Raw genomic sequence first — 144179 nt, 5'->3', positions numbered from 1 at the left:
ACCATTCCCCAAACATCAGAGTAAAACACTAATGTGTCAGAGTTTTAGTCACTGGAAGATTAACACAAACTACATCCAGTTTCAACAAAACAAACGTGTGTGTATGTGTGTTTTAAACAGACCTGGACCTGGAGTGTCAGTCTGCTGTGGGAGTCGTAGGAGAGAACACAACAATCCCCTGCTCTTTCAGTTTATTGTGGGAAGATGAGTATATTGTAAAAGAGCCCTCTAGGCACAAAAATATTGTTATTGTAACATTGTCGATTGTAAAGTTCGGCCGGGAAGATCAAGGCACGTTTATTGACGTGGAAGACAATAAAGTTGAAGGAGATCCTCGAGTTCAGCTTCCTTCTAAAACTGATCCGTCTCTGCTCTTCACCAACACCGCCATATCTGATGAGGGAGAGTATCTATACTTTCTCCAGACCAACCATGGGATAATGATATATGACAAATTCAGTCTCAGTGTCACAGGTGAGTGCTGCCCTTCTTCAGTGAAAGCCCTTGTTAATGAAGCTTTGTGGGGCTGGGGTTGAAGAGCAGGGCTCTGTAAGAAATCATTTCTTAATCAGTGACACCATCTTAAATCTAAATGTGTCCTGAACTGAGAGGCTATTTAAGAGATTTCTGGATTGAGAACAGGTGTGTGGCAGTAATCAGATCTGGGTGTGGCTAGAGAAACTGAACTCAGGTGATAAACCACAGTTTAAGTTTTAACCCTTATTTTCAAACACCTTTTCACACAGGCACTTTTTCACCATGTAGGTTCATTTAAAAACTGCATTTTGTGTTTACCTGTGTTGTCTTTGACTAATATTTCAGTTTGTTTGATCATCTGAAACATTTAAGAGTGACAAACACAAAAAAAAGAAATTATGAACGGGGCAAACACTTTTTCACACCACTGTATGTGAGTGAGAAGATGGTATAGAAAATGGTATTTACAGCCTGTTAATAAACACAATATACAGAATAAATATATGCAAAGGTGTTCAGTGTAATTACGGTGCATGTGCAGCATTTAAACGTGTACTGTATTTGTGAGTGCTAAGTAAATATTTCAGGGTAAAAAGAATGGATGGGTGAATGGACAGTAGAGTTTAGGGTCAGTAGTGATTATCTGTTTACTGTGGAGTTCAGCAGGGTGATGGTGAGGGGAAGAAACTGGACCTGAGCCGACTGGTTCTGTACGAATTCTCCTGTACCTCCTTCCTGATGGTAGGAGGGTGTATAGTGTGTGTGTGGCTGAGGTGGGAGGAGTTCCTGATGATGCTGCAGGCTGGTGATTGTCTCCAATGGTAGGGAGCTGTGCGCCAATAATGCAGTGGGAATCCTTCACCACCTTTAGCAGGGCCTTCCTGTCAGCTACAGAGGAGTTGCCTTACCACACTGTTACACAGTTGGTCAGGATGCTCTTGATAGTGCAGCTGTAAATATTTGTGAGGATCTGAGGAGTGGGATTGTCCTTCCTCTGTGTGTCCATGTAATATCCTCGGAGATGTGAAGACCTAAGAACTTGAAGCTGGAAACACACCCTACCTCAATTCCATTGATTTGAGCAGGAGAGTGTGATCACGTGTAAACAAGGAAAAGAGCAGAGGGCTCAACACACAGCCCTGTGGCACACCGGTGTTCAGAGTGAGGCTGGAGGACATGTGACTGCCCAACTTCAGAGACTGGGGTCTGCTTGTTAGGAAGTCAAAGACCCAGTTACACAGGGGGGTGCTGATTCCCAGGTCATTGAGCTTGGTGACTAGTCTGATGTGGACAACTGTGTTGAAAGTGGAGCTGAAGTCAAGGAACAGCATATGTACGGGTTCCTGTTGTCCAGATGGGTGAGGGCAGAGTGAAAGGCAGTAGAAATGGCATCCTCAGTTGATCTGTTTGTGCGGTATGCAAACTGGTGGGAGTCAAGTGATGGTGCAAGCATCGCCTTCAGACGACTGAGAACCAGTTTCTCAAAACACTTCATCACAATGGGTGTGAGCGCAACAGGGCGGTCATTAGGGCATGCAGCAGCGTGTCGCTTAGGCACTGGTACAATGGTGGATGTCTTCCAGCATGTGGGAACAGCAGCCTGGGCCAGTGACAGCTTGAAAATATCTGTGAAGACCTGGGCTAGTTGTCCAGCACACGCTCTGAGGACACGTCCTAGAATGTCATCTAGGCCAGCAGCTTTCCGTGCATTTATCCCACTCAGCACTGAACGCACATCCTCTGCAGAGAATGCCAGGAGATTGCTATTGTGAGGGGGGTGTATTGTTCAATGATGTGGTCAAAACGAGCATAAAACTGATTAAGCTCATCCAGGAGAGATTGCATTGCCAGATGGGAGACTTGGTGGGGGTGGTCTGTAGCCTGTGATTGTCTGGATGCCCTTCCACATGAGTGGTGTTCAGTTATTGGATTTCTGTGCCCGTCACAGTTTATCCATAATGAACCTCATATCCTAGACCGCATTTCGATGATTGACTTTATAGTCGTATCGTCGGACCTACAGCCATATGTTCTCGACATTCGGGTGAAGAGAGGGGCTGAGCTGTCAACTGATCACCACCTAGTGGTCAGTTGGATCGGATGGCGGAGGAGGATGCCGGACAGACCTGGCAGGCCCAAATGTTTGCTGATTGTTTGCTGGGAATGTTTGGCAGAGGAACCTGTCAGAAAGATCTTTTACTCACACTCCTTCGACTGTATCCCGGGGTAGGCCAGTGATATTGAGTCTGAATGGGCCATGTTCCGGAGCTCCATTCATTGTTGAGGCCCATTGTTGAGAGTACACCATCTGAATATATCAATCGCTTAACTTCAGATCATTCTGGTGAGCCATTTCACAATAGTGTCACTGTAAATTATCATATTTCAGTTATATTTGCTTTATATGTTGAGATTTTTATTAAAGGGAAGTTGAAGTTGCAAATAACGGAATAAGTGTATAGAAGGAACCGAAGTAGATGGTGCTCTTGTTAAAGATTTAATCTTTCATTTCATTCATTATCTGTAACCGCTCATCCAATTCAGGGTCGCGGGGGGTCCAGAGCCTACCTGGAATCATTGGGTGCAAGGCGGGAATACACCCTGGAGGGGGCGCCAGTCCTTCACAGGGCAACACAGACACACACACATTCACTCACACACTCACACCTACGGACACTTTGGAGTCACCAATCCACCTACCAACGTGTGTTTTTGGACTGTGGGAGGAAACCGGAGCACCCAGAGGAAACCCACACGGACACGGGGAGAACACACCAACTCCTCACAGACAGTCACCCGGAGCGGGAATCGAACCCACAACCTCCAGGACCCTGGAGCTGTGTGACTGCGACACTACCTGCTGCAGATTTAATCTTATTTAAGTGAATTATTAATTATAAAATAATTTTCTATTATTTATTTATTATGTTTTACTTTGGAAAATAACAAAACCAGTAGTGAGGACTTTGGTATTGATCTAACCTCAAATTTGACCCATAGTGGAGAAGAACTTGATGTCAATCCTTCCAGTGAACCCAGTTACCAAAAACATAGAGCCCTGGCATTTGCTGCCCAACAATAGTGTTTAAAAATGGACAAACCAAATCCGCCATGCAATGCAGTTTTCTGTATGTGATTTTTAGAGATGCAAGCCATTTTGTGGTCCCAAACAAATGGTAAAATAATAACATCATGCTGCTTGCAAAAAGATTGGGCAAATAAATGGGGAGGTTTTGAAAGAACTACATAAATCTTGAAAGTGTATTCATTTTGACTGCACTTATTCGCCCAACCATAGATAATGGAAGAAATTTCCATTTTTCACTGTCAGCTTTAAGTTTAACAAGTGCCGGCTGAAAGTTAAACCTGAACAACAATTTTGGGTTTCTACAAATCTGAAGACCAAGATAAGTGAAGTGTTCCCTAACTACTTTAAAAGGCAAAGAGGCAAGAAACTCTGTCTAAATTTTCAGTAAGTGGCCAAAATTCCCCTTTGTTCCAATTGACCGTGTACCCAGATAACCTATCGAAGGAATATATAGTTTAGAAGGCAGGGAACAGAAGTGACAGTATTTGAAACACACAGTAATAAATCATCTACATATAAAATGACAAGGCTTTCCAGCTCTCCCATTTTAACACCAAGAATGTCAAGATGTCTCTGAAATCCCAGCGCAAGAGGTTCTAAATCTATACTGAAAAGCAGAGAGAATGAAGGATCACCCTGCCAAACACCACCCTAAGCAAATACGAGCTGGAGTGATCACCATTAGTCAGTGTAGAAAATGACATGTGTAGGTAAAGCATCTTCATATCATCTATAAAAGGGTCCCCAAAACCAAATTGACTCAGTGTGTGAAACATATAAGGCCATTCGATTTGGTCAAAGGCCTTCTGGGCATCAAGTGAGACAATGGCCCTATTGGAATAATTTTTGCATGCTGCAGATACAACATTAAAAAGTAAACGCACTTTACAAAAGCAAAACCTCTCTGGAATAAATGCAGTTTGGTCAGGGTGAAGAATTTGTTATGTCCTTAGCTAACCTAAAAGCCAGTATCTTGGACAGGATTTTTGATCCATGTTAAGCAGGGCGATAGGTCTATATGAGGCAGGATCTGTTTCGTCCTTCCCCTTTTTTAATAAAAGACAAATATTTGCTTGGTATAAGGAATCAGGCAGCTTTTTGTTTTTGATGTAATCATTGAACATTTTTAATACAAGTGGACAAATTTAAGAAGGAAAAGACTTATAAATTCACAGCCAAAACCATCAGGTCCAATCGTTTTACCACTAGTAAAACTTTGAATGGTTTCAAGAACCTTTGTCTGAGAAACTGGAGAGTCTAATATTATACCAGCTGACTCAGAAAGTCTTGGCAGGGTCAAATCATTAAAGAAAGTCTCTAAAACAGAATCCGTATCTAAATATTTAGAAGAATACAAATCTGAATATAATTCTCTAAACCGATTGTTGATCCCTTTTTGATCTGTGATTATTCTCCCTGATTTTGACTGTATCTTCAAGATTGCTTGTTTAGAACGAAGTTTCTCAGGTTTGTCACCAAGCTCAAACTGTCGTTGTCTAAGTTTTAGTAAACGCTGATCAGTTCTCTGACTAAGTATAAAGTTATATTCATACCTGAGCTGTAAAACTGTATTATTATACATTGCAGAAACAGAAGACTGATAATTCTGTTCTAATAGTGTAAGGGTATACTCAATTTCAACAAGCCTTTGATTCATTTCTTTTTTCTTAAAAAATTCAAAGGACTTTGAATTCAAATATGACTTTGGATCACGACTTTGAACGTTTCCCAGAAAGTGGATTCAGAAACATCTCATTAAATTCTGTATATTCCACCAACTTAAGATTCATATAGTCAATAAAGGCAGGACCTGATAATAGATTTGGGTTAAATCTCCAAACATATGCCTGTTCGGAAAGGATTCTATTAAACTGGAGTGTGACAGGGCTAGGGTCAGATATTATAATATTATGACATTTAACACTTAAAACACTGCGGCACTTTGGTAGACAGTCTATCAAGATATGGATCTAAATAACAATTAAAATCACCCCCAGCAGAGGTGTGTGGAACCATATCAAGAACCCTACGACAAAAGCCTGAATTGTCAAAATTTGGACCATAGACATAAACCAATGTAAGAGGCAGGGAGTTAATTTGCCCAGAAACAATAATATATCAAACCTGTGGATCAGCAATTATCTTCTCAAGATGAAATGGGATTTTTTTTTATTATTGATGCACACCTAGCTTTAGCAGAGAAAGAAGCTTGAAACACCTGGGATATCCATTTGGCTCTAAGTCTAGACTGATGGGTGGGACCAATGTGTTTATCTTAAAGAAAAATTATGTCATCTCTTAATGATTTTAAGTATGAAAATACCCGTTCCCTTTTAATTGGATGCCCCAGACCTCTGACATTAAATGATGCTAACACCAGCAGTGCAAGTATCACTCATATATGACATTCAACATAGTATGCAAACATAACCATAGGTGTAAGGGCCAAAATAAACAGCAAACAAAAAGAAAATCCTCAATACTGCACCATCCCCTATTCAGACTTTCTTCCACCCCAGAAGTGTCCAAGAATACCCAGATTATTGGGGTCGAAACCTAGCTGACTGTGTGTCTACTAACCGCTAAACAGCAATTACTACAACAAATATGTATACACACAGGAGTTGGACAATGAAACCGAAACACCTGGTTTTAGACCACAATAATTTCATTTGTATGGTGTAGGGCCTCCTTTTGCGGCCGATACAGCGTCAGTTCGTCTTGGGAATGACATACTCAAGTCCTGCACAGTGGTCAGAGGGATTTGAAGCCGTTCTTCTTGCAGGATAGTGGCCAGGCCTCTACGTGATGCTGGTGGAGGAAAACGTTTCCTGACTCGCTCCTCCAAAACACCCCAAAGTGGCAAAGTGGCAATATTTAGATCTGGTGACTGTGCAGGCCATGGGAGATGTTCACCTTCACTTTCATGTTCATCAAACCAATCTTTCACCAGTCTCGCTGTGTGTATTGGTGCATTGTCGTCCTGATACACGGCACCGCCTTCAGGACACAATGTTTGAACCATTGGATGCACATGGTCCTCCAGAATGGTTTGGAAGTCCTTGGCAGTGACCCGCCCATCTAGCACAAGTATTGGGCCAAGGGAATGCCATGGTATGGCAGCCCAAACCATCACTGATCCACCCCCATGCTTCACTCTGGGCATGCAACAGTCTGGGTGGTAGGCTTCTTTGGGGTTTCTCCACACCAAGAAACTTAGGCAGCAGTTCAGCAACAAAATCCATCAGTCGTGTCCTCTGTGCTCACTTTGGAAATTACGATAATCCGAATATTATTTCACAGAGACCGGCCTTTTAAATCCTCAGTTTTCAGCTGCAGAGCTGTATTGACTACTTCCATCTTTCTCAAGCCTGATTCCAGTGAGTTGATGTGTGCATCATGACCTCACACAGCGTGAACCAAGTGTTTCTTTAAACTCCTTCACTTCTGACCTAACAGCTGATTAGGTTTGCTCCAAGCTGCTCAAACAGGATGAGATGTTGTCAAGCCCTTCTTGGATAGACGTTTCCTGGTTTTTCACCCAGGTTGGTGGAGAATCGCATTTCATTTTGCTAGACACAATAGGAAATTTTTCAGTGCAAAATGAAGCTTTCCTTTCAATAATTATCTGAATGTGGAATTAAAATTACAGAGAGAGTAAAACACAAAGGGCCTTTATTTTGAAATGACACACCAGGATGGTATTAAGTGAGTGACATAATCAGGTAGTGTACTGTCATTAGGAAGTAAAAGTGGTGTGTGCAAACTAGGATTCCTTTTAATAACAATCTAAATTTAGAATAAAATCGATAGAAAATTAATAATTTAAAGAACCTTTATTTTGAACTGACATGTCCTGATATTTTCATCACATCCACTACATAGCAAATATTTATTTGTTTATTTATTTATATAAATATATTTTTTTCAACATCCATTTCCTGTCAGAGACTTGTGGCTTTTATTTTTAAATCTGTTCCCCTACACGCGCTTACAATAATGTTCAGAATACATAGTTCTACCAAAACAATGAAGGGGCTAGTTTGACCAAACACTCAGCTACGTTGATTATGCTCTTATATTAATTGATTCATCAGTAGAGTAGGCAGGGTTTTCTGGTTTTGCCCCCTTGTTATCTGTCCCAGGTGTTTCTTGTTTGTGTTGTCTTTTCATAGTCCATGTCAGTGTTTCCTGTTTGTGGGTCACTGTGGTTGTAAGTATGTTTGAGATTCATGTCCTTGCTTAAGAATCTTGCTCTGTTTAGTTTTTCTGTGTTCTGCTCTGTTTAGCTGTCTTGTTTAACCTCCTTGTTTAGTGTTTAGCCTTGTTTTATGTTCAACTTATGGTTTAGTGTCTTGCCCCTTTTTATCTCTTCTTCATTCATTCATTTATTCATTCACTATCTGTAACCCTTATCCAGTTCAGTTGTCGCGGTGGGTCCAGAGCCTACCTGCAATCATTGGGTGCAAGGCAGGAATACACCCTGAAGGGGGCACCAGTCCTTCACAGGGCTTATCTCTTCTTGTTTAGTGTTTAAACTCAGTGTTTAGTGTTAGCCCCTTCTTTCTGTTTGTTTCTTGTTTAGCCTCCTAGACCTTGTGTTTAGCTTCCCTCTGTCTAGTTTCCTTTTGGTTGTTGGTAATAAAGTCTACTGCATTTACCTCCTTCCCTTGCTCCTTGACCACTCCTACACCCCCCCCCCACTTGTGACAGATACTAGGCTGGTTAAAGCATATTTTGAGGTTTTAAAAATGGGTATAATGACTGGATGTATGATTTCACCATTAGCATTTACAGTGGCAATAGAGGTAGCAATCAGGGCCTCTAAGTGGGTCATAGGCGGAGAGAGGTTGCATGACGGTACTCTTCGTCCCCCCCATTTAGGGCTTACATGGATGACATGACATGTTGCTGGTGAAGTTAAATGATAATCTAGTGTTGGCTAAGCTGAATGTTATACCGAACAAGTCTAGAAGTCTGTCAATTGTCAAAAGAAAGCTTGTACAGGAAAATTTTTGGATGGAAGGAGAAATTATTCCTACAGTACTGGAGAGACCACTGAAGAGATTAGGTAGATGGTATAGTGCAGCACTAAATGATACTGACAAACTTGTGGGAATAAAGGCTGAATTGGTGAAGGCTAGGATAGATCATGTCTTCCAGGGAAGTTGAAATTGTGGTGTCTGCTGTTTGGCTTACTGCCACATATTAGATGGCCATTAACAGTGTGAAAGTTCAAAAGCTTTCCACATAAGTTCATGTGGCACTGAGCCACATGCAGTCACTAAATCCAGGAAAGCAACATCTCTACCCTCTTTCTTTGCTGTCTGAATCTGAAGCCAGATCATGCTGCTATGTTTCAAATATCCTGGAAGCCCAGAAGCCCCTGCCTTTTGTACTGACATATCAATTAATTTGTTTTCTTTCAAATAAGCAGCAAGTCTTACCCTCCCTATTAAGAAGACTTATAGCCGAAACTGTTCTATACCCACAGCATCTTTCTCCTGAGGGATAAGGATACCGCCTGCTCTTCTCCACTCTTTTGGAATGATCCCTTCCTTTGAAACTATGACCATCAACCTCCACAAAAACTTCAAGACCACAGGTGCATACTTGTACACCTGATATGGCACACCATTAGGCCCTGGAGCAGAACCTGCCTTTGCATGATGCACCACATCTTGAACCTCATTCCATTTTGGTGGGCTAACCTCCACTTGCCGCTCTATTTCCCCTAGTGGTGGAATATCTTGTGGCAACTTTAGCCCCTTTGCTTTATCCTTATCAGTATACACGTCATGGAAATGCTCCTCTAATACCCTCTTTCCAACTTTTAAACTCCCAGATTTCTCTTTACAAAATAAGGTCTTCACAAAATTAAAAGTGCAATGCATTAATTACGCTGAGGCCAGACATGGAGCCCTACTCTGAAAGTAAATGCATGATTTATTTCAAAGAGTTAACAGTTATATTTTAGGATGCAGTAGATGAAGCATTCTAAAGGAAGAAGCTGAAGTACACAGACTTGGAGGCTGAGGGGAGGGAACGCGGGTGGCAGGCACATGTATGACAGATGGAGATAGGTGTTGGGGGATTTGTAGCCAAGTCCGCTACATCCCTGCTTGTGCATATCTGCATCAGGAGCCGGAAACAAAGGGCAGCTGTGAAGGAGTTATCAGAAACAGTAAAGATCACAAGGAACTGGTGGCACTGAAGGTGCATTAACGGTGCCAGTGGCGCTAGGTACAGCTTTAGTCACCAGGGAGGCCAGGGTGGATTTACTGTTGTTGATGGTAAAGGATAAGGTACAAATGGAGGTGTCATGGGCTTAATTCAGCTAAACACTGACAAGGGGAGGTGCCTTCCTGATGACCCTTTGAAGAGCTAATGATGCAGTGGGTGGTTTGGGTATTTATGTGCTGGGCTCAGTGAGTAACCGTACTTGTTAAGGATAGCTGGTTGCTGATCAGATCATAAACGGCCACAGCAGCCTTAGTGTTGAGGTGTAGGATTCAAACAACAGAAAATTTGCGGTTGTAGGTCAGAAGAGGGTAGGGTGGGGTAGAGTGGGGTAGGGTTATGCTGTGTATGATTATAATTTATTATAAAGTTGCTTTTTTTATTTTAGGTGTTCTTCAGTCAAAATGGGTATGAGTTAAACTACAGTGTACAGAGCTAATGCTAGTACGAGTGTTTACAAGCCTGAGAATATAGAACAAACTGCTAATACTGTTTTTACTAAACAAACATCTAGGTCTGAGCTGTTGGTGTTGACCCTTGGAGCCGGTTTTCGGTCAAAGTGTGCTGCCATGGTGTACTTTTGTATGTACAGCTGCCTCAATAAAACAGCAGGTGGACATTTCAAAAAGCTAAGAGTAGCTTATCAGAGAATGCACCAAGTCGAGGTACTAGTGCTTTAAAAAGTTAATTTCAGTAAATTGATTCAAGTCGTAAAACTAGTACATTTTATAGATTCATTACAAACAGAGTGATCTATTTAATTGTGGAGCCTACTGAATCTGACTAAGGGACCATTTTAAAGGCTTAGGAAAACATTTAAGGTGTTTTGTGTTGATTAATTTTCTGAGATAATGACATTTGGGCTTTCATGGGCTATACGCCATAATCAATGTCAGTAAAACAACAAAAAAAAACACTTGAAATAAATCTGTTTGAACAGCAACAGATGGACTACACCCTGTAATTGAACTACAAAGTGCTCCTGTGGACAGTGGCGCAGAGAGAGTGCACAGTCTGTGTAGAAAGAAGGGTGTGGTCATAATGTTATGGTTAATTAATATGTGTGTGTTTGTGATTTGAACAGGGTCTCCAGACCTGGAGTGTCAGTCTGCTGTGGGAGTGGTCGGAGAGGTCACAAAGATCCCCTGCTCTTTCAAACCATTTCTGGGACATGGAGATATTATCATCTCCACTGTGAGGATTAAAAAGAAAGGGCAGAAGGATCGAGTCGTTTATATCAAAAAGCCCAACAATAAAGTTAAAGGAGATCCTCGAATTCAGCTTCATTCTAGAACTGATCCTTCTCTGATCTTCACCAACACCACCGTCTCTGATGAGGGGGAGTATGAATACAGGCTCCGGACCAGCCGTGGTGAGATAAAGAACAGAAGATTCAGGCTGAGAGTCAGAGGTGAGTGCTGCCCTTCTTCAGTGAAAGCCCTTGTTAATGAAGCTCTGTGGGGCTGGGGCTGAAGAGCAGGGCTCTGTAAGAAATCATTTCTTAATCAGTGACACCATCTTAAATCTAAATGTGTCCTGAACTGAGGGGCGTTAATCAGGAGTGTGTTCCTCTCTTCACTGCAGTAACACTCCCTGCTCTAATGGGAGGACTTTACTCTAGGTGTTAGAACATAGCTGTGAGGATCTGATGGAGTTCAGCCTCATCATCATCAGTGAGGGTCAGGGGCTGGTGTTGGGGATTAGTTCTGGATCAAAATCACCACTCCAACTCACCCCAGACAACACAGTTCCACACACCAGAGGAACTCCATCACTCCATGGAAATTCATAGAAAGAAAGAAAATCTAAATCAGACTTGTCCAGAGAAAGAGCAGTCAGTGCGTCTCTAGTTGAACTCATCTGGAGTAAATGTGGAGTAAATGTACTCAGTGAATGTGAAATGCAGTGTGTCCTTGTCTCCAAGGTCGTTTGTAGATGTGCCGCTGAAGCTGATGTTAATGAGGTAAGTTCACATCATCATCATCATCATCATCATCCCACTGAGGTCATGTCTGCACTCAGCATCAGAAATTATAAAAGATTTAAACCTGCAGCTCAGAGATTTGAATTTCACTGTGAGTTTGATACAGAAACGATTAATTGTTCAGCCCTGGCTTCGACACAGAATTCCTAACACAGACCACTACAGAGCGGCACGAGTCTTGTTTACTCTGCCTTTGTTCACAGGCTCTGACAGGAGTTTAATCTGATGACTACTGGAGATTTGAGTTATTTCTGGAGGAGATCAATCTCTCTCTCTCTCTCATTTCCCGCGGTGGATGGAGGGCCCTGATATTTAATGCTGTTTCCCTGTTGTTTCTCACAGAGACTCACTTGAACAAGAAGGAGGAGAAAAGCTAAAGGACACAGAGAGATTCCTGCTCATGTTTCCAGCTTCTCTCTCTCTCTCTCTCTCTCTCTCTCACACTCCTCAGTCTCCTAAGAGATGCTGCTACAAAGAGTAAACTCTAATAACGCTGCTGTCTGTAGGAGCTCCACAAAAGAGAAAAAAAGTATTTCCCAGAATGGAGATGTTTTTGTTTGATTCACAGATGTAAGGCACAGTCTAAAGTCAGTGGGAGTCTACTGCACTCGGTTTGGCATTAGTTATCATCTTTACTGGAGAAGAGCTGTTCTAGTCATAGACTGTGTACAATATACATTCTGAAACTCTATAATTACAGTGTGATAATGTAAGCTATAGTTTAAATCATAAATAATCATTCTCCTCTTATTTCTGGCTTATTCCAGCGATGGTGCTTTCTTCATTCTCACTGCATTTAACCTGTGTGTGTGAGTGTGTGTGTGTGCGCAATACGACGTTCTTTTGACGATTTTCAGGAGTAAACTCAGTTGTATTGAGTCATGTAGATTTCATCTCATTAAAATGATGCAAGAATGTCATTTAAAAAAGTTATTTTACCATCAGCCTCAGCGCTGGTGAATTCTCAGGAAACCTGTCTGTAAAATCACACTCGAAGATGGAGTGTCTGTGTTGTTGTGGTTCACCTCTCTGGCCACCAGAGGTCGCTTTGGTTAATGCACTACAACTTTGGTTTAAATTCAGGAGACATGGCCTCTGGTGGCTAAGTGGGTGAACTACAACAACAGACATGTGCTGATAAAAGTGTCTATTGCACCTTTAAAGGAGTAAAGAAGGAATCGAGGGAGCAAATATAAAATGTTAAACAATGACCTTTTAAACACATTAGTTTTGTTTGTTTTTGTAGACACTGGTTTATTTTCCTAATTCCCAGTTGTTTTATGTATTTGTTTTTATTCCTGAGATCTCTGGTTCAGTCACTGGTGGTTCTTCAGCCGTCTGAGGCCGAGAGAGCACCGATATTTTATTATTCCTCAGGTTTCAGTCCTGTTTTATGAAGCTGTGTTGTTACCTAGTGACTGTAACATTTTATTTTAAAGAAATAAACTACTAGTTACTTACTGTGAAGCTTCTTGTGTGTTGTTTTTGAACCTCATCAGCAGATGGCGCTCTCACATCACGCCTGACCTTTCAGACCCTTGTTCAAGGCACTGGTCCCCAAACTTTTACTGGAGCGCGGAGTTACTTTTGTTCTCCAAAAACTGTGATGAAAAATATTTCTTGACGACCTTCACCACGGAAACTAGATGAGAATTAAATAAATTCATTTGAAGATGAGAACCATGACAAAATATATTTCATTAATTAATATGTAATAAGGCTGTGTCTGAAATGGCTCCCTATTTAGATTTTAGGGCACTACAGTCTCCCACAATGCACCAGTAATTTACAGTGAACACTGTAGTTCACATGAGCTGAATGTGGACCAGGATGCATTGCGAGTGCCTCACTCTGTAACACACTACTGCTCTCTGGTTTGTTCACGTTCAGAATCTCTGTTTTTAAGGCGGAGTGGTATGTTTTTGGGAGAAAAACAACAGTGTTGGTGTCTGAAGTGTGAATTGTCTGTAAGTGTTTATTCACTGTTTGAATTCCCACAGAAACTCATGTGTAACTCGAGCTGTTTAGTTTTGTAGCACTTTCGCTCTGTGTTTACTTTCATGCAGTTAGTGCTCTCCTGAATTTAGAGTCAGTTCCACCTTAAGTAATGTAACTGTAACAGCACAAATAAGTCAGTGTTAGAGGGAGAGAGTGGCTCCTGTACAGTTGTAAGGATGAAGAGTGATCCAACCCCCCTGTATCAACCCCCCAAGCGTACACTTCACATGGCATTGGTTTTAATCTTATGGCTGGTCAGTGTAATCACTGTGTAGCTGATATATATATTTCTGTGTTTCTTATAGATTTTTGATCATTTCCTTTCTCCTGTGTTTTACAAGGTACCTCCAAAGACATAATTATTTCAGCAAAAGTCGGAGAGAACGTAACGGTGCACTGCGACCCTTGACACACACCTCAGGATGGAGTGTATCTGAAAAAATGAACGTATGACACACAAAATGTGCCACGTCTCTCTGCTGCTGCGCTCTCTTCACTAGCTTCATGTATCTGCCCACGTTCAGGTGTAAAACTCTCGTGTTCAGGTGTAAAACTCTTATACTCAGGTGTAAAACTCTCACGTTCAGGTGTAAAACTCTCACGTTCAGGTGTTACACTCTCACGTTCAGGTGTAAAACTCTCATGTTCAGGTGTGTGTCTCTGTGACACACTTGACTGAGCACTAATCTAAGCACTAGTCCATAACAGAGTGTTATTGCACTTACACTGCACTTAACCACAGCGCTGAACCTTGTTCTGACGGCGTCTGAGCAGAAGGGGAGAGTAAACATGAACCTATTTGTATGAACGAGGATTCACACACTGTCTGAACTCTAAGCACTGTGAGTCACTCTGGACAAGAGCTAAAGCTAAATGCTGGGATTTTATTTGATTTCTTTCACAGAAAGCACCCACTTCAAGTGATTAGGGTTTATTTTAAACTGACTGACTTTGAAAATTGAGAAAAAAGGACATGAGAAACAAGAGAAATGTAACGGAGGTAAAGAAGAGAGTAGGGTTTGTGACTTTACTGAGATCTCCACTGATACTCCAGAGGAGACACGAGTGAGATGAAGGTCTTTATCCTAGGAGACGTTCTATGAATATGTACAATACCACATCTGTTTAGGGTTTTGCCTTAAGTCAGTTCCACCTTAAGTAATGTAACTGTAACAGCACAAATAAGTCAGTGTTAGAGGGAGAGAGTGGCTCCTGTACAGTTGTAAGGGTGATGAGTGATCCAACCCCCCTGTATCAACCCCCCAAGCGTACACTTCACATGGCATTGGTTTTAATCTTATGGCTGGTCAGTGTAATCACTGTGTAGCTGATATATATATTTCTATGTTTCTTATAGATTTTTGATCATTTCCTTTCTCCTGTGTTTTACAAGGTACCTCCAAAGACATAATTATTTCAGCAAAAGTCGGAGAGAACGTAACGGTGCACTGCGACCCTTGACACACACCTCAGGATGGAGTGTATCTGAAAAAATGAACGTATGACACACAAAATGTGCCACGTCTCTCTGCTGCTGCGCTCTCTTCACTAGCTTCATGTATCTGCCCACGTTCAGGTGTAAAACTCTCGTGTTCAGGTGTAAAACTCTCATGTTCAGGTGTAAAACTCTCACGTTCAGGTGTAAAACTCTCGTGTTCAGGTGTAAAACTCTCGTGTTCAGGTGTAAAACTCTTATACTCAGGTGTAAAACTCTCGTGTTCAGGTGTAAAACTCTCATGTTCACGTGTAAAACTCTCACGTTCAGGTGTAAAACTCTCACGCTCAGGTGTAAAACTCTCGTGTTCAGGTGTAAAACTCTCGTGTTCAGGTGTAAAACTCTTATACTCAGGTGTAAAACTCTCAAGCTCAGGTGTAAAACTCTCGTGTTCAGGTGTAAAACTCTCACGCTCAGGTGTAAAACTCTCGTGTTCAGGTGTAAAACTCTCACGCTCAGGTGTAAAACTCTTGTGTTCAGGTGTAAAACTCTTATACTCAGGCGTAAAACTCTTATACTCAGGTGTAAAACTCGTGTTCAGGTGTAAAACTCTTGTGTTCAGGTGTAAAACTCTTATACTCAGGTGTAAAACTCTCATGTTCAGGTGTAAAACTCTCACGTTCAGGTGTAAAACTCTTATACTCAGGTGTAAAACTCTCAGGTTCAGGTGTTACACTCTCACGTTCAGGTGTAAAACTCTCATGTTCAGGTGTGTGTCTCTGTGACACACTTGACTGAGCACTAATCTAAGCACTAGTCCATAACAGAGTGTTATTGCACTTAAGCACAGCGCTGAACCTTGTTCTGACGGCGTCTGAGCAGAAGGGGAGAGTAAACATGAACCTATTTGTATGAACGAGGATTCACACACTGTCTGAACTCTAAGCACTGTGAGTCACTCTGGACAAGAGCTAAAGCTAAATGCTGGGATTTTATTTGAATTCTTTCACAGAAAGCACCCACTTCAAGTGATTAGGGTTTATTTTAAACTGACTGACTTTGAAAATTGAGAAAAAAGGACATGAGAAACAAGAGAAATGTAACGGAGGTAAAGAAGAGAGTAGGGTTTGTGACTTTACTGAGATCTCCACTGATACTCCAGAGGAGACACGAGTGAGATGAAGGTCTTTATCCTAGGAGACGTTCTATGAATATGTACAATACCACATCTGTTTAGGGTTTTGCCTTAAGACACAAGACATTTTTCTTTCCAGGTCCTCATTCCTGTCCAGACTCTCTGGCTGGAGTTGGAGCTCTGGTTGTAATCATCCTGGCTGTGGTGGTGATAACTCTGTAGCTGACAAACACAAACAGTGAGTGTCTGCAGCTCTCAGTAACACCACACAGTCCTAGAGCCCTCATTTATAGAAAATACAATCATTTACATTAGTTCTAGACGTTTTTTAATTGTTTGAAGTAGATTTATCAAGTCTTACTGTTTTGGCAGATAATGAGTAAAACATCTACTGACAGAGTGATGAGGCCATGTACCTGATAAACTTACTGTAAACTGGGGGGCGCTCGAGAGCTCGCTATGGAGTAGGACGTGTTGAACTTGAGCTCCTGCCGAGCTTTTGTTTTATTTAACATTTTTTGGATGCTTAAGATTACAGTATTTTGTTAAAGTTTCCTAAAATTGCTCTTTAAGTAAGGCAGCAAAGTTTGCGTGGACTTGTAGCGTGGGCTACAAACTTGCGTAAATATAAGTATAGTGGCCCGCTCAGTACTAGACCTAACGCCGCCTTGATCTCAAGCTCCACAGACACCTCGGAGCGATTTACTTTACCTTCGACCGAATCCCCTGTAATGGACGTGGTAGCTCTCAAATCCGAGATTCTCCTCTCACTAAAAGCAGATATCTCGGCAGTGATTAAATCAGAACTGAAAAATTCACTTACTGAGGACTTTGATTCCCTTAAAGCTGAGCTGCATGGAGTAAAAGCTGAAATCGTTGGAAATATGGCGGCAACCCGCTCCGAGGTTGACCAGTTGAAGGTAATGCTGAAAGATGTGGAAGGCGGATTTTCAACATGGTCAGATGAGGTGACTGCCTTGCAAACAACGGTGGCGGGCCTGAGAGCGGAGTTGTCAGAGCTACGGGAGAAATGTGTAGATATGGAGGGGAGAATGAGACGATATAATATCAGAATCCACGGGGTGGATGCATCTCAAAGTTGTTGCGGGATGTTCTGCAGTTGGATAGAGATGTGCTCGTGAATCGGTCACACAGAAGTCTGGCTCCAAAAAGATCAGATGGGAAGCCGCGAGCCATTATAGCCAGACTGCACTACTATCAGGACTGTGTTGAGGTGTGTTGAGGATTGATGAGCTGGCGGCGCGCGCGTCAACACGTGTGCAGCGGCCGCTCCGGAACCAAGCGGGTTTTTTGTTTGTTTGTTTGTTTAAAAAAACGTTTTTTTTCATTTTATTTATAATATATGGACGCAGGAACACCTGCAGTACGTATATATCACCGCCAGACACTGCTTCAATATCGCAAACAGGAAATTTACAGTATCAGCGATGACCTCCAGGAGACGCTGCGGAACCTCCGCTTGCTTCGGAGGCCTAGCCCTGAAGCCTCGACGTTTCCTGATGCCGGCGGCCGGGGAAGGAGACGACGCAAGCGGTGTGAGAGGAGACAGAAGCGCGGCAAGCGAGGGGGGATCCGTGCTAGGCTAAGAGCTAACCCGAGCCGGCAAGCTATCCCTTCTCTCTTTCTCTCCAATGTCTGCTCGCTGGATAATAAACTGGACTATATCAAACTTCAGCGAACTACACGGCGAGAATACAGAGACTGCTGTGTTTTTGTTTTTACGGAGACATGGCTCAGCGACAGTATTCCCGACGCCGCCATTCAGCTAGATGGGCTAGCCGCATTTCGAGCCGACAGAGACCCAGCGCTATGCGGTAAGACTCGCGGTGGTGGTTTATGTGTCTATATTAACACTGAATGGTGTAAGAATTCTGTGCTAGTCTCTGCTTATTGTTCACCGTTAGTGGAGTTTGTGGCTGTGAGATGTAGACCTTTTTATTTACCTCGAGAATTCTCCGTTGTTTACTTAATCGCAACCTATATCCCTCCCGATTCAAATACAAAACAAGCGCTGTGGGAATTATACGAAGCCATAAGCGACTTCCAAAACACACACCCGGATGGTCTGTTTATTGTTGCTGGAGATTTTAATCATGCAAATCTCAAGAAAGTGTTCCCTAAATTCCACCAGTATGTGAACTTTGCTACGAGAGGAGCGAACACGCTGGATCTTGTTTACACAAACGTTCCAGACGCGTACAGGGCAGAGCCCCGCCCCCACCTTGGACACTCAGATCACATGTCTGTTATGCTAATTCCTGCATACAGACCCATCATCAGGCGATCGAAACCTATCCTGAAAGAGGTGAAAATCTGGCCATCAGAAGCAATCTCTACTCTGCAGGACTGTTTCGAGTGCACTGACTGGGACATGTTCAGAGAGGCTGCAACTTACAGCGACAAAATCAACCTGGAGGAGTACGCATCATCAGTGACCAGCTACATAGAGAAGTGCATCGATGATGTGACCATCTCCAAGACCATCACCATCCGCTCCAACCAGAAGCCGTGGATGAATGCAGAGGTGCGTGTGCTGCTGAAGGCTAGAGACGTTGCTTTCAAATCAGGCGATAAGGCGGCCCTGAGAACAGCGAGGGCCAAACTCTCCAGAGCTATCAGAGAGGCAAAGCGTGCACACGGCCAGATCATCCACAGCCACTTCCAGAGCAGTAGAGACACTCGGCGCATGTGGCAGGGCATCCAGAGCATCACCAGCTACAAGACTACACCACCTGTTTGTGACGGAGATGCTTCCCTACCAGACGTGCTGAACCATTTCTACGCACGGTTTGAGGCACAGAACAATGTAACGGCGAGAAAGTCCACCCCTTCTCCCAGCGACCAGGTGCTGTCTTTTACTGTAGCCGACGTGAGGAAAACTCTATGCAGAGTCGACCCGCGGAAAGCTGCTGGACCAGACAACATTCCTGGCAGAGTGCTCAGAGAATGTGCAGCCCAGCTTGCTGATGTCTTCACTGATATCTTCAATATCTCTCTTAGCAGCGCCGTTGTTCCAACATGCTTCAAGAACACCACCATCATCCCGGTGCCTAAGAATTCTTCTGTGTCCTGCCTCAATGACTATCGTCCCGTTGCACTCACACCGGTCATCACAAAGTGCTTCGAGAGGCTCGTCATGAGGCACATCAAAACCCTACTTCCCCCCACACTGGACCCTCTACAGTTCGCGTATCGTCCTAACCGTTCAACGGACGATGCCATATCCACCACGCTGCACCTGGCACTCACCCACTTGGACAAGAAAGACACATATGCCCGAATGCTGTTCATAGACTTCAGCTCAGCATTCAACACCATCATTCCTCAGCATCTGATCGGGAAGCTGAATATACTGGGCCTCAACACTTCTCTCTGCAACTGGATCCTGGACTTCCTGACTGGGAGACCTCAGTCAGTCCGGATCGGTAGGAACACCTCCAGCACCATCACACTGAACACTGGAGCCCCCCAGGGCTGCGTGCTCAGTCCACTGCTGTTCACACTGCTGACCCATGACTGTGCAGCGATGCACAGCTCAAATCATATCATCAAGTTCGCTGATGACACGACTGTGGTGGGTCTCATCAGTAAGAACGACGAGTCAGCATACAGAGAGGAGGTGCAGCGGCTAACTGACTGGTGTGAAGTGAACAACCTGTCTCTGAACGTGGACAAAACCAAAGAGATGGTTGTAGACTTCAGAAAAACAAGGGGTGAGCACTCGCCGCTGAACATCGACAACTCTGCTGTGGAGATTGTCAGGAATACCAAATTCCTTGGTGTTCACCTAGCAGATGATCTCACCTGGTCCACTAACACCAGTAACATCAAAAAGAAAGCCCAGCAACGCCTCTACTTCCTGCGAAGGCTGAAGAAGGTTCATCTCCCCCCTCCAATTCTCACCACTTTCTACAGAGGAGTCATCGAGAGCATCATGACCAGCTGCATCACTGTCTGGTTTGGAAACTGCACTGTGGCAGATCGCAAGTCCCTCCAGCGGATCGTGAGGACAGCTGAGAAGATTATCGGTGTGTCTCTTCCCTCCATTACAGACATCTACACCACTCGCTGCACTCGCAAAGCACTCAGCATTGTGGGAGATCACACACACCCTTCACACACACTCTTCAACCTACTGCCGTCTGGAAAAAGGTATCGAAGCATTCGAGCCCTCACATCCAGACTCCGTAACAGCTTCTTCCCACATGCTATCAGACTCCTGAACACCTAGAGACTAAGACTGGACTGAAAGAAGCACACACACACACACACACACACACACACACACACACACACAAACACTGGTCTGTTGGACTGTAAATGTTTTCACACATCCGGTTTACATCATGTTTACATCCAGTTACCGTTTACAGCACAAATACACTTTAAATTGCAGTGTCTCTCTCCCTCATCCCCTCCGTACTTATGGTTTTTGCCTTGTCTTGTATTACATTGTATTGTATTGTACTGTAGGGACATTGTTTTGTATTTTTCTTAGCCATATCTTCTGCACTTTAATGTGTATGCACTGGTTTATGTTGCACTAGATTTGTACTAGTTGCACTTTAATGTTGTGTATTGTTTTGTGTTCTATGTCCTTTGCACTTTAATGCGTGTGCACTGTTTCATGTTGCACTAGCTTTACACTAGTCGCACTTTAATGTTGTGTATTGTCTTATGTAGCACCTTGGTCCTGGAGGAACGCTATTTCGTTTCACTGTGTACTGTAAACACTATATACTGCTGAAATGACAATAAACTTCTTGAACTTGAACTTGAACTAACTCGTGCATGCACCCGCACTCCACTTCGGCTTAATGGTAACCCAATTGCGATCTTCCCGGACCAGCAATTAATGATGATCTAGGACATACCCATAGCGATAGTCTTAAAATTAATTCATGTGTTAAATGTTTTTATCAGTTATTATATACGTCAGACTCAAGTACAAATTTATCTGAGTTGGAGGAGTTCTACAAGACCTTGCATATCCCTTCTTTAGATTTAGAGACAGCCGATGAATTAGAGGAAGACTTCTCAGTAGAAGAAATAACATTAGCAATACAATCTATGCAGAGTGGTAAGTCTCCGGGGCCTGATGGTTACCCTACAGAGTTTTTAAAAAAATTCTCAGAACTACTTTCTCCGTTGTTATTATCAGTCTTTGAAGAATCATTTTCAGAACAGTCCCTACCTTTAACCATGCGTCAGGCAGTTATTTCTTTGATTCTAAAGAAGGATAAAAATCCTATGGATTGTAGTTCATATCGCCCCATTTCTTTATTAAATACAGATGCAAAAATTCTCGCCAAAGTACTAGCTCGCTGTTTAGAAGGGGTCCTTCCCAATATTATATCTCAGGATAAAACAGGCTTTATCAAAAATCGTTTCTCTTTTTTTAACATTAGATGCCTGCTGAATATTCTTTATACCCCCACCTGGAACGTCTGAAATAGTGCTATCACTTGATGCAGAGAAGGCCTTTGACCAGGTGGAATGGAACTGTCTCTTTGATGCGCTGCGGCGGTTTGGGTTGGGCCCCAAATTCATATCATGGGTAAAGATTTTATATAAGCTCCCAATGGCTGCAGTGCGAACTAATAATAATCTGTCCTCTTTTTTTGAACTTCATCGCGGTACAAGACAGGGGTGCCCCTTATCCCCACTCATTTTCGCAATCGCAATGGAACCACTTGCTATAGCTATAAGGCAAAATGTAGACATTAAGGGAATTGTGCGTGCTGGGTTGGAGCAGAAAGTCTCGCTTTATTCTGATGATATGTTATTATATATTTCTGATCCCCACTCAAGTATACCAAAATCAATGATCCTACTAACAGAGTTTGGTAAGATTTCTGGTTATAAAATAAACTTCCAGAAAAGCGAGCTAATGCCTATAGACGCTGGGAAAGATATGTCTTTGGCCTGCTTTCCATTTAAACTTTGCCTTAAAAAGTTTAGATACATCGGAATTTGGATCACACATGATCACAATGATCTATACATCGATAATTATCAACCTTTATTATCTCAGCTTAAAGAAGATAAGGTGTGATGGGCCCCCCTGCCTCTTTCCTTGATTGGCCGAATTAATTCAGTTAAGATGAATGTTCTACCAAAATTCTTGTATATTTTCCAGTCTCTTCCGATTTTCTTGACTAAACCATTTTACTTATAATGTAAAATAATTTATAACTTATGAATTAATTAATTCACATAATTCTACCTCACTAGAACTTCTTAAAAATAAATGGGAAACACACAGCTCCAGCGACCTGGATGTTGTGGGTTCGATTCCCGCTCCGGGTGACTGTCTGTGAGGAGTTGGTGTGTTCTCCGGGTGCTCGGGTTTCCTCCCACAGTCCAAAAACACACGTTGCAGGTGGATTGGCGACTCAAAAGTGTCCGTAGGTGTGAGTGAATGTGAGTGTGTCTGTGTTGCCCTGTGAAGGACTGGCGCCCCCTCCAGGGTGTATTCCCGCCTTGCGCCCAATGATTCCAGGTAGGCTCTGGACCCACCACGACCCTGAATTGGATAAGGGTTACAGATAATGAATGAATGATCTGGATGAAACAATATCGGAAGAAACATGGCATAAAATAATACAAGGAATCTTCTCAACCTTTATACCATACCGTTATTCAGTTTAAGATTGTACATCGTTTACATTGGTCCAAGGTTAGACTTTCAAAGATCAAGACCAACATAGATCCTACATGTGACCGATGTGGATTGGCACCAGCGTCACTTCTGCATATGTTTTGGACGTGTTCAAAACTATTTTCCTTTTGGAATTCTATCTTTGAGACTTTCTCAAAGATTTCTGGGAAAACAGTGGAACCATCACCATTCATAGCACTGTTCGGTGTAGTCCCGATAGATTCTGATCTCAACAAACGGGATATAAATATGTTTGCTTTCTGCTCTCTCCTCGCCAGGAGGTTAATTTTGTTCAAGTGGAAAGATACTAACCCACCAACTTACAGTCCCTGGATAAGAGAAGTCTTGTACCATCTTAGATTGAAAAAGATTAGATAAACTCTGAGAGGGTCCATTGGGAAGTTTTTTTGATACTTGCCAACTTTTTCTAACTGTGTTGAAGATCTGGATGCAGATAGGGTGTTAATATAATATTTTGTTTTACTTTGTAATTAATTTATATATTCACACATTATTGTGTGTGTATGTTTGTGTTTATATGTATATATGCATGATGTTGTTATTATTATTATTATTATTATTAATTATTGTTATTTGTTTATTTGATTACTTTATAATTTCTGTTTATATGCATAGCTGGCCCTTTTTTTTTCTTGAGAATATGCATGTATCATGCCTGGTATGGGGAGGATTGGGGATGGGGAATCTGATATTTCTTTTCTGTGATTGTAATGTGAAAAACGCAAAAAAAAAAAAAACTTTGTTAAAAAAAAAACTTATTGTAAACTAGTGGAAAATGTCCAGAAAAATGTGAACAATCTTTATCACTTTAAGACAATCTCAGAAATGGAAATGTTAGAAATATCAACTAGTTCTAAGCTGATTCTTCTCACAGAGGCATTGTATGTGAAGTGTTGTTACATTCCAGAACGGGAAAACTTCTACAGCTTTATCTGCATTTCTCTTGGAGAAACTCAAACACACAAACACACAGGTTTCGCTCAGTTTGTCCTGCTTTCCTCTGGAAACTGCAAAACGAGCTGCTTTTAGATTTAAAATTTAAAGACGGTTTATTTTAGAGTGGTTTTATTTTGACACTGAACCTGAACTTTGTCCTTTTTTCCATGGGCCTCTTGTTAACCTGCTGCTGAAGAGATGCTGAAGGAACAGGTTGGTTCTTCTCTCTCTCTCTGTGTGTTTTATTCCTGCGGTGGATGGAGGGCCTGATGTCTAACGATGGTTCACTGTTGTTTCTCCAGAGACTCACCTGAAGGAGCAGGAGAAGATGGAGAAGGAGGAGGAAGAGGTGGAGGAGGAGAAGGAAAAGAAAAGCAGAAGGAAACACAGGGAGATTCCTGCTCACTTTTCCAGCGTCTCTCTCTCTCTCTCGCTCTCTCTCTGTGATGTCTGGAGCGGAGTCTGCAGCTCTCTGTTGATGAGAGAACATTTCTGTAAACTGTGACTAACAGACGCTGCCGCTGATTAGAAATCTTAAGATTTAATACGTAGGTGTGTGAGTATGTGAACTTTAATTGATGCCTGTTACAGTCTGCAATAAACCAAACTGAAACCTACTGAGGCACTAGTTGAAATAGCGTTATGTAGCAGAGGAAACACCCAATCACCCCCTCCCCCACCACCGCTGGTTTTAAGCTGAGCTTAAAATCCCTAATCATTAATCCCTAGTGAAGGCCCTGGCTGGTAGCAGATCGTCCACTACTTTTCTGTTTCCTTCTTGGCCTTAGTTAACCATTCTTTCAGTGTCAGTGTATGGTTCATCCTTGAACAAAGATAACTGGGGAAGGGAAGGGCTGTGAAACTTCCTGTCAGTAAATAAATAGGTGCAAGGTTTCTGGGTTACTTTAGAAATGAAACAGGGTCCTGTTCTGAATCTATTACCAAAGTAACACTGTACCTCTGTATCATCTCTTTGGCTAGGATTTTATCCACAGTACGGGCATCTTCCTTAGAACAGAGAAACGCCTCCGTTCACTTGTCTATAATCACTAGCAAGTGTTTCAACTGACAACAATGCGTAAAGTCTGTGTGTAAAGTCTATGTGTAGACACTGAAAGGGATATTCAGGAGCAGATAAAACATCATGTTTGGCTTGTGTGGTGGAAGGATGGCATGATGGAGCAGCAGGTAGTGTCTCTGTCACATCTCCAGGGTCCTGGAGGTTGTGGTTCGAGTCCCACTCCGGGTGACTGTCTGTGAGGAGTGTGGTGTGTTCTCCCTGTGTCTGTGTGGGTTTCCTCCGAGTGACTGTCTGTGAGGTGTGTGGTGTGTTCTCCCTGTGTCTGTGTGGGTTTCCTCCCGGTGACCGTTTGTGAGGAGTGTGGTGTGTTCTCCCTGTGTCTGTGTGGGTTTCCTCCGGGTGACTGTCTGTGAGGAGTGTGGTGTGTTCTCCCTGTGTCTGCGTGGGTTTCCTCCAGGGACAGTCTGTGAGGAGTGTGGTGTGTTCTCCCTGTGTCTGCGTGGGATTCTTCCGGGTGACTGTCTGTGAGGAGTGTGGTGTGTTCTCCCTGTGTCTGCGTGGGATTCTTCCGGGTGCTCCAGTTTCCTCCCACGGTCCAAAAACACATGTTGGTAGGTGGATTGGAGACTCAGAAGTGTCCATATGTTTGAGTGAATGTGTGTGTGTGTTCTTGTTGCATATTTTGAAGCCAAGTTGATGCAAACAGATTCCTTTCGGTCTCAAAATTTTTTTGACTGGAGCTTATAAAGTTCACTTCTGCCACTTGTGTGTCATAGATATGAGAGCCTAAGCAGTTTATATAGTGTTTATTACACACTGTTTAATATCATCTAGTTTATTGCTTATTATTTATATTATTTTATTATTGCTCATTAGTTTATTAATGAAGGAGCACAGTAACAAAAGTAAATGTTAAAAGTAAATTATCTTATTTAGGTAAAAAAAATGTAACTGCTAACAATCCACCTACAGTTACCTGGAGACAGGAGGCCAGTTTGCCCCTGTGTCTGAAACTGTGCCCTATTCACTATATAGTGCACTACTTTGGTGTTCCTCCATTTTGTAATAGTTTTGTAATAATTTTCAGTGTGCGCAAACAATCCCACAACGCACCACAAAAGGTAGTGTAGAACCCAAGTACACTAGCTGATACCCATAATGACTACCTTATGTAATGCATAACATGAGATGTGTTGCTACTTGTCTTGGACAATGTCCTAGATCCACAAGGGCCCTTTACAGACAAACAGTCTCTGTTTCTGGGAATGTCTGCTCCAGCTTTCTTTAAATGTATCCTGTGGATACACCAACGTTTTGCATACACCTACTGTATGTACACATCTGGCTCTCATGACTCAGACAACTTAATTTTTACATTGAAAGTATTTTTTTTGGATTATAACTATTGCTGTTGTTTTGTGTGTATATACTTACATTCTGCAAAATATTGACAGTTGGTCAATAAAAATATTTTAAAACCTGTTAAAAAAGCTTCTCAAATTATTGCCTCCCCACCATTACTTCATTCAAACAGCTACATGTTCTTTCTGAACAATTTCATTAAACATTCAAAAGCTATTGAAATTTATTCTCAAAAATGCATCACCACGGGCCAGTAATGGTTAAATTGACCAAAATAAGAGGTGTAGTACGTCATGTGGGTGGCACTTGATCAAATACAACTTGTTTTGAAACAATATCATCAAAGGTTCAAAAGCTATTGACATTTATAATGAAAAATGTATCACCACGGGCCAGTAATCGTTACATTTATCAAGGTAAGAGATGTAGTATACATCATGTGTGAGGTTCGTCACCTTCGTTTTTACTGTGTAGTGTAGTTTGTAAACGGTCCCTTAGCTCTCGCGGAGATGGCGGAAGCCCATAGAAACAATATATTTCGTGTTTTTTAAATCGTGTCATTTGCATGCACCGTTTGAGAGCTATTGAAGAAAAAATCTGAACATGCGAATATGAAACCAACTTTACCGGAGTGTGTTTTCCAAAGTTTGGAGTCACTCCCGGAAAATGATCCCCTCCCTCCCTCCTTCAGACCCACAACTACAGCCCTACTCACAGACACAGAGAAGATTAAAAACACTACAATCCCGCGATATATTCAACACATATTCAATAACAACCTTCTGTTAGCGTCTCGGGCGCTGCGCCTGCGCAGAGGAACTCGGGGAAAAGGACGGAGTTTCCCTCAGGGTCCGCTCTTCAGTCCGAGGACCAGCTCTGTCTCTGTCTCTGTGAGTAACAGCGCTGTCACACTTTACTCTCGCTTTACGGACATTGTTGGGCTTAAAGTAACTCTATAAAACTATAAACTGTGTATAAGACCGGACTGGAGGACTGCAGTTGGAAAATAGGTTCAAAAACGTCTAAAACTGTTAGCCCCGCCCACTCCTCTGTGAGTGAACGGAGCAGAAGGGAATTTTAAATAATTACATTTACATTTACATTTATGCATTTGGCAGATGCTTTTATCCAAAGCGACTTACAAAAGAGGATCTAACATTCAAACTACAGCACGATTTATACAACATACCTTACATTGAGTGCAATATGCAGGAAGTAATAAGTGCATTAAAGAAAGACATTCAGTGCAAGAGATACTCTCAGAAGAGTTGGGTTTTCAATGATTTCTTGAATGTGGAGAGGGTTTCTGTTGCTCTGATGGAGCTGGGAAGCTCGTTCCACCAGCGTGGTACCAGAGAGGAGAATAGCCTCGACTGACCTGTATGGGGGGGGTGGGTCGTGTTAGTTGGTGCTCCTTTGAGGAACGGAGAGGGCGGGCGCTAACGTATGGTTTTAAGAGTCTATTGAGGTAGATGGGAGCAGAACCAGTGAATACTCTGAAGGCCATCATTCGTGATTTAAATTTGATGCGAGCAGCTAAGGGTAGCCAATGCAGCTCAACTAATAGGGGCGTGACATGTGCTCTTTTAGGATGGTTGAAGACCAGGCGTGCTGCAGCATTCTGGATAATCTGTAGTGGCCTCACAGCACAGGCCGGAAGACCTGTCAGGAGGGCGTTGCAATAGTCTAGACGGGAGATTACTAACGTCTGAACGAGGAGCTGTGTTGTATGTTGAGTTAGGTGTGGCCTAATCTTCCTTATGTTGAATAGGGAGAAGCGGCACGATGGAGCTACAGCGGTAACGTGATCTGCGAAGGTCAGCTGGTCATCAACCATGACACCCAGGTTTCTTACAGCCTTGGTGGGAGCCACTGATAGGGACTCTAGCTTGATGCTGATGTTGTGGAGAATAGCTTGCTTGGCTGGGAGGACCAGTAGTTCAGTTTTGGATAACACCGAGTGTTTTTAGACAGCTGTGTTCTGCCAAATCCAGAATCCTGAATATCCCCCAGTGTTTTACTTCACATTTATCTCCTTTAATGACAGCTGTGGGTATGTTTAAGGAGAGTTTGGCCTGACGTCATTTATTTAATGTAGTAACCGCCATATTGTGGACTCACTCCTACACTCACAGTTAAAAAATATTGAATATATCTACAATAGTATAAAAGGAAGCTACACGTCCAATAGCAGAACTACATCAATAAATAGTTTTCTGACGAAATGTGCTACTGTGCAGCTCTGCGCATGCTCACACCCAAACATTTTAATGTTGTGTTTTACATGATAAATCTGTTTTTCTCCAGTGCATTACACAATCTTACTTTACTGTTACTTTTTGCTTGAGGTTTCCAAAAGTGTACAAGGCAAAATAAATGTAAAAAAAAGATAAAACCGTTTCTAATCACCGTAATAATCTTATAATTTGGGCTCATCTCCTGCTTATACTTCTGTGGGCAGCACTATCTGATACGCTACATTTAGTTTATCAGAGTATCTCATCTACTGTTTTATTTAAGCAACTGTAAGTATGAAAGTACACTGTGGCACACATTTTGACAAGGTAGCACACCTCGTCAGAATCAGTGACACATCCAGGTCACTAGGCTCATAATGTTAAATAGAATCAGTGAAGAAAATGACTGACAGCACCTTTAAACCTCTTCTGAATATAACCCTGTTGTTGTGTGCGTGATTCTCTCAGGACATGGCTGTGAAGATCGTCCTGATCCTCCTCCCGTTCTCTGTTTCTCTGGGACACGCTCAGAGTGAGTTTCTTATTCTGAGATTGCTGAATGAAAATTATAAGATTATACATGTGTTTCTAGATAGTTTTTCTTGTTTTAAATGAATTTATTTGGAAGGAAATGATGGGGTCCGGTTTCCTCCCACGCTCCAAAAACACACTTTGGTAGGTGGATTGGTGAGACCCTGAACTGGATAAGTGCCACTATGAAGGAAGACTGAGGGTCAGAATGATTATTAGGCCCAAGGAGAAATCAGAGGAATTAAAAAACAGAGTCAAGCATTCTCTCCACTCTCTGGTTAGTTCAGTCATTCATAGCAGTATACAGTGGTGTGAAAAAGTGTTTGTCCTCTTCATGATTTTTTTTTTTTTATAATAAATAATATATTTATTTTTTCTTAATAATAAAAACCTTAATTTAAAACTGCATTTTGTGTTTATTTGTGTTGTCTTTAATATTTAAATTTATTTGATGATCTGAAACATTTAAGAGTGACAAACATGCAAAAAAAAAAAAAAGGACTCATGACACCACTGTATATGGAGCATTTGTCACATACAACTTAAATGTTACCTTTAGATCAAGTCCCAGACAATGACCTTATATCTTTCTGTTACCACCTGTCCTCTCACTTCTTTCTACTTCCTCATCACGTCTTTATAAGGGCCAGGTCAAGTTGCCCTCTTCCAAACAGGGTGCATATAGACAGTTTGATTAGACTTCCCTACGTCTAAAAAAAGACTAAAGTTCCCTAAATTTAAACAAATACATTTATGGCCAAGCATAAATTGTCTGTGCTAAAAACACATACTTTAAAATAACAAAACAAAGAAACTTTAACAGAAAGATAACACACAAGGAGCTAAGCAGACTAAACTTAAATACAAAGAACTAGACAGACTAAACCTAAAACGGAGAACTAAAGCAAACATGAAAGACAGACAGAAAAGACCTTGACAGAGATACAAAACAGAGACCTAGACAGGGATGCTTCACAAATACCTAGAACGCTAAGTAAACACAGAGAGCTAAAGCTGAACCTAAACACAGAGTTAAATATGACACTTAACACAGAGGGCTAGAGAAAACACAATAGACAGACTTACTAACATGACACAGGAAACGACTGAGACAGACCAGACTGGGAAACATGACACGGCAACAATGGAAAAGGACCAACTTGACTTGGGGAGAGAAACTAAACGACACGACAAGGAAACACAATGAAAACAAAACGACATGACTAGGAAACATAACGGCTTGACTAGAAGTGGGGAAAGAAACAAATCGAATGACCGATACACGGAAGTGACACAAGGGAGCTTAAATACATGATTAGACGAGACACACCTGAAACAAATAACGAGGACAAGGAGGCGGAACAAAGGCGGGACAAGGGCGGAGACATGGACAATAACAAAACAGAGCCATGTGCTGAGAGAGCACATGGAAGGGAAAACAGACATGACAGTACGAGGGCGTGACATAAATTTTCTTTCCTCACGTTCTAAGCACAGCATGTCAAAGGCACTCAAAGGTCATGTGTTCAAGCACACACAATGTTCAGTATCACAATCACTACATATTGATTACAGTGTTAATTTAAAATTTCCCATCACAACAGACAATGAAATGAAATTAAAGATGAAAGAGATGATGGTCAAAACATTTCAAAATGATCCACTAATGGATTAAGAACCTTTCACTAAAGATAAATCACTGTAAACAAGGAAAAGTCTAGAAAGAAGAGGATATCATTTTGCAGTGGAGAAAAGACAGGTCACTCCCAGAATACAAGTGAACAGCTCTTCACTAGAACATTTATTACAGGTTTTATTTATAAACAATGTTTTAATTTCTAATCATTTTTATAAACATATTTATTATGATATTATGTTAACAGGGATTCTGGACCTGGAGTGTCAGCCTGCTGTTGGAGTCGCTGGAGAGAACACAACGATCCCATGCTCTTTCAAGCTTCCACCTGGATATGAGGATGCTACTATCTATGAAGCGATGATTAAAAAGGAAAAGCAGAAAGGTCCATTCTCACATATTAATTTTCTGGACAATAAAGTTGAAAGAGATCCTCAAGTTCAACTTCCTTCTAGAACTGCTCCGTCTCTGCTCTTCACCAACATCACCATCTCTGATGAGGGGGAGTATGAGTACCTGCTCCTGACCAGCCGTGGTGTAATAAAGGATGGAAGATTCAAACTGAGAGTTACAGGTAAGTGTTGACATCCTTCTGTAAAACCTTTTGTTCCTCTTCTGACTTTTAGTCATCCTCTGTTTTTATTTTACTCAGCAGAGGAAGCTTCCTGTAACTCTGAGCAAACTCCAGTCTCCTACAAAAAAAAAAAACACACTTTTTACAGAAAACACATTTGAACACACTCAGTTAGAGCCACTGCTGAGACCTCCACAATCACACCATGCTCACAACCTGCTCTTAATAGTGTCACTATAGCTCAACACACTTGGAGGAGAACACTAACCATTCTGCTCAATCAGCTCAGTCCTTTACTATTGTTATATTTCTTATAAAACGTGCAGCTCACAGGAGATTAAAACTGTTTTGTCATCACAGTTTGCTCCAAAGAGCGGATTTCCCACATGGGGGAGGCCATGTTTAAATTAAGTTTAGTACAGAATCTCAGATACCTCCAGGCCACTAGGTGTCAGTATCACTGTTGTTCCTTTAACATTGTGTGTATTATTTAATCGAAGACAAGGGCCGAGCTGAACTCCGCTGCAGCATTAGCGGTGGATATCCAGCAGGGGGCATTCACTGGTTCAACAGCACTGGAGCCAACTGGACAGAGAGAGCCACACTGGAGATAACGGAGAGAGACGACAAACTGCTGACAATGTCCAGTAAACTGCCCCTTACTGTCACTGACCTGAGTCTGGAGCCCTTCAGGTGTGTCGTTCTCAACAGCAGCTTCAGTGAAGTAGGAGAGACCAGCTTCAGACTGAAGCGATTCGGTAACTACTTCATTATTTACATTCACATCAACACCTAAAGCAGTCCACCTTAGAGAGGTCCACATGGGCAGAAGTCCAGCTGGGTCCAGGAGGGGCATGGGGCTCTGTGGGGTTGGTACAGGGGTTGTTAGTGGGACCCAGGTGGGCTTCGTGCATCGTGTGGTGAACCCAGTAACTCTTTCTATGTTAGGTGCCTATACTGAGAAGGATTAAAGTGTTTTCACAACTGTAGGTTGTTTGTTCCAGTATGAATCAGTTACACAGTTCGTAATCTTGGAGCATTTTTCCCTTGATTTGGTTTGTTTTTTAGGGAAACGACAGGCGTCAGAACAAACCACCTGAGAACCGTCTGAGGTGGGAACAAGAAAGTAAACACAGGAAGAATGTCCTGAGTTCTTTACTTATGCAGGTTTCTGCTCTGTTTCTTCAGTTGGAAGCACAATTATAACCAGTTCTCTATTTACGTGCTCTGCTGCATCCAGTAAACACACCTGGCAACAGGAGGCGCTTAGGTCAGACCTGCTGAATACACCTAGGGCCATTTAGTTTAATAATCAGCTACAAACAAAAATTAGTGAAAACCCTGTAAATCTTGTTGGTATTTTTCTATGATAGTATTATTTTATATATTTATACTGAACAATCACTGGATTAGGAACGCTTACCTAGTAAATTTATCCGTTTTATCTCCGCTGACCAGGAAAATAATAATATATTTTATTTATAAGCACCTTTCAGGTTAGTTTATAGTTCTACAATTACAGACAGTAGCCCATAATTTGCTCTGCATACTTTCTAATGTCCATTTCCCCATGTTCTTCAATGGTCAGGACTCCCCCACAGAGCAGGTGTGCGAGAGCATCAGACATAGCAGTGCTGCTGGAGTTTTTAAACCCTGTGTCCACTCTCTGTCCACTCTGTGAGACACTCCTCCCTCGTTGGTCCACCTTGTAGATGTAGAGTCAGAGACAGTAGCTCATCTGTCGCTGCACAGTGTGTGTCGGTCGTCCTCTAGTCCTTCATCAGTGACACAGGACGCTGTCGGCTGGAAGCTATTGGATGGAAGTCGTTATTCTGAACCCAGCAGTGAAACCGAGGGGTTCAAAAACCTGTGGGTGGTTCGGACCATTGAAGAACAAGGGGAAAGGAGGCTAACAATGTATGCAGAGCAACAGATACAGAGCAACAGACATTTCTAATCTTTTTGGATCATAGTTGTCCCTTTAACACTGTGTGTACTGTGTCTCAAGGTTCAGGGGCGCACCACCAGTCTGTCACTAAATCTTGTAATGAAGATACCAAAGATGGTGTCCAAGCCAAACTATGCTGCGGCACTAGCAGTGGATATCCAGCAGGAACCATTCAGTGGTTTGACAACACTGACACCAACTGGACAGAGAAGGCCACACTGGAGATAACGAAGGTAGGAGACGGACAGGTGTTCATGTCCAGCACACTGACCTTCACCAGCGCCACTTTCGGACCGAAGTCCTTCCGGTGCGTCGTTCTCGACAGCAGATTCAGCGTAGTAGAAGAGGAAGACTTTGACCTGCCGAGAACTGGTAACCACTTCATTATTTACATTTGCATTAACCACTTCTTTGCACTCAGCCCACCTTAGTGAAGTTCAGAGTCCAGCTGGGTCCATGAGAGGCATGGCACGCTGAGGGTGTTGATATAGGGGCTGTTAGTGGGACCCAGGTGGGCTGCCTGTTTTGGGTAAATGTGCAGAGTAGCTTTCTTTATAAGGGGTCCACATGGGAGGATTTGTATTTTCAGGTTTAACTCTTATGTTAAACTTGTCCTGACACCAGCACTGACCCTGGAGGGCTCCATAGATGGGACCAGAATTTAACCCATGGACAGAACTCTCTGGTTATCCACTGGGCTGCCTCTACGGACCCTATATAGCTGTACTGTGTGGGTTAATCCAAATTACAAACTTGCTCCAGTCAGGAATCCTACACTACACTAGTCTTAAAGGTGTGCTTTAAACAGTGGAGTGGGCTTGGATCACTGAGTGGGTTAGAAATGAAATGCTGATGTGTGGTGTTTGTGTGTTGTTGGGTATTCTGCAGATTTCTGTGTCTGAATGCTCCTGTAACTGAGATTTTTAATCTGTTTGTTGTGTTTTACCAGTTATAGGAAGGCTGATAGTTTGGTCCAAAATACAAAGCTCTGAAATCTAGAAACACCACAAATATAATCTTACAAATTGAAAAACCCAGTAAAACTAGTTTCTGCATTTCTATTATATCACATATTATATATTTAATATTTTATATTTATATTATATAAACATCTTTCAGGATGTTTCTTGTTTTAACGCATTTTTAAATGTTTTATTCAGTTAAAATGTCTTACTGCATTGGCCGATAAATAATGTTTCAAAATAGGATTCATATAACCTGTGATTATCTCTACAGTACAGTAGAAGTATTTGGACAGGACTAAAATCACAGAGTTACTCTTGAAAAAATGAAATGAATCAACCTCCTCTGTATGACATTGTTTTTGTTATTTTTCATGTGACACAGATGCCTTTACAAAACCTACACTGGTTGGAGTTGGAGTTTTACTTGTAATCATCATGGGGCTGGTGATCATGTTTCTTTACCTCAGAAAAAGAAACTGTGAGTATCAGCAGCTCTCAGGACTTTGGGTGCTCTGTTCCTGTTTTCAAGAAACAAACACCAAGAACGGTTAAAGCACCCAGATTTTGTTTTTGATCCGTAGCCAATAAAGAAGACTCATTGGACTCCAATGAAAGCCATGATGTATTTTTACATTTGTCCTAGACATTATTAAGCAGTGATTCTCAGATCGATCCATCAGAGTCCAGAACTGGCCGATGTTCAGTGTGATCGGCCATAACCGGTGACCAGTCGATCAGTCTCACAAACCCGACTGTGTTCACATTTTACACAACAGTGGCATAAATGCAGCCTCAGCTACACACACACACACACCAGGCCTGATTCTCAATACAAGGAACACAAAGAATAAACTTGGGTTCCCCAGAAGAATGTTCTTGAGAAATCACTTGCAAGAGTTAATTTGTGATGCAGGAGAATGATGGGATTATCAGGTCGTTCTCGTGGACGAGTCTTTAATTGGTGAGTCTGGGTACATTAACTGTTCTTGGTGTTTGTGTTCTCGAGTATTGAAGTTAGCTTCAGCAGTGAAAGAGAACACGAGAACGCACAAAAACCCACATGAACACACACTGAGAAACAGCTCGTCTTCAGTGAGTGAAGGAGACACTAAGCTCACTGTCTGCAGCAAACACAAAGGAAAGTAAACAGGGAATGTGAAATGCAGTGTGTCCTTGTCTCCAGGGGATTGTCGTGGACGTGAAGCTGAAGCTGAAGCTGAAGCTGATGTTAATGAGGTAAGTTCACATCATCCTCATCATCATCCCCATCCCACTGAGGTCATGTCTGCACTCAGCAGTCTGCCTGTATCTGGAATTCTGGGACTGACCTAGATCTCTTCTGGATTCCCCTGTGTCTGTGTGGGTTTCCACCAGGTGCTTCAGTTTCTTCCACAGGTGTGAGTGTGTGAGTGACTGGGTGAGTGTGTGAGTGACTGGAAGAGTGTGTGGGTGAGTGTGTGGATGAATGTGTGAGTGACTGGATGAATGTGTGAGTGACTGGATGAATGTGTGAGTGACTGGATGAATGGGTGAGTGACTGGGTGAATGTGAGTGACTGGGTGAGTGTGTGAGGGAATGGATGATAGTGTGAGTGACTGGGTGAGTGTGTGAGTGAGTGACTGGGTGAGTGTGAGTGACTGGATGAGTGTGTGAGTGACTGGATGGATGTTTGAGTGACTGAATGAGTGTGTGAGTGAGTGACTGGGTGAGTGTGTGAGTGAGGGAATGGATGATAGTGTGAGTGAGTGACTGGATGAGTGTGTGAGTGAGTGACTGGGTGAGTGTGAGAGTGACTGGGTGAGTGTGTGAGTGACTGGATGAATGTTTGAGTGACTGAATGAGTGTGTGAGTGAGTGACTGGGTGAGTGTGTGAGTGAGGGAATGGATGATAGTGTGAGTGACTGGTTGAGTGTGTGAGTGAGTGACTGGGTGAGTGTGACGAGTGACTGGGTGAGTGTGTGTGTGAGTGACTGGGTGAGTGTGTGAGGGACTGGGTGAGTGTGTGAGTGAGTGACTGGGTGAGTGTGTGAGTGACTGGATGAATGTTTGAGTGACTGAATGAGTGTGTGAGTGAGTGACTGGGTGAGTGAGGGAATGGATGATAGTGTGAGTGACTGGTTGAGTGTGTGAGTGAGTGACTGGGTGAGTGTGACGAGTGACTGGGTGAGTGTGTGTGTGAGTGACTGGGTGAGTGTGTGAGGGACTGGGTGAGTGTGTGAGTGAGTGACTGGGTGAGTGTGTGAGTGACTGGGTGAGTGTGACGAGTGACTGGGTGAGTGTGAGAGTGACTGGGTGAGTGTGTGAGTGACTGGATGAATGTTTGAGTGACTGAATGAGTGTGTGAGTGAGTGACTGTGTGAGTGAGGGAATGGATGATAGTGTGAGTGACTGGTTGAGTGTGTGAGTGAGTGACTGGATGAGTGTGTGAGTGACTGGGTGAGTGTGACGAGTGACTGGGTGAGTGTGTGAGGGACTGGGTGAGTGTGTGAGTGAGTGACTGGGTGAGTGTGTGAGTGACTGGGTGAGTGTGACGAGTGACTGGGTGAGTGTGAGAGTGACTGGGTGAGTGTGTGAGTGACTGGATGAATGTTTGAGTGACTGAATGAGTGTGTGAGTGAGTGACTGGGTGAGTGTGTGAGTGAGGGAATGGATGATAGTGTGAGTGACTGGTTGAGTGTGTGAGTGAGTGACTGGATGAGTGTGTGAGTGACTGGATGAGTGAGTGAGTGACTGGGTGAGTGTGTGAGTGACTGGATGATTGTGTGAGTGACTGGGTGAGGCCCCCTGTAATTCTGAGTCCACAGGGCAGTGTCCCCCGTTTGAAACATATTAAAGCATTGTTCATAACTCAGACTGGATTTAAACCTGCAGCTCAGAGATTTGAATTCCACTGTGAGTTTGATACAGAAACGATTAATAGTTCAGTTTACTCTGCCTCTGTTCACAGGCTCTGACAGGAGTTTAATCTGATGATTCTATAACTGGAGTTTTAAGATTTTTCTGGAGATGGTCTCTCTCTGTGTGTGTGTGTGTGTGTGTGTTTCCTGCGGTGGAGGCAGGGACCTGGTGTCAAACTCTGATTCGCTGTTGTTTCTCCACAGAGACTCACCTGAAGAAGGAGAAAACTGAAGGACACAGATTCCTGTTCTCATTTCCAGCTTCTCTCAGTCTTAAAACCACTTCCTCCACTGTGCAGGATCTAAACTTTCTCTTTTAAGAGAAGTTTTTACAAAATGTAAACACTAGGAATCAATAACCAGGCCGTCTGGCTCTCTGTAAATCCACGTATACACACTCCTTTGTGTGGTTTTGTACTGGCTCTGGTTCTATTTTAATGTCAATCACTGTTTCCTCCTACAACTCAGGCCAAAATAACAGACTGTGATTGGTCCTTTTCTCAAGTTCAAGTTCAAGAAGTTTATTGTCGTTTCAGCAGTACGCAGTGTTTACAGTACACAGTGAAACGAAATAGCGTTCCTCCAGGACCAAGGTGCTACATAAAACAATACACAACATTAACGTGTGACTAGTGCAAAGCTAGTGCAACATAGAACAGTGCACACACATTAAAGTGCAAAAGATATGGGTCATCAAGATTTCTGTGTCAGTCACTGTTCATTTTCCTGGCCACGTTAAGTGTCGAAAGATACCAGACTCTCCTTAAAGACTCTGATGATACGAGACTAAAGACACTGAGTTTTTCAGAATAGAAACATGAACAGAACTTAAGTGAAATTAAACGAGGTTTGGGTTTTTTCCTCTGCTGCACGTTATTAACACAGGGGCCTTTTATCTTTCTCTGTTCACTGCTTTGACATTTATTTCCACTGCACACATGAATGATTGTGATGTAGGACTTGTCTCTCAGCTCAGATTTACACATTTGAGTGAAAATAAGTGAATTAATGTGTTAAAAATAGTTGTTTATTTACTGTATTCAAAAATGAACGTTAACCCTAAACACACACTGTGTTCACTGTAAATATTAAATATAATTTTCCTATTTGATAAATATAAACCCTGTGTGAAGGGTTCACTTATTTTCACTTAAAAAGAAAGTAACAAACCTTACAATCTGAGGAGTTTCCAAAGTTTCTGCTTTAAGCTTTAACCTGTGTGCATGTGTGTGTGTGCGTGTGTGTGTGTGTGTGTGCTGTAAACAGGTGCAGGACATGTGATCTACTGTTAAATGTGTGAAATATGACGTTCTTTTGATGAGTTTCAGGAATAAACTCAGACTTTATTGTGTCATGTTATTAATGTTGATGGAGTAAAAGTGTATTGTGTGGAATCTCTAATGAAGCAGAAACCAAACCTGTGTAAACTGTGTATGATCCAGCTACCGGCCTAATGTCTAAACTATGAAGGTTAAGAATGTTTTCTCTGGTTCTACCGTTTTGATTAATTTTATTAAGAAATCAGCTTTGATCGAGTCAAAGATCTGAAACTAAAGACTGCAGCACTTTCATTACAGCTCAGTGCTTTAAAGAAGAACCACACAGCGGCTATGACACTGACTCTGACACATTCAGGCCACTAGGTGTCAGTGCACTTACTGTTTCTTTATGTGAAGAATAGTCATCATCATTATCAAGGGTTGACTGCTACTTTAGAGGTGCAGTAAGCCACGATACTTCATCTCATTAAAATGATGCAGAAATGTCATTTAAAAAAGTTATTTTACCATCAGCCTCAGCACTGGTGAATTCTCAGGAAACCTGTCTGTAAAATCACACTCGAAGATGGAGCGTCTGTGTTGTTGTGGTTCACCTGTCTGGCCACCAGAGGTCGCTTTGGTTAATGCACTACAACTTTGGTTTAAATTCAGGAGACATGGCCTCTGGTGGCTAAGTGGGTGAACTACAACAACAGACATGTGCTGATAAAAGTGTCTATTGCACCTTTAAAGGAGTGAAGAAGGAATCATAGACTGGTGAATATTTAGGAGCAAATATAAAATGTTAAACTATGACCTTTTAAACACATTAGCACTGATATTTTATTATTCCTCAGGTTTCAGTCCTGTTTTATGAAGCTGTGTTGTTACCTAGTGACTGTAACATTTTATTTTAAAGAAATAAACTACTCGTTACTTACTGTGAAGCTTCTTGTGTGTTGTTTTTGAACCTCATCAGCAGATGGCGCTCTCATATCACACCTGACCTTTCAGACCCTTGTTTAAGGCAGTGGTCCCCAAACTTTTACTGGAGCGCGTAGTTACTTTTGTTCTCCAAAAAACTGTGATGAAAAATATTTGTTGATGACCTTCACCACGGAAACTAGATGAGAATTAAATAAATTCATTTGAAGATGAGAACTATGACAAAATATATTTCATTAATGAATAAAAATAAGGCTGTGTCTGAAATGGCTCCCTATTTACATTTTAGGGCACTACAATTCCCACAATGCACCAGTAATTTACAGTGAACACTAGTTCACATCACCGCGACCCTGAAATGGAGAAGCGGAGAAGAAAATGATGAAAAAAAAAAAAGACTAGTTCACATGAGCTAAATGTGGACCAGGATGCATTGCGAGTGCCTCACTCTGTAACACACTACTGCTCTCTGGTTTGTTCATGTTCAGAATCTCTGTTTTTTAAGGTGGAATGGTGTGTTTTTGGAGAAAAACAACAGTGTTGGTGTCTGAAGTGTAAATTGTCTGTAAGTGTTTATTCACTGTTTGAATTCCCACAGAAACTCATGTGTAACTCGAGCTGTTTAGTTTTGTAGCACTTTCGCTCTGTGTTTACTTTCATGCAGTTAGCGCTCTCCTGAATTTAGAGTCAGTTCCACCTTAAGTAATGTAACTGTAACAGCAGAAATAAGTCAGTGTTACCCCCCTATGTATGTGTGTGTGTGTGTGATTTGAGGCTTCCTGTAGAGTGTATCTGAGTGGCTCCAGTAAAGATGGCGCTCTCTCTGCAGCACACACTCCTCCTGTTGTTCCTCTGCAGCAGGTAAGTGTTTAAAACTGATTAAGAACTGATTAAACCTTTTTACATTTCTGATCCAGATAAAAAACATCCTGAGATTTTTCTCTTGGTCCAATCTTAATGAAACTATCGTGGTGTGAAGAGTTTGGGGGTTTGTTAGTTTCCTGGTCAGAGAACAGTTCTCCACATCTTTCACTGGACCTCAGTGTCTTTATAAACCACAGGAACACACAGGTCTCTAAACACTCTGTAAACACTCTTCAGCGCCACCTCTCATCCCTCCCCAGGAGGAGGAGCACTGCAGCGCGTTTAAGGACGGGTCCTTCATTGGCAAAAGCCACAGAGGAAGTTCTGGCTCCAGCTGCTGCTCAGGAAACGTCCAGTGAATGTGTACTCAGGGCAGTGACGCAAGAAACAACGGGTTTCTAAATAAAGCAAAAGAGGTCTGTTTACTTACTGTGAGAAACAAATGAGTAAGAGGGAGGAGGAGGAGGAGTGCGTGACAGTGAAAAAGCAGAGGGTGGAAGAGTGTGAGTGAAAGAGTGGAGGGTGGGAGAGGGAGATCGAGAGAGTAGAGGGAGAGTAAGAGTGAAAGAATGAGAGTAGATGGAGAGTGAGTGAGAGTGAAAGAGTAGAGGGTGGAAGAGTGAGAGGGTAGAGGGAGAGAGGGAGTAAAGGGAGAGGGAGTGAGAGTGAAAGAGTAGAGGGAGAGTGAGTGAGAGTGAAAGAGTAGAGGGTGGGAGAGTGAGAGGGTAGAGGGAGAGAGGGAGTAAAGGGAGAGGGAGTGAGAGTGAAAGAGTAGAGGGAGAGTGAGTGAGAGTGAAAGAGTAGAGGGTGGGAGAGAGAGAGATTAGAGGAAGAGAGGGAGAGTGTGGCTCCTGTACAGTTGTAAGAATGAAGGAATGAGGAGTGATCCAACCCCCCTGTATCAACCCCCCAAGCGTAAACTTCACATGGCATTGGTTTTAATTTTATGGCTGGTCAGTGTAATCACTGTGTAGCTGATATATACATTTCTATGTTTCTTATAGATTTCTGATCATTTCCTTCCTCCTGTGTATTACAAGGTCCCTCCAAAAACATCACTATTTCAACAAAAGTCGGAGAGAACGTGACGGTGCACTGCAACCCTCCACACTCACCTCAGGACGGAGTGTATCTGAAAAAATGACTCTGTGACACATAAAAGGTTTGCTACTTCTACAGTGGCACCTTGACCCCAAAGGGCTCCTATCCCGGACGCTTAGATTCCAACAAGAACATCCAGCACTTTTCTGTGACTGTCATAAACCTCATGCTCATGTGTAAATCTCTCATGTTCAGGTGTAAAACTCTCATGTTCATGTGTAAAACTCCCATGTTCAGGTGTAACACACTCACGTTCAGGTGTAACACTCACGTTCACGTGTAAAACTCTCATGTTCAGATGTAACACTTTCATGTTCAGGTGTAAAACTCTCATGTTCAGGTGAAAAACTCTCATGCTCAGGTGTAACACTCTCACGTTCCGGTGAAAAACTCTCATGCTCAGGTGTAACACTCACATTCAGGTGTAAAACTCTCATGTTCAGATGTAACACTCGTGTTCAGGTGTAAAACTCTATTGTTCAGGTGTAACACTCATGTTCAGGTGTAAAACTCTCATGTTCAGGTGTAACACTCACATTCAGGTGTAAAACTCTCATGTTCAGATGTAACACTCGTGTTCAGGTGTAAAACTCTCATGTTCAGATGTAACACTCACATTCAGGTGTAACACTCTCACGTTCAGGTGTAAAACTCTCATGCTCAGGTATAAAACTCTCATGTTCAGGTGTAAAACGTTCATGTTCAGATGTAACACTCTCATGTTCAGATGTAACACTCTCATGTTCAGGTGTAAAACTCTCGTGTTCAGGTGTAAAACTCTCATGTTCAGATGTAACACTCTCATGTTCAGATGTAACACTCTCATGTTCAGGTGTAAAACTCTCGTGTTCAGGTGTAAAACTCTCACGCTCAGGTGTAAAACTCTCACGCTCAGGTGTAAAACTCGTGTTCAGGTGTAAAACTCTCACGCTCAGGTGTAAAACTCTTGTGTTCAGGTGTAGAACTCTTATACTCAGGCGTAAAACTCTTATACTCAGGTGTAAAACTCTTGTGTTCAGGTGTAAAACTCTCACGCTCAGGTGTAAAACTCTTGTGTTCAGGTGTAAAACTCTCACGCTCAGGTGTAAAACTCTCACGCTCAGGTGTAAAACTCTCACGCTCAGGTGTAAAACTCTTGTGTTCAGGTGTAAAACTCTTATACTCAGGCGTAAAACTCTTATACTCAGGTGTAAAACTCTCGTGTTCAGGTGTAAAACTCTTGTGTTCAGGTGTAAAACTCTTATACTCAGGTGTAAAACTCTCACGCTCAGGTGTAAAACTCTCACGTTCAGGTGTTACACTCTCACGTTCAGGTGTAAAACTCTCACGTTCAGGTGTTACACTCTCACGTTCAGGTGTAAAACTCTCATGTTCAGGTGTGTGTCTCTGTGACACACTTGACTGAGCACTAATCTAAGCACTAGTCCATAACAGAGTGTTATTGCACTTACACTGCACTTAACCACAGCGCTGAACCTTGTTCTGACGGCGTCTGAGCAGAAAGGGAGAGTAAACATGAACCTATTTGTATGAGTGAGGATTCACACACTGTCTGAACTCTAAGCACTGTGAGTCACTCTGGACAAGAGCTAAAGCTAAATGCTGGGATTTTATTTGATTTCTTTCACAGAAAGCACCCACTTCAAGTGATTAGGATTAATTTTTGATTGACTTTGAAAATTGAGAAAAAAGGACATGAGAAACAAGAGAAATGTAACGGAGGTAAAGAAGAGAGTAGGGTTTGTGACTTTACTGAGATCTCCACTGATGCTCCAGAGGAGACACGAGTGAGATGAAGGTCTTTATCCCAGGAGACACATTAGAGCGATAGGAGGTGCTCTATGAATATGTTCATTACCACATCTGTTTACGGTTCTGCCTTAAGACACAAGACATTTTCCTTCTAGGTCTTCATTCCTGTCCAGACTCTCTGCTGGTGCCGGCTGGAGTTGGAGCTCTGGTTGTAATCATCCTGGCTGTGGTGGTGATAACTCTGTAGCTGACAAACACAAACAGTGAGTGTCTGCAGCTCTCAGTAACACCACACTCTCCTAGAGCCCTCATTTATAGAAAATACAATCATTTACATTAGTTCTAGACGTTTTTACCTTGTTTGAAGTAGATTTATCAAGTCAAGTCTTACTGTTTTTGTCAAATAATGAGTAAAACATCTACTGACAGGGTGATGAGGCCATGTACCTGATAAACTTACTGTAAACTAGTGTCTGCGTGGGTTTCCTCCGGGTGACTGTCTGTGAGGAGTGTGGTGTGTTCTCTCTGTGTCTGCGTGGGTTTCCTCCGGGTGACTGTCTGTGAGGAGTGTGGTGTGTTCTCCCTGTGTCTGCGTGGGTTTCCACTGGGTGCTCCAGTTTCCTCCCACGGTCCAAAAACACACGTTAGTAGGTAGATTGGAGACTCAAAAGTGTCCATATGTTTGAGTGAATGTGTGTGTGTTCTTGTTGCATATTTTAAAGCCAAGTTGATGCAAACAGATTCCTTTCAGTCTCAAATTTTTTTTTGACTGGAGCTTATAAAGTTCACTTTGGCCACTTGTGTGACGTAGATATAAGAGCCTCAGCAGTTTATATAATGTTTATTACACACTGTTTAATATCATCCAGTTTATTGCTAAATGATGGAGCACAGTAACAAAAGTAAATGTTAAATGTAAATTATTTTATTTAGGTAAAAAAATGTAACTAACAATCCACCTACAGTTACCTGGAGACAGGAGGCCAGTTTGCCCCTGGGTCTGAAACTGTGCCCTGTTCACTACATAGTGCACTACTTTGGTGTTCCACCATTTTGTAATAGTGTCCAAAAACATTGTGGACAGTTTTCAGTGTGCGCAAACAATCCCACAATGCACCGCAATAGGTAGTATTGAACCCATGTACACTAGTTGTACATATTAGTGGATAGTGGATACCCATAATGCACTGGGCTGTTTGGTAAAAACCTGCATGAGGTAGTGTCTGAAATTGTTCACTACCCTCCTGACCTCAGTTCCCTATAATAGGGCAGTGTATAGTGAGTAATAGAGGGACTAGTGAATAGGGAGCCATTTCAGACACAGGGTGGTTCTGTCTCCAGAGTTTCAGCTTCAAGAAATAATAAATGAATGAATGGATAAATAAGCCTTTATCTAAACTGTATTTTAAATACCAATTCTATTTTACACGAAGTAACACACTATCGATTATAACTATATAAACAAACTCCACTTTCCCTCTTTAATAATAAAAACTGCATGTGTGTGTTTTGTAGCATTTGAATAAGTTTATAAATGAAATCCTTTTAAATGGTGCGCAGTTTTAAAGGAAACTGTAAAAATGCTTTGTTTTTTCCAAAGTTTGGAGTCACTCCAGGAAAATGATTCCCTCCCTCCGCAGGATCCCCTCCCTCCCTCCTTCACACCCACAACTACAGCCCTACTCACAGACACAGAGAAGATTAAAAACACTACAATCCCGCGATATATTCAACACATATTCAACAACAACCTTCTGTTAGCGCCTCGGGCACTGCGCCTGCGCAGAGGAACTCGGGGAAAAGGACGGAGTTTACCTCAGGGTCCGCTCTTCAGTCCGAGGACCAGCTCTGTCTCTGTCTCTGTGAGTAACAGCGCTGTCACACTCTACTCTCGCTTTACGGACATTGTTGGGCTTAAAATAACTCTATAAAACTATAAACTGTGTATAAGACCGGACTGGAGGACTGCAGTTGGAAAATAGGTTCAAAAACGTCTAAAACTGTTAGCCCCGCCCACTCCTCTGTGAGTGAATGGAGTATTTTTAGACAGCTGTGTTCTGTTAAATCCAGAATCCTGAATATCCCCCAGTGTTTTACTTCACATTTATCTCCTTTAAAGGCTAAGCAGCAGCTCTATGAAAGTGTCAAACAAATAAATACAGTGGAATTTGAGTTCCTAACTTGTGTTTATTCAGAGAAGTTCACTGTACTTCATCTAGTTCCTTTGCATGGTGCCTCCCTTTCTTCTTACCTGGATTGTGCATGTGAATTTGTAGAAGGACTATCATTCATTCATTCATTGTCTGAAACTACTTTTCCAAGTCAGGGTCACGGTGGGTCCGCTCCGGAGCCTAACTGGAATCACTGGGCGCAAGGCAGGAACACACCAGTCCCTCACAGGGCGACACACACACACACATTCACTCACACATTCAGTCGCCAATCCACCTACCAACTCCTCACAGACTGTTACATGGAGTGTGGCTCAAACCCACAACCAGGTCCCTGGAGCTGTGTGACTGCACACTACCTGCCTCACCACTGTGCCTCCTGAAGGACTATCAATTTATTTTAATACAGTTCATTTATTCAGTTTCATTTATTTCATAAACACACCACATGTACAAATATTTGAGGACAAAGTTGTAATTAATGTGTTCCACATTAAGCTGCACCCGTTACTAACACAGACGTGCACACACTGCCTCTCTGATCCCTGTAGAGAAACACTGACAATAGAACTGGATTCTCTGGAGTAGAGAAACATGAACCTAACACCAGGAGAGGAATATACAGCCCCCCAGCACTGATCTGCGCTGATGAACCCATGTTTACTGTCATGTCTCTTGTTAGGAAGTGAGTAGTAGCCTCTATGTGAGTAAACATTATCATTCTCAGTGTGGTCTCAGTTAAATGGTTATTCTCTTTATTTATTACGAGAATTTCACACATTAATCCAACCACAGACAAGTCTGTGAATCACATGATGCTGAAAATGTACTCCATATAATGTACTCAATGTTTACAAGGTACAATATTAACACTGAACACAGAACAGTTATTACATGGTCATAGAGCTGTACGACAAAATACACAATAATCTAACACAACGTCCCAAAGAACTCACTGACATTCTCTTACACTTCCAAACACTGCTCAAACAGAGCGATCTGAGCTGCATTAGTTACAGAAATGTAATAGAAGAGAGAAAATAACTAGGATCCCTATTTTGTGCAGGGCATTTTACACAAAGCAGGACGTCACAGTGAACCAGACGGCCTAGGTTTCTAAGTATCAAACTATACACACTGTCTGAACTGTGGTGTGTAAGGGGCCCTGCAGTCTGTATCTGTGCCTTAAGAATTGAGGTGAGGGGCCAGCTACAGTCCAGTTTCGCATTGACCCTGAGACCCTGCTCATCAACACAAGCTTTTAGAAACAGCTCCATATCAGCCCTGTTTTTAGAAACAAATAAAAAGGGTTCTTTAGACTCTGGGTCGTCTCCAGAGCCTTTATGCCATCTACATATATCATAGCCAGAGACATGCTTGAGATTATCTTCCGCGCCCACTTGGAGCTGCCTCCGGCCTGCAGAGATACCCTTCTCCCTAATTCTGGCCACTGCCGTATGTGGTGCAATTACGATCTCTCTTTGCCATGCGACGGATATTTCCCTCAGTGTAAATGTTAGCTTACCGGCTAGCTTCCTTTTCTCTGAGGGGAAAATCTACCGCCACTTGTAATCCTTACATGTAGAGTACGGATACCAACACAAGACAAACGCAATCTCACCTCTCAAAACCACTGAATGTGGTAGTAACTGTCTCGTTTGACTGTCACAAGCAGGGGAGGTGGCCGAAGTTAGGGGGCGCTAGTAATCTTAGCAGTATTAGCACCTACTTAAACAAATGCGTTTTTATCTAAAAACATATTTTCTTTCAAAGTCAGTCAAGTTTTTGACATTAATCTACACACACATGACTCCTGAAAAATGTTGATTTGAGTGAGTAAAGTACTTCTATTTCTGATATTGTATTTACAAGTGGCCAGAACTAGGGGTACCAACACTAGCTTGTAACCACTATTTTGTGGAATCTCATGCTTTGTTCGAGTGATGTCAGAAACTGGGAAATACCACTTTTTCCGTCTTGTAAATTGGCAGACGAAGTCGTATCTAACAGCTGGTCAACTCGGGATTCTAGATGATACATGAGTTTAGGAGATGTGATGTATATCGCGACCGTGTTACCCTTTTTGGAAACCAAAATTCTCTAACACTCTAAGTAACACTAGTTTTGCTGTCTTGATGTAAGATTACTGTGTGGTAACATCCAGCTACCACTCTGGGTCCCATTAATGGTTCTTTTTGTTTATTATTTGTTGTCAGTTTGATTTTTTTATTCATTCCCAGTACATGACAACATCAGTCCATTTTTACCAAGGTCAGATGCAGCTAAAGTTCAGGAAACAGCCAAAAACAAAACTTGGAAATGAGATTTGGCAGATGCTTCAGAAGTATTGCTCCCTACGTGATCCAGGCGTAGAGCCTAATGCCGGAGACTGGGGGGAGGAGCGGCTGAAAGCTGTGAGCGAGGAGGCAGAAGAGAAGGAAATGAGCAGGGGTTTCAGACTCTGGCTGCTGTGTTTTAGTTTTTTTACTGAATCATGGCAGAGTGACTGCATTCCTGGTGCGATTGAGGCAATGTATGGGGCAGTTCTGTGAACTGCAGAACAAGTATACAGACAGACTGTTGTAATAATGTAATGATGTGCATTTATTTTTCATTTTACAACATACAACAAATCTGTCTTCTGCATTTAACCCATCCCTGGCAGTGAACACACTTGCACACTAGGTCACTAGTGGCAGAGAACACAAACTTGCAGTGACAGGCATCCATTACCAATGTCCACGGAGAAGCTAAGGGTTAGGTGTCTTGCTCAAGGGCTCCCTAGCTGTGGATGTTGAAGGAGGAGGAAGACAGTACTGTCTCTTCACTAACATGTCCCTACCCGTTCCAAATTTACCTGTTGGTCATGGGGATGGAACTAATGTCTTTCAAATCCCAAGCCCACTTTTCTAACAAATACAATACAATTTCCACAATGCCCCCTTCCTCCCTTTCTAACCAGAAGCCGTGGGTGACTGCAGAAGTGTGTGTGCTGCTGAGAACCTGCGACACAGCCTTCAGAGCAGGCCAAGCTCTCAGAGAGGCAAAGTAAGGAAATGTGTGTTTCGTAGATTATTTTCCATATTTCCCAGACTGTGGAGGTATGGCATTGCCACTGGTTGCAGAATTTCATTTCAATATCTCTCTGCATCGAGAAGCCTCCAATGATGACAGGCCTCCAATGAGGGCCCCACACCATCACACAGAATAAGCTGTTTGCCTTTGGCAGAGAGGATTTGGCAAATTCTGCAACTCACACACTCAGCTCTACTACTCATCCCACAAATACATGTTCCTTACAAATGTGGCACCATTTAATAGGGAAATCAACAGGTTTCCAATGGTATAAGATTTACTGCCAAGAAGCATTGTTACAAAAAAAAAAAAAATAATATACCAAACACACCTACCTTACTCTTTGTGCTATGTTTACATGTTTATATGCTGTGCATAGACCAGTTCAGCATTCAGCACAATCGTTCCTCAGCATCTGTTTGAAAAATTGAGCCTAGATGGACTCTCACAAGATGGACCCAGGAATAAGTGCAGCATATTAACACCCGGTCAGTTTGAACTTTTTCATCGATATATAATGTGAGTCTAATATATCTGACTTTAAAACAGTGCTGAGACAGGGATGGGGAAAGTGGATTATTTACTTCCTCCTGAGGGCTTTGGGTAATGAAACAGTTTCCTAATGTAAAAGCTTAAAGTGGGGATATTGTGAATTTGTGTGTGTGGAGTGGAGTGGAATTTGGAGTGTGGTGTGTTCTCTCTGTGTCTGCGTGGGTTTCCTCCGGGTGACTGTCTGTGAGGAGTGTGGTGTGTTCTCTCTGTGTCTGCGTGGGTTTCCTCCCGGTGACTGTCTGTGAGGAGTGTGTTGTGTTCTCCCTGTGTCTGCGTGGGTTTCCTCCGGCTGACTGTCTGTGAGGATTGTGGTGTGTTCTCTCTGTGTCTGCGTGGGTTTCCTCCGGGTGACTGTCTGTGAGGAGTGTGGTGTGTTCACCCTGTGTCTGCGTGGGTTTCCTCCGGCTGACTGTCTGTGAGGATTGTGGTGTGTTCTCTCTGTGTCTGTGTGGGTTTCCTCCAGGTGACTGTCTGTGAGGAGTGTGGTGTGTTCACCCTGTGTCTGCGTGGGTTTCCTCCGGCTGACTGTCTGTGAGGATTGTGGTGTGTTCTCTCTGTGTCTGCGTGGGTTTCCTCCGGGTGACTGTCTGTGAGGAGTGTGTTGTGTTCTCCCTGTGTCTGTGTGGGTTTCCTCCGGATGCTCTGGTTTCCTCCCACGCTCCAAAAACACATGTTGGTAAGTGGAATGGAGACTCAAAGGTGTCGTAGGTCTGAGTGAGTGTGTGAGTGCATGTCGCCCTGTGAAGGACTGGCACCCCCTCCAGGGTGTGTTCCTGCCTGAACTGGATAAGTGTTACAGACAATGAATGGTGAACAAATTTACACAACTCACATTTATAAACCATCATCTTCTCTTTTATAAAGTGCCACACGTGTGAGATGAAGGTTCCAACTGCTCTTTAGTGCCTGAATGATCTAGTTTATGCTCCATAAATAATATAAATCTTTGACACATCCAGGCCACTAGGTATCAGTATTGAGGCAGTTTCAAAAGAATCAGTGGTGAAAATAACTGACTGCATCTTAAAAACTCTTCTGAATAAAACCCTGTTGTTGTGTGTGTGATTCTCTCAGGACATGGCTGTGAAGATCGTCCTGATCCTCCTCCTGTTCTCTGTTTCTCTGGGAAACGCTAAGAGTGAGTTCTCTGTTTAAAAACCTCCTCACAGCGGTCCTTTAACATTTGGACAGAGTGAAATGTTCTTTTTTGTGTTAAAAGGAAAATAAAATCATTGTAAGTAGGTAATGCAAGAAAGGTTTATCTTATATTTGTCATTCTGAGATTGCTGAATGAAAATGATAAGATTGTACCTGTTTTACCAGACCGTTTTCCTTGTTTTTTTTGTGATTTTATTTAGAAGGAAATGATGGTCAATAATGCTAAATGACCCTCTAACGGATTAAGAACATTTCACTAAAGATAAATCACTGTAAACAAAACTGTCAAGAAAGATTATTTTTGCAGTTGAGAAAACACAGGACACTCTCAGAATACAAGTGAATAAGTGAACAGTTCTTCACAGGAACATTTATCACACACAGGTTTTAGGTATAAATAAGTTTTTCATTTTTAAACATTTATATAAACATATTTATTATGATTACTATCATAACAGGGGTTCTTGACGTGGAGTGTCAGTCTGCAGTTGGAGTCGCTGGAGAGAACACAAAGATCCCCTGCTCTTTCAAGCTTCCACTTGGATACAATGATGTTACTATCTATGAAGCAATGATTATAAAGAAAGGGCAGAAATACCCACTCTTATATATCAATAAACCCGGCAATGTTGTTAAAGGAGATCCTCGAGTTCAACCTCTTTATAAAACTGCTCCGTCTCTGCTTTTCACCAACACCACCGTCTCTGATGAGGGAGAATACGAATACAGGCTCCAAACCAGCCGTGGCCAGATAAAAGACGGAAAATTCAGGCTCAGTGTTACAGGTAAGTGTTGGGCCTCTTCAGTAAAGCCCCTTGTAATATTTTTACCTTAAAAGTACATCTTCAAAATCTTTGTGATGCTTTGGTTACCTGTCATAGGGAAAATAGGGCCTCTATCATTTCTTCTCTGGGCTCAGCACTGCAGAAACTGCACAATGGAACTCAAGAGTCTGACACTACACTGCTCTTGAGACTCTGGCAATGCAAGACCAGGCTTATGCTTGAGAAAGGCAAAAAAAAAGTTAATTAGTGGCCACCATTTTCCCTGCATTTTCAAGCCTTTACTGTCCAATCCACATTAGATATTTTGACGGATGTTATTTATCGTCTTTCCCTTCCACCATAAATGTAATTTTACGACCCAGATCTTTGTTATTCACAATTTACATATTCAAACATTTAGTTCAATCGTAAATGTGTGGTTTACGAGTCTTATTGGGGTTATTCGCCAACTCCTTACTTGAATACTCTTACTTGAGTACTCTAAATAGTTGGCTATGTGAAGATGAAGATTCTTATTTCCAATTTTATCCAATTTAAACACACATCCGAGTGTACTAAAACATCTCCCTACCCTAGTGAAACATTTATTTTGGTGTAAATCGCCAGCTTGAATTCTCCTTTCCACCTTAAATAGACAAATATGTGAGGCTTTTCAAACACAACATTTACTCTTTAATTTGTAACACACACACCACGGAGAAACACACATGAATCAGCCTTGATTTCTTTAAAACAAACAAACAATGGTATTTACATTTTTTAATCATGTTGTTATTTACCTTCTTCGTATAAAACACACAAAACACAGTCCTGACACCTTTCAATCCTATTCCTCACTCCTTTATATAAAACAAAAAACTATGGCATTTACATTTTTAATCTATACATAGACATTAGTACTTTATATATAAATTACTTGCTCTTACCTAGCCATTTCTGGATCTGTTGTGTAGTATTGCTGTTTGAAAGATCCATCCATCCATCCATTATCCACTGCTTTTCCGGGTCCGGGTCGCGGGGGAAGCAGTTGGAGCAAAGAAACCCAGACCTCCCTCTCCCTAGCCACCGCCTACAGCTCCTCCGGGGGTATACCGAGGCGTTCCCAGGCCAATCGAAACATGTAGTATCTCCAGCGTGTTCTTAGTCTGCCTCTTAGTCGGCCTCCTCCTCGTTGGACATGCCTGGAACACCTCACCAGGAAGGCGCCCGAACCACCTCAACTGGTTCCTCTCGACGTGGAGGAGCAGTGGCTCCACTCCGTGTCTCTCCCGGATGTCTGAGCTCCTAACCCTGTCTATAAGGGAGAGTCCAGACACCCTGTGGAGAAAACTCAACCCCACAACATCCAGAGCCCTGAGGAACCTGGGGCGAACTTCATCCACCCCCGGGGGCCCTACCGCCAAGGAGTTTCCCTACCACCTTGGCCACCTCAGCCCCAGTGATAGACGAGCCCCCCACTGGGGTCCCCAAACTCTGCTTCCCCTGCGGAAGACGTGCTGGTGGATTGAGAAGATTCTCCTTCCACCACCTAATGACGTCCCCAGTCGAGGTCAACAGTTCCCCACCCCCACCATATACAGTGTTGGTGGAAAACCGCTTTCCCCTCCTGAGTCGCGTGATGGTTAGCCAGAAACTTCTCGGAGCCGACCAAAAGTTTTCCATGTTCTCACTGAACTCCTCCCACAACCGAGTTTTTGCCTCAGCAACACCTGAAGCCGCAAGCCGCTTGGCTCCTCGGTACCTGTGGCTGCCTCTGGAGTCCCCCGAGCCAACCAGGCTCAATAGGACTCTTTCTTCAGCTTGACAGCCCCCCTCACCTGGGGTGTCCACCACCGAGTGCGGGGATTGCCACCCCGACAGGCACCAACAACCTTGTAGTCACAGCTCCGTTCAGCCGCCTCAACAATGGAGGTCCGGAACATGGCCCATTCGGACTCAGTGTCACCAGCCTCCCTCAGGATGCAGTCGAAGCTCTGCTGGATGTAGGAGTTGAAGATCTTTCTGACAGGTTCCTCTGCCGAACTTTCCCAGCAAACCCTCAGCACACGTTTGGGCCTGCCAAGTCTGTCCCACATCCTCCAACAGAACCAATCCAACTCACCACCAGGTGGTGATCAGTTGACAGCTCAGCACCTCTCTTCACCCAAGTGTCCAGAACATATGATCTGATGAGGTCCAATGATATGACTATAAAGTCAATCATCGAAAAGCGGCCTAGGGTGTCCTGATGCCAGGTGTACTTGTGGACACCCTTATGCTCGAACATGGTGTTTGTAATGGATAAACTGTGATGGGCACAGAAATCCAATAATTGAACAGCACTTGGGTTCAGATCAGTGGGGCCGTTCCTCCCAATCACGCCCCTCCAGGTGTCACTGTCATTACCCACGTGAGCATTGAAGTCCCCCAGCAGAACAATGGAGTCCCCAGAATGAGTGATCCCCAGCATGGTACTCTGTACTGCCGTTCGGTGAATAAGCACAAACAACAGTCAGAGCCCTTTCCCCAACCCAAAGGCGCAGGGAAATTACCCTCTCGTCCACTGGGGTAAACCCCAACGTACAGGCGCTAAGCCGGGGGATTATGAGTAAGCCCACACCTGCCTTACGCCTCTCACCCTGGGCAACTCCAGAATGAAAGAGCATCCAGCCCCTCTCAAGGAGGTTCCAGAGCCCATACTGTGTGTCGAGGTGAGCCCAACTATATCTAGCCGGTACCTCTCAACCTCGCGCACCAGCTCAGGCTCTTTCCCCCCCAGAGAGGTTACGTTCCATGTTCCAAAAGCCAGTTTCAGTAACCAAGGATCAGAATGCCAGGGCCCCCGACCCCGGCTGCCAAACTGTTGTGTTGACCTGGCAACCCAGTGTGTTGGACCTGTAATGTGATTGGACTGAGGGCAGAATCTCAGGCCAAATCTCCCAGTACTGTTCCACTCTGGGTTGGGCACTTCTCAAAGAGATTGTGCCTTTAAATCTAAATGTCTCCTGAACCAAGGGACATTAATCAGGAGTGTGTTCCTCTCTTAACTGCAGTAACAGCTGCTTCTGGGAATTATCCACAATCTCAGAGGAACTCTGTCACTCCAGAGAACACAGTGTATAATGGGTGTCTACAAAATTTTTTTAATTGATTTTTATAATAAAGGATTATTTTAGGGATATTAGCTTATATGATTTGGGTTATAGTTTAATTAATTTTTTAATATAATTGTATATAGTTTTCAGAGCATTCCTAATGATTTTTGATCATAATTTTGAGACTGTGGTCTGACTCCAGCCTCGTTGCAGCAGAGTGGGAGTAGACAGGAGTGATTTTGTTGGTCTTTATCGGATGGTATGTTAAGTAAACAATGTGTTTGCTCGTTCCTCCTTTGACTTTAAGTGTTTTTACTTTACAGAGGAAGTCTCACATAATTCTAACTCCATTTTCCTGCCAAATATAAACCCAAACACATCTTTTACAGAGAACACACTTAAACACTCAGTTAGAGCCACTGCTGAGACCTCCACGATCACACCATGCTCCCAGCCTGCTCTTAATAGTCTCACTATAGCTCAACACACTTGGAGGAGAACACTAACCGTTCTGCTCCATCAGCTCAGTCCTTTACTACTGTTATATTTCTTATAAAACATGCAGCTCACAGGAGATTAAAACTGTTTTGCTGTCACAGTTTGCTCCAAAGAGTGGGTCTCAGACAAGGGGGCAGCCATGTTTAAAATAGGTTTAGTACAGAATCTCTGACACCTCCAGGACACCAGGTGTCAGTATCACTGCTGTTCCTTTAACATTGTGTAAATGTTTTTGTTAATTTACAGCTGAGTACCACAAGCCTGACATTAAATCTTGGCCGAAAGTTATCAAAGTCGGAGACAGAGTTGTACTGTACTGTAACGCTAGCGGTGGATATCCAGCAGGGGGCATTCACTGGTTCAACAGCACTGGAGCCAACTGGACAGAGAGAGCCACACTGAAGATAATGAAGAGAGACGACAAACTGCTGACAATGTTCAGTAAACTGCCCCTCACTGTCACTGACCTGAGTCGAAAGTCCTTCAGGTGTGTCGTTCTCAACAGCAGCTTCAGTGAAGTAGGAGAGACCAGCTTCAGCTCAATAGGAGAGTCGTGGAGGACCGGTAACCACTTCATTGTTTATATTTACATTAACGTCTTCTTTCCAGCCAGCCCACCTTAGTGGGGTCCATATGGACTGATTAGTTGCTAAATTTAGCCAATTCTCCATTTACACACCATTTCATTAAACCCATGTTGACCTTCACGTAAACATGTTTTTAGAAATAAAACAAACAAGCAAACAAACAAAAAACAGTGATAACTAGTAGTAAAGTCCTTCACACCACAGTGCAAGGGAAAACCTGGGGATGTTCATTTTGACTATTTGGCACATGTTTATTACATCAGGTTTGAGATGGAGATACACAAGCAGAGATGGAGATTTATTAAACAAAATAAATGACAAACCATGGGATACAGAGAGGATGTTTATAAAGAGAAACACAATAGGAAACACATGTGACCAGGAGGCTGACTAGGGGGCAGCTAGGAATGGGGCAGGAAAAGACACTTGACAAAGAAAAGAGAACTGAACACATGATCAAAACATGATAAAGGATATGAACTTAGGGGAACAGGCACAGAGGACTATGACACATGACATTTATTTCCAGTGAATTTCAAGGAAATACAGTGAACTCTCTTCAAGTGGTTCAAAATAGTTAATAAAAAATGTGGGCAGAGCTAAGAGCGGCATCCTTTAGCGGCACTGTGTATGAATGAGTAAGAGAGCTGAGCTGCTCTGTGAGATTTTTTTTTTTGTTTTGGGAAGGACAATTCAATAATTTACCCAAACACACCCTTCACAGAGAGCACACTTAAACATTCTTTTAGAACCACTGCTAAGATCACCACAATCACACCATGCTACAACCTGATGTTATAACAATGTCACTGAAAATCAACACGTTTGGAAGGAACAACAACAGCTAAGCACATTTACTATTAATATATTACTTAAAAAGTGCAACTCCCGTGAGATAATAGGCTGCTTTGCTGTTTCTGTAGCAGCCAGTTTATGCCATGTGTAAAACAGGTTAGTTAAGCATCTCTGACACTTCCAGACCAATAGCTGGCAGTGTGACTGCTGTTGGTTTAACACTGTGTTTTAACTCTCAAGGTTCAGGGGAGCACCAACAGCCAGTCCTTACATCGTTGTCAGAAAATACAAAAGACGGTGGCGGAGCTGAGCTGTGCTGCAACGCTAGCAGTGGACATCCAGTAGGAACCATTCACTGGTTCGACAGCACTGGGGCCAACTGGACAGAGAGAGCCACACTAAAGATAATGGAGGCAGGAAAAAATCTGCTGGCAATGTCCAGTAAACTGACCCTCACCAGCATCGACTTCAGACTGGAGCCCTTCAAGTGTGTTGTTCTCAACAGCAGCTTCAGCGAAGTAGACGAGGCCAAATTTGACCTGCCAAGGACGGGTAACCACTTCATTATTTACTTTTATTTTAAATAATTTAAAAAATTAAATAATTTTTCTGTAGATTGGGATTCATATTACCTCTGGTTATCTTTACACTTCAGGATTAATTTAACCTGGGGTTATCTCTACAGTACTGAATTAATATAACCTGGTGTTATCTCTACAGTAGGGGATTAATATAACCTGGGGTTATCTCTACAGTACTGGATTAATATAACCTGGGGTTATCTCTACAGTAGGGGATTAATATGACCTGGGGTTATCTCTACAGTACTGAATTAATATAACCTGGTGTTATCTCTACAGTAGGGGATTAATATAACCTGGGGTTATCTCTACAGTACTGGATTAATATAACCTGGGGTTATCTCTACAGGGGATTAATATTACCTGGGGTTATCTGTACAGTAGGGGATTAATATAACCTGGGGTTATCTCTACAGTAGGGGATTAATATAACCTGGGGTTATCTCTACAGTACTGGATTAATATAACCTGGGGTTATCTCTACAGTAGGGGATTAATATAACCTGGGGTTATCTCTACAGTAGAGGATTAATTTAACCTGGGGTTATCTCTACAGTAGGGGATTAATATAACCTGGGGTTATCTCTACAGTAGGGGATTAATATAACCTGGGGTTATCTCTACAGTAGGGGATTAATATAACCTGGGGTTATCTCTACAGTAGGGGATTAATATAACCTGGGGTTATCTCTACAGTACTGGATTAATATAACCTGGGGTTATCTCTACAGTAGGGGATTAATATAACCTGGGGTTATCTCTACAGTAGGGGATTAATTTAACCTGGGGTTATCTCTACAGTACTGGATTAATATAACCTGGGGTTATCTCTGCAGTAGGGGATTAATATGACCTGGGGTTATCTCTACAGTAGGGGATTAATATGACCTGGGGTTATCTCTACAGTACTGGATTAATATGACCTGGGGTTATCTCTACAGTGGGGGATTAATATAACCTGGGGTTATCTCTACAGTACTGGATTAATATAACCTGGGGTTATCTCTACAGTAGGGGATTAATATAACCTGGGGTTATCTCTGCAGTAGGGGATTAATATGACCTGGGGTTATCTCTGCAGTAGGGGATTAATATGACCTGGGGTTATCTCTACAGTAGGGTATTAATATGACCTGGGGTTATCTCTACAGTAGGGGATTAATATGACCTGGGGTTATCTCTACAGTACTGGATTAATATAACCTGGGGTTATCTCTGCAGTAGGGGATTAATATGACCTGGGGTTATCTCTACAGTAGGGTATTAATATGACCTGGGGTTATCTCTACAGTAGGGGATTAATATGACCTGGGGTTATCTCTACAGTACTGGATTAATATAACCTGGGGTTATCTCTACAGTAGGGGATTAATATAACCTGGGGTTATCTCTACAGTACTGGATTAATATAACCTGGGGTTATCTCTACAGTAGGGGATTAATATAACCTGGGGTTATCTCTGCAGTAGGGGATTAATATAACCTGGGGTTATCTCTGCAGTAGGGGATTAATATGACCTGGGGTTATCTCTACAGTACTGGATTAATATAACCTGGGGTTATCGCTACAGTAGGGGATTAATATAACCTGGGGTTATCTCTACAGTAGGGGATTAATATAACCTGGGGTTATCTCTACAGTACTGGATTAATATAACCTGGGGTTATCTCTACAGTAGGGGATTAATATAACCTGGGGTTATCTCTACAGTACTGGATTAATATAACCTGGGGTTATCTCTACAGTAGGGGATTAATATAACCTGGGGTTATCTCTACAGTAGGGGATTAATTTAACCTGGGGTTATCTCTACAGTACTGGATTAATATAACCTGGGGTTATCTCTGCAGTAGGGGATTAATATGACCTGGGGTTATCTCTACAGTAGGGGATTAATATGACCTGGGGTTATCTCTACAGTACTGGATTAATATGACCTGGGGTTATCTCTACAGTGGGGGATTAATATAACCTGGGGTTATCTCTACAGTACTGGATTAATATAACCTGGGGTTATCTCTACAGTAGGGGATTAATATAACCTGGGGTTATCTCTGCAGTAGGGGATTAATATGACCTGGGGTTATCTCTGCAGTAGGGGATTAATATGACCTGGGGTTATCTCTACAGTAGGGTATTAATATGACCTGGGGTTATCTCTACAGTAGGGGATTAATATGACCTGGGGTTATCTCTACAGTACTGGATTAATATAACCTGGGGTTATCTCTGCAGTAGGGGATTAATATGACCTGGGGTTATCTCTACAGTAGGGTATTAATATGACCTGGGGTTATCTCTACAGTAGGGGATTAATATGACCTGGGGTTATCTCTACAGTACTGGATTAATATAACCTGGGGTTATCTCTACAGTAGGGGATTAATATAACCTGGGGTTATCTCTACAGTACTGGATTAATATAACCTGGGGTTATCTCTACAGTAGGGGATTAATATAACCTGGGGTTATCTCTACAGTAGGGGATTAATATAACCTGGGGTTATCTCTGCAGTAGGGGATTAATATGACCTGGGGTTATCTCTACAGTACTGGATTAATATAACCTGGGGTTATCGCTACAGTAGGGGATTAATATAACCTGGGGTTATCTCTACAGTAGGGGATTAATATAACCTGGGGTTATCTCTACAGTACTGGATTAATATAACCTGGGGTTATCTCTACAGTAGGGGATTAATATAACCTGGGGTTATCTCTACAGTAGGGGATTAATATAACCTGGGGTTATCTCTACAGTAGGGGATTAATAAAACCTGGGGTTATCTCTACAGTACTGGATTAATATAACCTGGGGTCATCTCTACAGTAGGGGATTAATATGACCAGGGGTTATCTCTACAGTAGGGGATTAATATGACCTGGGGTTATCTCTACGGTACTGGAGTACCCCCTCTGTAAAATTGACTTATTTAAGAAGCAAGTAACGTTTTTTTTTTTTGTTTTGTTTTGTTTTTCATGTGATACAGATGCCCTTACAAAACCTACAGTGGTTATAGCTGGAGTTATAGTCTTAGTCATCCTGGGACTGGTGATCATCTTTCTGTACCTTTCTGTAAAAAACAGTGAGCATCAACAGCTCTTAAGGATTCGGGTGCTTAGGACCATGAGGATGCCTACTAGCAGAACTGACCCTAACCTGAAAAACATGGGCCATGTCTGAAGCTGGGTTTCCATCCAAAACATTTGCAGATGTTTTGCGAAATAATTGAAGTTAGGTAATAACATAATCTTGGGTGTAGGACCATGGTCAAACTCCTCCCCTCAGCCCTATATGTACCCTGCAAACTCACGTCATTTCTGTGTTAGACAAACTCGCTCCCGCCTCCATCCTGTCTACCACATTATTATTATATTCATCTCTCCAATGGGGGTTTGGCTTTATAGCCATTCGGAAGCTACACTAAACTCCTCCCCATCTGAGTTCACCTCCCTGTTTCAGCCTTTACAGGCATGTTCCGTACTAGCAAAAGAAATATCTAGAGAAAAAGATATTAAATGAGTCGTGTTTCCATCCACTTCATGTTTCTAAATAAACTTCAGATGATGTACACCCCGTGATCAGGGACGGCATCAAAACGAGGGAGAGGGAGGGATCTGAGTGGGTCGTTTATATCAAAAAGCTTGATTTAACATAATATAAAACCTGTGTGGTTTCTGTATGTAGAGCTTGTTCGCAGTATTTTGAGAGGAAAGTAAAATGCTGTGTGGTCTCTGACATTTGCTCAGTGCTGTATGTATATCAACACATGTAACTCAGGCGCCAGTGTGAAAACAGAGTGGTAAAGTGCGGCGAGGAGAGAAGGGGAAGGAGAGTTTGAGGGAGTCTGTGAAAAGCCAGTGGTTGCAGGATCAGTCCGGGGCTGTGCCACATGCAAAGTGTGTATAATCCAGCTGAAACCTCATCGTTTATTCGAAAACCCCCTTTTCATCCACCTTTTGCACTTTAGCGATAGTCAAACTTGGGTAGTTTTTTTTTTTTTTTGGCCTTTTTCCATTCAGGTGTATTTTTAATGCTAATTTTCATGTTTCGCAAAAACTTGGTGGATGGGGAAAACCCTCTCAAGACATCTTCCACTGCCCACATTCCAGCCCCACAGCAGCCCTCTCCCCCTGTCTTTACAGCCCTCTTCAGAACAGCCGTTTTCAGCGCCTCAGAGCCATGTATAGAGAGAGAGAGAGAGAGATGAACACCGTTGACTCCAATGGACCAGTTTTTATGGCGATGGCGGATCATGGTGCTCTCAATAGTTCCCAGATGTTAGCGGCAGACACCAGCGCTGTAGAGTCACAGCAGAACAGACGCGAGTGTGATGTGTGTTTAAATTTTAATGCAATATTTTATATTATATATCTATATCAAATTAACAAGTGTGATAAAGCGTGTTAGCACATTTCCCTCTAAATGAGTATCTTTGGGGAACGTTAACAGTTAATTAAGCTACAAGAGTCTGAGTGAAGTATACATCTAACAACGAAACAACCTCCTCATAATGTCATTTTATTATTTTTGGGACGGGGCTTATATAATATAGTGAAATACAAAACACCTGGGAGAGATAGAGACATGGCAGAGGAGTGCCTAACTACAAGAGGACCCAAGGAGAACATGGAGAGAAAAAAAACACACGTGGAGAGCAAAACAGGAAATAAGGAGACAGAACTAGACCTGAACAAAACGGTAGGGCAGACATCTGACACCTGATTTCCAACTATATTTAACCATGTGGAAATTTTACTGGGTGTACACTGGCAAAAATCTGAAGCCTTCAAATCTGACTTTGTGACTGTGGATCATCTCACAAGAACGGTTGACTGTCACACAGCAAGTGGTTCTTCACAAGGCTATCAGGAAGTCTGTACTAAGATCAGGATCATAGTACCCAAAGCTACATCTTCATCATGTCTCTTAAAACACTGTCTCTCTGACACTGCCCTGTCTTCCTGCCATCTCATCAATCTTTTGCTTACATCGTTATGTTCCCTCTTCTTTGAAAACAGCTGCTGTCTCCCTATTCTCAAGCAACAAGGTCTTGACTGTTCAGTTATGTAACAGGTCAATTATTTAAGAATAATTATGAATATCAACTTATCTTTCGTAAGATGCTTTTAATCTATTCATTGTCAGGCATAGGATGACATGAATGTAGAAGGCAGAATATCTATCATGGCCTTATGCTTTTTGAGAAAGTCTTTGCAAACCTTCTGCTCATTCTACCCATTTGGAGTGAGCTCATGTCAGGAGTAAACATGTCACACTTATAATCCTCCAACATCCAATCAAAGACAACCACATACAGTGGTGTGAAAAAGTTTGGGGACCTCTTATAATTATCATGATTATCCTTTATAAATCTGGTTGTTCAGATCAGCAGTTTCAGTTAAATATGTCACACAGCAGATGAACACAGTGATGTTTGAGAAGTGAAATGAAGTTTATAGGATTTACAGAAAGTGTGCAATAATAATTTAAACAAAATGTGGGCACCCTTGTCGTTTTATTGATTTGAAAACCTTTATCACTAATTATTGGAACACAAAGTTAGTTTTGCAAGCTCATTGACCCTTGACCTACACACACAGGTGAATCCAATGATGAGAAAGGGTTCAGGGGCCAATTGCAAGTTTTTCTCCTTCTCTTCTCTGAAGAGTGGCAACATGGGAACAGCCTCAAAACAACTCTCAAACGACCTGAAAACAAAGACTGTTCAACATCATGGTTCAGGGGAAGGATACAAACAGCTATCTCAGAGATTTCAGCTGTCGGTTTCCACTGTGAGGAACATAGTGAGGAAATGAAAGACCACAGGCACAGTTCTAGTTAAGGCCCGAAGTGGCAGGTCTAGGAATAATCTCATGGCGGATCTCATTGTGGCCAGTGGAGGTTCTGGGAATCTTGTTAAAATTGAGGGTGATTTGTATTGGCTGTAAATTCAGAAATAATTTATTATTTGTTCATTTTCTTTTCAATCTGTTGGATATCGGTGATAGGTGTTCAGATGTGGACTAAACTTACAGTAATTATATATAATAGTTTGTAATTATGTTTTACTAGTCTAAATTAAACACACAGTCCCACTAATCATTTGCAGTCTCCTCTTGATAGTGGAATTAAATTGTTAATAATAAAGACGTTTTCGCTCGGTTGCTCTTAGAATTATACAGGTTTTTTTTTTTACTGTGAGATTAATAAAACCAAGCTTGAACTTTTAAAAAGTTATGTCTCTTATTTCTTTACACTTCACACCAGCTCTACAGCAAACACAGTTACACTGTGAAACATAATTCCTCAGAAGGTTGTGACAACGTAGTCTGACAACTTTCTAGGAGGTGGTGACAACATAGTGACAACCTTCTGAGGAATTACATTTCAACTTTGTCACAGCGCAGCGACAATCAAGAAGACAGAGTTGTGAGCACCAAAAAAAAAAAAGGTCACAACGTAACCATGTTCGTTGGGAATGGATTAAATGACATACTTTCTATTGATGATTTACAAAGAACATAATAGCAGTAGGAAAAACCTTATTTGTGTATTTATGTAAAAACAAACATTTATTTGGAGTATTATTACTCATGCATTTTTATTTTGTTTTGTGTGTGTGGATAAAATAAATAAATGTACTCGATAAAAATTTAGAAAATTGCAAAATAGAAAATGCCACCCGTTTTGTAGAATGACTTATTTACACACTCAAATAAATGATTTACAAAGTAAAAATGTAATAATAATAATACATGAGGGCATGATCAATACCGATAAAAAGTGACAAGGAAAAAAAATCTGATTATTTTAATTCAATGGATTTAGTCAAATCCTTTTCAAAAGTGAACAGAGAAAACAGGCCGTTTTCAGAGGACACCATGCATCGCACTCAGAGTTTGAGACTCTTACAGGTGCAGTGATGCTTGTTTGATATCAGTGTATTCATTCATTCATTGTTTGTATCCCTTATCCAGTTCAGGGTGAACTTGAACCCCCAACCCCAGGACCCTGGAGGTGTGTGACAGAGACACTACCTGCAGCGCCACCATGCCGCCTGATAACAAATGATGTTTTTTAATTACATTTTTTAAACAATTTTATAAAGTAGAATGTTTCAATTCAAGTTTACTATTGTTATTTCTTGTGTAGTGTTAAAATTTTGAATCCATCCATTCTCTGTAACCGCTTATCCAATTCAGGGTCACGGTGGGTCCAGAGCCTACCTGGAATCATTGGGCACAAGGCAGTAATACACCCTTCACAGGGCAACTCACACCTACGGTCACTTTTTGAGTTGCCAATCAACCTACCAACGTGACGTGTGTTTTTGGACTGTGGGAGGAAACCCACGCGGACACCACACCAACTCCTCACAGACAGTCACCCGGAGCAAGAATCGAACCCACAACCTCCAGGTCCCTGGATCTGTGTGACTGTGACACTACCTGCTGCGCCACCGCGCCGCCCAACATTTTGAATCTCTTTTCTCTAAGGGTCTTAAATCATTTTAATTCTCAAATCTATTTTAATTGAACTGTCATCCTTTACAAGCTTCATAAATACCTAGATTTCCCCTCTTGTGGAACGACTGCATTCAGTCACTACGCGTTTTCATTACAGCATACCTGCCATAAATATAGTCCCCTTTACTAAAGGAAATGTCTATATTATTATTATTATTGATAAAATACTGCATCAATATGTAAACAAGCAGCAGAAATGTGCAGAAAGAAGTTCTCTATGCATTTGAGCCATTGTCCACATATAAACCATAAATAAGATGAAAGCAAACGTAAGAAAAATTAATATTAAAAAAAAAACAATTTTTACTTTTACAAAGGTTAGGGTCACTTTATGAAAATGAATCCCTCCCTCCTCCTGGTCCAGTCCCTCTCTCCTTCAGGTCCGCGCTCACTCCGCTCACAACAGCAGCAATATTTACAAATATGAAAATAATCTCAACAGATATAAAACTGACTTTGTGGCGGTGCTGCACAGAGCTGCTGACTTTCTGAGGAGTTTCAGCGCCTGCGCAGAGGAACTCGGGGAAAAGGACGGAGTTTCCCTCAGGGTCCGCTCTTCAGTCCGAGGACCAGCTCTGTCTCTGTCTCTGTGAGTAACAGCGCTGTCACACTTTACTCTCGCTTTACGGACATTGTTGGGCTTAAAATAACTCTATAAAACTATAAACTGTGTATAAGACCGGACTGGAGGACTGCAGTTGGAAAATAGGTTCAAAAACGTCTAAAACTGTTAGCCCCGCCCACTCCTCTGTGAGTGAACGGAGCAGAAGGGAATTTTAAATAATAATTACAAAAAAAATCCAGTCAAATCCAGAATCCTGAATATCCCCCAGTGTTTTCCTTCACATTTATCGGAGAAAAAATGAACTGGATTAAATAGTCTACATTAATGTTTATTACATACTGGTGTTTGGTAAAACTGAACATAGTGGGAGTCTGTAGCTTATTAACGACACAGCTGTGTTCTTAAATTCAAAACCCAAGATAAAGCTAAGTGCCAGGGTGTACTGGTGTACAGAACTTACCACACTTCATTTGTAAAGGTCCCATTTATATGGGGTTTTATGGCACTCTTGAATTACTGAGGTCAGGCCAGACTCCACTTGGAAAAGCTCAGTTATAGCCCTCTACTGATTTGGAAGAACTGCGCATTCTAAACATTAGGGAAGGAGCCTGCCCAGTAAACATTTAGCCGTTGATTCAACGTTGAAATAACGTAATGACTGCCGTCTAATCAACGTTCTCTTAATGATGAAAATGAAAATTGAAAAGACGTCCAAACACGGACATTGAAAAGACGACTATTAGACGTAGTTTGGACGTCTATCGACGTTATTAATCGGTCCCGAAATAAATTACTTGTATAAAACGCGTTTTGAACGTCCACTGACGTTATCGATTGGTCACCACTTAACTAACTTATTAAGATGGATTTTGGACGTCCGTTGACGTTTAAAATATGTCCTTGATGGACAGACTACTTTTAGACCTATTTGGAACATCCATGGACGTTCCTTGTTTACTGGGTGTAGATGAACTGATTTCAAAATCAGAGTCACGTGTCTTGAAGATATTAAGACATTCTGTCATTTCATTTCAAAATAAATGCTCCTTAAATATCACATATCAGTTTTATACTAAATGTATTAAAAAGGAATGCTTCCGTTTGTATAGACAGCTTCCATGTACAAATGATAGCACATCACCTGAATGTATCAATCATTTAATATCAATACATTACTGTATGTCATTTAAAAATAAAGGCCCTTTGTGTTATCACATTTCTGTAACTTGTATGCCAAATTGAGTTAATAATTAAAGACGATTTAAAAAAGTTTAAACCCTCTTCTGAATAAAACCCTGTTGTTGTGTGTGTGATTCTCTCAGGACATGGCTGTGAAGATCGTCCTGATCCTCCTCCTGTTCTCTGTTTCTCTGGGACACGCTCAGAGTGAGTTTCTCTGATTCTGTGTTAATACAATTATCCTTAAAAGCGTTTTGTTACTTATATTAAATCATTGTAATCTATTGGGTAATTTATGATACATTTCTCTTTCTGAGATTGCTCTGTGCATGTCACACACACACAGGAGAATATAATTTTGCTGTGTAGAAGAGACTGGATATTTGAATACAAACAAATTCACTAGAAGTTTTCTCACACAGGTTCTAGGTATGTGCTTTTTATTATTATTATTATTATTATTATTATTATTTCTAATTGCTTTTCTATACATTTTATGATTCAAACAGGGCTTCTGGACGTGGAGTGTCAGTCTGCTGTTGGAGTTGTCGGAGAGGACACAACCATCCCCTGCTCTTTTAATACTATAACGGAAAATCTAGATATTTATATATCAGCAGTGAAGATTAAAAAGAAAGGGCAGAAAGATCCACTCTTTTATATCAATTATAATGACCAGGTAGTTAAAGGAGATCCTCGAATTAAACTTCCTTCTAGAACCGATCCGTCTGTGCTCTTCACCAGCACCACCGTCTCTGATGAGGGAGAGTATTTATACGAGCTACAGACCAACCGTGGTGTGATAAAGGATGGAAGATTCAATCTGAGTGTCACAGGTGAGTGCTGCTCTTCTTCAGTGAACCCCTTGTTAATGAAGCTCTGTGGGGCTGGTGTATGGAAAGAGATTAGTCTCAAAATACTTGACAAACCTGTAAATGTTAATCCTCAAATTAAAAACAAGTCAAAAATATGTTTCACTGTTCACAAATGAATACATTCCAATCTGTGTCTCACAGTCTGCAATTTGTACAAATACATATACATTCATAAATACGTGTGTTTAGTTTTCATAGCTATGTCATAATTTAATAAATAAAAAATACATTTGTTTAAATTTACATTGAAGTCTGGACAACGACTGGACTTTAACGTCGTTAAATGTAGGGCACCTTCAAATGTGCCCCTAACTGTCTGTGATATGAAGCTGAGTTCAGTGACTTTTTGTTCGAACTTCCACATGTAATGGTGTGCAAATGCGTCTCCATTTAATGTGGGCCCACACGTCCTAAAACAACAGTGCCCCCTAGCGGTGGCTTGTTCGCCCGCTGCATTTGTGTGTGGATCGGGTGAAATGTGAAAGGAAAGTCTCAAAATCCAAAAACCCGCGAGAGGAAATGAACAAATACATGCGAGTGACTTGATCCACAAACGCAGATTCAACACTTTACAAATACATTTTAAACAAGAGCCCCTAGCGTCTATCTGCGGGTTCAAGCACTAACTGGCTTAATATGGCAGTCAAGTCAAATCTGACAACTCCTGTAGTATAAGTTGATTGGGAGAGGATGTATTGACATTTGAGGCTGAGGCAAAATTTTTGAGCCAAGTAGGTCTGTGCAGTAAGAGGTGATTGCGTTTGTGTTGTGTGTTCTACAGTCTCTGAGATGTGTTGTTTTCTGTGTGATGTGTGTAATCTATGTAATGTGTGAGCCGTGCTCTTAAAATCGGAGAGGCTACTATAGAATAGTTATATATAACTATATAATATTTAAATACAGGTGGGCATTTAAATGCAGGATGGGGTGGGTTGCCTCACTCTACAGCCAATCAGAGTGCAGCTCTTGCCTTTTAACACGTTATGTAAAGTTACACTGTACTCGGTGAGAAATAAGTCTAAACTTCAGAATTATACTCATCTCATCAGAATAAAACACACCATAACTAAGGGTATTTCCTGTTTGGTGAGGGGTAAATGGCCACTTGAAGAGGTACAGGAGACTAGTTTCTCAAGCAAAAAAAGAAAAAACTGTAAGATGTTGGCATTAGGTCTAGACAAGATACAGTGTTGTGAAAAAGTGTTTGTGTCACCCTTAAATGTTTTAGAATTAAAAGTTTTAAAATTTTAGTCAAAGACAACACGAGTAAACACAAAATGCAGTTTTTAAATGAAGGTTTTTATTATTAAGGGAGAAAAAAATTCAAATCTACATGGCCCTGTGTGAAAAAGTGTTTGAAAATAAGGGTTAAAACATAGCTGTGGTTTATTTCCTGAGTTCAATTTCTCTAGTCCCACCCAGGCCTTATTACTGACACACACCTGTTCTCAATCAAGAAATCACCTAAATAGGACCTGCCTGACAAAGCCAAGTAGACCAAAAGATCCTCAAAATCTAGACATCGCTCCAAGATCCAAAGACATTCAGGAACAAATGAGAAAGAATGTAATTGAGATCTATCAGTCTGGAAGAGGTTATAAAGCCATTTCTAAAGTTTTGGGACTCCAGTGAATGACAGTGAGAGCCATTGTCCACAAAGGGTTGAAATGTGGAACAGTGGTGAACCTTCTCAGGAGCGGTCGGCCAACAAAATTACCCCAATAGCGCAGTGATGACTCGTCCATGAGTGACAACAGACCCCCAACAACATCCAAAGAACTGCAGGCCTCACTCGCCTCAGTTAAGGTCAATGTTCATGACTCTACCGTAAGAAAGAGACTGGGCAGAAATGGCCTGCAGGGCAGAGTGCCACAATGAAAACCACTGCCGAGTTAAAAGAACATTAAAGCTCATCTCAATTTCACCAGAAAACATCTTGATGAACCCCAAGACTTTTGGGAAAATATTCTGTGGACTGATGAGACAAAAGTTGAACATTTTGGAAGGTGTGTGTCATGTTACATCTGGCGTAAAAGTAACATCTCATTTCAGAAAAAGAACATCACACCTACAGTAAAACATGGTGGTGGTAGTGTGATGGTCTGGGGCTGTTTTTCTGCTTCAGGGCCTCAGACTTGCTGTGATAAATGGAACCATGAATTCCGCTGTCTACCAAGAAATCCTGAAGGAGAACGTCCGGCCATCGGTTCGTGACCTCAAACTGAAACCAGCGTTGGTTCTGCAGCAGGACAATGATCCAAAACACACCAACAAATCCACCTCTGAATGGCTGAAGAAAAACAAAGTGAAGACTTTGGAGTTGCCTAGTCACATTCCTGACCTGAATCCTATTGACATGCTGTGGTATGACCGGTTCATGCTTGAAAACCCTCCAATGTGGCTGAATTACCACTATTCTGTTTGGTGACATTACATTCAGGTTTCATGATGTTTGGATCTTGTTAAGGTCGTCAAACAGCTGCTGAAATCTGATTGGCAGATGGTGGCCATGTTGTTTTGAATATGACATCATCTATATCATCCTAGAATCTGATTCAGGACATGACTCACTACATGCATACCAATCATCATGTCAATCGGACAGTCCTGTGAAGCATAAACATTTTTTGTTGTTATAGTGCTCCCTAAGCTTGTAGTTGCACAACCAAGTACTCATATCTTCCAACCCTTATAGGGATCAAGCATGTGAAGTATCGTAACATTCGGGGATAGCGTTTGCGAGTTATAGCTGTATATGTCTGATTTTTGGAACGCGAGCTCCACCCCTGTATTTGGGCGGAATCTGGAAGCCGAGCAGTGATGAAAGCCCAACTTTTTTTTTTGATAATTATTAAATTTCAAGTGCTTAGGATTCTGCTGATACCACATCTATGTCCATATTGGGTACATTTCCAGAGACTAGTTCACGCTCAGAAATGTGTGATTTTGCATATTATGCAGAGTGGGCTGAGCTTATGGGTTCTTGAGACATTTTTGTAGGGTCTGACCAGAAGAATCAGGGGAAAAAGAATACCGTCTCTATGCCACATGGGGTAGGAGATATGGACCTAAAGGTGTTTCGTTTCTCTATAGCGCCACCATCAGGCCAATCAGGCTGATTTTTGATTTCCACCGAGATTTCTCTTTTTTGGGAGAAAAAGAATAATACGAAAAACCCTAACAGAAGCAATAGTGTTCTACGCAGTGCATGCTTGAACCCTAATTAAAGACTCTAACTTTATATACAATGTAAATTTAAACAAATCTATATTTTATTTATTAAATTATGATATATCTATAAAAACTAAAAACATGTATTGATGAATGTAACTGTATTTGTACAAACTGCAGACCGTGAGACACAGATTGGGATGTTGTGTTTAATTTGTGGATTAACATTTATGCATTTGTAAAGTATTTTGAGACTAATCTCTCTCCAGAAATAATTTCTTAATCAGTGACACCACCTTAAATCTAAATAATAAATGAAATCTAAATGATAAACCTGGACCCAGTGATCCCGCTGTGGGGAACCCTGTGGTCAATTGTGTCACTCACTGTCACATTGCATGGCTTCTCATGCAATGAATCCTGGGAAAGTGAGAGACTGTGGAGACGCCCGCATAATGTGAATCTCCGGTCTGCCTTTCAAACATACATACTATCTAGATTCTCCCAGCGAAGCCACTGGCCTTGTTTTGCCTGTGATGCTACTGTTGCCTCCTCTTCCTGCTCGCAAATAAATCTAGTCATCATTTGCCTTCTCTCTGGTGATGTGGCCTTAGTAAAAGCTTTCCATGAATCACCTGACCCAAGGCCCACTCTTTCACATTGCACTTGGCCAATCACATCCCTTAGCTCTCATGAACTCCTGGCTACCTGCACAGCCACTTTCAGATTCCACACGCTTCTTGTTTTTGTAACTGGCACTGCTGCTTTAACCACTGCATCCTTCGATCCTGAGAAAATCATCTCACGACTCACTTTTGCACTTCTCAACTAAACTTGTGAGTGGCAGCTCCAGTACCCCTCTCTGATACCATGCCAGGCTGCTTAAATACTGTGGCACCCCTAGCCACTTCCTTATGTAAGTTATGTAGAAATACATTTCTGCATGTATGTAGAAATATTTGTATTTGTCAGATTTGTATTTTTTCAGGTCTGTTTTAATTTCACTTGGCAGAGGAAGCCTCATGTAATTCTGAGCAAGCTTCAATCTCCTGCCAAAAACAACCCCAAACACATCCTTTACAGAGAACACACTTAAACACACTCAGTTAGAGCCACTGCTAAGACCACCCCAATCACACCATGCTACAACCTGCTGTTAATACAGTGTCAGCACGCTTTGAGTATAACACTAACTATTCATTCTGTTTCATCAGATCAGGACATTTACTATTCCTGTTATATTTGCTATAGCATGGAATATGCATGTAACTGAGTTGGTAAGCCAGTTCAGGAGTCTCATCCTGGAACTCTGGGTGGCTTGGATGTATGCACATAGAGCTGTGGCTTAATTGGTTGAAGAGAAAGGAGGACACGGGGTGGTGGTGCATGTGATGTATTATAAAAAATGCAGCTCCTATGAACTAATACAGACTACTTTGTTGTTCCTATAGCAGCCAGTTTATGCTCCATAGAGCCTGTCTCCCACATGAGGGCAGCCATGTGTAAAATAGGTTTAGTACATTATCTCTGACACTCCCAGGCCATTAGGGGTTTGTATTACTGCTGTTCTTTTAACACTGTGTGTACTGATTCTCAAGGTTCAGCAGAGTACCACCAGCCTGTCATTAATTCATGGCATAAAGTAATCAAAGACCGTGGCAGGGCTGAACTTCACTGTGGCGCTAACAGTGGATATCCAGCAGGAACCATTCACTGGTTTGACAGCAAAGGAACCAGCTGGACAGAGAAGGCCACAATGGAAATAAAAGAGGCAGAAGATGAACAGCTGACAATGTCCAGCACATTGACCCTCACCAGCACTGACTTCAGACTGGAGCCCTTCAGGTGTGTCATTCTCAACGGCAACCTCATCAAAGTAGAAGAGGCCAAATTTGACTTGTGGATGATAGGTAACTGCTTCATTATTTACATTTATATTAACATATATTCTTCCCACACAGCCCACCTTAGTGGGGTCTACATACACTGAACAGAGTCCAACTGGGTCCAGGAGGGGCTTGGTGCTCTGAGGGGGTTGGTCAGAAATGTGTTCTTCAAACAGTGGAGTGAGCTTAGATCACGTGGTGGTAGAAATATATATATATATATATATATATATATGTTTCTCATTAGGAGATTGCATTTATAGTATTACATATTATAACATATATATAGTTATGACCAAAATTGTTGGCACCCCTGAAAATTTTCCAGACCGTATTTGGAGCTTTGCGTGACATTATATCAATTTTGGCTTTTTTTCCCTCTGTTTTTTTGTGTTGTTCCAATACACACAAAGGAAATAAACATGTGTATAACAAAACATGTGTAAATCAATAATGTTCTGGGAGAAGTACTGAATTTTCTGGAAAATTCCAGAATTCCAACAATTTCGGCCATGACTGTATACTTATTATATTTTTATGTTTTAGTGATTTAATGAGGAATGTATAAATTTGTTTTTATCCAGTGAACATGTCTAATTCATTGAGTAGGTAATAAATAATGGTTTGTAGCATAGGGTTAATATAGTACACTATGGGTTTGATATAACCTGGGATAAATCTTACAATATGTCATGAGTGGGCACAGCTGAAAGAGGAGGTAGAAACATGTGCTGAGGTGAGATTTAATAAATATGAACAGAAAACAACAGACGACATGTTTACACACCCAAACAACGTAGGCAAGGTGATAGTACCACAAGACTAGACCAAAATTAACCACAACCCTAGATCAACCTGACAAAGCTCTCCTGGATGTGTAGCAGTGCCTCCGCAGCTTCCGTGAGTGCGACATGACGAAGCTCCACGAAAACAATTCCGCGACATGTGCTCTGTGTTTGTAACAAGCGAATGGGTGTTTTCATGCAAATTATCAGCCAATGATCCTCCACTAGCAGCTGCCGAATTACCATAGTGTCAACATATGAATGGCAGAACGCGTCTATGGGCGGAACAAAAAAGCTTGTGCCTCAAAAATGTGCCGGTTGTTGTTTACGCTTCTCTCACAAGAATATAAATATATATATCGTTTCATCCTATATATAGTTAGAAAGTAGACCCTTCAAGTTGTATTTTTTTTTTAGGATAAAATCTCGCAGAGTTATATACGTGTTTATGTGGAATTTCAATTTTATTGGCGGCATAGCCGACCTTAGACGGTTAAATAACAAGATGTAAAGGATAGACCTGTGAGCACCTGACATTTTTATTTATTATTTTTCAGATGATCCACTTTCCTCTCCAGACACTACACTGCTGCTGGTTGGAGTTGGGCTTTTAGTTCTGTTCTTAATCCTCCTGCTCGTGGCGATCATCTTTTTGTATTTCAAAATCACAAACAGTGAGTAACAGCAGCTCTCAGGAACACGAGGTCACTAAGACCATGAAGATGCTTCAAGTAAGGAAGAAGTTCCTGAAGTTTTGCCATACTTTATTTATATAATAAAGATAAAATTTTAATTATTTAAATAATAAATAAAGAATTATATATATATATATACACAGCACCATCCATAATTATTGGCACCCCTGGTTAAGAAGTGTCCTTTGGCTTCTAATAAATTCTTTTTAAAAAGAAAATATACGACAACAATGCAAAAAAAGAGAAAAATCTAAGCTTTAAAAAAAAATCACACATTAAGAAATCTTTTGAATGAAATCATGTGTGCCACAATTATTGGTGCCCCTGAATCTTCTCCTATAACTCTTCACAAGATGGGAGAATACAGAAAGAGGGATCTTCGACCATTCCTCTTTGCACAACCTCTCTAAATCGTCCAGAGTCCTGGGTCTTCTTCTATGCACTCTCCTCTTCAGCTCAGCCCACAGGTTTTCTATTGGGTTGAGGTCTGGGGACTGAGATGGCCATGAGAGGAGCTTGATTTTGTGCCTTGTGAACTACTTTTGAGTAGATTTGCCCACATGTTTAGGGTCATTATCTTACTGAAAGACCCAGTGACGACCCATCTTCAGCTTTCGGGCAGAGGCCTCGTAACCCCAAGATGCTATCATTTGATTCAATTCTCTTACAGTGAGCTTTGGAGAACCTTTTACTTCTCTTACCATCCTTCTCACTGTGTGTAGCAGGATACACTTGCGTCCTCTTCCAGACTTTGTCACAGTTCCAGATGTTTTGAAACTTTTGATGATTGCTCTGACTGTAGATAAGGACATCTGCAGGTGAGTGGCTATTTTCTTGTAGCCATTGCCTAATTTATGAAGGTCGACACTCATCTGTTTTACTTGAATAGTGTGTTCTCTTGTCTTTCCCATGTTTAAGAGTGAGTAAGAGAAATAGGCCTCTGTGTAACGCCATATTTATACCCCAGGGAAACAGGAAGTGATGAATTACTAATTAAAGGTTCCTACATACTTTGAGACACTTTATACACTACAGTAGAAATGACAGAAATGGTTCAAATACATTTATTTCCAAGAAATTGTCAAGGGTGCCAATAATTGTGGAACAGGTCATTTTTCATTCATTCATTCATTCATTATCTGTAACCCTTATCCAGTTCAGGGTCGCTTTGGGTCCAGAGCCTACCTGGAATCATTGGGCGTAAGGCGGGAATACACCCTGGAGGGGGCGCAGGGCACAGGTCATTTTATGGGAAATTATTATTTCTTAGTCTGAATTTTTCTTTGTTTATTTATTATTTTTGTTTCACTTGAGTTGAAGGTTGGTTTTTTCTAATTTTGTTTAGAGTGAAATTATGCTTCTGCAAAAAAATATTTGTTTATTTTAAGGCTTTTAACACATTTTAACTAGGGGTGCAAATAACTATGGAGTATATATATATATATGATTAAAATCTTAACATGATGAACTGATATTTAATGTAATTTAATGCCCATTTTGTGAATGTGTTTTGCTGACAGAGGCCCAGAGAGTTTCTTCCATGGAGAGAGAGAGTAGGTTTATTATATGTATATCATTATACTGCTTTTTTCTGGAACTGTGATGTTGTGTCTGGTCTTTTTCTGATTTTAAAGTTTCAGTTTCTTCTGTGTTGAAATCAACATCTTTATATAAACCCATGCCTTCATTAAAAGTGAACTTTTAACCTGGTCACCTGGTCACTAACACACTCATCCAGTCAAATACACACTCACCTGTTCACTAACACACTCACCTGGTCACTAACACACTCATCTAGTAATTTACACACTCACCTGTTCACTAACCATCTCATCCGGTCATTTACGCACTCACCTGTTCACTAACACACTCACCTGTTCACTAACACACTCATCTAGTAATTTACACACTCACCTGTTCACTAACACACTCACCTGGTCACTAACCATCTCATCCGGTCATTTACGCACTCACCTGTTCACTAACACACTCACCTGTTCACTAACACACTCATCTAGTCATTTACACACTCACCTGTTCACTAACACACTCACCTGGTCACTAACCAACTTATTCGGTCATTTACGCACTCACCTGTTCACTAACACACTCATCCAGTCACTAACACACTCACACAGTCACTAACACACTCACCTGTTCACTAAAACACTCATCCAGTCACTAAGACACTCACTCTCTCACTAACACACTCACCTGTTCACTAACACACACACCTGTTCACTAACACACTCACCCAGTCACTAACACACTCACCTGGTTTACACACACTTACTCTGTCATTCACACACTCACTCTGTCACTCACTCTCTCACTCACACACTCACTCTGTAACACCATTACCCAGTCACTAACACTCATCACTTTTGATTGTTGACAAAAAAAATCTGATAGAAATTCAGGAAAGACAAAAACTATTTGACAGCACTCTGTAACACAAAGTCAAAACTACAAAATTAGTAACTTACTCTAAACATTCAAAACAACCTGAGACAACCACTTAAGGAATTACAGTGCTTTCTTTTTCTATACGTCCTGACACTTCTCTCTGTTGAGGAGTTTTCATCCACGTCACACTGGATCCACGGCAGTCAGCAGGTTCATCTAGGTGTACCTTCCATCTCCAGGCTGAGAAGAGCTCCTCAGTTGGGTTCAGGAATGGGGAGCAGGGGCGAGGAGTTCCATTAGTGTTCTGTGACTAGCAAAACATTGCCTGATGTTAGAATGGTGAAAACTCACATTATCACAAATGACCACATATTTGGGCAAGTCCTCTTGCATCACAACTCTCTCATGATCAGGGTTGAGAGAATGTTGAATTTCTGGAGGGAGGGAGTTCCAAAGGCGAGGAGCAGATCTGGAGAAGGCTCAGTCACCTGCACAGGTTGATAGGGAGAATGTTGAGTAAACTAGCTGAGGAAGATCTGAGAGTGTGCTTAGGTGTGTAATGTTGAAGTAGGTCAGATAAATAAGAAGGAGCTAAATTATTGAGAGCTTTGTATGCAAGAAGGAGGATTTTGAACTGAATACAATATTTAACTGAAAGCCAGTGGAGGTTTTGCAGAACTGGGGTGATATGGTGGTGGGACAAGGTGTGGGTGAGGAGACGAGCAGAAGAGTTCTGTATTATCTGACATTTATGGAGTAGTGAGGAGCTGATGCCAGATAAAATTTACAATTGTCAAGATGGCTGGACACATGGATGTGACTTTAAGCACCGGACTGGGAAAGAGACAGGTGAATTTTTGTGAAGGTGTGTGCGCATATTTTTGATTGTGTATATGAAAATTGATTTGCAGGAGATTGTGGATGTCTGCTGTATTTCAACACTTATTTTAACAGCACTCTGTGAGCATTTGGGAACTGAGGAGACCAGTTGCTGTCGTTCTGAAAGTCAACTGTTTTCTGATAGTTGCTTGTTACAGGATTTCAGCTGCTCCACCGCTCGGGCTCCGTTATAGTGTTTTTGTTTCACAAAGTCCCAGTTGTTTTCTAGAAATAAAACTTTAATTCACTTAAAAAAATAAATAAATTAAATATAAATCCAGCCATAAACCAGTAATTATACAATAATAATGTTCTCTACTCATGTTTATCAGTGCAGGTGATGGTCTAACCTGGAGCCGGACAACTGTGGAAGCAGGAAAATACCTGAGATGGTGTACACATCAGACACAGAGCATGGACTAACCTGTCAATGAAACGTCTGGATTTTGTCACAAAAGGAACTGCCCCTGTGACACAGTAAACACTCAGTGGTTCTTTAAAAATCGATCAGGAACTCTGTACCCAGACCTGGATCACATGTACCAGAGAGAAATGAATGTTTGACCCAAAGGTGCCTGCTCTCTGGAGCGTCTCTCCTACTCTGCCTGTCTAAAATATGCTGCTCTGTCACCCTCACTGGTGGAAATATAATTTTTTAAGTTAAAAGTTACACAAAACATGTTTATATTATTAACAACTTGTTTGAGATATGAGTTTGTTACAATATTTTGAGAAAAAGGAGTGTCCTGTTTATTTTTGTTGCTACTGGGTGATGTTTCCATTGGCTGCTGCTGGGCGACATTTCTAGCGACTGTTGGTGGCAGAAAAACAGCCAATTGTCTTCGAACCAGACGCCTTCGGGAGCTTCATCTGTCGCCCCAAGCAGTCAGTCGATGGTGGAATATCAGAGCACATTAGAGCTGCAGTTTATGATCTGTAGTTGTATATAATCTTTTGTGTAAATGTGAACACACTGAAAACACATCTGAATGTGAATTGTAAAAAATATGTTCTCAGAAATACAAGTTTGTGAATGTGTAATAAAATTTGAAGCAGATGGTGGAAATATTTTGTGCACGTGTGAAAATGTTTTAATCAGGGCATATTCACATACATTGTTGCAGTATGGACAGGCAGCACCCATGGTGCCTTCATCTGTGGCAACTTTGCTCTCTGTCAGGTGGCAGATGGAGGTTATTAGGCCCAGATCGTAGGTGAGTAATTCAGAAACTTCCCACCTAAACACCTAAGTCCACTCTTCAGTCCGAGGACGTGGGAACAGACGGTTAAAGCATTTACACTTTGTAAAAACTACTGAAAAACCCTGTGAAACTCTTTAATCCAGGCTCCTTTATTTATGAGAAAATAAAACTTTGTATTAAATTTGTGTTGAGTGTTTTTTATAAAAACAAAGGAGAAGAGCTTCTTTGTAAGTCACCACCAAACATGGATATTTCCTTCTGCTCAACGCCTGAAGCACTGTCCTTTAGTGAGTGTGTGTCGCTCTGTGAAGGACCCCTCCAGGCTGTGTTCTCCCCTTGTGCCCAGTGATTCATTTTTAGTTATTTATATCATTTTCATTACAGGACTCTTATTTTGGGGTAATGCATGACCACTCTTTCATTCATCGTCTGACAATGCTTCAGTGCACAGTCGGCAGTTCTGAGCTAAGCAGCAATGTGCTAAAGTACCACCCAACACTGTAAAATATATTAATTACTTTCCTGAATGAGATGGAATACAGTGAACGATAAGTAAATTAGTAAATTTAGAACAATTTAAGATTTTACAGTAACCACACTCCACTGTACAGAGTCTCTTCAGGATTAACTTACCTAGCACAGACAGTTAACACAGGGTTAAATCGCAGACGCCTCCATTTTGTGGAAAACTGTGTGAAAAAAGTGGGGGTGTTCTGTGATGGGGAAGTAAAATCCCCTCTGAAATGATCATAGCCAAATTATAATTACCATCACGACCAATTTTATCTTCCGGAATGTCTGTATTTTATGTAGATCTAGGCCTAGAGTAGAATCTGTATTTTATGTAGATCTAGGCCTAATGTTCCTAGCATTGCTCGTGCACTACACTGCCTCACGTGGAGTCCCAACTTTATATTGTTTGTGCCTCATGAATATGATCCCACATCTCCTCGATCTTTCCCAGTGGGCACAGGTCAGTTGAAAAGACGTTGAGACGTTGTCTTTCCCTGACGTCAGCTGACGGTAGAAATATGGTTGAATTAGTTTTTTTCCCCTCTGCTGCACGTCATTAACACAGGGGACTTTCATCTTTCTCTATACACCTTTTTGTTTATTTCCACTGCACACATGAGTGATTGTGATGTAGGACTTGTCTCTCAGCTCAGATTTACACATTTGAGTGAAAATAAGTGAATTAACGTGTTAAAATGTTGTTTATTTACTGTATTCAACAATGAAACTTAACCCTAAACACACTCTGTATTCACTGTAAATATTAAATATAATTTTCCCATTTAACAAATATAAACCCTGTGCTAAATTGGGCAGAAAAATGCCATACTTTCTTGTAGAAGAGAAGTTCACTTATTTTCACTTAAAAAGAAAGTAACAAACCATACGATTTGAGGAGTTTCCAAAGTTTCTGCTTTAACCTTTAACCTTAAACACATTAGTTTTGTTTGCTTTTGTAGACACTGGTTTATGTTGGTGTCTGAAGTGTAAATTGTCTGTAAGTGTTTATTCAGTGTTTGAATTCCCACAGAAACTCATGTGTAACTCGAGGTTTAGTTTTGTAGCACTTTCCCTCTGTGTTTACTTTCATGCAGTTAGCGCTCTCCTGAATTTAGAGTCAGTTCCACCTTAAGTAATGTAACTGTAACAGCAAAAATAAGTCAGTGTTACCCCCCTATGGAGCAGGAATAGAGCAACATCCTCATCTCGGTTGGTGCTTTTCAGCGTTTGGAGTCTCTCCGTTGTCTAAAAACCTCCAGATGGCGTTTGTCTGCTGTGAGCAGAGAGAGCGAAAGACAAGCACCGGACCCAGACACTTTGTTTTTTTACCCATTTACAGACACTGGGGCTTCATGAACATATTAGAGCTGTTTCGAGCATGGCAAATTTTGTAAAAAGTGTTTTTCAATTACAATTACAGTTACTTCTGCCACTGGTGTGGAGCAGATATGACAGTCTGCACTCAGCACTCCATACAAACAATACTTATTTTCTGCAATTTATATCATTTTACATTCTTTCATGAGTTGATATAATGTTTATTACATGAGATTTAATATCTTCCAATGTATTGCTAAATTAACAAGTACAGAAATAAAAGATGAAAATGGGTAATTTGTGTTATTTAATTCTACCATAGAAGTACTACTTTTATTTAGGTAAATAATTGATTTGCAAACCTTCCAAATACATTTACCAATACAGGCATGTCTGGTCCTGTCCCCAGAGTTTCATTCATTCATTATCTGTTCAATATGATATCTGTTCAATATCTGATAAGCAGTTGCTTATCCAATTCAGGGTCATGATGGGTCCAGAGTCTACCTGGAATCACTGGGCACAAGGCAGGAATACACCCTGGAGGGGGCGCCAGTCCTTCACAGGGCAACACACACTTTTTTTTTGAGTCGTCAATCCACCTGCAACGTATGTTTTTGGACTGTGGGAGGAAACTGGAGCACCCAGAGGAAACCCACACGGACACAGGGAGAACACACCAACTCCTCACCCAGAGCGGGAATCGAACCCACAACCTCCAGGTCCCTGGAGCTGTGTGACTGCAACACTACCTGCTGTGCCACCATGCCGCCCTCCCAGAGTTTCAGCTACAATAAATAAATAATAATAATATCAGTAATAATAAATAAATAAAAAGCCTTCAACTAAAACAGCTGAAATGCAGAAACAAACTCAATTATAAACTTTATAAACTCCTGTTTCCCACTTTAATGATAAAAACTGCATGTGTGTGTTCTGTAGCATTTGAATAAGTTTATAAATGAAATCCTTGTAAATGGTGCGCTGTTGTAAAGGAAACTGTAAAAATGCTGTTTTTTCCAAAGTTTGGAGTCACTCCAGGAAAATGATTCCCTCCCTCCGCAGGATCCCCTCCCTCCCTCCTTCAGACCCACAACTACAGCCCTACTCACAGACACAGAGAAGATTAAAAACACTACAATCCCGCGATATATTCAACACATATTCAATAACAACCTTCTGTTAGCGTCTCGGGCGCTGCGCCTGCGCAGAGGAACTCGGGGAAAAGGACGGCGTTTACCTCAGGGTCCGCTCTTCAGTCCGAGGACCAGCTCTGTCTCTGTCTCTGTGAGTAACAGCGCTGTCACACTTTACTCTCGCTTTACGGACATTGTTGGGCTTAAAGTAACTCTATAAAACTATAAACTGTGTATAAGACCGGACTGGAAGACTACAGTTGGAAAATAGGTTCAAAAACGTCTAAAACTGTTAGCCCCGCCCACTCCTCTGTGAGTGAACGGAGCAGAAGGGAATTTTAAATAATTACACACCGAGTGTTTATAGACAGCTGTGTTCTGTCAAATCCAGAATCCTGAATATCCCCCAGTGTTTTACTTCACATTTATCTCCTTTAATAGGAGTTATTTGGATATATTTAAAGGGGTGTGGCCATTAGGTGATTGACAGCTGTGGGTAAGTTAATAAGTTAATGGACGTTGGTAGCCTGCGTTTGGCCTGACGCCATTTAATGTAGTGACCGCCATTTTGTGAACTATCATTCCTACACTCACAAGTAAATATATATCTACAATAGTATTATTACAGTCAGGTTATAAATTGTGACACGTGCAGTTATGTGAGGAATATACACTGTACATTAAACCTTGTCATGTTTTATTCTTTAGTGAAGTAGATATATTTAAGTGAGTTTTTCTGATTGGCTGTAAGATAAAATACATGTTCACACACGATTTAGTTATATATAAACACATAAATATTAACATGTCCAGGTGAATGAGTCTAGATGGTTTTGGGCCTAGTTTTATGCCTTAATATTGAAAAGCTTTAAGATATTAAAGTGTGTTAACAGTAGTAATAACAGTAGCTGCTGCTGCCTTGATGTGAGATTACAGTGGTAACACCCAGCTGCCACTCTGGGTCTGATTAATGGTGCTTTTTGTTTATTATTTGATGTCAGTTTGATTTTGTTTCATTCCCAGTACATGACAACAACAGTCCATTTTTTACCATGGATAGATGCTGCTAAAGTTGGGGAAACAGAAAAAAAACCTTGGAAATGTGATGTGTCAGATGTTTCAGGACCATGATCCAGGCGTACAGTCTAATGCCTGGGGATGAGACTGGGGGAGGAACAGCTTAAAGCAGTGAGCAAGTAGGCAGAAAAAAGAGAAATGAGCTGGGGTTTTACACCTGTGACTGCTGTTTTTTAGTTTTTACTGAACCATGGCTAAGCGACTGCATTCAGCTAAAAGCGTCTAGCCAAAAGCTAACTGTGTTCAGGAGGAAGTGTCGCTGTCTCTCTCGAAAGACACAAGGAGGAGGAGAGTGTGTTAACATCAACACAGAATGGTGTAAGAATGCTGTGCTAGTCGCCAGACACTGCTCTTCACTGGTGGAGATTGCGATTGTTAGATGTAGACCTGTTTATTGTCAGGCTTCCTGGGCCTGCCAGGTCTAATGAGCCTCAGGACTACATCTCCCAGCATCCTCTAGTGGGTCTCAATCCCAGTCAAGTTCACAGATCTGCATCACCTGAGTTTTAACTGTGTCTCTGGCTATTTACTCTATTTCTAATAGGAGTTTTGCTCCTATTGTAATATTTGTGCCTTTGACCCTGCTTTGTTGTCGCGTTGCTGTCTCTGCTGTTTTGCCCTTGTCTGTTTTGGTTTCCTGATTGTTAATGTTTTTTTTTTCTTTCTGGTCTCATTGTATCCTGCACGCATCTCACCCTGTTTGAATATCATGATATTTAATTAATAAGAGAATTTAACTCCATGCTGTTTTTCTGAATCTTTAATACATTTATGGTATTTACCCTTTTCAATCATGTTGTTATTCAACTTTTTTGTATAAAACACACAGAACACAGTCCTGTCCCCTTTCAAACGTAGAAATGCCTCACTTTCTTCATATAAAACATACAACCTATATCCTTTATTCCTTTTAATCTATACATAGGCTTCTGTACTTCTATATTCTTTCAGAAATGATTGGCTGTTACTTGTTCAGGAGAATATTAGCTCTGGCTCTGGTCTGTAGTGTTGCTGCTTGTAAACTGCCTCCACTTTTCCAACACAAGGCCAACATTTCCTCTCATTTTACTCCGTCTCTAGTCATGGAGATATTTATAAAGGCCCTTTCTGGGTGTGGTAAAATATAACATTAACATCAACCCTCCCCGTGATAAAATTGCAATAACGCGTGGCTTATTGCTTTATCATCTCTTTTATACAGTGTCACTCATGAGTCCCTGAATGCTCCATAGAGTGGGTACCTCACCTGGGGGAGACCATGTTTGAAATAGTGTATAATCTGTGACACCTCCAGGCCACTAGGCATCAGAATTAAGGCTGTTTCATAACACTAAAAAGAATCAGTGAAGAAAATGACTGACTGCACTTCTTTAAACCTCTTCTGAATAAAACCCTGTTGTTGTGTGTGTGATTCTCTCAGGACATGGCTGTGAAGATCGTCCTGGTCCTCCTCCTGTTCTCTGTTTCTCTGGGACACGCTAAGAGTGAGTTTCTCTGATTCCTAAACCTCCTCACAGTGGTCCTTAAATGATAAAAACTGGCCATTTTCTGAATTTCTGTCTGAAATTATATGGCCACATTTCCACGATTATTACTTTATAACTGCTTGGAATAAATGAAAATAGTGGGTATTTTTTGTAAAAGAACAATTTACAGTAGAGATATATGTGGTTTTTGACCATAGAAATGTTTGCATATGCTATCAGTTGACTCCTGAATTCCAAAACATTTAGACCATACAAAAACATTAGACAAAATATTTAGCCATAACATTTTTACATTTCTTTTATTTATTTATATTTTTACACCAAATGTGACTGTGTATATATCATCTGGGATCCAATGTGTGGCCCAGATGTGGATTTGTATATAAAACTTTACCAGAAAAGGTTTTGAGTGTTCCAAATTTATCTAAATAGAGGATCATGTGTTGTGTGAAAAAGTTCTTTTGGGCATTGACAACAGCCTTTTGGTAAAAAAATAAAAATAAAAAAAATCAAACAAGTTTATAATTTCTAACAATTTTATAAACATATTTTATATGATTTAAACAGAGGTTCTGGAGATGGAGTGTCAGTCTGTTCTTGGAGTCATCGGAGAGAACACAACAATCCCCTGCTCTTTCAAGCTTCCAACTGAAGATAATGATGTTATGATCTATGAAATGATTATTAAAAAGAAAGGGCAGATAAATTCAGTCTTATATATCAATGATCCCAACAATGTAGTTAAAGGAGATCCTCGAATTATACTTCCTTCTAGAACGGATCCGTCTCTGCTCTTCACCAACACCGCTGTCTCTGATGAGGGAGAGTATGAATACAGCCTCAACACCAACCGTGGTGAGATAAAGAACAGGAGATTCAGTCTGAGAGTCACAGGTGAGTGCTGCCCTTCTTCAGTGAAGGCCCTTGTTAATGAAGCTCTGTGGGGCTGGGGCTGAAGAGCAGGGCTCTGTAAGAAATCATTTCTTAATCAGTGACACCATCTTAAATCTAAATGTGTCCTGAACTGAGGGGCGTTAATCAGGAGTGTGTTCCTCTCTTCACTGCAGTAACACTCCCTGCTCTAATGGGAGGACTTTACTCTAGGTGTTAGAACATAGCTGTGAGGATCTGACGGAGTTCAGCCTCTTCATCATCAGTGAGGGTCAGGGGCTGGTGTTGGGGATTAGTTCTGGATCAAACTCACCACTCCAACTCACCCCAGCGAACACAGTTCCACTGTTCCACACACCAGAGGAACCCCATCACCCCAGCGAACACAGTTCCACTGTTCCACACACCAGAGGAACCCCATCACTCCAGAGAACACAGTTCCACTGTTCCACACACCAGAGGAACCCCATCACTCCAGAGAACACAGTTCCACTGTTCCACACACCAGAGGAACCCCATCACTCCAGAGAACACAGTTCCACTGTTCCACACACCACAGGAACCCTATCACTCCAGAGAACACAGTTCCACTGTTCCACACAGCAAAGGAACTCCATTACTCCAGAGAACACAGTCCCACTGTTCCACACACCAGAGAGACTCCATCACTCCAGAGAACACAGTTCCACTGTTCCACACACCAGAGGGACTCCATCACTCCAGAGAACACAGTTCCACTGTTCCACACACCAGAGGAACCCCATCACTCCAGAGAACACAGTTCCACTGTTCCACACACCACAGGAACTCCATTACTCCAGAGAACACAGTTCCACTGTTCCACACACCAGAGGGACTCCATCACTCCAGAGAACACAGTTCCACTGTTCCACACACCACAGGAACTCCATTACTCCAGAGAACACAGTTCCACTGTTCCACACACCAGATGGACTCCATCACTCCAGAGAACACAGTTCCACTGTTCCACACACCAGAGGAACCCCATCACTCCAGAGAACACAGTTCCACTGTTCCACACACCAGAGGAACTCCATCGCTCCAGAGAACACAGTTCCATTGTTCCACACACCAGAGGGACTCCATCACTCCAGAGAACACAGTTCCACTGTTCCACACACCAGAGGAACCCCATCACTCCAGAGAACACAGTTCCACTGTTCCACACACCAGAGGAACTCCATCGCTCCAGAGAACACAGTTCCACTGTTCCACACACCAGAGGGACTCCATCACTCCAGAGAACACAGTTCCACTGTTCCACACACCAGAGGAACCCCATCACTCCAGAGAACACAGTTCCACTGTTCCACACACCAGAGGAACTCCATCGCTCCAGAGAACACAGTTCCACTGTTCCACACACCAGAGGGACTCCATCACTCCAGAGAACACAGTTCCACTTTTCCACACACCAGAGGAACCCCATCACTCCAGAGAACACAGTTCCACTGTTCCACACACCACAGGAACTCCATTACTCCAGAGAACACAGTTCCACTGTTCCACACACCACAGGAACTCCATTACTCCAGAGAACACAGTTCCACTGTTCCACACACCAGAGGAACCCCATCACTCCAGAGAACACAGTTCCACTGTTCCACACACCACAGGAACTCCATTACTCCAGAGAACACAGTTCCACTGTTCCACACACCACAGGAACTCCATTACTCCAGAGAACACAGTTCCACTGTTCCACACACCAGAGGGACTCCATCACTCCAGAGAACACAGTTCCACTGTTCCACACACCAGAGGGACTCCATCACTCCAGAGAACATAGTTCCACTGTTCCACACACCAGAGGAACCCCATCACTCCAGAGAACACAGTTCCACTGTTCCACACACCACAGGAACTCCATTACTCCAGAGAACACAGTTCCACTGTTCCACACACCAGAGGAACCCCATCACTCCAGAGAACACAGTTCCACTGTTCCACACACCACAGGAACTCCATTACTCCAGAGAACACAGTTCCACTGTTCCACACACCACAGGAACTCCATTACTCCAGAGAACACAGTTCCACTGTTCCACACACCAGAGGGACTCCATCACTCCAGAGAACACAGTTCCACTGTTCCACACACCAGAGGGACTCCATCACTCCAGAGAACATAGTTCCACTGTTCCACACACCAGAGGAACTCCATCACTCCAGAGAACACAGTTCCACTGTTCCACACACCAGAGGAACCCCATCACTCCAGAGAACACAGTTCCACTGTTCCACACACCAGAGGGACTCCATCACTCCAGAGAACACAGTTCCACTGTTCCACAGCCCAATGCTGGGGTTTTTTACCCTCTGGGTTTGAGAATGGTGACCTTAGGCTCATGTGCAGCTGCTCCAGAGTGTCCCGCTCCATACTGTGTTTCTCTACAGAGATGATGCACTGTGTTTACAGCTGCACTGTGGTGTCAGCTCTAGCAGCTGGATTCACTGAGTTTAAGGGGCGTCTACACACTTTGGAACATAAATTCAGCAGCTGGGTTTCTTTTTTTATTTGATATTTATTATTTTTTATTGTAGAACTAAATACACACACAGTCAGAACAATCACAGGATTAGGAACACCTGTCTTTTATCAAAGCTCATTACCAATTTTATCAGCCCCCACTCTCCACTCCAGTCTCACTGTAGTTCATCTGTTGCTCTGCATACTTTGTTTTGCCGCTGTTCCTCAGCGCTCAGGACCCCCACAGAGCAGGTGTGATGTGGTGGTGGATCGTTCTCAGAGCTGCAGTGACACTGACGTGGTGGTGGTGTGTTAGTGTGTGTTGTGCTGGTGTAGAGTGGATCAGACACAGCAGTGCTGCTGGAGTTTTTAAACCCCTCAGTGTCTGGACTGAGAACAGTCCACCGACCAAAAACATCCAGCCGACAGCGTCCTGTGTCACTGATGAAGGACTAGAGGATGACAGACACACAGAGGTCTGACTACAGCCTCCTTGAAGCAGAGTGAGTGTAGTTTTGTAAAAACAGGAGGGTTTTTGTTGCTCTTCATGAGGTGTTAGGTACAAAATTATCTCTGATTTTCAGTCATCGTCTGTGTTTGTTGCAGAGGAAGCAAAACAGATCTCCTCCCAAATATTAACCCCAAAAACATTCTTTACAGAAAACACACTTAAACACACTGTTAGAGCCACTGCTAAGACCTCCACAATCACACCATGCTCCCAACCTGCTCTTAATACAGTGTCACAGGAGCTCAACAAGTTTTATTTATATTTTATTTATAAGTCGACTAAACTGCTGTACAAGAGAAATAAAATAATAAAACATAATAATAACATATAAACACAGAATGTAGATATGAAATTTAAAAGGCCAAGGTAAAAAGATAAGTTTTAAATCTGGACTTAAACTTTGAAAGAGATGGAGCAGATGTAACATCCAAAGGAGGACTGTTCCATAATCTCAAAGCTGTAACTGAAAAAGCTCACCTCTCAGCTTCAGACGAGAACGAGGAACAGTAATTGGTCGGAGGACCTCAGAGACCATGGAGCAGAATAAAGACAGAGTAATTAGTTTATTTAAGATGGAGCTTGTCCATGTAATGCTTTAAAAACTAATAAAATATCTTCAAATAAATCCTGTAATAAACAAGAAGCCAATGGAGTGAAGCTAAAGCTGGAGTGATATGGTCTCTTTTCCTGGTGCCAGTCAACATTCTGGATGCTGCATTTTGTACCAGCTGTAATCGCACCAATGAGGTTCTGTTTTTGTTTTCTTGTTTCTGAAGGAGTCAGGTTATGCTCCATAGAGCGGGTCTCCCACGTGGGGGTGGCCATGTGTCAAATTAGAACAGAAAGAATCTCTGACATTTCGAGGCCATTGCACTCTTAAAAATAAAGGTGCTACAATAGGGTCTATGAACGATGCCATAGAAGAACCACTTTTGGTTCCATAAAGAACCAGTTTAGTTTAAGAAATGTGTGTGTAAAATAAAATCAATCATGCTTTAGGTTCTTTACCCAATTTAAACATTTCAGCAAATGGGTCTTTATAGAATCAAAAGTAGTTCTTCTATGGCATTACTCAAAGAACCTTGTGTAGCACCTTTATTTTTGAAGAGTGTAGGTGTCAGTATTACAGCTGTTCTTTTAACACTGTGTGTACTGTCTCTCAAGGTTCAAGGGGGAACCACCAGCCCATCATTACATTATGTTCAGAAGATACAGAAGAGAGCAGCACTAAGCTGTGCTGCAGCGCCAGCGGTGGATATCCAGCAGGAACCATTCACTGGTTCGACAGCACGGGAATCAATTGGACAGAGAGAGCCACACTGGAAATAACGGAGGCAGGAGACAAAAATTCACAGTTTATGTCCAGCACACTGACGCTCACCAGCTCCGACGTCAGACTGAAGTGCTTCAGGTGTGTCGTTCTCGACGGCAACTTCAGCGATGAGGCCAAATTTTGCCCACAGAGCAAAAGTACAGGTGACCACTTCATTATTGACATTACATTAATTCCTTAGGGATTAATATAACCTGGGGTTATCTCTACAGTACTGGATTAATATAACCTGGGGTTATCTCTACAGTAGGGGATTAATATAACCTGGGGTTATCTCTGCGGTAGGGGATTAATATAACCTGGGGTTATCTCTACAGTAGGGGATTAATATAACCTGGGGTTATCTCTGCGGTAGGGGATTAATATAACCTGGGGTTATCTCATCAGTACTGGATTAATATAACCTCAGTTTATCTCTACAGTAGGGGATTTATATAACCTGGGGTTATCTCCACACTATGGGATTAATATAACCTGGGGTTATCTCTACAGTAGGGATTAATATAACCTGGGGTTATCTCTGCGGTAGGGGATTAATATAACCTGGGGTTATCTCTACAGTACTGGATTAATATAACCTGGGGTTATCTCTACAGTACTGGATTAATATAACCTGGGGTTATCTCTACAGTAGGGGATTAATATAACCTGGGGTTATCTCTGCGGTAGGGGATTAATATAACCTGGGGTTATCTCTACAGTAGGGGATTAATATAACCTGGGGTTATCTCTGCGGTAGGGGATTAATATAACCTGGGGTTATCTCTACAGTAGGGGATTAATATAACCTGGGGTTATCTCTGCGGTAGGGGATTAATATAACCTGGGGTTATCTCTACAGTAGGGGATTAATATAACCTGGGGTTATCTCTGCGGTAGGGGATTAATATAACCTGGGGTTATCTCATCAGTACTGGATTAATATAACCTGGGTTTATCTCTACAGTAGGGGATTTATATAACCTGGGGTTATCTCCACACTATGGGATTAATATAACCTGGGGTTATCTCTACAGTAGGGATTAATATAACCTGGGGTTATCTCTACAGTACTGGATTAATATAACCTGGGGTTATCTCCACACTATGGGATTAATATAACCTGGGGTTATCTCCACACTATGGGATTAATATAACCTGGGGTTATCTCTACAGTAGGGATTAATATAACCTGGGGTTATCTCTACAGTAGGGGATTAATATAACCTGGGGTTATCTCTGCGGTAGGGGATTAATATAACCTGGGGTTATCTCTACAGTACTGGATTAATATAACCTGGGGTTATCTCCACACTATGGGATTAATATAACCTGGGGTTATCTCTACAGTAGGGATTAATATAACCTGGGGTTATCTCTACAGCACTGGATTAATATAACCTGGGGTTATCTCTACAGTAGGGGATTAATATAACCTGGGGTTATCTCTGCGGTAGGGGATTAATATAACCTGGGGTTATCTCATCAGTACTGGATTAATATAACCTGGGTTTATCTCTACAGTAGGGGATTTATATAACCTGGGGTTATCTCCACACTATGGGATTAATATAACCTGGGGTTATCTCTACAGTAGGGATTAATATAACCTGGGGTTATCTCTACAGTACTGGATTAATATAACCTGGGGTTATCTCCACACTATGGGATTAATATAACCTGGGGTTATCTCCACACTATGGGATTAATATAACCTGGGGTTATCTCTACAGTAGGGATTAATATAACCTGGGGTTATCTCTACAGTAGGGGATTAATATAACCTGGGGTTATCTCTGCGGTAGGGGATTAATATAACCTGGGGTTATCTCTACAGTACTGGATTAATATAACCTGGGGTTATCTCCACACTATGGGATTAATATAACCTGGGGTTATCTCTACAGTAGGGATTAATATAACCTGGGGTTATCTCTACAGCACTGGATTAATATAACCTGGGGTTATCTCTACAGCAGGGGATTAATATAACCTGGGGTTATCTCTACAGCACTGGATTAATATAACCTGGGGTTATCTCTACAGTACTGGATTAATATAACCTGGGGTTATCTCATCAGTACTGGATTAATATAACCTGGGATTATCTCTACAGTAGGGGATTTATATAACCTGGGTTTATCTCTAGAGTACTGGATTAATATAACCTGGGTTTATCTCTACAGTAGGGATTAATATAACCTGGGGTTATCTCTACAGTACTGGATTAATATAACCTGGGGTTATCTCCACACTATGGGATTAATATAACCTGGGTTTATCTCTACAGTAGGGGATTTATATAACCTGGGTTTATCTCTAGAGTACTGGAGTAATATAACCTGGGTTTATTACGATGGCGCGGGTAACCTGCTGCGGTCGCGTCTGTTGCACACACCTAACCCCTGTTTATGTGAGTGTACAGACGGAAGCTAATTTCGCTACAATGTTGTACTTGTATAACTTTGTATGTGACAATAAAGATCTATCTATCTATCTATCTAATATAACCTGGGGTTATCTCTACAGTAGGGGATTAATATAACCTGGGTTTATCCCTACAGTACTGGATTAATATAACCTGGGGTTATCTCTACTGTAGGGGATTAATATAACCTGGGGTTATCTCTGCAGTAGGGGATTAATATAACCTGGGGTTATCTCTACAGTAGGGGTTTAATATAGCCTGGGTTTATCTCTACAGTAGGGATTAATATTACCTGGGGTTATCTCTACAGTAAGGGATTAATATAACCTGGGGTTATCTCTGCGGTACAGTAGTACTGAGTACAGAGTCCTGAGTATTTGGACAGGACTAAAATCACTGAGTTACTGTAGGAATAATTACATTAACCCATTTCTTGCTGTGAAACTCCTGACATTGACTTAAGGACATTTCAGCCAATGCCATGATTATGTTATATTCCAGACCCTGCGCCAGTTGTAGCTGGTGTTCTACTTCCGGTCTTAATCATCCTGGGACTGGCAATCATCTTTCTGTACCTCAGAAAAACGAGGAGTGAGTATCAGCAGCTCTCAGTAACCTGGGTGCTCTAGGACCATGAGGACGTCTACTGGCAGAACTGACTCCTACCCTGAAAACATTTCTCAGTGTGTGTTATGTTCTCATGTTCTTGTTTAATGTTATCTTCCACTGCTGAAGTTGCCAAGAACGGTTAAGTACCCGAATGTTGTTCTTGCTCCGCCCACAGGAGGGCGCATTAATTTGTGACTCGCCAATGAGAATGACCTGAAAATCCCATCATTCACTGCAGCATCACGAGTCTGCTCCTGTGAGGTCACTTCCCAAGAACACTGCCACAAGTCCATTCTTTTTGTTCTTGGTGTCCTTCAGTGTTCTTATGCTCTCAAATTCTCGCTTGACGTCATCTTGTATTCCTGTTTTCCACATTAGTTCCAGACTCTCCAACTAGAAATTCCAGCAACACGATGTGTATTTAAAAAATGAAATGTTTTTTCTAAACATTTCTAACTAGAGACTCTCAGATCAATCGGTCGGAGACCAGAACGTGCTGGTGTTCACATAACTGATTCTGTACAGCTCGCATTTACACTTGTCCACCACATGAGGGCGACAGCAGCACAAGTACAGCCTCAGCCCCATACACACACACACACACACACACCAGGGCTGTGACAAGAATGTACTTGTGTTTTCTTAAATAACGTTCTTCAGAAGTGACGTCTCAAGAACAGGTTTGTGAGGCTGCAGTGAATGATGGGATTTTTAGGGCGTTTTCTTGGCGAGTCGTGGACAGATGTGACCTCGTTATTTCGGGCGAAGCGAGAACAACATCCGGGTACATTAACTGTTCTTGGCGTTTGTGTTCTCGAGTATTGAATGTAACTTCTGCAGTGAAAGGGAACACGAGAAACCCACATGAACACACACTGAGAAACAGCTCGTCTTCAGTGAGTGAAGGAGACACTAAGCTCACTGTCTGCAGCAAACACAAAGGAAAGTAAACAGGGAATGTGGAGAACCTGGGGCTCCTGTTTCTCTTCAGGAAAAGTAAAAACATTACTCTATTTTATTGAAGGTTTGTGAAAAGGTTTGTCCAGTGCACACAGTTATGATGATGATGATGATGAAGGAAGGTTCCATTAAAAGTATTTTAACAACATTTTTCTGTATGCTGTCATTTATAATTCATAGAAAGAAATAAAATCTAACTCAGACTTGTCCAGAGAAAGAGCAGTCAGTGCGTCTCTAGTTGAACTGGTCTGGAGTAAATGTGGAGTAAATTTACTCTGAAATGTGAAATGCAGTGTGTCCTTGTCTCCAGGGTCCTTTCGTGGACGTGAAGCTGAAACTGAAGCTGATGTTAATGAGGTAAGTTCACATCATCATCATCATCATCATCATCATCCCACTGATGTCATGTCTGCACTCAGCAGTCGACCCACATTTAGAGCTCTGGGTCTACATCTCTTCTGGATTTCCCTGTGTCTGTGTGGGTTTCCACCAGGTGCTTCAGTTTCAGGTGTGAGTGACTGGGTGAGTGTGTGGATGAATGTGTGAGTGACTGGATGAGTGTTTAATCCCTGCCGTGGATGGAGGGCCCTGAAATCTAACGCGGATTCACTGTTGTTTCTCCACAGAGACTCACAACTCACCTGAAGAAGGAGGAGAAACGCTAAAGGACACAGAGAGATTCCTGCTCATGTTTCCACCCCCCCCCCCTCTCTCTGTGGTGTCAGGAGAACCGACTCCTCAGTCTCCTAAGAGATGCTGCTACAAAGAGTAAACACTAATAACGCTGCTGTCTGTAGGAGCTCCACAAAAGAGAAAAAAAGTATTTCCCAGAATGGAGATGTTTTTGTTTGATTCACAGATGTAAGGCACAGTCTAAAGTCAGTGGGAGTCTACTGCACTCGGTTTGGCATTAGTTATCATCTTTACTGGAGAAGAGCTGTTCTAGTCATAGACTGTGTACAATATACATTCTGAAACTCTATAATTACAGTGTGATAATGTAAGCTATAGTTTAAATCATAAATAATCATTCTCCTCTTATTTCTGGATTATTCCAGCGATGGTGTTTTCTTCATTCTCACTGCATTTAACCTGTGTGTGAGTGTGTGTGTGTGTGTGTGTGTGTGAGAGTGTGTGTGTGTACGCGCTGTAAACATGTGCAGGACACGTGATCTACTGTTAACTGTGTGAATTATGACGTTCTTTTGATGAGTTTCAGGAATAAACTCGGACTTTATTGTGTCATGTTATTAATGTTGATGGAGGAAAAGTGTATTGTGTGGAATCTCTAATGAAGCAGAAACCAAACCTGTGTAAACTGTGTATGATCCAGCTACCGGCCTAATGTCTAAACTATGAAGGTTAAGAATGTTTTCTCTGGTTCTACCGTTTTGATTAATTTTATTAAGAAATCAGCTTTGATCGAGTCAAAGAGCTGAAACTAAAGACTGCAGCACTTTCATTACAGCCCAGTGCTTTAAAGAAGAACCACACAGCGGCTATGACACTGACTCTGACACATTCAGGCCACTAGGTGTCAGTGCACTTACTGTTTCTTTATGTGAAAAATAGTCATCATCATTATCAAGGGTTGACTACTACTTTAGAGGTGAAGTAAGCCGCGATATTTCATCTCATTAAAATGATGCAAAAATGTCATTTAAAAAAGTTATTTTACCATCAGCCTCAGCGCTGGTGAATTCTCAGGAAACCTGTCTGTAAAATCACACTCGAAGATGGTGTCTGTGTTGTTGTGGTTCACCTGTCTGGCCACCAGAGGTCGCTTTGGTTAATGCACTACAACTTTGGTTTAAATTCAGGAGACATGGCCTCTGGTGGCTAAGTGGGTGAACTACAACAACAGACATGTGCTGATAAAATTGTCTATTGCACCTTTACAGGAGTAAAGAAGGAATCATAGACTGGTGAATATTTAGGAGCAAATATAAAATGTTAAACTATGACATTTTAAACACATGAGTGTTGTTGTTTTTTTTTTTTTTTGTAGACACTGTTTTATTTTCTAATTCCCAGTTGTTTTATGTATTTGTTTTTATTCCTGAGATCTCTGGTTCAGTCACTGGTGGTTCTTCAGCCGTCTGAGGCCGAGAGAGCATCGATATTTTATTATTCCTCAGGTTTCAGTCCTGTTTTATGAAGCTGTGTTGTTACCTAGTGACTGTAACATTTTATTTTAAAGAAATAAACTACTAGTTACTTACTGTGAAGCTTCTTGTGTGTTGTTTTTGAACCTCATCAGCAGATGGCGCTCTCACATCACGCCTGACCTTTCAGACCCTTGTTTAAGGCACTGGTCCCCAAACTTTTACTGGAGTGTGGAGTTACTTTTGTTCTCCAAAAACTGTGATGAAAAATATTTGTTGATGACCTTCACCACAGAAACTAGATGAGAATTAAATAAATTCATTTGAAGATGAGAACTATGACAAAATATATTTCATTAATGAATAAAAAATAAGGCTGTGTCTGAAATGGCTCCCTATTTACATTGTAGGGCACTACAATTCCCATAATGCACTAGTAGTTCACACGAGCTGAATGTGGACCAGAATGCATTGCGAGTGCCTCACTCTGTAACACACTACTGCTCTCTGGTTTGTTCACGTTCAGAATCTGTTTTTTAAGGTGGAATGGTATGTTTTTGGGAGAAAAACAACAGTGTTGGTGTCTGAAGTGTAAATTGTCTGTAAGTGTTTATTCACTGTTTGAATTCCCACAGAAACTCATGTGTAACTCGAGCTGTTTAGTTTTGTAGCACTTTCCCTCTGTGTTTACTTTCATGCAGTTAGCGTTCTCCTGAATTTAGAGTCAGTTCCACCTTAAGTAGTCTAGGGTTGAGCCGTAACAGAATGAGGTGTGTGTTTGAATTAATGTATGAGAAGGGAATAAGTGTAACAGAGATGTAAATGGCTCCTCCTAACTGACCCACAAACAGCTCTAACCTACCTATGTGAAACAAAAGACAATATTTTACCTTACTCCCTGTCTATACACACAAAACCCACTCCCAAAACAAACGGCAGCCGACCCTACTCTGGTGAAATATATAGAGTGTTTACAATACTTTACACTTTTTTTTTTTTTTTTTTTTTTAGCTCAGCTTCCCCTAAAATGTAAAAAATAAGTGATCAAATATATACTGTTGTGTGTACATGTCAGTGAATAAATATGCACTACAACGCGCTCAACTTTTGTTCAGAATCAGCTTCTTATCACTGGTAAAGACGCGGCTTTCCTCTCAATCATTCCCACAGCTTCACAGTGCTTTAAACAGTGAGGACGCTGAGCGTCCACAGAGTTCAACAGCGAAACAACGAAGTGCAGCGAAACGAGACGAGTCATTGGATAAATGCTGGGCTTTGTCCCGCCCATCGGACGCTCAGCGTCTCTGGGGGTCTATGGGGCAGTGGGCTGGCCTCGGCTGGCCCGGACGCTCAGCTTCTGCATGATGATTGGATGATCTGTCTGAGGCTGAATCCCTTTTTGATTGACAGCGAAATGAGCGAATCAGCGACCCTTTGGTTTAAAGATTCGTGGGAGCATTACATTTTCATTCTGTTCTGAGTTGAACCGGAGATTTTCTTAATCCTCTTAGCGGCATTTTCTTTGTTAAAAACGACTAGCGACAAATCGATCTTCTATTTCTGGTGGGTTTTTTGTAGCTGCTTGTGTTTGGAGACTGACTTCTATCACTCTTTCTGACTTCTATCTCAGTTTCTGTCCAGCGGGTGCTGCTGAGCCCCTCCACCGTCACAAAGCACTCACAGGCGGACACACTTCACATGGGCCAAGGCCGTTTAAGCCTAGCTCTGCTGGCCATTGAGAGGACACTAGTCAAGTCCCTGGAAAAGACGCCTTGTTGGTACGACAGGGTCACAGATCATTTTCTTAAAAAGGAATGGAGGGTAGAATTTACGTATAAATAAACCAACACATTTTATGATGTAGGCCGAAATTGAGCTTCCCCTCCTTGAAAGACCAGCATCCTCCACTGATACACAGTGTTTACAATACTTTACAACAGATCTAAGGTCAGTATTCAAAAATGGGCAAAACAAACTCGTAGTCAAAAATAGGAATGTAACAAAGTCAAAAACCAGGCAAACACACAGAATTCAATATACACAACGCAAATCACAGAGCACAAAACAAAGCTGACTAGCAGCGTACACGCAGATGTATTTATGATTTCCGCCGAGATGACATAGACCAAACGGTGACAGACAACACATGGACTGGATGGTGGACCGAACTCAGGATGATGAACAAATACACGAACTGGAATCTGGAATGAACTCTAGACGGGTGAACAAACATGGACTGGAACAGATTGCAGAACCTAGAATTTTACAGAGATAGGGAGAGAGAGAGAGAGAGAGAGAGAGAGAGAGAAAACATACACATACACAGCGTAACACCCCCTCCCACTAACACAAACCCATAGTAGGAACAGAACATTAACACCTAGACAGAGCATCTGCAACAACATTATCTAAACCCCACTTGTGACAGATAGACAAACAGAAACCCTGAAGTGGAGCAGGCTGAATAATCTGGTTAGGTTTCCCCACGAGCTGACATGTATGGCAGGTGCGACAGAACTGGGTAACATCTGACTTAACTGTGGGCCAAAAGAAATACCTAAGAACATGCTGATAAGTTTTACGAATGCAGAGATGTCCAGAACAGGGATGGTCATGAGCTAGAGACAAAACTTGTGATCTAAAAGGGCTGGGGAACAACTATTTGACACACATCAGCACAACCATCCAACGAAGAAGGGGGAGACCATTTTCTCATTAAGACATCATTGTCAACATAGGGACTAAAGGGTTTATCAGGACAAATATCAAGTGCAGAATCAAAACAGCGTTTAATTGTGGGATCTGTCTTCTGAGCAGCGGCAAGCTTCGTACGTGTAACTCGCGTATCTGTGTAATTAATGTTACAAATATCTGTCCCTTTATCACGAGTAGTAGGAATAGAAGCATCACAGAATGGGTCATCTTTACTGAAAAATGAGTCTGATAACCCCACTACATCCTCGAACTTTCTGTTTTGGGCCCGAGTGAGAACACAGGATGGAAAAATATTTGAGTTCTCCACAGCAGAGAGGGGTTCAGAAACCACCTCAGGTAGTGTAAACAACTTATCACCAGCCAGGTCATTACCTAAAATAAACAATACTCCATTTACTGGAAGTTGTGAACGAACTGCAACTTTAACGACACCTGAAAACTCAGGCGTTACCAAATAAACTCTGTGGAGCGGCACACGGACAACTCCTAAGTCAATCCCTTGAATTAAAACGTCACTACCACAATAACTAGTGTCAGAAAAAGGTAAAACGCTGTCTAAAATAAGAGACTGTGCAGCACCAGTGTCTCTTAAAATCTGAATAGACTTTTTATCTCCAGTATCACCAAGAGAAACAAACCCAGAAAATGTAAACGGTTTAAACAGTGCTTCTACCGAGGGCTGATCAGACGAACTGTTACTATCAGGGGTCTTATGTAACGAACCAACAGCGTTAACTTTCTTTGGGGCTAAAGTGCAGGCTTCTTTACGTTTTAAAACGGGACAAGCAGCAATTAAATGACCAACAGCATGGCAATAGAAACATTCTCTATTTTCAGAGACATTAGACTGAGAGGAACTAACGGCAGGTTTTGAAGTGGGGGTGCGGCGAGACATGTCACGCTGAGAACTCGGGACAAAGTTTGTTTTATGTGTGAGAATGAATTCATCAGATAAAGTAGCTGCAACAGACAGATTAGTGACTTTCTGTTCATTGAGGTATACCACTATTTTATCAAGAAGATTGTTTTTAAAATCCTCCAGGAGCACCAACTCCTGAAGCTGCTCGAATGTCGTGACATTACTAGCCGCACACCATCTATCAAACGACAGAGACTTTTCTCTGGCAAATTCCACATACGTCTGGCTGGGGGTTTTTGTAAGACGTCTAAAATTCTGCCTGTAGGCTTCTGGAACTAACTCATACGCCCGAAGAATAGTACTTTTCACGACGTCATAATCCAAGCTCTGCTCCAGCGACAGAGACGAACACACCTCCTGAGCCTTGCCCACTAACTCACACTGAAGCAGCAGAGACCACAAGCCTTTAGGCCAAATAAGAGTGGTAGCGATCCGCTCAAAAATCGGAAAAAAGCATCCACCTCATTTTCCCTGAAAGCAGGAACCAGACCGATCTGCCGACTCACATCAAAATCCCGCGCTGTATTTACGGCCGATGAGCGAGCTGGAGAGCGGGGCTTGGGAACCGGTGGTGTGGCCGGTGCCTGAACGCTATCAGGAGCAGGAGAGTGCGCCGTGGGAGAGGCCGCACTGCGAGGGAGAGGGACAGGCTTATAATCCCCCAGACTCATTCTTTTTAACGCAAGCTCCTTCTCAGCTTCAACTTGCTCTGCCTTAAACCGGAGTAACTCTGCCTCACGCTCCTGAATCTTTATTTCCAGCTCTAGCTCCTTAAGTCGAATGGCCAAGCGTGGATCTAACACAGGAGGGAAACACCGGGATCTATGCGCGGCAGAAACTCTGAGTCGTCCACGGCCTCCGCCGCGTCCGTACTCCGAGCTGGACTTAAAGCAACACCCGGAGAACCCCCCCTCTCAGGCAAAATTCCCCTGCTAACTAACTGGGCCTCCAAGGCCTCCGTAATCTCCCATTTTGGGGCAGAGCGAGGGACACTAACAGAAAATAAATCCGCTATCAAAAGCAGATCGACAACACGACACGAATCAAACACCTCCAAAGTGGGGCAAAGAGCAAACGCGGACAAATCAAAACTAGTCATCTTCACCCCCCCCACAAAAAAGAAAACCACCAGCCAGAAAAAACTACAAACAACCAGAAAATGAAGACAGGACGAGCCCCCAAATTCTGTTGAGCCATAACAGAATGAGGTGTGTGGGGATTAATATATGTGAAGGGAATAACTGTAACAGAGATGTAAATTGTTAAACAAAAGGACACAAACGGAAATACAGAATGGATAATGAATAGAAAATATATATTGTAGATGGGATATTTACAATGAAACCAAACACAAGTGAACTTTAGGATGGCCTTAAGCCGACAAAAACAACAAACAAACACCCCTCCTAACTGACCCACAAACAGCTCTAACTTACCTAAGTGAAAACAAATAATAATAATAATAATACATTTTATTTAATAGCGCCTTTCTGACACTCAAGGACACTTTACAATTACAACAGCAAGAAATAAAAATAATAAATAAATTCATACATAAAATACAAGTAAAAGAAATGATTAAAATATGACACAGTTAAAAACATGGATCAGTTAAACATTAAAAGCAATTTTGTACAGGTGAGTTTTTATTGAGGATTTGAACTGTAGAAGTGAGTTTATGTTCCTTATGTCAGGTGGCAGCGAATTCCAAAGCCGGGGAGCAGAGCGACTGAAGGCTCTACTCCCCATGGTGGTGAGACGGGCGCAGGGGACAGTCAGGTGAATAGAGGAGGAAGATCTGAGAGTGCGAGATGGAGTAGTGACAGTGAGAAGATCAGAGAGATAGGGTGGGCCGAGGTTATGGATGGCTTTGAAAGTGAGTAGAAGGATTTTATAGTCTATACGGAACTTGATTGGGAGCCAGTGGAGTTGAGACAGTACAGGAGTGATATGGTGGAATGAAGGGGTTTTTGTGATAATACGGGCAGCTGAGTTTTGAACCAATTGAAGCTTGTGGAGAGATTTGTGTGGAAGACCAAAAAGCAGAGAATTGCAATAGTCAAGGCGGGAAGTCACGAGGCTGTGCACGAGGATGGCAGAGGTATGTGGTGTGAGGGCAGGACGAAGGCGACTGATATTACGTAGATGAAAGTAGGCGGACTGGGTAATTTTATTGATATGTGATTTAAATGATAAAGAATTGTCGAGGATGACACCCAGGCTTTTTATCTGAGAGGAAGGGAAAACAGATGTGTTATCAATGTCAATTAAGGGACTGTTAGTTTTTGAGAGTATTGATTTAGTGCCAACAAGTAGAACCTCGGTTTTATCACTGTTTAGTTTTAATAGATTTGCAGTGAACCAGGATTTTATTTCTGTCAAACAATCAGTAAGGGTGGAGAGTGGGATGTGGAGAGTGGGTTTACAGGAGAAATAGAGCTGGGTGTCATCTGCATAACAGTGGAAGCTAATGTTGTGTTTTCGAAAGATATGGCCAAGGGGAAGGAGATAGATGATGAAAAGAAGGGGCCCCAAAACAGAGCCCTGGGGCACACCTGAAATAACAGGGAAAGATTGAGAAGTAAATGATTTGATATGAACGAACTGAGTGCGGCAAGAGAGATATGATTTAAACCAGTTTAGGGGAGTTTGAGTGATTCCAATGGAGGAAAGTCTGTTTAGGAGGGTGGTGTGGCAGATGGTGTCGAATGCTGCACTTAAGTCAAGGAGGATAAGGATGGAGAGTAGTCCTGAATCGGCCGCCATAAGGAGGTCATTTGTGACTTTTATAAGGGCGGTTTCCGTGCTGTGTAGTGGGCGGAATCCAGATTGGAACTGTTCATAGAGGTTATTATTTTTTAAGTGATTGTGGAGTTGCGAAGCTACTACCTTTTCTAGAATTTTTGATATGAAGGGAAGATTAGAGATGGGCCGTAGGTTATTAAAATCAGTGGGGTCTGAGCCAGTTTTTTTCAGAATTGGAGTTATTGCAGTAGTTTTAAAATGAGCAGGAACAGTCCCAGTGGAAAGAGAAGAGTGTGTAATGTTGGTGATGATGGGGACTAGTGAGGGCTGGCAGGCTTTCACTAGGACTGAAGGGAGAGGGTCTAGTATGCAGGTGGAAGGCTTTAGCTTCTGGATGATATCTGAGGTAGTGGGAAGCTGAAAGGCAGACCAAGAATGAGCAGGAGGAGAAAAGTCAGGGAGCAAACTGGGAGTGGATTGTACATTAAGAAGGTGGTGGATTGTATGGATTTTGTCAGTGAAGAATGACATGAGTGAGTTACAGAAATCAGTAGAGTACAGGTGAGATGGGATAGAGTCCGGGGCTTGGGTAATACTTTTATATAATGAGAAAAGTGACTTGGCATTATCTTCATTAGAGCAGATTATATCAGTATAATGATTTGTTTTTGTATGGATAATACATTCCTTATATTGTAACATATGATTTTTATACATTTCCTTATGAACAGATAGTCCGGTTTTCTTATAGAGCCGCTCTAGCTTCCGTCCTTTGGCCTTCATAAGCCGAAGTTCGGGTGTAAACCAAGGGGCTGAATTTGTGAAAGTTACTGACTTAGATTTTAGTGGGGCTAGTGAGTCAAGTACAGAATGAAGACCAGTGTTATAGCGAGCAATAAGATCGTCGAGGGTGGTTAGGTGATGAGTGTCAAAGATGGAGTTAATACTAGAGGAGAGCAAATCCAAATTAATGTCCTTAATAATTCGGAAAGAAATGAAGCGGGGAAGTTTGGTGACATTTAGTAAAAGACTGACATTGAATGAGAGGAGGAAATGATCAGTTATTGGGAGATCATCAGCTGTAAGGTCCAGAGGAGAGACACCTGAGCAGCAAATTAAGTCCAGAATGTGACCCTTGGAGTGAGTGGGAGCATTGGTGTACTGCCGAAACCCAAAACCCTCAAGACAGCACATAAAATCTTTGGTGAGAGGGTTGTTTATGTTGTCCATATGAATATTAAAATCACCCAGCACGATGTTATTAGGTGATAGGGTTGACAGGTGTGTGAGTAGAGTGGCAAAGTCATTTAAAAATGTACTGTTGGGTTTTGGTGGGCGAGAGATGACTGTAATTGTGGTTGGTGTAGATCCAGACAGTTTACATGCAGTTAATTCAAACGAGGAGAAGGCAGGGACAGTGTCACGGCTGGACAGAAGGCAGACACAAGCGGCGAGCAGTATAAAGAGTTTATTAGCAACAATCCGCAAGGGTTTAACAATAACTAGCACAGGTCGTATATCAGGAACAAACAGTACCTCAGAGATAAACCAGCAGAATAGTCGAAAAGCCAGACTGAAGGATCGAACACCGGGAACAATCAGTACATCCGAGATGATCCTAAAGAGTAGTCGAAAAGCCAGGCAGAGTTCATAAACCGAAGAGCAAACAAATCCAAATGGGCAAGACAGGGGCGAAAACCGAAAGACGAGCATAAGGTAAGTAACTGGAATTCAAGACAAACTGGAAAATAGAGAACGCTTTGTATACGGAGGTAAATCACGTAATACTCGGCAATGACTTGTGAGTGAGAGAAGCTTATATAGAGGGATAAGCAGGTGTTCTGAATTAGAACTCTGGTGATTGAGAACGGTATGGTGTCATGTGACTGTCTAATGAATTCTGGGATCTGGAGTTCAGAGAGCCCTGCGTGACATTACCCCCCCCCTGAAGGCATAGGAGGCGGCCTGGAGCGAGGACGACCACGACGACGACCACCACTTCGACCAGTAGTATCCGACCTAGGGACATTAGCTTGTGCTGGGATCCGAGAACGCCGCTGACTTCCTGACCTAGACGTAGAACGGGGTAGAGTAGGATTGGATGAAGAACTTCTGGGGCGACCCCTTGGACGCGGAGCAGGCTTCTCGGGATGGCGTGAGTGAAACGCTAACACGAGGCCTGAGTCATAAACATCTTTAGCGGGTACCCATGAATGTTCTTCAGGGCCATAACCCTCCCAGTCAATGAGATATTGTAGAACCCCTCCACGTCTACGCGAGTCCAGTATCTCACGCACAGCATAAATAGATGAATCCTCAACTTCCCTGGCCGTGGATGGTACGTCATCGGGCAGTTCCTCGTTCAGGGGTCCGGAAACTACAGGTTTAAGATGAGAAACATGAAAAGAGTTATGGATTTGATATTGGGCAGGAAGCTCTAACTTATACGTAACATTGTTGATCTTTGCAGAAATACGAAAGGGTCCAATAAACTTGGATTGTAGTTTCCTGCTACCTCCCTCAAACCTGATATTCTTTGTTGACAGCCAGACCCGATCTCCAATCTGGTAGGAGGGGGTAGGAGACCGGTGCCTATCTGCCCTCTCTTTATATCTAGACAGAATCTCTGAAATGTGTTGATGGGTTTCTTCCCAAACTTCTTCACTGCGTTGCATCCATTCATCGACTGCTGGTATTCCTGAAATAGCAGCTGTCCAAGGAGCTAACGGAGGTTGATAGCCTAGGACACACTGAAACGGAGTAAGCCCAGTGGTAGAATTGACAAGAGAATTCTGAGCTATTTCGGCCCATACTAAGTACTGTGACCAGTCCTGTGGATACTTATGACAGTAAGAACGTAAGTACTTTCCCAGTTCCTGATTCATACGCTCGCATTGACCATTGCTCTGGGGATGATACCCGGACGTAAGACTAATATTAGCCCCAAGATGCTCAAAAAATGCTTTCCATACCCGTGATGTGAATTGCGGACCTCGGTCTGATAAAACATCTTCTGGAATACCAAAATTTCGGAAAATATGATTATATATAGCTTTAGCCGTGTCAAAAGCTGTGGGGATTGAGGGAAACGGTATAAATTTTACGCCTCTAGAAAACCGATCAATCACTGTCAACACAGTGTTATAACCATCAGATATTGGTAGATCAGTGACAAAGTCTAGAGCCAAGTGAGACCAGGGACGTTCAGGAACTGGTAGGGGCATAAGTTTACCTGCGGGAAGTGTCTTGGGAGTTTTTGACTGGGCACAGACGGAACATGATGCAATAAACTTATGTACATCAGCCCTAACCGATTCCCACCAATACCGAGCTAGGATGAGTTGAGTAGTGCGTGTCTCACCCGGATGGCCAGATGACAGGGATGAGTGTGCCCACGTGATTAACTTGTCTCGGAGGGAGGCCTGTACATACTTTTTCCCTTCTGGACATTCCCTAGGCACCTCGTTAGATTGGTTTTCATTGTCAATTTGATCATCAAGTTCCCATCTAATGACTGATACTGATACCGATGACGGTAAAATGAAATCACTGTCCCCCCTCTCCTTAAGGTCTCCCTGATATAAGCGGGATAGAGCGTCTGCTTTAACATTCTTACTGCCTGGACGGAAAGTGATAGAAAAATTAAAGCGGGAAAAGAACAATGACCACCTGGCCTGACGAGAATTCATTCGCTTTGCAGTCTTAAGATATTCTAGATTTTTATGATCCGTTATCACCAAAAAAGGGTGTAAAGAGCCCTCCAACCAATGCCTCCATTCCTCTAGAGCTAATTTTACTGCCAACAGTTCTCTATCCCCAATACCATAGTTGCGCTCCGCGGGAGATAGTTTATGTGAGTAGAAAGCGATTGGGTACAGCTTTGAGGAATCCCCTTTTCGCTGAGATAAGATAGCTCCTACCCCTGTTTCTGAAGCGTCTACCTCGACCACAAAGGGATGCTCCGGATCCGGATGTTTGAGAATGGGGGCAGTAGAAAAGGCTCCTTTAAGACGCTCAAAAGCCATTTGTGCTTGAGGGGACCAATATAGACGTTGCGAATTTCCCTTAAGTAAGGCTGTGAGGGGAGCGGCAATGGAACTGAAGTTCCTAATGAATCGTCTATAAAAATTGGCAAAACCTAAAAAACGTTGAAGTTCCTTAACATTGTTTGGGGCGGGCCAGTTAACTACAGCTTCCACTTTGTGATCGTCCATGATTATACCTGACACACTTATGACATACCCTAAGAACGACACCGTCTGTTGGTGAAATTCACACTTTTCCCCCTTGACATAGAGATTGTTCTCTTTGAGACGTTGAAGTACCTTATTAACATGGATGATGTGTGTGTTTAAATCCGGAGAATAAATCAAGATATCGTCAATATAAGCGATCACAAACTGTCCTAACATATCCCGGAATATGTCATCCATAAAGGACTGAAATACAGACGGAGCATTAGCTAACCCATAACTCATCACCAGATATTCATAGTGTCCCTTAGTAGTGCTAAATGCCGTCTTCCATTCGTCTCCCTCCTTTATACGGATAAGATTATATGCACTACGAAGATCTAATTTCGAAAAAATGGTAGCACCTCTAAGTTGTTCTAGTGCTACCGGAATAAGTGGTAGAGGATATGCGTATTTCTTCGTAATATCATTAAGAGCACGGTAGTCTATACAGGGTCTCAAACCACCATCTTTTTTCTTCACAAAAAAGAACCCAGAAGCTACCGGAGACTTAGATGGACGAATAAACCCCTGGTCTAAGGCTTCTTTCACATATTCTTCCATTGCTCGTTCTTCCTCTAAATTAAGTGGGTATATACGCGATTTGGGCAAAGAAGCTCCTTCTATAAGTTCAATGGCACAGTCATAGGGTCTATGTGGAGGTAATTTTGTAGCTTTTACCTTACTAAACACTTCTAAGTTCCTAGCATACTCTGAGGGAATTTGGACTTGTACAAGGCAAGGCAAGGCAAGGCAAGTTTATTTATAGAGCACCTTTCATACAGAAGCAATTCAAAGTGCTTTACAGAAAAAGAAATTACATTAAAAGCCAGAGTAAAATCATAAATTCCAATAAGACAATTACATAAAAAGAGTAAAATGATTAAAATGATTAAAACAATTTAAAATGACAAATAAATGAAAAGAAATAAAAGAAATAAAATGCCGTTACAGAAAAGTGCAGAATATTTTAAACTGAGCTGTAAGCCTGCTCAAACAAGAGAGTTTTAAGTCTTGATTTAAATGTGTCTAACGTTGGGGCACTTCTAATATTCTCAGACAGCTGGTTCCATTTAAAAGTGGCATAGTAGCTAAATGCTGCCTCTCCATGTTTAGTTTTGACCCGAGGCAGGACTAACTGACTAGTTCCTAAAGATCTGAGATCTCTGCTCGGCTCATATCTCTGTAGCAGATCTGATAAATACGCTGGTCCTACCCCATTGAGACATTTATAAACCAGTAATAACACCTTAAAGTCTATTCTATAACAGACTGGTATCCAGTGTAAGGATTTGAGGATGGGGGTGATATGATCTCTTCTTTTGCTCCGAGTGAGAACTCTGGCAGCTGCATTTTGAATCAGCTGAAGCTGTTTAATGGTCTTTTTTGGAAGTCCAGCTAAGAGACCATTACAGTAATCAATCCTGCTAGAAATAAAAGCATGGATAAGTTTCTCTAGGTCTGGTTTAGTCAGAAAATCTCTAATCTTACTGATGTTCTTAAGATGGTAAGGAGAATTAGGACTTTCTACAGTAGTAGAGTGGACAGAAAGTTGATCTAATGCTAAACAATGGTATTTACAATAAGTGGACCAGGACCTGATCTCACGCGGATTCCATGAAATAACTGGGTTATGTGTCTCTAACCAGGGTAACCCTAAAATAATCTGGAAGTCTGATTTAGGGAGCACCAAAAGGGAAATCCACTCAAGATGCAAACAACTGGTTTGAAGTCGAACTGGAATAGTCTCTTGTGAGATGGGGTCTCCTCCAATTGGAAGACCATCTAGGGCACGGACCAGGACTCGTCTGCACAAAGGTTCCGTCGGGATGTGTAACTTGTTGACGATGGATTGGTGAAGGAAGTTTCCCTCGGCTCCAGAATCGATCAAAGCTGGAACAACAAGAGAATTTCCTTGGCAGTACACAGTGACAGGTATTACAAAAGATCTTGAAATTACTCTAGCTGTGGGTACACTCACCGTATTGATGTGTGAAGCCCTCCCTTGAGGATGTGTATATTTACTCCGTGGACGTTTAAGACAGTCTCGTCTGAAATGATCAGAACCTCCACAATATAAACACAATCCATTATGCAGGCGTCGTCGGTGTTCTTCTTGAGACAGTCTCAAAGCATCACACTGCATAGGCTCCGTTGAAGAGTTAGGACCGGGAACCATAATCGAGGGTATCTTCTGTTTCTCTGAACCAGGAAAGGAACGACCCCGTGGGGTAAGATGTCCCTGACTCTTGTTCTTGGGTCTTTTCTTTAACAGTTGATCCAGACGAATGGACATGGAAATGAGTTGCTCCAGAGATGTTCCTTCATCCCTACAGGCTAATTCAGTCAGTATATCCGAGTTAAGACCATTTCGAAAAACATTCATGAGCGCTGGCTCATTCCACCCACTCCCTGCAGCAACAGTTCTGAATTCCAGAGCATAAGCAGCTGCGGTGCGAGCGCCCTGTTTAAGAGTCAGAAGGATCTCCCCATTGGATTGGCCATCATTAGCGTGATCAAACACTTCTCTAAACATAGTCAAAAACTCAGGATACGTTTTGTCCAATATAGTATTCCATACCGCAGTGGCCCATTCCAGTGCTTTTCCCGTGAGACGTGACATCAGAAAAGTTATTTTGGATTTATCCGAACTTGGGAGCGTATTCTCAAAGAATATCGAACATTGTAACAAAAATCCACTACATTTAGCTGGATTACCATCAAATACTTCTGGCTTACTGACAGGATAATGCGAAGAGACATTAACCGGGACTGAAAGAGGCTCAGTGTTACGACTACTATCAGAAAAGCAAGTTGTAAGTGCTTTAACGCTCTCTAATACCTGCGAAAGTTGTTGTTGCTGATTTTGTTGTTGTTGAGCAAGAGATTCAATAGCGTGAGTAACACTAGCCAACGTTTGTTGGTGTTGAACTAATAGTTGGCCTTGACTGCTTAGCGCCGTAATCATGGCTTCGGAACCCGCTGTCTGCATGGTATGGCCGAGTATTCTGTCACAGCTGGACAGAAGGCAGACACAAGCGGCGAGCAGTATAAAGAGTTTATTAGCAACAATCCGCAAGGGTTTAACAATAACTAGCACAGGTCGTATATCAGGAACAAACAGTACCTCAGAGATAAACCAGCAGAATAGTCGAAAAGCCAGACTGAAGGATCGAACACCGGGAACAATCAGTACATCCGAGATGATCCTAAAGAGTAGTCGAAAAGCCAGGCAGAGTTCATAAACCGAAGAGCAAACAAATCCAAATGGGCAAGACAGGGGCGAAAACCGAAAGACGAGCATAAGGTAAGTAACTGGAATTCAAGACAAACTGGAAAATAGAGAACGCTTTGTATACGGAGGTAAATCACGTAATACTCGGCAATGACTTGTGAGTGAGAGAAGCTTATATAGAGGGATAAGCAGGTGTTCTGAATTAGAAATCTGGTGATTGAGAACGGTATGGTGTCATGTGACTGTCTAATGAATTCTGGGATCTGGAGTTCAGAGAGCCCTGCGTGACAGACAGATACTGGCGAGACTTTCCACTTCTCGCTGTGAATTATCGCGAGACCACCTCCTCGGCCGGTGTCACGTGGTTTGCAGGTGTAAACAAACCCCGATGGAGTCGATTCGTTGAGTTGTGTGAAGTCATTTGTTAATTGCCAGGTTTCTGTTAAACAGAGAAAGTCAAACTTACGGTCCGTGATGAGATCTTGGATGAGATGTCCTTTGTTTGTGAGTGAGCGGATGTTGAGCAGACCGAAGTTGACAGTGGAGTTGGGAAATGATGTAGCTGGAGTGTTAGCCGACCGAGCTAGGCAGGCTAGCACCCTGTGATCAGCAATCCGACCTGTGTTGCAGCGGGAACGGCGAGAAATGGACCAGATAGATTTTATTGCCTTTGATGAGTCTTCATGAACATTCCGATGAGACCCGCGGTGGATGTATCTCCGTCGAGGAGTGAAGACAATGTCCGGGTGTAGCAGTAGATCTGATGGAGTAGCAGACCGACTGAATCGGAAACGGAGAAGCTCAGCAACAGAATACTGCAGCAGACCCATTACAGGTTTGTGAAATAGCAATAGTCCAGGCAGACAGTGTAGGCTTGCTTAAAATATTTAAAAGATTAGGAGAAATAAATAAACTAGCAGTTTTTCGGGTGAGCAGCGGCAGCAAGTCGCACCAGCGTTCACTCAGCGTCCCGAAGCCATCCGGGTCTATTCTCGTACAAGTCTAAAACTCGTACAGGTAAGACGAAAATATCCAGGGAAGACTGTCCAAAACTGTAATCCGTTCGGTTGTGGAAAAAATAAGGTCAAGCCACCAAATTACAGGAACAAACAAACAGACAAACGAAACACACCGAAGAGCAGCAGCAGACAGACACGCCAGCGTTCACTCAGACCGGGAAAAGTCTCAAAAGGAAACAAAAGACAACACTTTACCTTCCTCCCTGTCTATACACAAAAACACACACAAAACCCACTCCCGGTCTGAGTGAACGCTGGCGTGTCTGTCTGCCGCTGCTCTCCGGTGTGTTTCGTTTGTCTGTATGTTTGTTCCTGAAATTTGGTGGCTTGACCTTATTTTTCCACAACCGAACGGATTAAAGTTCTGGACAGTCTTCCCTGGATATTTTCGTCTTACCTGTACGAGTTTTTATCTACCAGCCTAACATGAGCCCTCGCTGCCCTGCTCCACTCTACTCCTGCGTGATACTTTGGGTGTTTGCAAATTAGCGTTCACCTTATGTTGCTTCATGCTGTCAGGTATGTAGTTCTAACTACATTTCCTGGTTTAGTGGTTTGCTGGCTAATGTGGTTTGGTTGTTTTGGCTGAGCCTACTCACGGCGAATCCATGATGTGTTATGTGGATATACATCTGATGATCGGTGTCCTGCTTGGTTTGTTTTACGGCCTATTTAACCCCGCTATCCCGCACTGTGAAATGCTGCGTTATACGACGTCGGAGCTTTTGCATCTGAGGGCCAAGGCTCCACTGCCCCCTCAGACCTATGCGCGTTGTGTCGCTATGGGAATAGCCCGACGCCCTCGTTACGTTCACCGGGGATCTCGCCCTGTATCTCTGAATGCACTAGCAATGAAGAGCTTATTCCATCTATTCCATCTATATATTCAGCGTTCCGCCGCTATCAAATGAGACCATGGGGTCGAAGAAATAGTGTCAATTTTGGCAACCACCGTCATCTGGTGTATTCACACTCAATCGTGAACAATGTTACACAATCAGTTTCTGAACCGGTACCAGTTAAAATAGCGTTGATCAACGCTAGATCGCTGGTTAACAAGACTTTTTTACTAAATGACTTCCTCGTCTCCCGCTGCCTGGATTTTCTATTTGTGACGGAAACTTGGCTAACTATAGATGATTCAAGCCCCCTTGTTGAGCTTTCTCCTAGTGACTGTACCTTTTTTAATACCCCCAGATCTACCGGTCGGGGAGGGGGGCTTGCAACAATTTTCAGAAACCATTTTAAATGCCGCTTACTGACTGCAGGAGAGTATTCAAGTTTTGAAATACAGCTGTGTAAAGTGGAATTGTCGTGTCCTATACTCTGTGCTCTAGTGTACAGACCTCCTAAACCCAACAAGGACTTCATTCAAGAATTTTCAGATTTTCTGTCTGTCACCTTACCTAGTACAGATAAAGTCCTGATTCTTGGTGTTTTTATTATCCATGTTTGCTCTCCTTCTAAACCACTGGTCAGGGAATTTTCACAACTTATCGATTCTTTTAACCTGACACAGTCCATTATTGGTCCTACACATGTGCAAGGCCATACTCTGGATTTTGTTTTGTCCTTTTGTTTTTCAGTAAGCAATTTAGAAATTATAGATATATGTTGGTCTGATCATAGATCTGTCCTGTTTGACCTTCTAATTCCATGCTCTTCTCCTACAAGTACTCTGCCTGTTTATTATTGTACACGCTCCATCACACCCCATACAGCCAGTCAGTTTTCTGCCGCCTATGTAACCTCTCCTTCAGCTTGTATTATGGAAAATCCCCCTTTTTGGCACTAATACTGATGAGCTGACTGATCTGTTTAATTCTACTTGCATTGGTATCATTGATCAAATTGCTCCACTTAAAAGTAGAAGATTTAAAGTAAAGTCTCAGCCATGGTTCAACAGTGTTACTCGTGCACTCAGACAGCAATGTAGGAAAGCAGAACGCAAATGGAAGAAAGATAGACTCCAAATCTCCTATCAAATTCTTAATGAATGTCTGAATAATTATCAGCATGCGGTAAAAGCAGCCAGAGCTAAATACTTTGCCGATACCATTGCCAAACATTCTCACCGTCCTAAAGTTCTCTTTAATACAATTAAAACGATACTGCACCCTCCGGCTTCACCCATGCTTGATGCAAACTCTGATTTATGTGATAAATTTACGAGGTTTTTCATTTCCAAAACTGACTGTTTACGGACACTTAACTTTTCTCCAGCACCTGGCTCCTCTGTTCTACCTATGCGTTCTGCATTCCGAAGTCAGTTTGAGCCCATGTCATTGTTGGATCTCACCGATTTAATTCTGCATATGAGACCAACCACTTGCTCCCTGGATGCCTTCCCCACGCCGCTTCTTAGAGATGTGCTGTCGTCAGTTGGCCCAAGTATATTGTCCATAATAAACAGCAGTCTCATTAATGGTATTGTGCCTTCTTGTTTTAAACATGCAGTTGTTCAGCCTCTTTTAAAAAAGCCTGGCCTAGATCCATCAGTCCTCAATAACTTTAGACCAATCTCTAAGCTACCTTTCTTGTCAAAAGTCTTGGAGAAGGTTGTTTTTCATCAATTTTCTTCTTTTTTAGACAAACATAATATTTCAGTCAGGTTTTAGAGCACACCACAGTACTGAGTCTGCCCTTCTTAAAGTATTAAATGACATACTCTTAGCCGTTGATTCAGGAAAGTGTGTTGTTTTAATTCTCCTGGACCTAAGTGCAGCCTTTGACACAGTTGACCACACCATCCTGTTAGATCGCTTGTTTTCTGACGTTGGCATCCAGGATCTTGCGTTGAAGTGGTTTGCCTCCTACTTAGAAAATCGAACTTTTTCTGTTAATATAGGACAGTCTTCCTCTTCCTCTCCTGCATCTCTTACTTGTGGTGTACCTCAGGGCTCTATCTTGGGACCCATCCTCTTTTCTCTGTACATGCTCCCTCTGGGGTCAATCTTTCAAAAATATAGTGTTTCATATCATTGTTATGCCGATGACACACAGCTTTATCGTCCGCTGAAATCAGGAGAGAATTGTTCACTAAAACTCAAGTTGGATTGTTTGAGGGACGTGGAGTGCTGGATGTCTAAAAACTTTCTCAAACTGAACCAAGACAAGACAGATGTGATCATTTTCGGAAATTCCCACTTGACCCCCACCATGGCCAATGAACTGGGGCGTCTGTCATCTAATGTACACAGCCAAGTAAAAAACCTTGGTTTCATCATTGACACCGATCTTACATTTGAAAAGCAAATAAGCACTGTTGTGAGAGGTAGTTTCTTTCAACTTCGTCATATAGCTAAACTTAAGAGAATACTGTCTTTTAAAGACCTGGAAACAGTTATACACGCTTTTATCTCCTCCCGTATCGATTATTGTAATTCTCTGTACCTGGGTATATCTCAATCGAGCCTGTCACGATTGCAACTGGTCCAAAATGCAGCTGCAAGGCTTTTGACTGGTACTAAGAAAAGGGAGAGAATTACCCCTGTGTTGAAATCATTGCACTGGCTACCAGTGAAATACCGAGTTGAATTTAAAATCTTACTGTTTGTTTTCAAAGCTCTCCATGGGCTGGCTCCGAAATATATTTTGGATCTTCTTCGCTTTCGATCTACCTCACGTGCCCTACGTTCCTCTGACAAATTGCTTTTAGACACCCCTCGCTCTCGATTGAAGTTCAAAGGAGATCGGGCTTTTGCTGCAGCCGCTCCAAGACTTTGGAACAGTCTCCCACTCTTTATAAAACAATCCCCTACAGTAGTAACTTTTAAGTCCAATTTAAAAACCTATTTATTTTCTCTGGCCTTTGGGTCCTTTTAAATTACTTTAGCCATTTGTCTCTGCCTTGGTTTATGTCTTCTTGTTATCTGTATTTTTCTCCACAACTTTTTATTGTTGGATTCTTTTATTTGTTTTATTTCTTTTACATGTATGTTTTATAATTTTATCTGGTTTGTTTTGTTAGTTGATTTTTATTTTGCAGCACTTTGGCTGACATTCACTGTCTTTTTAAATGTGCTTTATAAATAAACTTGACTTGACTTGACTTGACTCCCAAAACAAACGGCAGCCAACCCTACTCTGGTGAAATATATACAGTGTTTACAATACTTTACAACAGATCTATGGTCAGTATTCAAAAAGTGGCAAAAACAAACTCGTAGTCGAAGTAGGAATGTAACAAAGTCAAAACCAGGCAAACACACAGAATTCAATATACAATATACACAACACAAATCACAGAGCACAAAACAAAGCTGGCTAGCAGCGTACACACAGACGTATTTATGACTCCCGCCGAGATGACGTAGACCAAACGGTGACAGACACAACACATGGACTGGATGGTGGACCGGACTCAGGACGACGCACAAATACACGAACTGGAATATGGAATGAACTCTAGACAAGTGAACAAACATGGAGTGGAACAGATTGCAGAACCTATACTTTTACAGAGATAGGGAGAGAGAGAGAAAAAAACTCGAGCTGTTTAGTTTTGTAGCACTTTCCCTCTGTGTTTACTTTCATGCAGTTAGCGCTCTCCTGAATTTAGAGTCAGTTCCACCTTAAGTAATGTAACTGTAACAGCACAAATAAGTCAGTGTTACCCCCCTATGTGTGTGTGTGTGTGTGTGTGATTTGAGCCTTCCTGTAGAGTGTATCTGAGTGGCTCCAGTAAAGATGGCGCTCTCTCTGCAGCACACACTCCTCCTGTTGTTCCTCTGCAGCAGGTAAGTGTTTAAAACTGATTAAGAACTGATTAAACCTTTTTACATTTCTGATCCAGATAAAAACATCCTGAGATTTTTCTCTTGGTCCAATCTTAAAGAAACTATCGTGGTGTGAAGAGTTTGGGGGTTTGTTAGTTTCCTGGTCAGAGAACAGTTCTCCACATCTTTCACTGGACCTCAGTGTCTTTATAAACCACAGAAACACACAGGTCTCTAAACACTCTGTAAACACTCTTCAGCGCCACCTCTCATCCCTCCCCAGGAGGAGGAGCACTGCAGCACGTTTAAGGACGGTTCCTTCATTTGCAAAAGCCACAGAGGAAGTTCTGGCTCCAGCTGCTGCTCAGGAAACGTCCAGTGAATGTCTGCTCAGAGCAGTGACGCAAGAAACAACGGGTTTCTAAATAAATAAAGCAAAAGAGGCCTGTGAGAAACAATGGAGCGAGAGAGAGGAGGAGGAGGAGGAAAAGAAATCACACACACAACAATATGTATCGCCCTGATTGTAAACCCCTTTGATTCCATTATAAATACAGCACTTTCTATTTTTCATAATAATTAAATATTTTGAGTTGTTTTAATGATGTTTTGGCCACAGGGCATCTAAATATCATCATGAGAATAAAGCTCATTCAACAGAATTTAACTGAATTACGAGGGAGGGGGAGAGAGAGTAGAGGTAGAGGGAGAGAGAGTACTGGGAGAGTGAGTGAGAGTGAAAGAGTAGAGGGTGGAAGAGTGAGAGTGAAAGTAGAGGGTGGGAGAGAGAGTAGAAGGAGAGTAAGAGTGAAAGAGAATGAGAGAGTAGAGGTAGAGAGAGAGAGGAGAGGGAGGGTGGGAGAGTAGAGGTACATACAACACAGCTCCTTGTTCAGACGTTAGTAATCTCCTGTCTAGACTATTGCAACGCCCTCCTGACAGGTCTTCCGGCCTGTGCTGTGAGACTGCTACAGATGATCCAGAATGCTGCAGCACGCCGGGCTTTCAACCAGCCTAAAAGAGCACATGTCACACCCCTATTAGCTGAGCTGCATTGGCTACCCTTAGCTGCTCGCATCAAATTTAAATCACTAATGATGTCCTTCAGAGTATTCACTGGTTCTGCTCCCATCTTCCTCAATAGACTCTTAAAACCATACGTTAGCGCCCGCCCTCTCCGTTCCTCAAAGGAGCGCCAACTAACACGACCAACCCCCCGTACAGGTCAGTCGAGGCTATTCTCATCTCTGGTACCACGCTGGTGGAACGAGCTTCCAAGCTCCATCAGAGCAACAGAAACCCTCTCCGCATTCAAGCAATCATTGAAGACCCAGCTCTTCTGAGAGTATCTCTTGCACTGAATGTCTTTCTTTAATGCACTTATTACTTCCTGCTTATTACACTCAATATAAGGTATTTTGTATAAATCGTGCTGTAGTTTGAATGTTAGATGCTCTTTTGTAAGTCGCTTTGGATAAAAGCTTCTGCCAAATGCATAAATGTAAATGTAAATGCCTTTACTGGTGCATCACAGACAATACATCGAATTTTAACTTGAAATTTTTTTCCCTGAAACTGTAAGCCATTGACAAGAAGATGATTGACATCAGTAACAGTGTAGTGAAGTATGGATCGAATAAAGAAATGAAAAGTTCTGAATGAAAGACTCTCCACTCTGAATAAGGATTTCTTGGGACAGAACCCCACATTCCACAAAATGTGTGTGCGTATAGACTCTGCACCCCTCCCCACACAAACTCACGCACATCAAAGACTGACCAGGACGCCTGTCCATGACCCCCTCCTCTTCTCCATGAATAGAAAGATAACAAGCCAGTTTATGACGCTTTTAGGCAAAAAGAAGATCAAACAAAGTGGACTAGGATTAACAACCCAGTTTTATCCCGAGTGGCGTCAAGATGGCACTGATTATCGTCTGCAAATCACACATATGGCCCACAGAATTGACCTCGCACTGAACTCCTGGAAACCCGATCCGAACAGGACGAATAGCATGGACCAACAGCGACCCCAAGTGGACAGTTGCGAAATGATGTTTCGCCCTGCGGCCGTCTAAATACATAACGGACTTAATCGTGTATTTATAAATATGTTTATGCAATATGTATGAATGTTACTCTCTGTTGTCCTCAGGTGAATGTCTACCAACTAATGAAGTGATGTGTATTACTGTTTCAATCATGAAGGAAAGTTTCTGTCTCTGATTAGGAAAACGAATTAATTTCTAACTTCTAGCATAATATTGTAGTGGGATGTAATCGTAAAATACCCAAGATATAAATAAGTAGATGTTTGATATTAATAATCCAGGACACTCATTGTGCTATACCACAAGCATGTATAAGTAATTTTTACGTTATTCAGTTTTCATGTGTATACGTGAATCTTTTCTCTCCCTCTGAAGTCACGTGAGCCTCAGACCCAGGATCCAATCAAAGGAAGGACACCTCCCAAATGGGCGTGACCGCGCCACATCTGAAAAGAGAGTGCCCGACTCTGTTCAGGCTCTCTTCGCTTCCTCTTCCCCGCCTTCTTCTTCCACTACGCTCTTCTGCGACCCTCTTCTCTTTTCCGCTACGCTCCTCACGTCGCTCTTTTCACTTCAAGTGCGACGCTCTTCTTTCGTCCTTACGCCGACGAAACGACTCATCAAAGACTCTAAGAAGCTTCCAAGGGACGCCTTGTGCTAGTTAGTAGTGTGATACAGAAACTACAGCGTAAAGTCGAGTAATTCTCAGTAATCTTTTTTCCTGTACTTATTTGTGTTCATGTTTTGTCGCCCAATCCAAGTTTAATCTCACGACTGATCAAAGCAGGTGAAACTTATTTTGGCCAGAATAAGATATCACCCCTGAGATTAGTTGATAGCGGATATGTTAGCGTTATACTCTGACTTCTGAGGGCATCGCTTCTGGGGACTTGAATAACGAGCGAACGACTCTGAGAAGCCCCCCTCACTCAGGGGACAATCCAGCCAGGCCAGCAGTTCTCTGTGAAGGGAATCCCCCGACTGACGTCACACCGTCTAAGGCCAAGAGTGTCTGACTCACCCTGAAAGGAATCCCCTCCCTAGCGAGCCTACCTTCAGTGACACGGGGAGGACGAGAAGTAAAGACCCGGAGAACGGAGATTAAACCTGTTGGACCCAACGGCTTGGTGATAAAGGCAAAAAGAGTAAGCAAGCAAATTTACTCTGATGCCTAATTAAGTCTCTTGATAAATTTATACATTAATTAAATCTCATTTAGCAACACCTTAGTCAAGTCATATCACCTAGTCTATCTTTAAATTCGAACCGGTTTGACCTGAGTTGATCTAGTGAGAATTTCTGGGATCGTGCTATGTTTAGTAAATATTCTCTTTTCTCTTAATAAAATATTTCCATTATTTGAAATAACAGTGTGTGGAGTCTGTTCATTAAAAGTCTGAAAATCCTGAAGAACTCACGTAGCGATGACAGTATTCACTCTCTAACTACTTGTTAACGTTTTGTCATTTAAGTCAATCATAACAATAACAATCATTATCATTAGTCAAAACGTCATTAATCAGAACAAGTTTGAATAAGGTCAAACGCTACAAATACAAAATATAAATATATATTGCACTTCTGGTTAGATGCTAACTACATTTCATTGGCCCTGTACTTGTACTCTGCACAATGACAATAAAGTTGAATCTAATCTAATCTAATTTGGGAAATCATATGTCAACAAAAGCACTCCTTTGTTCCATGCCGCTCTCTCTCTCTTTCTCTCTCTCTCTCTCTCTCTCTCTCTCTCTCTCTCTCTCTCTCTGTCTCTCTTATTATCTCTATCCCAAAAGTAGTTATCTTGGACATGTATGCCTTTCTGAAATCCAGATATGCATTGTCAAATGTATTATTTCAATATTATTGTTGAATCATGTGATAATATATTATTCTCGGGTGAATGTATGCTAACATGAATGGAGTTGACATGAATTAATGTGCATTTCCCAAATCACGAAGACCCATAACTTTCTCAATTTAAAAGAATGTGAATTAATCTCTAATAACTAGAATAGTTGGAGTAATTGCATCAGTATACTCAATATGTATCCCAGTAAACAAAATAGGTCTAAAAGTAGTCTGTCCGTCAAGGACATATTATAAACTTCAATGGACGTCCAAAATCCATCTTAATAAGTTAGTTAAGTGGTGACTAATCGATAACGTCAGTGGACGTCCAAAACGCGTTTTATACAAATAATTTATTTCGGGACCAATTAATAACGTCAATGGACGTCCAAAATACATTTAATAGTCGTCTTTTCAATGTCTGTGTTTGGACATCTTTTCAACTTTCATTTTCAACCTTAAGAGAACGTTGATTAGATGGCAGTCATTGTGTTATTTCAACGTTGAATCAACGGCTAATTGTTTACTGGGAATATTCAAGTATATACGAGGTATTAATTCAAGGATGTTCTATTCGTCCCAAGCAGCACTAAGCATTTTGTTCTCTGGGAAACTTGAGACGGTCACTCTCAAGTGTACTTCCCTCGTGCACTTCGCTGCTTCGCTATTGAACTCGTTTAAATCAATGTGAAGCTGCGGGAATGATTGAGAGGGAAGCCGCGTCTTTACCAGTGATAAGAAACTGATTCTGAACAAAAGTTGAGCGCGTTGTAGTGCATATTTATTCAATGACATGTACACACAACAGTATATATTTGATCACTTATTTTTTTTACATATTAGGGGAAGCTGAGCTTTCCTTGCAGTCTTAGAGCAATCGCCGCTGGCGTAACTGCGCCACATAGAAAACAGAGGTACGGCCAAAAGGGCGTGAGTCGCTTCGGAAGAAAAGAGTGGCTTCAGAAGAAAAGAGTGACTTCAGAAGAAAAGAGCCGAACAGGATCAGAGTCGAGGAGTCACAGAGAAATCACCAGATTTTAAACAGCTGAAAGGTGCCGACTCACTAACGTCAAAGAAACTCTGATAAAGGACCAATTTTTATGCAACCAAACAAGGGTCAGTTAGCATTGCTTAATAGAGTGATTGAGTCACTGTAGAACTAACTCCGTCAGCTAGCCTCAATTTATTTTGTGTTTTTTCGTTTTTGTCACCCAATCAATGCCTCTTTTTTTTTTATGATCACCATTAAGCAGAACTTATTCAAATACTGTTACCATGCTACAAGAGTGAGATTTATTTTTTGATCAGTTTCATTCCTCTTTTTCTTATTCAGGGAAAAATGGTGTGGGCGATGTTTTCATCCGTGTGTTTCACAGCATCAGCTGACGGTAAAGAATACTCATTAATTATTCAAGTCAAAACTGAAATAAAGCAGCTGGTAAACTGACACCTAGTGGCCTGACATGTCAGGAATTCTGGTCTAAAACCTACTTTAAAACTGGTTTATTCAGGAGCTGAATTAATTTTCTCTTTCATAAACACAGTCTACTTCTTGATCGTGGTAAAAATGCTTGACTGCACCTTTAAAGTGCTGTCCCGTGTCTTTCGGTCTGAGTATTTTCAGTCGGAGAGGAGACGCTGATCCCATGTTCGTTTAAACTCCCCCAGGAGAAGATCTGTTAGTTAGTTATCTATAGCGTGACAAAAACCAAGAAAGGAGAGAAAAGACACCCTCCTGATTGTCAGACACATGCTGGTGGAGGACAGTCGAGTTGAACACAGGTGAACAAATCTGATTACAAATCTCTTTAATCTTCACTCACACAGCGGTTTCTGACGAGGGAGAGTACGACTACACGGTCAGGACCAACCACGGCTTCATAGGAGGAACCTTCAGCCTCAGAGTGAGAGGTGAGAATGATCGCTTTGATCTGTAGTTATTCTCTCTGTGATTTCACATACGAATCAATACACTGCTGGAGTTTACTCTCGACGAGGACTGGTGTCTGTGGAGAGTTAGACTCTGTTCACATTACCAGGCTTAAGTGATTCAAATCAGATTTTTTTGGCTTAATGTGACACAGATCTGATTTTTTAGGACTGTGTAAACATATCAAATTCATTTTTTTTCAAATCAGATTAGAGTCACTATCGTGTGTGCTGCTAGATCAGATACAAATCCAACTTGTGGCATGTGACACAACTGTGAACAGTCAGATCGGATTTCCTGTATCAGCACGGCTAAACGACAGAGGACTTACAGAGTGCTCTTCACAGATTATAAAACTAAAACTACCTCTCACACAGTGCTCTAGTTCAACCGCAAGATGTGACGCTTATGTCCGAATACAAATGTTTTTAGAGTTCAACATACAGTACAAGTGCAGAAAGCCTTATTTTATGACCTACACTGTGCACTACGTAGGGTGGAGGAAGACATATGAGGCTGAGCCGCTCTCGTGGTGCAGCAGTAAAAGCTGGCAGGGTTTTTTTCTCCTTGTCCTGATCATGTCCAGTCAGTGAAGAGGTTAGCTGTCCTCTTGAGCCAAATGCATAACGTATAAATGTGCACATTTATGAATGTGAACAGTCAAGATCCACCAAATTCCATCTGAGCAAAAAAAAAACAAAAAACAAATATATATATATATAATGAATGGGTCTTATAATGTGAACGCAGTCTTAGTGTTCTCCTCCTAGTGTGTTGAGCTGATTAAACTGAATTAGCATTGTCTAATGTGAATGAAACATCATGAAAAACTCCAGCCTCGCTCGCTGTGACCTCAAGGAGCTGTCCATGTTGGAGTCTGGCATTTTGGTCCTGAGCTCAATCAATGTTTCGTTCAAACTCGACCCAAATCCTCATCCAGGCTGGAGTCAGAACCTCCAAAAGATCTCTGTCTGAAATGTAACTGGTGTTCTCTCTGTTCAGCGCCGTACGGTTCCCCTACCATGAGTTCCAGTCCAGATGAGGTGGAAGACGGAGACAGTGCTGAACTGTACTGCAGCACTAGCGGTGGATATCCAGCAGGGGGCATTCACTGGTTCGACAGCACTGGAGCCAACTGGACAGAGAGAGCCACACTGAAGATAACGGAGAGAGACGACAGACTGCTGACAATGTCCAGTAAACTGACCCTCACCGTCGACTCAGGACTGAGGTCCTTCAGGTGCATCATCCTCAGCAGTGAATTCACAGAAGAAGCAGAAGAGACCTTTCACCTGAAGAGGAGAGACCCCTGTCCCTGCTGCTCCTCTGGAGAATCCTGCACCGTCCGGTTCTGCACCCGCTACAACGGATAACTTCAGAACTCATAACCCCGGATACTTTCAGGACTCTCATTACACCCCACCGTAACTTTAGTACTGTCAACACGTCACCACTTCAGAACTGTTAGTACTTAGAGGTAACATCTGCCGTTGTGGGGAAGCATTTGTTTACATTCAGAAGCTCTCCGTCTTTTAAGGTGGAGCGGTGTGTGTGAGTAAGAAGCGACTGTATCTTTTACTCACACACACCGCTCCACATTAAAAGATACAGTCGCTTCTTACTCACACACACCGCTCCACCTTAAAAGATACAGTCGCCTCTTACTCACACACACCGCTCCACATTAAAAGATACAGTCACTTCTTACTCACACACACCGCTCCACCTTAAAAGATACAGTCGCTTCTTACTCACACACACCGCTCCACCTTAAAAGACACAGTCGCTTCTTACTCACACACACCGCTCCACCTTAAAAGATACAGTCGCTTCTTACTCACACACACCGCTCCACCTTAAAAGATACAGTCGCTTCTTACTCACACACACCGCTCCACATTAAAAGACACAGTCGCTTCTTACTCACACACACCGCTCCACCTTAAAAGATACAGTTGCTTCTTACTCACACACACCGCTCCACATTAAAAGATACAGTTGCTTCTTACTCACACACACCGCTCCACCTTAAAAGATACAGTCGCTTCTTACTCACACACACCGCTCCACCTTAAAAGATACAGTCGCTTCTTACTCAAACACACCGCTCCACCTTAAAAGATACAGTTGCTTCTTACTCACACACACCGCTCCACATTAAAAGACACAGTCGCTTCTTACTCACACACACCGCTCCACCTTAAAAGATACAGTTGCTTCTTACTCACACACACCGCTCCACATTAAAAGATACAGTTGCTTCTTACTCACACACACCGCTCCACATTAAAAGATACAGTTGCTTCTTACTCACACACACCGCTCCACCTTAAAAGATACAGTCGCTTCTTACTCACACACACCGCTCCACATTAAAAGATACAGTCGCTTCTTACTCACACACACCGCTCCACCTTAAAAGATACAGTCGCTTCTTACTCACACACACCGCTCCACATTAAAAGATACAATCGCTTCTTACTCACACACACCGCTCCACATTAAAAGATACAGTCGCTTCTTACTCACACACACCGCTCCACCTCAAAAGATACAGTCGCTTCTTACTCAAACACACCGCTCCACCTTAAAAGATACAGTTGCTTCTTACTCACACACACCGCTCCACCTTAAAAGATACAGTCGCTTCTTACTCACACACACCGCTCCACATTAAAAGATACAGTCGCTTCTTACTCAAACACACCGCTCCACCTTAAAGGATACAGTCTCTTCTTACTCACACACACCGCTCCACCTTAAAAGATACAGTCGCTTCTTATTCACACACACCGCTCCACATTAAAAGATACAATCGCCTCTTACACACACCGCTCTACCTTGACCGTGATGATGCGGTGTCAGCTTTCTGGACATTTCTGAGTCTACAAGATATCTCCAAGTTGTTTTAGAGTTTTCACTCTGACTCACAGAGAAAGGTTTTAGTTTAATGATCTTAAGGAAATGATTAATCAGTCATTGTTCCTCTGTTCATTTGTGTTTAATTCCATGATTTTTCACATAACGAATGGACAGAAGTGACCCAGAACACACACACCGCTCCACATTAAAAGATACAGTCGTTTCTTACTCACACCGCTCCACATTAAAAGATAGCGTTGCTTCTTACTCACACACACCGCTCCACCTTAAAAGATACAGTCGCTTCTTACTCACACACACCGCTCCACATTAAAAGATAGAGTTGCTTCTTACTCACACACACCGCTCCACCTTAAAAGATACAGTCGCTTCTTACTCACACACACCGCTCCACCTTAATAGATACAGTCGCTTCTTACTCACACACACCGCTCCACATTAAAAGATACAGTCGCTTCTTACTCACACACACCGCTCCACATTAAAAGATACAGTCGCTTCTTACTCACACACACCGCTCCATATTAAAAGATACCGTCGCTTCTTACTCACACACACTGCTCCATATTAAAAGATACCGTCGCTTCTTACTCACACACACCGCTCCACATTAAAAGAGACATTCGCTTCTTACTCACACGCACCTCTCCACCTTAAAAGATACAGTTGCTTCTTACTCACACACACTGCTCCATATTAAAAGATACCGTCGCTTCTTACTCACACACACCGCTCCACATTAAAAGAGACATTCGCTTCTTACTCACACGCACCTCTCCACCTTAAAAGATACAGTCACTTCTTACTCACACACACTGCTCCATATTAAAAGATACCGTCGCTTCTTACTCACACACACCGCTCCACATTAAAAGAGACATTCGCTTCTTACTCACACGCACCTCTCCACCTTAAAAGATACAGTTGCTTCTTACTCACACACACCGCTCCACATTAAAAGATACAGTTGCTTCTTACTCACACACACCGCTCCACCTTAAAAGATACAGTTGCTTCTTACTCACACACACCGCTCCACATTAAAAGATACAGTTGCTTCTTACTCACACACACTGCTCCACCTTAAAAGATACAGTCGCTTCTTACTCACACACACCGCTCCACATTAAAAGATACAGTTGCTTCTTACTCACACACACCGCTCCACATTAAAAGATACAGTCGCTTCTTACTCAAACACACCGCTCCACCTTAAAAGATACAGTTGCTTCTTATTCACACACACCGCTCCACATTAAAAGATACAGTTGCTTCTTACTCACACACACCGCTCCACCTTAAAAGATACAGTCGCTTCTTACTCACACACACCGCTCCACATTAAAAGATACAGTCGTTTCTTACTCACACCGCTCCACATTAAAAGATAGCGTTGCTTCTTACTCACACACACCGCTCCACATTAAAAGATAGAGTTGCTTCTTACTCACACACACCGCTCCACCTTAAAAGATACAGTCGCTTCTTACTCACACACACCGCTCCACATTAAAAGATACAGTCGTTTCTTACTCACACACACCGCTCTACCTTAAAAGATACAGTCGCTTCTTACTCACACACACCGCTCCACCTTAAAAGATAGCGTCGCTTCTTACTCACACACACCGCTCCACATTAAAAGATACAGTCACTTCTTACTCACACACACCGCTCCACATTAAAAGATACAATCGCCTCTTACACACACCGCTCTACCTTGACCGTGATGATGCGGTGTCAGCTTTCTGGACATTTCTGAGTCTACAAGATATCTCCAAGTTGTTTTAGAGTTTTCACTCTGACTCACAGAGAAAGGTTTTAGTTTAATGATCTTAAGGAAATGATTAATCAGTCATTGTTCCTCTGTTCATTTGTGTTTAATTCCATGATTTTTCACATAACGAATGGACAGAAGTGACCCAGAACACACACACCGCTCCACATTAAAAGATACAGTCGTTTCTTACTCACACCGCTCCACATTAAAAGATAGCGTTGCTTCTTACTCACACACACCGCTCCACATTAAAAGATAGAGTTGCTTCTTACTCACACACACCGCTCCACCTTAAAAGATACAGTCGCTTCTTACTCACACACACCGCTCCACCTTAATAGATACAGTCGCTTCTTACTCACACACACCGCTCCACATTAAAAGATACAGTCGCTTCTTACTCACACACACTGCTCCACCTTAAAAGATACAGTCACTTCTTACTCACACACACTGCTCCATATTAAAAGATACCGTCGCTTCTTACTCACACACACCGCTCCACATTAAAAGAGACAGTCGCTTCTTACTCACACACACCGCTCCACCTTAAAAGATACAGTTGCTTCTTACTCACACACACCGCTCCACATTAAAAGATACAGTTGCTTCTTACTCACACACACCGCTCCACCTTAAAAGATACAGTCGCTTCTTACTCACACACACCGCTCCACATTAAAAGATACAGTTGCTTCTTACTCACACACACCGCTCCACCTTAAAAGATACAGTCGCTTCTTACTCAAACACACCGCTCCACCTTAAAAGATACAGTTGCTTCTTATTCACACACACCGCTCCACATTAAAAGATACCGTCGCTTCTTACTCACACACACCGCTCCACATTAAAAGAGACAGTCGCTTCTTACTCACACACACCGCTCCACCTTAAAAGATACAGTTGCTTCTTACTCACACACACCGCTCCACATTAAAAGATACAGTTGCTTCTTACTCACACACACCGCTCCACCTTAAAAGATACAGTCGCTTCTTACTCACACACACCGCTCCACATTAAAAGATACAGTTGCTTCTTACTCACACACACCGCTCCACCTTAAAAGATACAGTCGCTTCTTACTCAAACACACCGCTCCACCTTAAAAGATACAGTTGCTTCTTATTCACACACACCGCTCCACATTAAAAGATACAGTTGCTTCTTACTCACACACACCGCTCCACCTTAAAAGATACAGTCGCTTCTTACTCACACACACCGCTCCACATTAAAAGATACAGTCGCTTCTTACTCAAACACACCGCTCCACCTTAAAGGATACAGTCTCTTCTTACTCACACACACCGCTCCACCTTAAAAGATACAGTCGCTTCTTATTCACACACACCGCTCCACATTAAAAGATACAGTCACTTCTTACTCACACACACCGCTCCACATTAAAAGATACAGTCGCTTCTTACTCACACACACCGCTCCACCTTAATAGATACAGTCGCTTCTTACTCACACACACCACTCCACATTAAAAGATACAGTCGCTTCTTACTCACACACACCGCTCCACATTAAAAGATACAGTCGCTTCTTACTCACACACACCGCTCCACCTTAAAAGATACAGTCGCTTCTTATTCACACACACCGCTCCACATTAAAAGATACAGTCACTTCTTACTCACACACACCGCTCCACATTAAAAGATACAATCGCCTCTTACACACACCGCTCTACCTTGACCGTGATGATGCGGTGTCAGCTTTCTGGACATTTCTGAGTCTACAAGATATCTCCAAGTTGTTTTAGAGTTTTCACTCTGACTCACAGAGAAAGGTTTTAGTTTAATGATCTTAAGGAAATGATTAATCAGTCATTGTTCCTCTGTTCATTTGTGTTTAATTCCATGATTTTTCACATAACGAATGGACAGAAGTGACCCAGAACACACACACCGCTCCACATTAAAAGATACAGTCGTTTCTTACTCACACCGCTCCACATTAAAAGATAGCGTTGCTTCTTACTCACACACACCGCTCCACATTAAAAGATAGAGTTGCTTCTTACTCACACACACCGCTCCACCTTAAAAGATACAGTCGCTTCTTACTCACACACACCGCTCCACCTTAATAGATACAGTCGCTTCTTACTCACACACACCGCTCCACATTAAAAGATACAGTCGCTTCTTACTCACACACACTGCTCCACCTTAAAAGATACAGTCACTTCTTACTCACACACACTGCTCCATATTAAAAGATACCGTCGCTTCTTACTCACACACACCGCTCCACATTAAAAGAGACAGTCGCTTCTTACTCACACACACCGCTCCACCTTAAAAGATACAGTTGCTTCTTACTCACACACACCGCTCCACATTAAAAGATACAGTTGCTTCTTACTCACACACACCGCTCCACATTAAAAGATACAGTCGCTTCTTACTCACACACACCGCTCCACATTAAAAGATACAGTTGCTTCTTACTCACACACACCGCTCCACCTTAAAAGATACAGTCGCTTCTTACTCAAACACACCGCTCCACCTTAAAAGATACAGTTGCTTCTTATTCACACACACCGCTCCACATTAAAAGATACAGTTGCTTCTTACTCACACACACCGCTCCACCTTAAAAGATACAGTCGCTTCTTACTCACACACACCGCTCCACCTTAAAAGATACAGTTGCTTCTTACTCACACACACCGCTCCACATTAAAAGATACAGTCGCTTCTTACTCACACACACCGCTCCACCTTAATAGATACAGTCGCTTCTTACTCACACACACCGCTCCACATTAAAAGATACAGTCGCTTCTTACTCACACACACCGCTCCACCTTAATAGATACAGTCGCTTCTTACTCACACACACCGCTCCACATTAAAAGATACAGTCGCTTCTTACTCACACACACCGCTCCACATTAAAAGATACAGTCGCTTCTTACTCACACACACTGCTCCACCTTAAAAGATACAGTCACTTCTTACTCACACACACTGCTCCATATTAAAAGATACCGTCGCTTCTTACTCACACACACCGCTCCACATTAAAATAGACAGTCGCTTCTTACTCACACACACCGCTCCACCTTAAAAGATACAGTTGCTTCTTACTCACACACACCGCTCCACATTAAAAGATACAGTTGCTTCTTACTCACACACACCGCTCCACCTTAAAAGATACAGTCGCTTCTTACTCACACACACCGCTCCACATTAAAAGATACAGTTGCTTCTTACTCACACACACCGCTCCACCTTAAAAGATACAGTCGCTTCTTACTCAAACACACCGCTCCACCTTAAAAGATACAGTTGCTTCTTATTCACACACACCGCTCCACATTAAAAGATACAGTTGCTTCTTACTCACACACACCGCTCCACCTTAAAAGATACAGTCGCTTCTTACTCACACACACCGCTCCACATTAAAAGATACAGTCGCTTCTTACTCAAACACACCGCTCCACCTTAAAGGATACAGTCTCTTCTTACTCACACACACCGCTCCACCTTAAAAGATACAGTCGCTTCTTACTCACACACACCGCTCCACATTAAAAGATACAGTCGCTTCTTACTCAAACACACCGCTCCACCTTAAAGGATACAGTCTCTTCTTACTCACACACACCGCTCCACATTAAAAGATACAGTCACTTCTTACTCACACACACCGCTCCACATTAAAAGATACAGTCGCTTCTTACTCACACACACCGCTCCACCTTAATAGATACAGTCGCTTCTTACTCACACACACCACTCCACATTAAAAGATACAGTCGCTTCTTACTCACACACACCGCTCCACATTAAAAGATACAGTCGCTTCTTACTCACACACACCGCTCCACCTTAAAAGATACAGTCGCTTCTTATTCACACACACCGCTCCACATTAAAAGATACAGTCACTTCTTACTCACACACACCGCTCCACATTAAAAGATACAATCGCCTCTTACACACACCGCTCTACCTTGACCGTGATGATGCGGTGTCAGCTTTCTGGACATTTCTGAGTCTACAAGATATCTCCAAGTTGTTTTAGAGTTTTCACTCTGACTCACAGAGAAAGGTTTTAGTTTAATGATCTTAAGGAAATGATTAATCAGTCATTGTTCCTCTGTTCATTTGTGTTTAATTCCATGATTTTTCACATAACGAATGGACAGAAGTGACCCAGAACACACACACCGCTCCACATTAAAAGATACAGTCGTTTCTTACTCACACCGCTCCACATTAAAAGATAGCGTTGCTTCTTACTCACACACACCGCTCCACATTAAAAGATAGAGTTGCTTCTTACTCACACACACCGCTCCACCTTAAAAGATACAGTCGCTTCTTACTCACACACACCGCTCCACCTTAATAGATACAGTCGCTTCTTACTCACACACACCGCTCCACATTAAAAGATACAGTCGCTTCTTACTCACACACACCGCTCCACATTAAAAGATACAGTCGCTTCTTACTCACACACACTGCTCCACCTTAAAAGATACAGTCACTTCTTACTCACACACACTGCTCCATATTAAAAGATACCGTCGCTTCTTACTCACACACACCGCTCCACATTAAAAGAGACAGTCGCTTCTTACTCACACACACCGCTCCACCTTAAAAGATACAGTTGCTTCTTACTCACACACACCGCTCCACATTAAAAGATACAGTTGCTTCTTACTCACACACACCGCTCCACCTTAAAAGATACAGTCGCTTCTTACTCACACACACCGCTCCACATTAAAAGATACAGTTGCTTCTTACTCACACACACCGCTCCACCTTAAAAGATACAGTCGCTTCTTACTCAAACACACCGCTCCACCTTAAAAGATACAGTTGCTTCTTATTCACACACACCGCTCCACATTAAAAGATACAGTTGCTTCTTACTCACACACACCGCTCCACCTTAAAAGATACAGTCGCTTCTTACTCACACACACCGCTCCACCTTAAAAGATACAGTCACTTCTTACTCACACACACCGCTCCACCTTAATAGATACAGTCGCTTCTTACTCACACACACCGCTCCACATTAAAAGATACAGTCGCTTCTTACTCACACACACCGCTCCACCTTAATAGATACAGTCGCTTCTTACTCACACACACCGCTCCACATTAAAAGATACAGTCGCTTCTTACTCACACACACCGCTCCACATTAAAAGATACAGTCGCTTCTTACTCACACACACTGCTCCACCTTAAAAGATACAGTCACTTCTTACTCACACACACTGCTCCATATTAAAAGATACCGTCGCTTCTTACTCACACACACCGCTCCACATTAAAAGAGACAGTCGCTTCTTACTCACACACACCGCTCCACCTTAAAAGATACAGTTGCTTCTTACTCACACACACCGCTCCACATTAAAAGATACAGTTGCTTCTTACTCACACACACCGCTCCACCTTAAAAGATACAGTCGCTTCTTACTCACACACACCGCTCCACATTAAAAGATACAGTTGCTTCTTACTCACACACACCGCTCCACCTTAAAAGATACAGTCGCTTCTTACTCAAACACACCGCTCCACCTTAAAAGATACAGTTGCTTCTTATTCACACACACCGCTCCACATTAAAAGATACAGTTGCTTCTTACTCACACACACCGCTCCACCTTAAAAGATACAGTCGCTTCTTACTCACACACACCGCTCCACATTAAAAGATACAGTCGCTTCTTACTCAAACACACCGCTCCACCTTAAAGGATACAGTCTCTTCTTACTCACACACACCGCTCCACCTTAAAAGATACAGTCGCTTCTTATTCACACACACCGCTCCACATTAAAAGATACAGTCACTTCTTACTCACACACACCGCTCCACATTAAAAGATACAGTCGCTTCTTACTCACACACACCGCTCCACCTTAATAGATACAGTCGCTTCTTACTCACACACACCGCTCCACATTAAAAGATACAGTCGCTTCTTACTCACACACACCGCTCCACATTAAAAGATACAGTCGCTTCTTACTCACACACACCGCTCCACCTTAAAAGATACAGTCGCTTCTTATTCACACACACCGCTCCACATTAAAAGATACAGTCACTTCTTACTCACACACACCGCTCCACATTAAAAGATACAGTCGCTTCTTACTCAAACACACCGCTCCACCTTAAAAGATACAGTTGCTTCTTATTCACACACACCGCTCCACATTAAAAGATACAGTTGCTTCTTACTCACACACACCGCTCCACCTTAAAAGATACAGTCGCTTCTTACTCACACACACCGCTCCACATTAAAAGATACAGTCGTTTCTTACTCACACCGCTCCACATTAAAAGATAGCGTTGCTTCTTACTCACACACACCGCTCCACATTAAAAGATAGAGTTGCTTCTTACTCACACACACCGCTCCACCTTAAAAGATACAGTCGCTTCTTACTCACACACACCGCTCCACATTAAAAGATACAGTCGTTTCTTACTCACACACACCGCTCTACCTTAAAAGATACAGTCGCTTCTTACTCACACACACCGCTCCACCTTAAAAGATAGCGTCGCTTCTTACTCACACACACCGCTCCACATTAAAAGATACAATCGCCTCTTACACACACCGCTCTACCTTGACCGTGATGATGCGGTGTCAGCTTTCTGGACATTTCTGAGTCTACAAGATATCTCCAAGTTGTTTTAGAGTTTTCACTCTGACTCACAGAGAAAGGTTTTAGTTTAATGATCTTAAGGAAATGATTAATCAGTCATTGTTCCTCTGTTCATTTGTGTTTAATTCCATGATTTTTCACATAACGAATGGACAGAAGTGACCCAGAACACACACACCGCTCCACATTAAAAGATACAGTCGTTTCTTACTCACACCGCTCCACATTAAAAGATAGCGTTGCTTCTTACTCACACACACCGCTCCACATTAAAAGATAGAGTTGCTTCTTACTCACACACACCGCTCCACCTTAAAAGATACAGTCGCTTCTTACTCACACACACCGCTCCACATTAAAAGATACAGTCGTTTCTTACTCACACACACCGCTCTACCTTAAAAGATACAGTCGCTTCTTACTCACACACACCGCTCCACCTTAAAAGATAGCGTCGCTTCTTACTCACACACACCGCTCCACATTAAAAGATACAGTCGCTTCTTACTCACACACACCGCTCCACCTTAAAAGATACAGTTGCTTCTTGCTTACACACACCGCTCCACATTAAAAGATACAGTCACTTCTTACTCACACACACCGCTCCACATTAAAAGATACAATCGCCTCTTACACACACCGCTCTACATTGACCGTGATGATGCGGTGTCAGCTTTCTGGACATTTCTGAGTCTACAAGATATCTCCAAGTTGTTTGAGAGTTTTCACTCTGACTCACAGAGAAAGGTTTTAGTTTAATGATCTTAAGGAAATGATTAATCAGTCATTGTTCCTCTGTTCATTTCTGTTTAATTCCATGATTTTTCACATAACGAATAGACAGAAGTGACCCAGAACCGAAGGACTGTGTGTGTGTGTGTGTGTGTGTGTGTGTGTGTGTCTGTGTGTACTGTTTTCCTTTCAGAACTAGAAATGCATTAAATCACATTACATTAAAGCAGCAGAAATGTTTGTCTATAATTTAGACACAGATTGTACAACATTAACATCAATCTCCTGATGCTGTTAGAAGCGGCAGAGTTAAGAACTTCTCACTCTAATGGGTGTGTGTTTGTGGTGAAGAGCCTTCGTCTCAGTGTAACGCTCAGCTTTGTAGGAACAGGATGTTGGTCTGAGTCTAGCAGCGAATACTGGGTTAAAATGAGTCACTCTCAGAGAAACTGCAGACTGCGCCGCTGCTCTGTCCACCCCAGCCCCCGAGAATAACATCACTACACCGACCTGCCGCAAGATTACAACCACCGGGCCGAGGTGAGTGACACTCTGTGAAGCACAGACCTGTGGGCCACACACTGAGGGTTATAATGTTTTGGCCGGTCTCCAATACTCGGATCTTGTGGGTGGACCCTGTCGCTGGTGTGGACCCAACAACACCAGTCCTTTTGGAGAAGCTCTAGCCAAAACATTATAACCAGACCACGCCAGTGCTAAGTGTGTGTTCACAGCAGTCTTCCAACACTTACACCTTTACAAATGATGTTTCTACAAGGGCTCTTTAGTAAAGAAAATGGTTCTGTAGAGAACCCTAAACACCTGTTGAATGATTAAAGGGTTTTCGCATTGTGAAGGGGTTCTTCAGACGGATGGAGAATGTGCTGTAGTCGGTTCTGTTCAGCACCTTTTAGAGAAGGCTTCCTCGACTGTAATAAGCATGACATTGTAACAATAGAGGAACCCTTTTTTGGTGCCGTATGGAACCCTTCTCTAAACAGTGCTGTATAGAACCATGTAAAGAACCAGCGAATTCATGCAAAAGGTTCTTCAGGTTTTCAGGGTCCTATCCCCTCAGTGATGGCTCTTATTTGTTTGACTGTGAGGGACTTCCTGTTCCCAGTGTAAGTTGTTGGTCAGAGTTAAAAGCAGTGAGAAAGTTCTCAATAAAAACCACACAGAGAGAAACTCAACCACATCCTCAGAGTTCAGAGGGAGGGGAACTCAAAGACGTGGACGGACATGTCCCACACAGAGCTGTTTAAATCTTTAATGTCGTCGTGTGGAGAGAGAGGGAGAGGACTGTCCTGCTCCCAGAGCCTCAGCAGCCTCAGGTGATACATGATAATAGTGATACATTTTTTAAATTATTATTTCCATATATTAATTTAATATTTATTAATTTAATTATCAATATTATTATCCATATTAATCACCAACACATATTGGTACAACTATTATAAAAACATTAATAGACAAACAGAGGGGCTCACAGCATCGATAATTCTTCTTCTACTTATTATTATTATTTATTTATTTATAATTTTTTGTTTTTAATCCAGAGCTTTTAACACTTAAGACTTTTTTCACCATTGGAGGCAAATGAAACTTGTTGAAGAAAATAAATAAAATAATAAATGTCTCTGTCACAGCTCCAGGGTCCTCGAGGTTGTGGGTTCGAGTCCTGCTCCGGGTGACTGTCTGTGAGGAGTGTGGTGTGTTCTCTCTGTGTCTGCGTGGGTTTCCTCCGGGTGACTGTTGGTGAGGAGTGTGGTGTGTTCTCCCTGTGTCTGCGTGGGTTTCCTCTGGGTGACTGTCTGTGAGGAGTGTGGTGTGTTCTCTCTGTGTCTGCGTGGGTTTCCTCCAGGTTACTGTCTGTGCGGAGTGTGGTGTGTTCTCCCTGTGTCTGCGTGGGTTTCCTCCGGGTGACTGTCTGTGAGGAGTGTGGTGTGTTCTCTCTGTGTCTGCGTGGGTTTCCTCCGGGTGACTGTCTGTGAGGAGTGTGGTGTGTTCTCCCTGTGTCTGCGTGGGTTTCCTCCGGGTGACTGTCTGTGAGGAGTGTGGTGTGTTCTCCCTGTGTCTGCGTGGGTTTCCTCCGGGTGACTGTCTGTGAGGAGTGTGGTGTGTTCTCTCTGTGTCCGCGTGGGTTTCCTCCGGGTGACTGTCTGTGAGGAGTGTGGTGTGTTCTCCCTGTGTCTGCGTGGGTTTCCTCCGGGTGACTGTCTGTGAGGAGTGTGGTGTGTTCTCCCAGTGTCTGCGTGGGTTTCCTCCGGGTGGCTGTCTGTGAGGAGTGTGGTGTGTTCTCCCTGTGTCTGCGTGGGTTTCCTCCGGGTGACTGTCTGTGAGGAGTGTGGTGTGTTCTCTCTGTGTCTGCGTGGGTTTCCTCCGGGTGACTGTCTGTGAGGAGTGTGGTGTGTTCTCCCTGTGTCAGCGTGGGTTTCCTCCGGGTGACTGTCTGTGAGGAGTGTGGTGTGTTCTCCCAGTGTCTGCGTGGGTTTCCTCCGGGTGACTGTGAGGAGTGCGGTGTATTTCCTCCCACGCTCCAAAAACACGTTGGTAGGTAGATTGGAGACTCAAAAGTGTCCGTAAGTGTGAGTGAATGTGTGAGTGTGTGTCACCCTGTGAAGGACTGGCGCCCCCTTCAGGGTGTGTTCCTGCCTTGCATTATTATTTAAAAAACACATTTTGGAATTTTGGACTTTAATCAGGGATATTATCAGATGACCACTGAGTGAAGAACAGTAGAAATTCAGCCCGGGATTTTCCTCAGAGGAGCAGTGAGACAGACCCTGACATTACCGATCTGGACGGAGATAAAACACAGGAGCTCCAGGTAATTTAACCCCGTCTGAAGTGGGAAATACCTGAAATTAATTGTGAAACGTGAAACACAAACACTGCTGCCACACTGGGTACTAGCGGTTACAATAACGGTTACAATAACGGTTACAATAACAAAATGGGGAACCGGAAGTCTCCTACAGAAAACTCTCTCCCATAAGAACGCCGAAAATAACATGGGTATCGAACCAATTCTTTAATAAAGAACCCTTGTAGAACTATTACTTTATAAGTGCACTCTTAAAAATAAATGTGCTGCAAAAGGTTCTTTGAGCGATGAAATGTTTAAAATCCTTAACTCAGTCTTAAGATTCTTTACCTATGTTTTATCAAAGAAGTGTTTGTTCTAAGGCATCGCCAGAGATCCCTTTGTAGCACCATAGCACCTCTATTTTTAAGAGTGTACTGTAATGATCAGAAGCGGAGAATAAACACTGATTATAATGTGCTTTATTTCAGAGTAAAAGCTGAATGTTGTGTAAAGTGGTGTATCTCCTGTTCCAGTGGAGCATGGCTTCAGCGGTCCTCCGGTTCCTGGCTGTGTTCCTGGTGACGGTGTGTTCAGCTCAGAGTGAGTCCCTGTTCAGTCGGTGGCTTCTTTACACACTTTATACTGTTATTTACACACGAACGTACAAAACCTTCTCCCCATGAGGCTGTGTATCATCATTGCTCTACAGAAACTGCAAAAAAGGTCAGTGCTGTTCCTTCACTGGCACCATCCCCAAATTTCCTGCAGCTTGTTGGAATTGAACCAATGACCTTTCAGCCCTAAGCCCTCTTCTCTAACCATTAGGCTACAGCTGCAACTTTATGTTGTTCAATACAAGGGTGTAGAATTAGCGTGGACGGAGGTAACGTGTCCTCATGAATATCCAGCAATTATTGCATTGTCCCCAACAATCATTTGATCACTTCCAAAAAAAAAAACTCTGTCAAGATCTCATTAACCTAGAGGTGCAGAAAGGGTTAAATCATGTTCTGTAGTTGAGTCCTACCTCCCTGTAACACATAGGGCCAGTGTGATTGGCTGTGCCTTTCCCTGATGTCCCCTGAGTGGTAGATTCATAGGTCCCCACTAATGTCAACAGCAAATCAATGCCAATCACAAACCTCCTCCTTCTCACTGTATTTGGAATATTCTGAGAGTGAAAGTCAGTGTGTTTATGGTGTTGTGTGTGTCTCGTTCCTCAGAGCTTCTGGAGCTGGAGTGTCAGCCTGCTGTTGGAGTCATCGGAAAGATCACAAAGATCCCCTGCTCTTTCAAAATTCATTCTGGAGATCTAGACATTAGAACAGTGATTATTAGAAGGAAAGGACAGATAAATAAAGTCGTATATATCAACACCGGAAAGAATATAGTTGAAGGAGATCCTCGAATTCAACTTGTATCTAGAACTGATCCGTCTCTGCTCTTCACCAACACCGCTGTCTCTGATGAGGGAGAGTACGAATACAAGCTCGAGACCAACCGTGGTGAGATAAATGACGGAAGATTCAAGCTCAGAGTTAAAGGTAAGATCATTTTATCATTGATAATAAACTTCACCACAATCTTTAACTTAAAATGAAACACAGTTCTGTTTCTTAATGAAACGTCTGTGACCCGCTTTGGTCCAAACCCCACGAGCCCCACAGCAGTGTTCTCCCCCTGTGTAAACAACCCCTGTTCAGAACGCCCGCTTTCAGCACCTGTTCCTTTAAATGATAATGAGCCGCTCGCTGTTCACCCCGACCCCGAGCGCACAGCAGTGAGGAGCGAGGAGCAGAAGCTCTGGTTTTTAGCCGTTTTCACTCTGTTCTCTTTCTTCTCCGTTTTTACTCAGTGCTCTTATTTCTCCGCGCTCGTTGTGTCTGTTTTGCTGAGTTTAACCTCGTCTTTGTGCTCTCACATAAACACGGGTCCAGCGCTGTGATTGGACAGACTGAGACGAGGGGGCGGGGCCATTCTAAAGTCTCTGCACTTGACGTCAGAAGCGGAGCAGAATCAGAACGACTCGTTTTATCCTGTGTTTCTGACTCAGGCAGCGCACAGAAAACTGACTGGGATCTTGTTTCACAGTGTGTGGGTTGGTGGGCTTGCTGGGCTACCATAAACCTTGTAAAAAGTCATGTTGTAATCATAATTCCCTTCCTTTCCCCATGTTTGAGTGTTTATTTATCTCTCTTTAGCCAGATACAGTGATCCAACCATAAGCTCAAGCCAAACACAGCTTCAGGACGCTTGCAGGACTGAACTGCACTGCAGCACTAGCGGTGGATATCCAGCAGGGGGCATTCACTGGTTCGACAGCACTGGAGCCAACTGGACAGAGAGAGCCACACTGGAGATAACGAAGAGAGACGACAGACTGCTGACAATGTTCAGTAACCTGAACCTCACCGTCGACTCAGGACTGAGGTCCTTCAGGTGCATCGTCCTCAGCAGTGAATTCACAGAAGAAGGCATGAACACGCTTATAGTGAGTTCCTCCAGGGAATTATGTGTCGTCCAGTTTTGTCTTCCAGGTACCAACTGATGTGTTATACAGCAGTTCCACTGTACTGCCACTGAAACAGCCTTCCACCTCATAGCAACCACCTATCAACACCTCACCAACCAAGCATCACCCTAACAGCCACCTGGGATAAGACAGTGACCACTTCTGACCACCCCAACAAATACCTCTGATGCTATAACAACCACCTAGCAACACCAATAGCAACCATCTATCAGTGCCATAGCAATCTCCACTCGGCTCGACTCTACTCTCTGATTGGTCCCTGGTTGGTTTTCCACTCCCACAGCTCCCCCCTGAAATGTATCTGGTGTTGTCTCTAACCCCATCTCTAAGGGGAACAGTGGGCTTTGGAAAACACAACAACGGCGGCGGTAACGTTAAGCGGTGTTTACTCATGGTGTATTGGCGTGTTGTTGTTGTTTGGGACTGAACACAGCTCCGTCATCAGTTCAGACAGATCAGTAGAGTTTGTTCCTTCTTTTGTCTGTCACTGATCCAAGGAGCGTTTGAACCTCTTCAAAAGACCACAGCGTCATTTTACGAGCTGCCGTCGTGAGTCGGATAAAAACAAACGTGATCTCTGCTGCAGCTGGAGATTTTACAGATGGAGAGTTGGTGCTGGTCGTCTGCGCTGCGTGGCGTAGAGTGACGACTCTCTCTGGACGATCAGCGCTCTGCAAGGTTTACACGCCACGGTTTAGTCCCTACTCGACTCGCTCTGAACCACGAGAGAACAGCCACTAAACAAGAACCCGCTTCCAGAACCAGGACCTGATTCACCTGGTGGAGGAGAGGAACAGACGTGTAGAGTCCAGTAAAGTGGAGCAGTGAGAAAGTGCCAGAAATAACCTGAAGCAATCACGTAGAATTTCATCACAACAATCTCTCTGTATCATCACAATGACGTTTGAAATAAACACTGCCTAGCAACCAAGAGGAAACCACAGCAATCTCACATCACATTTATCACAGTGAGTTAACCACGGCGTCGTCCTGAAGTGATACGCTGCTGTTCCTCGGTGCTTCTCCACTACAGTGTGCTTCTTAAAGAATGTTTAATCACGTTATTTTCAGGGGGTTATTTGTGCTGTAATAATTTTATCTGAAGTCTGTGGTTGTTGGTGTGAAGCAGACGGTGGAGTGTAAATAAATAAAATAATAAAAATACAAATAAAAATAAATAAAAGCTGGTTGTTATGAATTCGAACGTACAATAAACTATTTTCATAGAGAGAGGGTGTGTGTGTGTGTGTGTTTTTATATGTGTGAGGACCTCATGTCCTTACCCATAAGAGTAGCTCATATTTTGTTTCTTCACAAATTCCTGAACCCCAACCCTTTTTAAGGTTTTCCTATTGCTTTAATGTAAAAATTTAATAGAGGAATGATTTACTGTTGGTTCCTGAGGTTTAGGTTTAGAGTGAGGAGTAATTAAAGAAGTAGAGCAACGTGTGTGTGTGTGTGTGTGTTTATTTGTTTGTGTTTGTGTGTGTGTTTGCGTGTGAGTGTGTGTGTTTGACAGAGAGAGAGAGAGAGAGAGAGAGAGAGAGTGTGTGTTTGTTTGTTTGAGAGAGAGAGTGTGTGTCTGTCTGTGTGTGTGTGTTTGTGTTTTAGTGTGTGTGTGTGTTTGTGTTTTAGTGTGTGTGTGTGTTTACCTGCTCCTCTTTAGTGTAAAGCTGGAAGCAGTCATTGAGTGTACAGCTGTGCTGCTGAAGGTGATTCTGCTGCTGCTCAAGAACACTTTCAGCGTCCTTCACACACTCCTCCTGTATACTGCCAAATACACTACAGACACACACACACACACACACACACACACTTTAATACCCCAAATCATCATTTAAACTATTGGAAAGAACCCAAATGAACTGAAAGTTTAGGAACAGAGTGTTTCTCAGAGTGGAGTTCAGTGAAGTGTCTGGACTCACCTTTCTTTGACACTGGGCTCCCACTCGATGACCACTTTAACGTGTGGAGGACTCCCGGGACCACACAGCCTCAGAGCTCTGAAACAGCAGAACACAGCAGTACAGTCTCTCTCTCTGGAAAATAACGGAGTAAATCAAATCAAATCAAATCAAATTTATTTATATAGCGCTTTTCACAACTGATGTTGTCACAAAGCAGCTTCACAGAATTCCAGTAAGACAAGATTTGACATGAAATGTAAAGACAAATATAAAACCCTCAAGTGAGCAAGCCAGGGGCGACAGTGGCAAGGAAAAACTCCCCCAGCTGAGGAAGAAACCTTGGGAGGAACCAAGGCTCACAAGGGGTGACCCATCCTCCTCTGGTCAATCTACTGGTGATGATAGTTAGTAGTCCATGAGAACTTCAGTGTAGGGACAGCTTCAAGGCACTTGGTGGTTGCTGGAGCGTGGGCAGCTGATCTGAAGCGTGGAGGAGGATCTCGACAGTCATCCATCAGTGTCCAGACAGACAGGTGGGCAGTAGTTTACTCGGAAAGATGTAAAGGGATGGAATTAGTTTTGAACTGTTTTGTGTTTGTAAAGTAGAAAATATGAAAATTTCCAGAGTGTGGCTAATGACTCCGGCAGATCTGACTATGACAGCATTAACTAAAAGGAGAGAACCAGGAGGACACACAGACACGGGAGCATCCTGAAACACTGGCATCCCTCCGCTCCACCGTAAACAAACCTGAGTGATCGCGAGAAGCGGCGGGACGACAGCACCAGCGTCTCAGTATACTATAATTCCCTGTGTCCATGGACCCCCCGGATCTGCCGCCTTTATCTATGGGGGAGCATTAGCTACCAAATGATAAACTAAACAAATGTGTTTTTAGCCTACATTTGAAGATTGCGACTGTGTTTGAGTCCCGAACATTTTCTGGAAGATCATTCCAGAGTTGGGGGGCTTTATAAGAAAAGGCTCTTCCCCCAGCTGAGGCCTTCGGAATTCTGGGAACATTTAAAAATCCAGCATTCTGTGATCTGAGTGAACGTGGAGGCTCATAATAGGAAATTGTATCTTGAAGATATTCAGGAGCAAGCCCATGTAGAGCTTTATATGTTAATAACAAAATTTTGTAGTCAATGCGGAATTTAACAGGCAGCCAATGAAGTGATGATAAAACTGGGCTGATATGTTCAAATTTTCTAGTTTTAGTGAGGACCCTAGCTGCAGCATTTTGAACTAGTTGAAGTTTTCTTAAATTGCTGCTGGTGCATCCTGACAGTAGTGCGTTACAGTAGTCAAGCCTTGAAGTAATAAAGGCATGTACTAATGTTTCTGCGTCCTGGAGGGATAAGGCATTTCTAATCTTAGCAATATTGCGAAGATGTAAAAAAGCTGTCCTAGTGATACTACCTATGTGTTGATCAAATGATAAATCCGGGTCAATTATGACACCAAGATTTTGTGCTGCTGAACCAGGTTTAACTGGAAAGTTAGCTAGATTTAAAATTAAGTCTGATAATTTATTTCTTGTCACTTTTGGACCCAAAAGCAGGACCTCTGTTTTGTTGCTGTTTAGAAGGAGGAAGTTACGCAACATCCAGCCTTTCACGTCTTTTACACAGTCCTCTATTTTCTTTAATCTGTGTTTGTCATCGGGCTTGGCTGAAATATACAATTGTGTGTCGTCTGCGTAACAGTGAAAGTTAATGTCATGGTTTCTTATAACTGTGCCTAGCGGTAACATGTATAATGTAAATAATAATGGTCCTAAAATAGAGCCTTGTGGAATTCCAAATCTTACTTTAGAATAATTTGAATTTAGATTGTTTACTTTTACGAATTGATAACGTTCCGTTAAGTAAGATTTGAACCATAATAGGGCTGTCCCTGTGATTCCAACCATGTTTTCTAACCTTTCTAGGAGGATATTGTGGTCTATTGTATCGAAGGCTGCGCTTAGGTCAAGAAGCACCAACAGGGATACGTGGCCTTGATCAGAGGCAAGAAGAAGATCATTTGTTATCTTGACTAGAGCTGTCTCTGTACTATGATGTTGCCTGAATCCAGATTGGAATTTTTCATATATATGATACTTATGTAGATATGAACTAAGTTGTTGGGCCACAGCTTTTTCTAAGATCTTAGACAGAAATGGCAAATTAGAAATAGGCCTGTAATTAGACAGTGTACTAGCATCAAGATTTGGTTTCTTGATCATAGGTTTAATAACTGCTAATTTAAAAGCTTTGGGTACGTGGCCCAGACTAAGCGATGAGTTTACTATAGTTAAAAGAGGATCAATAATAGCTGGTAGTACTTCTTTGAGCAACTTTGTGGGAATTGCATCAAGTGTGCAAGTTGTACAGTTTGTGGAGGTGATAATCTTCTCTAGTTCTAATTGTGGGAGTGGGTAAAAGGTTTCAAGTCTTTCTTTTACAGTTATATTATGTTTTATTTCATTCACATCAGGTGGCAGCCAGGATGGATTTGATCCTGTGGCTTGAGTTTGTTGTCTAATATTCTCAATTTTATTATTAAAAAAGTCCATAAAATCTTTACTGGTGAGAGTTGCTGGAATTAGTTGTTCAGAACCCGCTTGATTTTTTTGTAATTCTAGAAAACACACTAAACAGTGCTCTCGGATTATTTTTATTATGGGAGATCAGCGAGGCCAGATATGCTGAGCGAGCTTTAGTGAGGGCATTTCTATACTCTATAAGGCTGTCCTTCCAGGCAGAATGGAACACTTCAAGCTTGGTTGATCGCCATTTCCGCTCTAGTTTCCGTAATGTTTGTTTTAAAGTACGGGTCTTATCGTTATACCATGGTGCGAGCTTTTTCTGTCTTATACTTTTATGTTTAAGTGGTGCTACCTTTTCTAAAGTAGATCGACAGGTATTTTCTAGGTAATCAGTTAGTACATCTAGGTCCATTGGGTCTGATGGAGTTGGAACTGGGGTCGATAGTTCTGGTAGGTTTTCTATAAATTGTAGGGCGGTAGATGGTTTTATTATACGCCTTGTAGAATAGCGAGGGTTCTTACATATATTATGGCTAAAACGTAGCTCATATGAAATTAAGTAATGATCGGAGATTGCTGAGGATTGCGGTAAGATATTAATTTTGTCAATGTTAAGACCTAGTGTCAGAACTAAGTCTAAAGTGTGGCTGCAGTAGTGTGTAGGCCCTGTTACATTTTGAGTAATACCAATAGAGTCTAAGATTGAGGTAAATGCCTTTTTTAGTGTGTCACTTTCCTTCTCAAAATGGATATTGAAATCTCCTACAATTATAACTATATGATTGCACACCGCTAGGTTTGTAGCAAAATCGCTGAATTCTTTCAGAAATTCTAAGTAAGGCCCTGGTGGTCTGTAAATGTTGCATAATAAAAATGCGTCCTTTTTTGTGACCGGATTTGTAATAATAGTGGAGAGAACCTCAAAAGAAGAGAAGGTGTCACATTGTTTGAAACTAATGTCTAGGGTATTTTGGTAAATTACACATACTCCACCTCCTTTGCCTGATATTCTTGGGCTATGTGCATAATTATAGCCTAGGGGGGTGGCTTCATTTAGTGCTAAATATTCATTTGGTTTAACCCACGTTTCCGTGAGACAGAAAACATTGAATTTATGATCACTTATAATATCATTTACGATGAGTGCTTTTGAGTTTAGTGATCTTATGTTGAGTAACCCAAATTTTAGTTCTGAGGTGTTGCTGCTAGGTGTTGTATATGATTTAATATTGATTAGGTTGCTGAAACAGGCTGATTTTGTTTTTCTACTTTTACATTTAGTTCGGGGGAAAGACACAGTCTCAATACAGTTGAACCTGGGTGACTTCTCAAGACAGTTCGCAGACGGTCGGTTTAGCCTGTCTGTCTGCGGCCTGGTCCCGGCTCTGGATTGTCAGCAGCTATCTACACTACTCTGCTGACTAACTAAAAGACTATGTGCTATACTGCAAGAAAGTAAGGCAGCACCCTCCCGCGTGGGGTGGATACCATCCCTACCTATAAGACCAGGCTTGCCCTCAAAACGTAACCAATTGTCTATAAAGCCCACTTGATTTTCGGAACACCACTTGGACATCCAGCAGTTTAACGCCCAAAGTCTGCTGTAAGCTTCGTCGCCACGCCGCATTGGTATGGGGCCAGGAGTAAGAAAATACATCTTTGTTGTATGTGAATTTCATGAAATTATGCATTTAATCTCTCTGTAATTGAGTTTGGGCAGCCCCTAGTGGCGAGTGGTGAACTGCAGATTCGCAAAGTTTGGTGCTTCTGAGCTACCGTCCTTAAGCAGCAGTCTATGTTTTCCATGCTGCTGGTAAGTGTTCAGTTCCGTGTTTATTTAGAAAAAATTATTAAACACATGTTTTAAGTTAAAAATACTCTACTCAGGGGCGGCACGGTGGCGCAGCAGGTAGTGTCGCAGTCACACAGCTCCAGGGGCCCTGTGAAGGTAGGCTCCAGGTAGGCTCTGGACCCACCACGACCCTGAACTGGATAAGGGTTACAGATAATGAATGAATGAATGAATGAATACTCTACTCAATTTGAATATAATATAGTTTAGTTAGTAATTTTTAGTTGAAGTTGGGAGCTTATTTTTGTTGAGAGTTGAGTAAGGCAAATGCGAGGTTCTATTTTCCCGCTATTTTTCTCTGGTGATTTATTTTAATAAGGAAAATTTGTGTTTATTTGCTCAGCATGAAATAATCTGCAGTCACCACGCCACCTTGAAATGTGAGACTGTAGACAGTCTCACTCAGAGTGAGACTCTGGAGACAGTCTCACTCTTCTGAGCCATTCACACTCTCTGGAGACAGTCTCACTCTCCTGAGCCAGTCTCACTCACTGCAGACAGTCTCTCTCTCTCTCTGGAGACAGTTTTGCTCTCTGGAGACAGTCTCTCTCTCTCTGGAGACAGTCTCTCTCTCTCTCTCTGGAGCCAGCCTCACTCTCCTGAGCCAGTCTCTCTCTATTTCTCTCTCTCTCTCTCTCTCTCTCTCTCTCTCTCTCTCTCTC

The 144179-nt window shown here is 42.2% G+C and overlaps 4 protein-coding genes across 7 annotated transcripts; all 4 read left to right on the top strand.

Moving 5' to 3' along the window:
- The first annotated feature begins 44810 nt into the window (after positions 1-44810).
- On the top strand, positions 44811-62546 carry LOC136692386 (uncharacterized). Its single transcript, XM_066665744.1, has 6 exons — positions 44811-44950; positions 49961-50024; positions 50503-50829; positions 54648-54965; positions 56024-56335; positions 59356-62546. Exons 2-6 carry the CDS (start codon positions 49964-49966, stop codon positions 59547-59549), a joined length of 1212 nt encoding a protein of 403 aa, XP_066521841.1. The 5' UTR covers positions 44811-44950; positions 49961-49963; the 3' UTR covers positions 59550-62546.
- Positions 62547-64423: 1877 nt separating this feature from the next.
- LOC136692403 (uncharacterized) lies at positions 64424-77599 on the top strand. Its single transcript, XM_066665776.1, has 7 exons — positions 64424-64484; positions 65783-65846; positions 66149-66475; positions 71284-71595; positions 72914-73030; positions 74572-74604; positions 76669-77599. Exons 2-7 carry the CDS (start codon positions 65786-65788, stop codon positions 76683-76685), a joined length of 867 nt encoding a protein of 288 aa, XP_066521873.1. The 5' UTR covers positions 64424-64484; positions 65783-65785; the 3' UTR covers positions 76686-77599.
- Positions 77600-80536: 2937 nt separating this feature from the next.
- Positions 80537-92935, top strand: LOC136691534 (putative butyrophilin subfamily 2 member A3). Its single transcript, XM_066664092.1, has 7 exons — positions 80537-80655; positions 83002-83065; positions 83636-83962; positions 88126-88437; positions 91203-91292; positions 92581-92627; positions 92897-92935. The coding sequence occupies exons 2-7, from the start codon at positions 83005-83007 to the stop codon at positions 92933-92935; spliced, it is 876 nt and encodes a 291-aa protein (XP_066520189.1). The 5' UTR covers positions 80537-80655; positions 83002-83004.
- A 39344-nt stretch (positions 92936-132279) lies between these two features.
- Positions 132280-138429, top strand: LOC136692691 (uncharacterized). 4 transcript variants are annotated; one of them, XM_066666295.1, is made up of 5 exons: positions 132280-132419; positions 134588-134712; positions 135225-135291; positions 135915-136235; positions 136893-138429. In XM_066666295.1, exons 3-5 carry the CDS (start codon positions 135231-135233, stop codon positions 137237-137239), a joined length of 729 nt encoding a protein of 242 aa, XP_066522392.1. In that variant the 5' UTR covers positions 132280-132419; positions 134588-134712; positions 135225-135230; the 3' UTR covers positions 137240-138429. The 4 variants fall into 4 exon arrangements, with proteins under 4 accessions (XP_066522392.1, XP_066522390.1, XP_066522391.1 ...); XM_066666293.1 differs by having other exon boundaries at positions 135180-135291; XM_066666294.1 differs by lacking the exon at positions 134588-134712.
- The last annotated feature ends 5750 nt before the right edge of the window (positions 138430-144179 follow it).

The sequence above is a fragment of the Hoplias malabaricus genome, chromosome 3 (assembly GCF_029633855.1).
Source record: "Hoplias malabaricus isolate fHopMal1 chromosome 3, fHopMal1.hap1, whole genome shotgun sequence".
In the NCBI taxonomy this organism is placed as follows: Eukaryota; Metazoa; Chordata; class Actinopteri; order Characiformes; family Erythrinidae; genus Hoplias; species Hoplias malabaricus.
This window is presented reverse-complemented; position numbering and strand designations above follow the sequence as displayed.

Bases quoted from the DNA above. Each gene is read 5' to 3' on its own strand.
- LOC136692691 (XM_066666292.1), top strand. From the start codon at position 135,192: ATGTTGTGTAAAGTGGTGTATCTCCTGTTCCAGTGGAGCATGGCTTCA. The intron at 135,292-135,914 runs GTGAGTCCCTGT...CTCGTTCCTCAG, and splicing joins GACGGTGTGTTCAGCTCAGA to AGCTTCTGGAGCTGGAGTGT. The intron at 136,236-136,892 runs GTAAGATCATTT...ATCTCTCTTTAG, and splicing joins ATTCAAGCTCAGAGTTAAAG to CCAGATACAGTGATCCAACC.
- LOC136692403 (XM_066665776.1), top strand. From the start codon at position 65,786: ATGGCTGTGAAGATCGTCCTGATCCTCCTCCTGTTCTCTGTTTCTCTG. The intron at 66,476-71,283 runs GTGAGTGCTGCT...CTGATTCTCAAG, and splicing joins ATTCAATCTGAGTGTCACAG to GTTCAGCAGAGTACCACCAG. The intron at 71,596-72,913 runs GTAACTGCTTCA...ATTATTTTTCAG, and splicing joins ATTTGACTTGTGGATGATAG to ATGATCCACTTTCCTCTCCA.
- LOC136692386 (XM_066665744.1), top strand. From the start codon at position 49,964: ATGGCTGTGAAGATCGTCCTGATCCTCCTCCTGTTCTCTGTTTCTCTG. The intron at 50,830-54,647 runs GTAAGTGTTGGG...GTTAATTTACAG, and splicing joins ATTCAGGCTCAGTGTTACAG to CTGAGTACCACAAGCCTGAC. The intron at 56,336-59,355 runs GTAACCACTTCA...CATGTGATACAG, and splicing joins ATTTGACCTGCCAAGGACGG to ATGCCCTTACAAAACCTACA.
- LOC136691534 (XM_066664092.1), top strand. From the start codon at position 83,005: ATGGCTGTGAAGATCGTCCTGGTCCTCCTCCTGTTCTCTGTTTCTCTG. The intron at 83,066-83,635 runs GTGAGTTTCTCT...TGATTTAAACAG, and splicing joins TTCTCTGGGACACGCTAAGA to AGGTTCTGGAGATGGAGTGT. The intron at 92,628-92,896 runs GTAAGTTCACAT...GTTTCTCCACAG, and splicing joins CTGAAGCTGATGTTAATGAG to AGACTCACAACTCACCTGAA.